Genomic DNA, 140,811 nt, shown 5'->3' with positions numbered 1-140,811 from the left:
CTGCTCCACTACAGCCCCGTAGATGAGAATGGGGGCATGCTCAGTCCTCCTTTTCCTGTAGTCCACTATCATCTCCTTTGTCTTCATTATGGGGTATTGTGTGTACATTGATGATGGAAAAAAACGATTTAATCAATTTTAGAATAAGGCAGTACCGTAAACATGTGGAAAAAGTTAAGGTGACAGTACTTTCCGAATGCTCTGAACATGTGAAGATTGGAAGTTTCTTTGTTGGGAGTAGAAATTTTGGCAAGCGTCTTTTGTTTTTACATTTTCCTATGACACGTCCTCTTATTCCTGTCATCGCTGAGATGGGATGAAAGTAAGATCGCTAATCTGACACCTTTCAGCAGATACTGCCTTGTTTCACCCAGGTGTTTCTTACAAAAACTCTCATCTTTCACAAGTCTGCCTCTATCTCTGGAATGTTTGGCTGATGACATGTATTTGATATATGACGTAATATTAATCTAAGGGATAGATCAAAATGGGATACTTGAAGGGGACCCCACACATTACAAAATACCACAGTACATTGATGTACAGTTGATTTGATCAGTAAAAAGTACAGTTTGAGAATATTGGAATCCCCCTGTTATATCCTGGAACTGTTAGAAATGATTGTTTTCAAAGTTTTTGCCCCAGAAGATTTGATAAATAATTACAGTAATTCAACTGAACTCAATATAAATATTTGCCCTCTCCCTGCACTGTTTCAAGTTCAGCAACAGTACATATTGCACTTTGCCGATAAATATGACAAAGAATTATAATGGATTACTTCACCTCATGATAAATATATATCATAAATTCACACATGACAAGAATGTATGAATATCTCAATCATTCACACTCTGCTACCGACACCATGTATGCCCTACTTCTTCTGATCAGTGAAACCTTATGGTAAACATCTCAGGCATGTCAGTCATGCAAGCAGTCGAAACTGGAGCTGTTTCCTGATGTCCAGGCTCCTACTCACAAGGCTCTGGCAGTCCAAGCTGAGAGGGGATGGAGCCTGATCTATCTGCACGGCTAACTGCCTCCCAGCTGGCTATGATGAAGGGATTATTCCCACTTCAACAACAGCACCCTCTTCTGTCCTTAAAGTCAATCTGTGGTTAAGTCTGAGAAAACACCAGTGGCCCCATGACTTTGAACCTAGAGAGGATCCTGTTTCCCCTGATTGGCGTTAAGCCTTTGGGACAGATGGTGCCTCTCTATTGGTTCATTCTGCTGTTGAAATAAAATGAAATTGTATTTGTCACATGCTCGTAAAACAACGTGTAGACGAACAGCGCAATGCTTACTTAACGGGCCCAACAACACAGAGAGAAAAATAATAGACAGGTAATAACACAAGGAATAAATACACAATGAGTAACGATAACATGGCTATATACACGGGATAACAGTACCGAGTTGAAGTACAGGAGTACAAGGTAATTTGGGTTGGTTATGGAATGTGCTATAGACCTGTATTGTATGTCGTACATCAGTCAGATGGTGTAGGCTGCAGTAGGAATCAGAAAAGTGAAATATTGAAATTAGCTATTGACATTAAACTAGTTTTGTTTTCCCCCCTCATCCTTTATGTAACCTGGGAAATACCAAATTAGGATGAAGTACAAGATAGTTATTGAACCCTATAGTCTATATGATATAATATATACATGAGTCAAACCAACAATAAGTATGTTTTTTTTCTATTTGCGTTGACATTTTAGCCAATTAGCAGATGTGCTTATCCAGAGCGATTTACAGTTAGTGTATTCATATTAAGAAAGCTAGGAGGGACAACCACATATCACAGTCATAGTAAATCAAATGTTCTTCAAGAAAGTAACTATCAGCAAAGTCAGAGCTAGGAAGGAGGAAAATAGTCAGGTGTGAGTTCAGAAAAGGGGGGGGGGGACTGCGGGATTATTTAATATACTCTTAAACCATTTTAACATTTCAGATGTTTTCAGATGTTTTCGGGAACATGGGCAGATATTTTTGCCATGCGATGAAAGTATGTCCCAAAACAATTGGATGTGTAAACTTGCTCCCTCTTGTTTTCAATGACAGTTTTCTCCACATGGGGGAGTCCTGAGTTTCTTAAACTCAGAGCCTGTCATTACACTGCTCCCACATAATAGGATTGTACAGGCTGAAACATTAACTTGGACTCACCACATAGACTAAATCTGTTTGTTTATTGATAGATTTATCTTCACAGGCTGAAATTCCATTGATGATAGCCAAATAAAAAGACAACCTCAAATGTTATTTGGCTGGAGATATTCCACCAAAACATGTATTTATCTAACGGCATTTCAATTCCACAAACAGAGGTGGGCCCACATGTCTCTGAGGTAATCACAAGTACAGTATGTACATTATGTAATGAGTTGTCTATGCTCATCATTCACTCACTTTAGTTCTGTTTCTCTAATTCCATGCCATATTATGATGTCTTATTCTAGTGTCTGGCCTCAGAGCAGAAATCTCAGTTCTTTGTGAGTGGAATTTTACCAGGAGCAGCTAACTTATTCAACCGTCTGAACATTTCTGTCACCAGAGGTCTCTGTCTGCTTATGTTTCGGTCTGCCTAGGGGAAGTTCCATATTTTCACATCCTGAATGAGAATACAGCATGAAACATCACAAAGAGAAGTGCTGGCCATTCGTCCATTTTGTTGTCTATGTGATGCAGATACTGGCAGGCTTTACATAGTAAGAGCATCATTTGTCAGGTCACACAGTATGATGAAAAGGAACCCATTTCACCATCCTTACTTTCTGCCCCCTGCTCCCACAAACAAATCAATGTAATTGTTTGTTTAAGCAAGTGCATTTTTTGATCATATCAGTTTCTGAAAGGAGAGCTGTTACGGGGCCTAAAGTAGTATCATATTGCATGATGCTTTTTACTCGATTAAGGTGCTTTACAATAGTGTGGAGTCATTGACAACTTTTTTCAGGAAGTCTTTCAGACTACTTCCTGGAATTCACATGCAGGCCTGGAATTCACATCAATTAACGCCAGGCCTATAGATCAATATCAAGAAGTCAAGTCTGATAATCAAGGCATAATGCAGTAGCCTCTGTTAAGCTATGTGACTAAAGCACATATATATATATATATATATATATATATATATATATATATATATATATATATATATATATATATATATATATATATATATATATATATATATATATCAGGGAACATGGTAATAATGTAGAGTTTGATAACGCAAGGACAATACAGAAGTTAGTGTTCCTATAGAACTAGAATAAGAACCCTGCTGTAAGTCACATGTATCAGGATGGGTGTTCCTGTACATAGACAGTAGCTTAAACCTCTGCTGGCACACTGAATGGAGGGTTCATTACCTGTGACATCAGGATGGAGACACCCACTCTCTCAGGTGTCTCACACTGTAACATGGCCCTGTGACACCATGCATGGTGAACAACATGGCTTTGACTATAAAAGGAGAAAGAAGACTGTTGAAGAGTTATTTTGAAAGTGGCGTCGACACGACCACATCCTGCCCTGTGTGGAGACGAGATGAGCAGTGTGAGTTTGTGCGCGTGTGTTTGTGCATGTGTAGCGACGACAGTGACTGCTGTTAGATTGAAGGCCATACACCATACAGGATCAAAGAGACTGTTGGACAGTGGGTTGCTATGGCTCAAGTGATGGGGTCAAACACCATATGAAACAGTGCTAAGTAACTTTTTTTCCATCCAGCTTCATAATTTGCATAGGTTTTTGGTTCTGTTATGTATGAGGATCACCGTCTGGTGCAGTATAATTAGTATGGAAACAGAATTACCATTGTGTGAGCCATCAACAATATCCTGGCAAATGATCCATTTATTGCGCAAATGGAAAACAGCATTCGGAAACCCACTGAATATGGGCCTCCAAACAAAGACACACTTAGACCCAAATAAGAAGCTGTTTTCTCTCACAATGATAATAAATGACTATACTGCTTTAAGAGCCTCGAACAAATTAGACATCCTGTAAACTGGGCCTAATGTCTTTTAAATGTCTTTCATCATAGCGCCATAAGGGTATGTGAGCTGGTCTGATCTGAGTGTAGTGCTGCTTCAGGGATAGGGAGGGAGAGGCTGAACTCTGCAGGTAACAGCTGTAACCTTGGAATCATCTTGAAATAATTCTGGCTGAGCAGTGAGTAGGTCCCACCTCACTGCAGTGTGTCATGGAAAATATTTTAATAACATTACATTTTCATGTACACATTTTTAATAGCATTTTCACACTTATGGAAGGACATTTCACCCACCGCTATGGGAGGTGGACATACAGTGGCTTGCAAAAGTATTCACCCCCCCCCCCCTTAGCATTTTCTCTATTTTGTTGCCTTACATCCTGGAAATAAAATAGATTTTGGGGGGGGGTTGTATCATTTCATTTACACAACATGCCTACCACTTTGAAGGTGCAAAATATTTCTTATTGTGAAACAAACAAGAAATAAATTGAGCATGCATAACTATTAACTCCCCCAAATGCAATACTTTATAGGGCTACCTTTTGCAGCAATTACAGCTGCAAGTTTCTTGGGGTATGTCTCTATAAGTTTGGCACATCTAGCCACTGGGATTTTTGCCCATTCTTCAAGGTCAAACTGCTCAAGCTCCTTCAAGTTGGATGGGTTCCGCTGGTGTACAGCAATATTTAAGTCATACCACAGATTCTCAATTTGATTGAGCATTGGGCTTTGGCTAGGCCATTTCAAGACATTTCAATGTTACCCCTTTAAACCACTCGAGTGTTGCTTTAGCAGTATGCTTTGGGTCATTGTCCTGCTGGAAGGTGAACCTCCGTTCCAGTCTCCAATCATTGAAATACTGAAACATGCTTCCCTCAATAATTTCCCTGAATTTAGAGGCATCCATCATTCCTTCAATTCTGACCAGGTTCCCAGTCCCCGCCAATGAAAAACATCCCCACAGCATGATACTGCCACCAACATGCTTCACTGTGGGGATGGTATTCTCGAGGTGATGAGAGGTGTTGGTTTTGCACCAGACATATCTTTTTCCTTGATGGCCAAAAAGTTTGTTTTATTCTCATCTGACCAGCGTACCTTCTTCCATATGTTTGTGGAGTCTCCCACATGCCTTTTGGCGAACACCAAATATGTTTGCTTATTTTTTTCTTTAAGCAATGGCTTTTTTCTGGACTCTCTTCTGTAAAGTCCAGCTCTGTGGAGTGTACGGCTTAATTAAAGTGGTCCTATGGACAGATACTCCAATCTCCACTGTGGTGCTCCGTGATCTGCACTTCTCCACAACTTTGTCCCTGACCTGTTTGGAGAGCTCCCTGGTCTTCATAGTGCCGCTTGCTTGGTGGTGCCCCTTGCTTAGTGGTGTTGCAGACTCTGGAGCCTTTCAGAACAGGTGTAGATATACTGAGATCATGTGACACATAGATTGCACACTGGTGGACTTTATTTAACTAAGTATGTGACTTCTGAAGGTAATTGGTTGCACCAGATCTTATTTAGGGGCTTCATAGCAAAGTGGGTGAATTCGTATGCACGTGCACCAATTTCCATTTTTTTCATTACACTTGACCAATTTTGACTATTTTGTGTATGTCCATTATATGAAATCCAAATTAAAATCCATTAAAATGACAGGTTGTAATGCAACAAAATAGGAAAAACGCCAAGGGGGATGAGTACTTTTTCAAGGCACTGTGCAGCTTTGACAGTAACGAGGGACAGTCTTGAGCAGTTAACACAGGAAAACAAACGTTTCTGACCATAATGAAAATACAGTGGTTCCTAAAAATAGACTCACTTGGTTTCTCGGCAAACAGAGCTATTTGGTTTCGAAGGACATTATCCAACAACATGTTATCTTCTGTTCTTTGCTGACCTCTGCCCCAGGTGATACATACGGTAGGCTACAGTTTCAGGTTGTCCCTGGTCAGTTGAGCTCAGTCACCATTGCATTTGTCTTGCGTCAGCTTTCACTGTCTTTCACATTTGTCTTTCTTGCCATTTTTCAGTCAGGTCATCAAGCCAAAGGGACCTCAACCAAACACACCTGTTATTTCAAGGCCAATGGCCAAGTTAATCCAGTTTGTCCTTTATTAACAACGGTTGTCCTCACATCATAATGGCTTTAGACCTATGCATGGTTCCAACAGGCACTGGAAGTCAGTCAAGCAGGGAGTCCGACCCCCAGGGATTGGCTAGCAGCCATCCTGTCCTTGAGATCCGACAGCTACATTCACTCCTCTACATGTCTGGTGTGGTGGGCTAAACACAGTCTGTCTCGTCTGCTGGACACCTGCCATTAATTATGCAGGATACACTGTTGTGCCATGTTATTAGCGGGTGCTTGATGAAGATGCTCAAACAGGCTCTCCCTGGAGGTTTGCAGTATGGCTGGCCATTACTTATTCATCTGGTTGCCTGGAAAGAGAGATTTGTTTATGGTGGCACATTTGCTCTGTCATAGTCACAGAGAAGATAACTGATACGATTCACTTATAAGGCTCTTGTCCTACGAACCGGGTCCACTGAAGCAAAAGAGGTCTTCTAGTTTTCAATCTTATGACTGGATACTTTACCTAGTCATAGGGTGTTTCAGTGTTTCACATTGTGAAATAATCTGTGAACTGAACTGAAATAAAATCAAGACTGCAGTTACCAGACAATAGTATCTCATGTCTGCTTCTGAATGTGTTCTTCACTGCTTCTTCAGTTTGATCCACTAGACTCCATTTTCCCAGCCAATGTTTTGTGAGGATGTGAAGCTCTCCTTGGCTGTGCCAACACTGAGTTAATAATTCATCTCACTGGTGATTCACAGCATTATTTCCCCATGATCCCGATTGAATCTTCTCTCTGAGGGACATGTACTCTCACTATCCCCACAAGAGTGCAAAGCAACAACAAAGGCCAACAAGACTACTCTGTAACCCCCGCAAAGCTAGGAAGTGTTTTATTTACTCTCCTGCAGCTATCCAGTTATTTGTGATGAGTTTCAGAGTTAGATATTTGAGGAATGTGTCATTTGTTTTCTACATTTCATCACCAAACCTCACCACTGCACCATCCATTATGATAAGAGACCTCACCTTGAGTCACACGAGCCTGAATCTTATGGCAGGCCTCTGCCAAGCAATTTCCCTTTCCTCTCAAATAGCCAACGTAGGCTCGAATGAAAGCTGTCCTTTGAATTAAGGTGTGTCTTACATTTACATTTAAGTCATTTAGCAGACGCTCTTATCCAGAGCGACTTACAAATTGGACTTTCCTCTTAGCAGATGTTCTCAAGCTAATCAGGAAAAAGAACACACACATCTGACAATACCTTTCAGTGTATCCTTTGATTTGTTCTTTTCTAGCTATTAGTGTTTGGAGATATAATATACATTCCAGATATCCCACAGTACATACTGCTTAGTCCCTCTGGCGAGGATGAATGATTACTAAGTAGCTCTTTTAGCTGTAGTCCATCACAGCTTTCACAAGAGGTAACTCCCCTTACATGAACTATTTTGCACTTAGATCTATGCACCAGGGAAGGTTTCAAGTAATACAGTAATGTGTTTTAACTAGCCACTCACATCCGGAGCATGAAATTCTTCATGTTATTTTTGGGTCATGTCTCGTCTTGTTTTGGGTCATGTCAATACCATCAAAGTTAGGCCGCATTAGCTAACCATGCCACTCTATTGAGAGAAAACACTTCTCAGAAGTCTTAAGAAACTGAGACAGAAACCAAGACAGATTGGAGTAGATTAACAGTAGCTCACTTTTCTTTCCCTTTCATGTCAACAGGAGCGCATGGCTCAGTTGACTGTGGCCATTTTGACCCCATGACCAGGTCATGTCCTATTGGACAATGTGACAGGACTCAGAGCCAACCAAACAATAGAGGAGATACAGGCTGTTGATAGCTTTAACTGCATTAAAGGATATTATTTATCTTAAACTCTTGAGAAACCCCACAAGAAGTATCTTTGTCAACATTTTGTGTTGAAAGTCAGTAAAGAGAGTTTCCATTTGACGACTGCTTCACAGAGCTTGTGTGAAACACCCACAGGTTCCTCTAAACTGGAGCACAATGAAGAAAGGAAGCAGCAAGCTACTAATGGAAAAGGAAAAAGTCTCAGAAAGGGGAAGATGGAAGTTAAAGTGCAAAAGAGTCTAACTAGGCATTTGTCTTAGTTAATAGCTTAGAAAGAACAGACACATGCATACCCAAACATAAACACACACACACACACACACACACACACACACACACACACACACACACACACACACACACACACACACACACACACACACACACACACACACACACACACACACACACACACACACACACACACACACACACACACACACACACACACACACACACACACACACACACAGCATTGGAAGTTGAATTGTAGTAAGATGAAGACATTCTCAGACTGTGCGGAAGGACCAAGTGGCCTACTTTCTTACACCATTGGCCACTAGTTGCCTTATTTCACAACAGGCAGGCTTTCACACTAATAACATACCCATTGGAGCTGGTCTGCAGCATGCTCAAAGTTGACATGATAGTATGAGTACCTCACAACCCAAACACAAACATACCTACAGATCCTCACAGTTATTAGAATCCCTGTGTTAGGGCCAATACTACCAGGCAAGCTGTAACTGGCCTAGATGCTGAGAGGAGTGACAGATAAGCACATTCCTCAGATGGTTCTCATCAAGCCAGCTCAATCCACCACAGGGTTTATAATACGTCTCTGACAGTACAGATGTAGGATCTAAATTTGATCACCCTGTTTCAGGAGAACTTCCCTGCAATACAGGAAATAAAAACAATGTAGTGTATTTGAGATTTAAAAAGGCTTCTGAAGTTTGTCATTTCCCCTTTGAAATTTCAGACTTAATTCCCTCTTACGAGAAATGTATCAACCACTAGAAAAAATCCATAAATTATAATCCACACAATAATTCACATTTCCTGTTGCTGCAGGATTGTTTTCCTGCTGCAGAAAAAATGGCTCAAATGAGGATCCCACATCTGTAAAGTCAAGATGAAATCTCTACTTTGGATGCCCTGAGAAGATAAACATCTCATCACTATTGGGGCTTTTTGTCTTATGAGCACAGAATTCTTGTTTGTTTTCCTCCACTATACTCTCAGGGCCAAGAGTGCAGTACCCGGGACATAGTGGAGGCTTGTTGAGTGTCGATCCTCAAGTCTCTGCACTGAGCTACTTATGAACAAGGGAGGAAATTTACATTGAGTATCATGACTGCCATAAATAGCCTATAGTCCTGTAAACACATTGTAATCTTATGTATGATGCTTGGGTAGGTCAGAGAAGGTCAGGGTACATACATGACAGGATATGTATTTGTAGAGAACAAGGCCCAGATGGAGGCTTGCTGTCAACATGCTGCTCCTGCTGTTAACCACTTCCTAGTCTACTCCACCTGGTGTTCTTACTCACAAGCTATTAGTGAACACAACAAGCACACTATTGTAGAGCCAAAGTAGTCAAACTACTCTTTGCACCAAGCAAATGTTTACACTCCTTTGTCTGATCAATGGGCAGTGTGGTAAGATCACAGGACTCAACATTGTCAGGTCAATATAGAATGTGTAGATACATCTTAACTTTGGCAAAAGATTGGATAAAGAATCTAGCTGTGTAGTCATTATTGTTATTGTTGGTTGTCTTTTAGAGGACTGACTGTGCGTGCACATTTTATGTTTAGAAAAATCCAGCCATCACCTGAACAAGCAGTAACGTGATTCCTGTAAAGACACAAGGCTATGGGAGATACAAATCATTTAAGCCAATGGAATCTTCTCTTGGTGGGACGACTAACATTGTAGACTGTCGAAGATAACTGGTGTGATGGATTAGAGCATGAAATAGGAACATCTGAAGTGTGCATGACTGCTGAAGTGGGAGGGAGCGGATGTTATGGCACTTAAGGGACCTCGGAGGGTTTGTTAACAGCACTTCCTGTGCTGTTCTGGCTAAATGACAAGTTTAAACTCAGACTGTAATGTTAAACGGATACTTCTGGATTTTGGCAATGGGGCCCTTTATCTATTTCCGCAGAGCCAGATGAACTAGTGGATACCATTTCTATGTCTCTGTGTCCAGCATGAAGGAAGAGGTAGTTTCGGGAGCCAATGCTAATTCAGGATTAGCGCAATAGCTGGAAGTCTATGGGTGTTTGCTGCTAGTTAGTGCAACTACCTCTGACATCCTTCATACTTGACACAGTGACGTAAAAAGGGCATCCACAAGTTTGTTTGACTCTGGGGAAGTAGATAAAGGACCTCATTACCAAAATCCCCAAATATCCTTCTAAGCACTAGAGAGCATCAATAGATCCTACCCAAATTAAAACAGACTTAGCTGACCCTAAATCAGTCACTAAAATAGTTCACAAATATAACTACTGGGCACACATAACACACCGTTTCATGAAGAGAAAAAAACATAGTGGTCATTTTGTTTTGTTGTTTCGAACTATTGTTCAAAATGGTTCCAATAGATTCTGTGTCACAGTTGTCAATGCTTCCTGTTGTGTGCTCAGAGAGGCAGACAGAGTCGGAACTTAGATTACTCTGGCCGATGTTGTGGAGCAGCTCTGCTGCTGTTTGAACCATGGGGGAGATAGACTACTTAGCACTGTGTCTCAACGGGAAGCTAGCTCTTTCATTTCCTGATATGACTTTGAAAATACAGAAGGCATTGGCATTTCACTCTCTGAACATGTGACTTTAACTCAAGGATAATCACGGCCCAAAACAAACACAAGTAAGACCAACTGAGCGTCCTCCTAGATAGATCTGCAGAGATAGAGGCTTTTGTCCCCTCCTCTTTCTAATTCACCGTTGGCATGGTAACTATTGCACAGAGTGTCCCTATAGTATAGACAGAGGTCATGTTATCTGACACACTCATTCATTCAGGAGTCATCATTGTCAACCACTGAGATTACTGTTAACTCAATATGCTCAACAATGTCATCTTTAGCAACAAGACAAGGCAAGAATTTCAGGTATGTTTTTTCTGTCCTAAGTTAGTATTTTTATTTCGATTCAACTCAATTTACTATAATTTAGGGAAAATTATACAATTATGTAAGAACAAGGTTGTGCTTTATATCACTGCATTTCACCCTTAGCTTTGTCGCTGTGCTGAGATATAGGTCAAGTCAATCCACTGTTTCCTGTATAGAACCTCCCCCACACACCCCCCACCTCCATTTCAGATGGGCTCCCGAGTGGCGCAGCTGTCTAAGGCACTGCATCCCAGTGCTGGAGGCATCACTACAGACACCCTGGTTCGAATCCAGGCTATATCACAACCGGCCGTGATTGGGAGTCCCATAGGGTGGCGCGCAATTGGCCCAGTGTTGTCTGGGTTTGGCTGGTGGAGGCCGTCATTGTAAATAAGAATTTGTTCTTAACTGATTTGACTCTTTACATAAAATCAAAAATACAAACGTCAGATAGAGTTGGAGATATGGTCTAAGATAATGAGCCAGTCTGATGTGCCCTGATAGAGGCTGGTGTCACAGAGACCATGGTCCCAGGATTCTCCTTTTCAGTCATGTGATCACCAGTTTAGACACACACACACTTTTCTCTCTCTGTCTGTCTCCCCCCCCCCACCCCCCCGCTCTCCCTCCCCTCTCTCTGTCACACTTGATCACTTCTGTCATGCATAAAGTGACATATCGTATCTCCCTATTTTTCCTTTACATGTACTATGCACTGCGTCTAAGCTTGATATGATACAGGCTGTGACACTGGCTTAGTCACAACAATGAATGCGTGTTTATGTTTTGGTGTTGTGCATGGTTGTTGGGACTTTGTTATTATATAGAGGCTGATGATTTCTTGACCGTAACCTCACTCTGTCCTCTCAAACAAAGCTACAGAGGGAGATTGCCATCGCAGTGTGTCATAGCCTGTTTGCCAATCTGTCTTCCTAATAGCCGTGTCCTCAAGCCTCTAGTGTTGCAGAGACACTGTGTTGGGGCTGTCCTGTCAGGCAGGGGTTTTCATGTCTTGAGAAATCTATGCATGTTTGCATTTGTCTTTAGCGTGCATGTCCTGCCATGTGCAGAGGGGCTGGGGGAGGGGCGAGACTGTGCATGAGTGAATTCACACAAAAACAATGTGAGTGTCTGTGTGTGCCTGAGCCTGTATGGGCCTGTGCCAGGTTCACAGCTGGAGTGCTACTCCTCACTGCAGAGCGACTCTCTTTCAGATGAAAGGTCTCATGCATATGTCACATTGCAAAGGCTGCATCTCTTTCCGTGCACCCAGCCTGATTGGTTAATTTGATTAAGACTCCACTGGCAATAGCTGATTTCCAAGGAATTTTTCTCCCATAGAAATTCCACAGTGCCATACTTCAGGAGCTTTTACTGTGGACTTGAAATCTATAGCAGACTTTGAGACTGTTCGAAACGATCCTTCTGTACGTTATAGAGATGCAATTATCCCCTCCCTTCCCACTTTTCAAGACTTCTAGCAAGTTACAAACCAAAGATCAGTCCACTTCCTAGGTCAGTAGCTCTAAGGAAACCGGTCTGACACAGCCTGAAAGTCCTCTGTTATAAACACAGAAGAAGATGTTGCCACTGTAGTCTGATACGTAGCATTTTGCCATTGTGATGTCATTGTAGTCTGATACATAGCATTTAGCCTTTGTGAGTAATTGGGTTTGATTTCTGCAATAGGTCCTAGAAGTGAACAGTATGAAAAACTGTAAACTGGACAGATTTAGCTTCTTGACGTATAGCAATGCGGTAACACAAAAACTGGAGCTATTTTAGACATGAGTAAGGCTGATAAAATGATAACTACATGGAATTCTAAACTGTATAGATTTAGCTCTCCGATCCTTAAAAAGTCCATGCCCGGTGTTTTCACTCCCCCTCCTTCTGATTGGGTGCACAGGATAAGTGTCTGTCACCAAAACATTCAAAAACAGGTTACCTTAGTGTGTATGCAGACACCACAGAGATGAAGACAAATCCCTCTGCAGAAAAATGCCAGTTTTTTTTAAAACTTCCTAATAAGGGCATGGGCTCAGTCCTCAGTGAGATAGCTATGTGGTCACATCACTGTCTGTGTCCTATAACACCCCATTCTCTGGAATTTTTTTTTTATTTTACACTGAAAAGAAATCACTTGGAAATACACATTTTTGGACCTGAGTATGGAATACATAGAGCCTTTTACACAATGACTTCACTTGACATTATAAAATAGTATTCAAAATACGCGTCATTCCAGTGCCTCCAGAGATTTTGTAGGCTTTTGTAAACCTTATTAGATTATGTCTAAGTGCACTGTTACATATTTTATGAAAGATATGAAACTGGTTTTCTCTCTCAAGTCCCCTACTGAATATCAATGTGCAGAGTATTCTTTGGTCAGTTGGAGGCCCAGTTCTTGGGAACAGTTTGACTTCTCTTCCCATTCTGTGTGGAATTAACTTCCTGTGAGAGGAAGCTCAGTTAGCCTCTATTAGTCTATCATTTTTTCACCTTCCACCCTTAACAAACAGGTTCGGGAACTCTCTCTGCCTTTATGTTATCATTGCCTTATTATCAAGCCAAACAAAACATAATAACGGGCTATAAAATGGTCACGTGCAATGTCCAACGACTGTGTTTAAAGCATTCATTAGCTAAGACACCTGCGTTTTAAATGATACACACAAAGATATTGGTCATAATCAATGTGTCATTAGACTGAATCATGTGATTCAGGGATAAAATTGATTCAGATTGACACAGATTGACACCTCAATACTGACAAAACTAAACTAATGGTGTTTTTCTAATGCAAGAAATAGACCTCTGAACCGTTCACCTATTACTACCTGTCAGGGCAAGGAGAGAGTTTGTAACCTCATATAAATATCTTGGAATTTTAATTGATGACGGCCTCTCTTTTAAATTGCATATTCAACAATTTACAAAAATATTGAAGCTGAAATTGGGATTTTATTTTAGGAATAAGGCCTGTTTTTCTTTTGAAGCCAGAAGGAGGCTGGTATCAGCTACATTTATGCCTTTACTAGACTATGGGGATATTTTATATATGAATGCTTCCGCTCAGTGTTTGAGATCAATTGACACTCTTTACAGTGGCACTTTGAGATGTATTTTAAACTGCAAAACCCTTACACACCACTGCACTTTGTATACCAGGGTTGGCTGGCCTTCTCTAGTCACTCGTAGACTCAGTCACTGGTACAAAACCATTTTGGGTTTACTACTTTTTTATTTGTGCATTTTTATTGTTCAGAAATGTGGTGGGTATTCTCTTTGTTCGCTGGACTTTATCCTGCTAACTGTTCCAAATGTCCGAACTGAATTTTGTAAAAGGGCTTTTATGTACTCTGGGCCATCATCTTGGAACACCTTACAAAAATACTTTTAAACTGGAAGAACTTGTCCCGATTAGTGTTTTTAAATCACTGATGAAGGATTTTGAGGCTGATTCCCTGACCTGTCAATGTTTTTAATTTGTTGTTTTATACTCTTGTGAATTCAATGGTTTTTACTAGATTACTTGTAGTTTTTCATGTTGTCTGTCTGTAATTCTTTTGTAATGACTTGGTTCTGCCTATCTTGGCCAGGGCGCTCTTGAAAAAGAGATTTTAATCTCAATGAGCCCTTCCTGGTTAAATAAAGGTTAAATAAATCAACTTTCAGTACAGCTTTATACCATTTCTATCTCTCCCTCTTTCACTCCTTCATTTTTCACTCCTTCTCTCCTCAAATTTAGGTGAGCAAAATCTGGAAATTAGTTTGTCATCCATGGCAACTGTTACAGGATGTTGCCCCATTGTGCCTACCAATCACACAATAGCAGGGGCGTTTTTTTCCCACCAAGGATATGATAATGAAGACAGAAAAGAATAGTCATTCCCTTGGTGCATTTTCAAAAAGGGAGCACCAAATAGAGGCTGAGCATCCCCTGGGTCCATTAATACTATTTACACCCTCCTTAGCCAACAACACCTGCTCTTCCTTAGAGGTGCTATCGCACTATATAATGATGACAAATCTCATATAAATACCTCTATTCATTACTCTTGAATATGTTTTAAGGTAGGACAGAAATCGGAATAAATTGCACTATCGTTGTGTAATCGTCTCTAAAACACCCTCTATGTGGCAGCCAATGAATATGTGGATTGTACTGGCCCTTTTGTGTGTAGGACCCTTGACACGCTGCTAGAGTGAGATCCCCATGTTAAGCGATGGCTTCACAGCAGTAGTATGAGTCAGCGTTGTATCAGATAGGCTGCTGGTACGGATTCATAAGCACCCTCCCATGCTGAGGGCTCTCATGCAGCCAGTTAACCACTTCAACCTGGCTAAGACAGTTCACGGGTAGATTGCATTTGTGTTTCGTTTATGACCGTCTGTCTCCATAGGAATAGTGAGATTTATTGATTGATCATTCTGTACACAAAACATGTCATTTGATGTGATTTGGAATAAAGTGTGATTCCATGTTTAGATTTTTATTTTTTTAAACATTTATTTAACTAGTGTCATGTTTTGTCTTATATTGTCTTGTCATTTTGCTTTTCCTTCTGTTCGTTTTCCCCCTGCTGGTCTTTTTAGGTTCGTTCCCCTTTTTCTCTCTCCCTCTCTCTCTCTCTTCTCTCTATCGTTCCGTTCCTGCTCCCAGCTGTTCCTATTCCCCTAATCAATCATTTAGTCTTCCCACACCTGTTCCCTATCTTTTCCCTGATTAGAGTCCCTATTTCTCCCCTTGTTTTCCGTTTCTGTCCTGTCGGATCCTTGTTTATTGTTCACCGTGCTGTGTCTTTGTATCGCCCTGTCGTGTCGTGTTTCCCTCAGATGCTGCGTGGTGAGCAGGTGTCTGAGTCTGCTACGGTCAAGTGCCTTCCCGAGGCAACCTGCAGTTTATGATCGAGTCTCCAGTCTGTTCTCGTCATTACGAGTGGAATTGTTCTTTATGCTTTATTTACCACTCCGATTTGTCTAGGAGTATTGAATATTTACTTTACTGGATTAAAGACTCTGTTTTCGCCAAGTCGCTTTTGGGTCCTCATTCACCTGCATAACAGAAGGATCCGACCAAAGAATGGACCCAGCGACTACAGACGCTCGTAACACTGCCGTCGAGATCCAAGGAGCCATGCTCGGCAGACACGAGCAGGAATTGTCTGCTGCTCGTCATGCCGTGGAGAACCTGGCCGCTCAGGTTTCCGACCTCTCTGGACAGTTCCAGAGTCTTCGTCTCGTGCCACCTGTTACTTCCTGGTCTGCCGAGCCTCCGGAACCTAGGGTTAATAACCCACCTTGCTACTCCGGGCAGCCCACGGAGTGCCGCTCCTTTCTCACCCAGTGTGATATTGTGTTCTCTCTCCAACCCAACACATACTCTAGAGAGAGAGCTCGGGTTGCTTACGTCATTTCACTCCTTACTGGCCGGGCTCGAGAGTGGGGCACAGCTATCTGGGAGGCAAGGGCTGATTGTTCTAACAATTACCAGAACTTTAAAGAGGAGATGATTCGGGTTTTTGACCGTTCAGTTTTTGGTAGGGAGGCTTCTAGGGCCCTGGCTTCCCTATGCCAAGGTGATCGATCCATAACGGATTACTCTATAGAGTTTCGCACTCTTGCTGCCTCTAGTGACTGGAACGAGCCGGCGCTGCTCGCTCGTTTTCTGGTGGGACTCCACGCAGTGGTTAAAGATGAGATTCTCTCCCGGGAGGTTCCTTCCAGTGTGGACTCTTTGATTGCTCTCGCCATCCGCATAGAACGACGGGTAGATCTTCGTCACCAAGCTCGTGGAAGAGAGCTCGCGTCAACGGTGTTTCCCTGCTCCGCATCGCAACCATCTCCCTCCTCTGGCTCAGAGACTGAGCCCATGCAGCTGGGAGGTATTCGCATCTCGACTAAGGAGAGGGAACGGAGGATCACCAACCGTCTGTGCCTCTATTGCGGACTTGCTGGACATTTTGTCAATTCATGTCCAGTAAAAGCCAGAGCTCATCAGTAAGCGGAGGGCTACTGGTGAGCGCTACTACTCATGTCTCTCCATCTAGATCCTGTACTACTATGTCGGTCCATCTACGCTGGACCGGTTCGGGTGCTACATGCAGTGCCTTGATAGACTCTGGGGCTGAGGGTTGTTTCATGGACGAAGCTTGGGCTCGGAAACATGACATTCCTTTCAGACAGTTAGACAAGCCTACGCCCATGTTCGCCTTAGATGGTAGTCATCTTCCCAGTATCAGATTTGAGACACTACCTTTAACCCTCACAGTATCTGGTAACCACAGTGAGACTATTTCTTTTTTGATTTTTCGTTCACCTTTTACACCTGTTGTTTTGGGTCATCCCTGGCTAGTATGTCATAATCCTTCTATTAATTGGTCTAGTAATTCTATCCTATCCTGGAACGTTTCTTGTCATGTGAAGTGTTTAATGTCTGCCATCCCTCCCGTTTCTTCTGTCCCCACTTCTCAGGAGGAACCTGGCGATTTGACAGGAGTGCCGGAGGAATATCATGATCTGCGCACGGTCTTCCGTCGGTCCCGAGCCAACTCCCTTCCTCCTCACCGGTCGTATGATTGTAGTATTGATCTCCTTCCGGGGACCACTCCTCCTCGGGGTAGACTATACTCTCTGTCGGCTCCCGAACGTAAGGCTCTCGAGGATTATTTGTCTGTGTCTCTTGACGCCGGTACCATAGTGCCTTCTTCCTCTCCGGCCGGGGCGGGGTTTTTTTTTGTTAAGAAAAAGGACGGTACTCTGCGCCCCTGCGTGGATTATCGAGGGCTGAATGACATAACGGTTAAGAATCGTTATCCGCTTCCCCTTATGTCATCGGCCTTCGAGATTCTGCAGGGAGCCAGGTGCTTTACTAAGTTGGACCTTCGTAACGCTTACCATCTCGTGCGCATCAGAGAGGGGGACGAGTGGAAAACGGCGTTTAACACTCCGTTAGGGCATTTTGAGTACCGGGTTCTGCCGTTTGGTCTCGCCAATGCGCCAGCTGTTTTTCAGGCATTAGTTAATGATGTTCTGAGAGACATGCTGAACATCTTTGTTTTTGTCTACCTTGACGATATCCTGATTTTTTCACCGTCACTCGAGATTCATGTTCAGCACGTTCGACGTGTTCTCCAGCGCCTTTAGAGAATTGTCTCTACGTGAAGGCTGAGAAGTGCTCTTTTCATGTCTCCTCCGTTACTTTTCTCGGTTCCGTTATTTCCGCTGAAGGCATTCAGATGGATTCCGCTAAGGTCCAAGCTGTCAGTGAGTGGCCCGTTCCAAGGTCACGTGTCGAGTTGCAGCGCTTTCTAGGTTTCGCTAATTTCTATCGGCGTTTCATTCGTAATTTCGGTCAAGTTGCTGCCCCTCTCACAGCTCTTACTTCTGTCAAGACGTGTTTTAAGTGGTCCGGTTCCGCCCAGGAGCTTTTGATCTTCTTAAAGAACGTTTTACGTCCGCTCCTATCCTCGTTACTCCTGACGTCACTAGACAATTCATTGTCGAGGTTGACGCTTCAGAGGTAGGCGTGGGAGCCATTCTATCCCAGCGCTTCCAGTCTGACGATAAGGTTCATCCTTGCGCTTATTTTTCTCATCGCCTGTCGCCATCTGAACGCAACTATGATGTGGGTAACCGCAACTGCTCGCCATCCGCTTAGCCCTAGGCGAATGGCGACAGTGGTTGGAGGGGGCGACCGTTCCTTTTGTCGTTTGGACAGACCATAAGAACCTTGAGTACATCCGTTCTGCCAAACGACTTAATGCTCGTCAAGCTCGTTGGGCGTTGTTTTTCGCTCGTTTCGAGTTTGTGATTTCTTACCGTCCGGGTAGCAAGAACACCAAGCCTGATGCCTTATCCCGTCTTTTTAGTTCTTCTGTGGCTTCTACTGATCCCGAGGGGATTCTTCCTTATGGGCGTGTTGTCGGGTTGACAGTCTGGGGAATTGAAAGACAGGTTAAGCAAGCACTCACGCACACTGCGTCGCCGCGCACTTGTCCTAGTAACCTTCTTTTCGTTCCTGTTTCCACTCGTCTGGCTGTTCTTCAGTGGGCTCACTCTGCCAAGTTAGCTGGTCATCCCGGTGTTCGAGGCACTCTTGCTTCTATTCGCCAGCGCTTTTGGTGGCCGACTCAGGAGCGTGGCTGCTTGTTCAGACTGCGCGCAGACTAAGTCAGGTAACTCTCCTCCTGCCGGTCGTCTCAGACCGCTCCCCATTCCTTCTCGACCATGGTCTCACATCGCCCTAGACTTCATTACCGGTCTGCCTTTGTCTGCGGGGAAGACTGTGATTCTTACGGTTGTCGATAGGTTCTCTAAGGCGGCACATTTCATTCCCCTCGCTAAACTTCCTTCCGCTAAGGAGACGGCACAAATCATCATCGAGAATGTGTTCAGAATTCATGGCCTCCCGTTAGACGCCGTTTCAGACAGAGGCCCGCAATTCACGTCACAGTTTTGGAGGGAGTTCTGTCGTTTGATTGGTGCGTCCGTCAGTCTCTCTTCCGGGTTTCATCCCCAGTCTAACGGTCAAGCAGAGAGGGCCAATCAGACGATTGGTCGCATACTACGCAGCCTTTCTTTCAGAAACCCTGCGTCTTGGGCAGAACAGCTCCCCTGGGCAGAATACGCTCACAACTCGCTTCCTTCGTCTGCTACCGGGTTATCTCCGTTTCAGAGTAGTCTGGGTTACCAGCCTCCTCTGTTCTCTTCCCAGCTTGCCGAGTCCAGCGTTCCCTCCGCTCAAGCGTTTGTCCAACGTTGTGAGCGCACCTGGAGGAGGGTGAGGTCTGCACTTTGCCGTTACAGGGCACAGACTGTGAGAGCCGCCAATAAACGTAGGATTAAGAGTCCAAGGTATTGTTGCGGCCAGAGAGTGTGGCTTTCCACTCGCAACCTTCCTCTTACGACAGCTTCTCGTAAGTTGACTCCGCGGTTCATTGGTCCGTTCCGTGTCTCCCAGGTCGTCAATCCTGTCGCTGTGCGACTGCTTCTTCCGCGACATCTTCGTCGCGTCCATCCTGTCTTCCATGTCTCCTGTGTCAAGCCCTTTCTTCGCACCCCCGTTCGTCTTCCCTCCCCCTCCCGTCCTTGTCGAGAGCGCACCTATTTACAAGGTACGTAGGATCATGGACATGCGTTCTCGGGACGGGGTCACCAATACTTAGTGGATTGGGAGGGTTACGGTCCTGAGGAGAGGAGTTGGGTTCCGTCTCGGGACGTGCTGGACCGTTCACTGATTGATGATTTCCTCCGTTGCCGCCAGGATTCCTCCTCGAGTGCGCCAGGAGGCGCTCGGTGAGTGGGGGGTACTGTCATGTTTTGTCTTATATTGTCTTGTCATTTTGCTTTTCCTTCTGTTCGTTTTCCCCTGCTGGTCTTTTTAGGTTCGTTCCCCTTTTTCTCTCCCTCTCTCTCTCTCTTCTCTCTATCGTTCCGTTCCTGCTCCCAGCTGTTCCTATTCCCCTAATCAATCATTTAGTCTTCCCACACCTGTTCCCTATCTTTTCCCCTGATTAGAGTCCCTATTTCTCCCCTTGTTTTCCGTTTCTGTCCTGTCGGATCCTTGTTTATTGTTCACCGTGCTGTGTCTTTGTATCGCCCTGTCGTGTCGTGTTTCCCTCAGATGCTGCGTGGTGAGCAGGTGTCTGAGTCTGCTACGGTCAAGTGCCTTCCCGAGGCAACCTGCAGTTTATGATCGAGTCTCCAGTCTGTTCTCGTCATTACGAGTGGAATTGTTCTTTATGCTTTATTTACCGCTCCGATTTGTCTAGGAGTATTGAATATTTACTTTACTGGATTAAAGACTCTGTTTTCACCAAGTCGCTTTTGGGTCCTCATTCACCTGCATAACAACTAGGCAAGTCAGTTAAGAACAAATTTTAATTTCAATGATGGCCTAGGAACAGTGGGTTAACTGCCTTGTTCAGGGGCAGAACGACAGATTTTACCTTGTCAGCCCGGTGATTCGATCTTGCAACCTTCTGGTTGCTAGTCCAACGCTCTAATCACTAGGCTAGACCGCCCCCCCCAACCCTCAAGAAAGTTTTAAAGATCAGGGGTTACTGTGGGCATTTTGTATTTTGTTTGGGAAAATGTAGAATTCTCTATCTGGAATGGATCTGTGACCTTTAGGTGTGTCATGGTAGTCTTGCTCAGACTGGTCTTGAGTCGTAGGAGAAAGCCCATTGGTCGTGGGGGAGGTGTGAGGGAGGGGCGTGACATGTCATCATCACCAGTCAGACAGGGAGAGCAGCAGTCAGTAAAGGGAGGCTTTAAGAAAGCTCAGGGGATAATGGTTTCTAACAAGGAACTCTCCAGTTCCCACACACCTACAGTACATTTTCCTTGCTCCACTGGTGTCACAAAAGATGGAGCTCATTCTTTGACAATCCTACCTCTTCACACACCGTGAATAATGTATACATGAGATTACGATTCCGATGAACCAATAATGAATTATATGAGCTGCCTACTGTTCAAGAAAACACTCTGCTATTCTCCATTTTGTGCCCCTAGCATTAGATTTGCATTCAGATTTAGATTGATGTTAAACAGTTTAATTATTCATCCCATGTCACTTTATGTTTCCAGCAGAACCTCCATTAGAGCCAAACGTGTCTCTCTGGGAGCATAGAAATATAATTACAGAACACTGATTTGTATGTGGATGTCCATTCTTATAATTTATATTTCTATGACTGTGGTTCTGCAGGACATAGAGGAGTGGCCTATGATAAAGAAAATTAATTAGTGATGGTCCCAGGGTCAGAACAAGTAAGACTGGTCTGGCCAGGGCCACAGCCTCAGGGACTGCTTATCCCATTGATGAGGCTACAGATGTAGGAGCTTAATTTGAGTGTATACATCAAATACACTTCAAGTGAAAAGTGCCCTGGATTGCAGGAACATTCTCCTGCAACAGTGTGATGAAATTAATATCCTACATTTCTAGTACAACTGTGGTATAACTAGAAATAGCGTATGCTGCCCAAATTCTCCTAATGTCCCCACTATGACTACATCTCCACCATGAGTTGTTGACTACAACTCCACCAACTCCACCAAGAGTAACTATAACAGTGACTGTGCTGTGAATATCAGACCCATATGGAAAATAATCATGATAGTCAAATAAGAATCTTGCATGGCAGAAGAAGATTATTTGTCAAAATAAATCTAATAAGTAATCTAAAGCATTAAACACAACGAGAAATCCTCACTGAGGATAGGTACTGATCACAGTGGGAGGCCGTTCCTTCTCTTGCTAGAACAAAAGCACCCGGTAGCGACAAACTTGCCATTTACAATCGCAATGATCGTCAGTGGCCAATAACTTGACTTTGAGCCAATCAGAGAGCATGAAAGAATAGGTAATGAACGAATGAAAGAATAGGTCATTTTCTCTGTACAGCCACGATTAAATGTCATGAGCCAGTCACACTTATGGGCTAAGTGATCTCAGCTAGCTAAGTGCACAGACGTAATGCACACAACACTAAATACTTCATCCAAACTAGCTAACCACTGTAGCTAGTATTTCCATTATAATTCAATCACATTGGATTAGTTTCCATGCAACAGCTGCCTGTTTTAGCTGCCGTGTTAGTTAGGTGTCCTTAGCTAGCTAATGAATATGTTAACGTTAGCTAGCTAGCTAAACATTTGATTATGGGCTGGCACTGGCAGTATGGGTTGTTTGGTTAGTGAATTAAACTGTTCAGAGCTGCTATTACTCTTGGCTGGCAAACGGTAGACAGTCCAATGTGTGTGTCCCTGCTCTAATAAGGATCTGGTAAGATTTTGTATGTTTTTTCTTATACACTGCCAGTCAAAAGTTTTAGAACACCTGCTCATTCAAGGGTTTTATTTATTTTTACACACTCTCTGAAGCATTTAAAAAAAAATGCATCAAGGCAAAGGGTGACTACTTTAAAGAATCTCAAATGTAAAATATATTTAGATTTGTTGAACACTTTTTTGGTTACTACATGATTCCATATGTGTTATTTCATAGTTTCGATGTCTTCTACAATGTAGAAAATAGTACAAATAAATAAAATCCCTTGAATGAGTAGGTGTTCTAAAACTTTTGACCGGTAGTGTACGTCAGTGGAGTATTTCTATATGTGTTAACTTAGAGTACCAGTCAAAAGTTTGGACCAACCTACTCATTCAAGGGTTTTTCCTCATTTTTTCTCTATTTTCTACACTGTAGAATAATAGTGAAGACATCAAAACTATGACATAACACATATGGAATCATGTAGTAACCAAAAAATATCAAAATATATTTTAGATTTGACATTCTTCAAAGTAGCCACCCTTTTGCCTTGATGACAGCTTTGCACACTCCTACTGCACAGTTAGTTGTGTTATCTACAGCTATGCTTTGGTCTCCCATCCAAGGTTTTAACCAAGCCCAGCTTTGGTATTTATTTACTGACTACTACCAATGTGCTATTGAGAGAATGATTGTTGAGAGATGTCCACTTAATAACTAAATATATTCACTGCTGCTACCGAAGTCACTCGTCCTCCTCCTCACGGCAGACTTTGCTTCATTTTTCAATAAGTATCTCATTGCATGTGTCAATGACGTCAGACAGTGGTGTGCAAGTGCTTGGAAATGTGCATGTCCCATGTACATGTATGTGAGACCTTAGAAGGCTTAGATTACACATCTCTTCTCTGCTTTTTATGTAATACACGCAACATTTCTGTTATGTCTAAATGTGAACCACCCGTATAAGTCCGATATTAATCTTGTATATGTATTTGCTGCCATTAGTTACAAGTTCCAGGTAGAACATATACAAATCTGGTTAAATTCTTCAATATCTTTTCCATTCCATCCGTATCTCTGCCCTCTGTTTTGGGACGACTAATTTTGATCATTATCAAATTAACTAAGTGGAATAGGTTTGTGCTGTTTTCACAATTCCAGAGAATTGTGCTTTTCCCATAAAATACAGTCAAGATGGAAACCCCCACTAACATAAACAACCATTGGCTCTCTGGATTTCCTATGAAGGATATGCTCTCTGCCTAGGTAGAGCAAAGCCTACTGAAGCCAACAATAAACCTCTCTGCTCAGTTTTATTTCATAACCATTGTTTTCACTCATCGATGCATGAATGTCTTTAGGCATGTAAATTGCTGGTATCTGTTCAGCAGAGTATAACAAGGCATTGACATTTCAACAATGGCATTTCCTCAAAGGTTAGGTGGGTATGTTTATTTGTTTCTTAGTCAGGGGATGTTCCCACAGCACACTGATGTGCACATTCTAGTACTGATACCGACAATGTATTGTTAATCTGCTGGGTTTTGGAATTCGAGAGATAATCTATATGATTTGTAGTCACTTTAGTGAAGAGACAATTTTGTGTTATATAATACAACACCCTAAACCACAACTCCAGCGCAATTGTTGTTCATTAACAGTTAAACACAACCTCCAGGGTGTAAATGCCTTCTGTGCCAGATGTGGGTTGTGCCTGCAGAGATGTGACCTGTGTGCCTGCCTGCTTGGACAGGTAAATTGCCACTTTCACCATATACCCTAACATTCCCCAGGGAGGAGGTTTCGAGTCCTCACCTGCTCAACACACTGTCAACCTCTCAGGCAGAAAATACCCCCCCCCCCGTTCTAATTCTCCAATTCCGACCATTCTTGGAAGGTAAGCTAACTTGTGCTGCGGAACAGTTGAGGGCTTCTATGAAGGTTGACCATATACCAAGATTTGTCACTTGCTTGTTTGCAAATGAAAAGGTGGCTTCTCCTAACTGGGCAAGTATCCAGGCAGCCCAGTTGAGAGACAAATTGCATGTTTATGTGGCATCATAATTCACTAATTACCTGATAGTGAATTATTATTGAATCACTTACTTTATATGCTTTCGAATGATCCACAATGAGACAAATGTTTTCACAACCCAATATGATGAGTTAAGCGGACCAGATTTCATAATGTTGTTCGTTGTTATAGATTAAAGGTCCAATGCAACCATTTTTTTTTATCTCAGTATCAAATCATTTCTGGGTAACAAGTACCTTACTGTGCTTGTTTTTAAAACAGAAACAGCTTCTTAGCAATTAGCAAGGAGCAATTTCTCAAGCAAGAATTTAGCTAGGACTGTCTGGGAGTGTTCTAAGTAGGGAGGGGTAAACTCAAAATATGCTGTGTTTGGCAGAGAGGTTTGAAACTTTCTTTCTTATTTGTCTAATAACAAATTTACTACCTGGTGTTGTCACCAGGCAGGCCAAAACTCCATCCCACATAAACAGGCAAATATTTCAGACAGTCTTTTCAAATGCTCTTACACTAAAAAGGCATTATCATCATTTTCACTATGTCAGTATTATTTCAACCTCATAGTGTTGACATACACTGAGTATACCAAACAGGAACACCTTCCTAATATTGAGTTGCACCCCCCTTTTGCCCTCAGAACTCAATTCTCAATTCTTCGGGGCATGGAGTCTACAAGGTGTCGAAAGCATTCCACAAGGTGTCGAAAGCATTCCACAAGGATGCTGGCCCATGTTGACTCCAATGCTTCACACAGTTGTGTCAAGTTTTCTGGATGTCCTTTGGGTGGTGGACCATTCTTGATACACACGGGACGCTGTTGAGTGTGAAAAACCCTGTAGCATTGCAGTTCTTGACACACTCAAACCGGTGGGCCTGGCACCTACTACCATACCCCGTTCAAAGGCACTTAAATATATATCTTTTTTTGCCCATGATTGACACACATACACAGTCCATGTCTCAGTATTCTCAATGCTTAAAAATCCTTCTTTAACCCATCTCCCCCACTTAATATACACCGATTTAAGTGATGTAAGGGATCATAGCTTTCACCTCGATTCAGCTGGTCAGTCTATGTCATGGAAAGAGCAGGTGATCTTAATGTTTTGTATGCTCAGTGTACATATAAAACACAGGGAAATCATGTTTTTGCTTGTACGAGGCAGTTAATATAACCAGATTGTCTCACTGAAGTATAACAATGTACGATCACACTTGAAAAGCCTTTTTGTTTATTTTGGACATTTCTGTAAAGGGCTGCCGTGAGAAGACCAATAGCATAGTTCCAGGCTGTTGACTGACTGCAATAGTTATAAACAGGAACTATAATCAGCACTGAGGAACTAACTTTTTGACAACTGAACTACTGAAAATGGTCCATAGAGTTAAATCCCCTCGCGTTGTTTCCAACTTGCAAGTTGCAACAGTGAACAAGAACTGCCAGAAATTGAATAACAGTGTCTCAAGCCCACCAGTGATACTACAACTACTTAGTTTACAGTATATATGACAGCTGACTATGTAGTTGTATCTTACATGTTCAAGAAATACAGTATATGACTGTGTATAACACTTGCTTTTGTCAGATTGGTGAGAAGTGACATGAAAATGTGGACTGAAAATTAGGATTAATTTATGTGGTAGCATAATTACAAGATTATGTTATGTTTATGTACCAGATGGCTGTTTTATGAAATAGAGTAAGGTTCTTAGGACTCTCTCTCTCCCTCTCTGAGTTAACTGAGAGGAGTCTTTATGAAGCTTGGGCTGGCAACTGTTAAGGAGATGGTTTCCTCTCTAGCTTCCTGCAGATAGCCTGGGCGTATGGTGAAGGAAAATGGGTTTTGCTAGAGATAGCTTGAGCTGACAATGGCTTGGTGACAAAAACCTAAAGTTGGCATTTCATAGACAAGATGTGGTGTGTGTGATAGCCTGGAAGAGTTTAGGACAATGCATCATTGTCTCATCTTCCTGGTATCTGGGAAACTAAGCCGGGTTGGGGGTAAAACACCATCCTGTGTCGATAATGAAGGTGGTTTATGGGAGTTGGAACCAGTCTGACTAAGCATTTTTAGGTCCTATATAACATCTGTTTTTTCTTTATCAGTTAAGCACTCGGCAACACACTTCAGAGTGTGGGGTTGACGGTTTCATTATTGCAATTATTAATCAATATTAAAGAAAGATGATTGTTTGAAGAAATGACCAAGTCTCTCTCAGTACTGAATTTCTATGACACTTATCTATGGGCGAATCAGCAATATTCTACAGCAAAACAATTATTAACTACATTCCATTTGTTCCTCTTGGAAATGTGGAAATATGAGGAATATTTCATTCTATGTAGCCTCAAAACCACATGCATCAACCAAAGCTCATTGATTTCGAATTGTGAACCGCACCCGGCTCAGTAAAAGCCGTAAGCACCTGTTTGCTACCATGGAAACAGAGAGAGAAAGAAGGACCTGGCCATTAAGCTCTGAGACTGAACATAGAAACAGAGATAAACATTTTTCGCCACAACAGAGGCTGCTAGCTGAAGTTATTCTTGCACCGCTTGCAACTTCCTCTTGTATAACCAGTAATACTAACCTGTAGGAACCAGCCCTGTCTCTTTCACCCTGCAGTGTTTCCTGTTCTGAAAATGACTGGCTGGTGCAGTGAAGTATCTGTATGACCTTACGTTAATGAATTGGAGTACAGCTTTTCTCGTTTATTTACGGCTTGAGAGGGGTACAGTATTTGATGGCTTAGAGAGTATGTTGTGGATTTGTGTCATACTGTACTATTTATTTCCTGAACTTTTTCACAGTGAGAATGTTGTCAAGTATTTAAATATATGGCTCTGGTATGAAGCATCACATAATTGTATTTCTGTAGAGATGAGCATTGACAAGATAGTATGTCTTCATTTCTGGATAGTATAGACAGACCATAGTACAGTAGCCACAGCATCAATGTGGCATGACACTCCAAGCTCTTGATTAGATTGACACTCCGGCCATCATGAGGCTGTGGCTGTGGCAGCCAGGGACTCAAAGACATCTGTGTTTTTCCCAGAGAGAGAGAGACAGCTAAACTGCAGCCCACACCCGGTCCAGTCAGTCAGAGAGGCGAGTGCCGTCCCGTCACAACACTGGCAGATGGCCTCCTGGTCCTCGCTCTGGGCCAAATTCATCACAATGACCTCTCAGTGTGACTGTGTGTTTGTGTGTGTTTGTGTTTGCATCCCTCTCTCTGGACAACCGTCTCTCCTTCACTGTGTAGATAATGGAAATTGCATCACGTTGCAGAAAAGCCCACGAAAACATCAGTGGATTGAGGGAGGGAGCCCCAGATTGGGCAGAGGAGGAGTTGAAGTTACCCTGTCAGTTTAAAGTCCTACTAGTCAGACTGCAATGGATTAGCCATACATTCAAACAGTTTATTTACTGTTGGGGGTGGCTGAAGGGGCACTTTGGGGCAGGTTTCACACTGAAAAGCAGCAACTGTTCAATAACACATGCTCATCTATTCCACCAAGATAAAACCCCTTGCTCTTTGGTCTGAAACAGATTGACATAAATACTACACATTAGTCAGAATCACCGAAATACTACACATTTGTCAGAATCACCGAAATACTACACATTAGTCAGAATCACCGAAATACTACACATTAGTCAGAATCACCGAAATACTACACATTTGTCAGAATCACCGAAATACTACACATTTGTCAGAATCACCGAAATACTACACATTAGTCAGAATCACCGAAATACTACACATTAGTCAGAATCACCGAAATACTACACATTAGTCAGAATCACCGAAATACTACACATTTGTCAGAATCACCGAAATACTACACATTTGTCAGAATCACCGAAATACTACACATTTGTCAGAATCACCGAAATACTACACATTAGTCAGAATCACCGAAATACTACACATTTGTCAGAATCACCGAAATACTACACATTAGTCAGAATCACCAAACAACGGGAAATAATATGAGTAGGATCCCAACATTGCCATAGCCAATATTGACATATGGTATTTTGAAATAGCCCGTCTTTGGAAAGTGTTTTGATATAACGAACAGTTACTCAATTAATTAGGGTCAGTGAGGGCACAGAAGGGTGGCAGCGTCCCTGGCTGGCGTGGCAGCGCCTCAACCCCAGGGTGTGTGGCATGGGCTGCTGTGTTCCTCCGGAGTCCGGCCGTTGTGTCTGTCCACATTGTGTTTGGACACTGAAGGCCTGTTGTGATTGGAGCCTCATAGAGAGGGAGGGGGAGGAGAGGTTGGCACCGCAGACGTGTAACGGTTCTGCAGCACAGCTAAATAACAGAACCCATAGTATTGTATAGTGTTTTGAGGGTTCACTGGGATCCTAAACGTCTGCTCTGAGTATTCCCCTCTATTATGATTATTATTCTAAAAATAACATATCTTGATCTAGATAACCTCACCCTAATCTTCTATTGCGTTATGTCACATTTTATTCTGTCTGTCTGTATGGTTTGTTGGATTGCTGATCAGTGTGTCGCCTTATAGGAGGCATTTTCATTGTGACAGCCATTGTTGTTCCCTCAAAATGGCAAATAGAAAATAAACAGCACCATGTTCACGAGAAAATGACTTTGGATTAAAAGAGGCCTGGGCATCAAAACGAGCCATGTGAACTTGTGCCCTGCCCTGAGCACAAACCGTTGTTGTCATTTCAGCACAGCTGTTATGTTCTGTGCGTGCTTGATGCAGGCCTGGAAGTCATTTGCGAGACACAGACACACACAGTGAAAAGAAGCAGCTGTAGCCCCTTCACAGAGGGAGTAGAACACGAAACAGTCCCATCAGACACTCAGGACCTCATTTCTACTGACAGCCACTAAACAAGTCCTCTAATGCTGCTCCACACTCACACCTTCAGCTGGCAGATGGCCAGGGGAAAAGCCACTGGCAGAACCCCCCATCTGCAGAGCCTAGGTGTGCCACAGTATATGTGTGACATGGGGCAATGCCATGGGGGAAATTATCATTTGTCTTGTCTTCACAGAACGAGGGCACATCCACCCACTCCTCCTCAAAAACTACATGGGCATGGAAAATGAGGGCACCATGACCAACTGTTAAACCCTTAAACCCAGCAAAAACACTGGGTTTTCCATTATGTAATGATCAGTCATAAGCTGATGTCAGACTATAATCTGTTGAAAAAAATACATGAACATGGTGATCTTTCTGTGTATTTGTGTCACAGTTCCCCAAACTATACAAATGAACCCATGACAAATCTTCTTAGTTTCCTGAGGGGGAATAGGCTTTGTCGTGTCCTCTCAACAACTGTCTGGTGTGTTTGGACCATTGTAGTTTGTTGTTGATGTGGACACCAAGAAATTTGAAGCTCTCAACCTGCTCCACTACAGCCCCGTCGATGAGAATGGGGACATGCTCGGTCCTCCTTTTCCTGTAGCCTACAATCATCTCCTTAGTCTTGGTTTCGTTGAGGGATAGGTTGTTATTCTGGCACCACCTGGCCAGGTCTCTGACCTCCTCCCTATAGGCTGTCTCATCGTTATTGGTGATCAGGCCTACCACTGTTGTGTCGTCTGCAAACTGAAAGATGGTGTTGGAGTCGTGCCTGGCCATGCAGTTGTGGGTAAACAGGGAGTACAGGAGGGGACTGAGCACACACCCCTTGGGAGCGCCAGTGCTGAAGATCAGCGTGGCAGATGTGTTGCTACCTACCCTCACCACCTGGGGGCGGCCCGTCAGGAAGTCCAGGATCCAGTTGCAGAGGGAGGTGTTAAGTCCCAGAATCCTTAGCTTAGTGATGAGCTTTGAGGGCACAATGGTTCTGAACGCTGAGCTGTAGTCAATGAATAGCATTCTCACATAAGTGTTCCTTTTGTCCATGTGGGAAAGGGCAGTGTGGAGTGCAATAGAGATTGCATCATCTGTGGATCTGTTTGGGTGGTATGCAAATTTGAGTGGGTCTGTGGTTTATGGGATAAAGGTGTTGATGTGAGCCATTACCAACCATTCAAAGCACTTCATGGCTACGGACGTGAATGCTACGGGTCTGTAGTAATTTAGGCAGGTTGCCTTTGTGTTCTTGGGCGCAGGGACTATGGTGGTCTGCTTGAAACATGTTGGTATTACAGACTCAATCAGGGACATGTTGAAAATGTCAGTGAAGACACCTGCCAGTTGGTCAGCACATGCCCGGATTACACATCCTGGTAATCCACCTGGCCCCGCAGCCTTGTGTATGTTGACCTGTTTTAAGGTCCTACTCATGACAGCTACAGAGAGCGTGATCACACAATCGTCCGGAACAGCTGATGCTCTCATGCATGCCTCAGTGTTGCTTGCCTCGAATCGAGCATAGAAGTGATTTAGCTCGTCTGGTAGGCTCGTGTCACTGGGCAGCTCGGGCCTGTGCTTCCCTTTGTAGTCTGTAATAGTTTGCAAGCCCTGCCACATAAGATGTGCGTCGGAGCCGGTGTAGTATGATTCAATCTTAGCCCTGTATTGACACTTTGCCTGTTTGATGGTTCGTCGCAGGGCATTTCTTGTAAGCTTCCGGGTTAGAGTCCCGCACCTTGAAAGCGGCAGCTCTATCCTTTAGCTCAGTGCGAATGTTGCCTGTAATCCATGGCATGTGGTTGGGGTATGTACGTACAATCACTGTGGGGACGACGTCCTCGATGCACTTATTGGGGCGGCAGGGTAGCCTAGTGGTTAGAGCATTGGACTAGTAACAGGAAGGTTGCAAGTTCAAATCCTTGAGCTGACAAGGTACACATCTGTCGTTCTGCCCCTGAACAGGCAGTTAACACACTGTTCCGAGGCCGTCATTGAAAATAAGAATTTGTGCTTAACTGACTTGCCTAGTTAAATTTAAAAAACGGATAAAGTGACTGATGTGGTGTACTCCTCAATGCCATTGGAAGAATCCCGGAACATGTTCCAGTCTGTGATAGCAAAACAGTCCTGTAGTTGAGCATCTGCTTCATCTGACCACTTTTTCTATAGACCGAGTCACTGGTGCTTCCTGCTTTCATTTTAGCTTGTAAGCAGGATTCAGGAATCACATTATCCCTAAATGAGATAAATGCTTAGATTATAGGTCAGATGATGATCCATGGTGGATGACGACAACCCCTAACAACAACAGTATCCCAAGGTGTAGCTACTGTTGACAAAATCAGCAGGCCAGAAGAAGATAATTATTTAGATTCTACAACTGGATTTGACATGACCTGGCAGCATGGCAAGGGCATCTTCCTCTACAGTGTGGCCTGCTATTAAAACCTGAACTAATTCAAACACAAAGTGGAGGGTTCAAACTTGTTTGCCCCTGCTATTTCCCTACAGCGCAGTGGCGGCACCTGTGTTGCCAGTGTCGCTGTCTCTCCTGTACTGTATATTAGAGCACATGACCTAGACGGCGCCTGTCACCTTGGATTAGGTTCAGGCAGAACAACTGTGTACCTGTCACCCGTCATTACTGAGCAGTTCGTCCCAAGGCCACAGTAGACACAAGAAACCACACTCTGCCGCCACTGCATTGTGTATATACTACATTTCCATTGAAAAAAGCCTGGTCTCCAGGTCTTAAATAACAAATACAACAGACCGGCAAATTCATCATCGCTACCCAGTGCTGGGGAAGCTACTCTGAAAACATAGTTTACCAAGCAACCAATTACTTCAGGCTGGAAGACTAAATCTACCCTTAAGAAAATCTAAACTAAAGTTAACTAAAGTTACTTTGAAAAAGTAGTTCACTACTTGAAAAATTATCACGTAAATTTGAAATATCACAGACTACAAATTGGAAGAACAGTTCAATTTGGGATAATATGGATATTCATCCTATTAAACACCGAAACAATGTTTCAATTGAGAAATGCAGGTCTGATGCCAAAAAAAGAATGCAAATCCTTGCCTACTTCACCCATATTTCACTTTTGCAAAAAAAAGTATTTTGTAGTTCAAGTAGTTAGGTACACCACTACATTACAAAAAAGTAATTAACTACGGAAAACACTGCCTAGATTTGAATTAGATTCAAATACCAACAAGCTACTGAAAAAGGTAGTTAAACTACGTGTAGTTCACTACTACACCAACATTGTCGCTACCATACTGAACAAAAATATAAAAATACAATTTAGCAATCTCAAAGATTTTACTGAGGTACAGTTCATATAAGGAAATCAGTCAACTGAAATGATTCATTAGGCCCTAATCTATGGATTTCACATGACTGGGAATACAGATATGCATCTGTTGGTCACAGATACCTTTTAAAAAAAGGTAGGTGTGTGGATCAGAAAACCAGTCAGTATCTGGTGTGACCACTATTTGCCACATGCCAAGCCACAGATCTCCATCGCAGAGTTGATCAGGCTGTTGATTGTGGCCGGTGGAATGTTGTCCCACTCCTCTTTAATGGCTGTGCGAAGTTGCTGGATATTGGCAGGAACTGGAACACGCTGTCGTACTCATCAACCCAGAGCATTCCATACATTCTCAATGGGTGACTGGTGAGTATGCATCCCATGGAATAACTCTGACATTTTCAGCTTCCAGGAATTGTGTTTAGATCATTGCGACATGGGGCCGTGATGGTGGCGGACGAATGGCACGACAATGGGCCTCAGGATCTCATCACGGTGCATTCAAAATGCCATTGATAAAATGTCATTGTGTTCGTTGTCCATAGTTTATGCCTGCCCATACCATAACCCCACTGCCACCATGGGGCACGCTGTTCACAACATTGACATCAGCAAAGTTCTCATCCAAACGTCTACTATCTGCCCGGTACAGTTGAAACCGGGATTTATCCATGAAGAGTAGACTTCTCCAGCGTGGCAAAGGACATCGAAGTTAAGCATTTGCCCACTGAAGTCGGTTACGATGTGGACGACGGGCATGCTGATGAGCTTCCCTGAGATTTCTGACAGTTTGTGCTGAAATTCTTCAGTTTCATCAGCTGTCCGGGCGGCTGATCTCAGATAATTCCGCAGGTGAAGATGTCGGATGTGGAGGTCCTGGGCTAGCGTGGTTACACATGGTCTGCGGTTGTGAGGCCGGTTGGACGTACTGCCAAATTCTAGGTAGAGAGATTAACATTCAATTCCATGGCAACAGCTGTGGTGGACATTCCTCCAGTCAGCATGCCAATTGCATCAACTTGAGACATTTGTGGTATTGTGTTGTGTGACAAAAGTGCATCTTTTAGAGTGGTGTTTTATTGTCCCCAGCACAAGGTGCACCTGTGTAATAACCAGGCTGTTCAATCAGCTTCTTGATATGCCACACCTGTCAGGTGGATGTATTCTCTTATCTTGCTCGCTAATATGGATGTAAACAAATTTGTGAGAAAAGCTTTTTGTGCGTATGCAACATTTCTGTGATGTTTAATTTCAGCTCATGAAACACAGAAGCAACACTTTACGTCGCCTATGGGCACAAACCCACCGTCGCTGGACCAGATAGGACTGGCAAAAAGTGCTCTTCACTGACGAGTCGTGATTTTGTCTCACCAGGGGTGATGGTTGGATTCGCGTTTATCGTCGAAGGAATGAGCGTTACACCGAGGCCTGTACTCTGGAGCGGGATCAAATTGGAGGTGGAGGGTCCGTCACAGTCTGGGGCGGTGTGTCACAGCATCATCGGACTGAGCTTGTTGTCATTGCAGGTAATCTCAACACTGTGCGTTACAGGGAAGACATCCTCCTCCCTCATGTGGTACCCTTCCTGCAGGCTCATCCTGACATGACCCTCCAGCATGACACTACCACCAGCCATACTGCTCATTCTGTGTGTGATTTCCTGCAAGACAGGAATGTCAGTGTTCTGCCATGGCCAGCAAAGAGCCCGGATCTCAATCCCATTGAGCATTCCCCCCAGAAATGTCCAGAAACTTGCAGGTGCCTTGGTGGAATAGTGGGGTAACATCTCACAGCAAGAACTGGCAAATCTGGTGCTGTTCATGAGGAGATGCACTGCAGTACTTAATGCAGCTGGTGGTCACACCAGATACAGATTATTACTTTTGATTTTGACCCCCCATGTCTGTGGAACTTGTTCAGCTGTTGAATCTTATGGTCATACAAATACTTACACGTTAAGTTTGCTGAAAATAAATGCAGTTGACAGTGAGAGAACGTTTATTTTTTTGTTTAGTTGGGGAGTAGGCGGAAGCTATGACAGCGGAGGGGGGAGTCTTTCAGTGTGTCTACATCAGCTGGCTCTCTGAAATAGCTGCATCACAGTGAGGGTTCCTGCTCCTGTTATTCTGGACTGCGTGAACAATGGCCTGGTGCAGCTGAGAGGAAGATGTCCTGTGCAGGGCTGTACCAGGCTGACCTGGGGTGGACTCTACACCAGACTGGGCTGAACTTGACTAAGATGGGCTGGGCTAGATAAATCTGAGGCGGAGGCTATAGTTTCCCTGGGCTGGGCCAATCCGTGTTGGGTTTTACTGTGATGTGTTATGCTGTGCCACAGCGCTGTGTGTGGTGGTGGTAGGGGGGGGCTCAGGATGCTCCTGACCTATCCAAAGAGGATATGGACTACACCATATGCCCGGGTCAGAGCAGGACGTGTATGTCTGGCCTGTGTCATGATGGGGGTAGTTTAATGAGATAAGAGCTTGAGGTTGTCTTAAAGGACATTCCAACAGCTTGTAATCTGCCTGAGTTGATAGGTCAGAAGTCCTATAAATGCAGATGTCTACAGTTTGCTGTGCATGTTTACACTTTTGTACAGTACATTTAATCTCCCATGGGGAGTAATATCAGAAAGTACCCTATACTAAACATGATTTAACCTTTTTGATCTGGTACAAGGTCATCTAGTCCTGGAGGAATAGGGACACCAGGCTGCCACTCAAGACCCGTTCAATGGAATGAATGTCATGGATACTTATCAGTTTGAAAGCATTCCACGCAGCCTGACCATAAACCTTAAAATAGTTAGGATTGTGGATGATTTAAATAACCCGTATTTTAGGGTCCAAGCAGTTGGTGGCAAAAATGTGGAAATCTCAAAATAGCGAGAATGTATTGCCTAAACACTGATGACAGAGACTAGTATTCATACAGGGTTATGTCCCTCAAGACCCAGTATTACGACAAAACAGTTAAAGTCCAGCCCAACAGTAAATGATGGAGTACACCAGAAGTCAGAGGCCTTCTCTGCCTCCAGTCCAGACCGACGCCAAAGGGTGCATCGTTTTGCTCGGGCAGGCAGACCATTAAGCCATTTGCAGTAAAGATTGCCACAGGTGTTTTTCTAGGTCAGTTGGCGGGTGCACTGTGACAGCACAGGCAATGTCTGCTCATCCACTTAGTGCTCTAAAGCCCACCCGGCAATCCACAGCAGCTCGGTAAAACATTGCTTGGATTCTGGCGGTTGTGATTTCTCAGGCTTTTGATGCAATGAGTCCAGGATGCCAAAATATGGCCAATTTATTTGGTATATACACCCTTGCCTAATGTGCAGAGTTGTACCTCATGTCAGATGCACAAAATACATTTACAAGAGGCAATGTGATGACTGAAACTAGTTTAAGCATATTCAAAATGTATGAAAATAACCTGTCACCCAAAGAAAGAGTTATAACTTTATTTGCATATCAAAACAAACTTCTGCATTCCAAGAATTGAATTTATACAAAAGAATTTGAACAAGAAAAACAGAACACTGCTTTATTTGAAAGCATTTCATGTTGCCAGAAGCTGAATTACACATCAGAAGTGGGTCCCCGGGTTGGGCAGATCCATCACACCCTTGCACTTCCCTTCACAACCACAAGTGGCTGGAAGTAGGAGACACAGCAGGGACAGGTGACGGTGCTGGAAGTGATTAGAGACACGCAACACATCCTCCTAGTCAAAGAGTGCCAGTCAGTAGTTGTTTTCAGACTTGATGTAAAAAAAAAAAAAAAAAAAAGTTCTAGGGAGGGGCTGTACAGTCATTGCTTTTGTCCAATCACAATGCAACTTAGGTTTTGGGTTACACAGCTACGAGGTGAAAAAGGCAATGCTTGTGGAATGTACAGTGCATAGCAGAGGCTTGGGCTTCATGCTGTTGCCTGCTTCTCCTGTTCGATGGCTGCAAAGAAGGGAAAATATGTTTTAGTGTCCGTGTGTATGCTGAGGTGTTTAAATGGTCAATTTGTTAGTACGGTAAACACCAATTTCACAAGTGATGTGTGCTATTAAGTAGAATAAACCTAGCACCAATCTTACTTTCTTTGGTGGGCAATGGGTTTTTCTCTTGTGTCTCGGTCTTCTTCAACTTGGTCTTGTCGAAGTTAGAGACTTCAGCGAGATCTGGCTTGTCAGACATGCTTGCAGAGGATCTGGTAAGAGAGATGAAACGGTTCTCAATGGGAATGAAAAGGCAGCAAGATCATTTATTACAGATTAGATACATTTGCAAATGTGACACCAGGCCTATGAAACTTTTTTTGCATTGCCTCCCTCAGATGCTACTCTTAAATTGCACATATTCTAAACAACCTTCTGAGGCAGAGTTTCGTTCTCATTGATCTACAGCACATGGGTGATGAAATGTCAGGGCAAGCATCCGAAAATTACAACAAATCCATTGCTTTTATATAAAAAAAGCAAGGCAAATCTCATTAGGGCGTTTACTCCACGAGCACGTGTTCTCGTTATCAGCGCTATGACTAGAGAAAGTAACTGACATTCCGTGCAAGCCGTCTGTAGGCAGGCGGAAGAACCACCGCCCTGCTTCGCAGAATCTCAAAGACAGTATGAAGCAAGTGGAGTCGACCTTTCAGAAAAACCTTTGGAACTTTGCTTTTCATATTGACATTGTAGCACACCCCAAAACCCATGATAATGTTTTATGCAACATTAACAGAGTCTACAGTCCATCCACGCTACAAAAATCGACATAAATTAAATGTAGTTGGGATTTAGGCTTAACTAGGCAAGTCAGTTATGAAGATTTGTATTTATAATGACGACCTTCCCCGGCCAAACCCGGACGACGCTGGGCCAATTGTGCGCCGCCCTATGGGACTCCCAATCACCGCCGGATGTGATACTCAAGAGTCGGTTCAGCATCTTTCCCGAGACTGGGTTTGCCAGTTAAAAAATGTATACAAGATACAATTACATGCCATTGAATAGGGCTTTCAACATATACATTTTAAGTGAGTATCCTCTAATGCATTTGGCTTTACACCTTTTTGCTGTGATTCGACAATTTGTAGCCTAGCTTAACCAACATATCGTATTGCTGTAAAGTAATTTAGAAAAACCGGCTATGCAGCACTTATGACAACAAATAATGTGTTTGCGCACTCACCGGAGTTGTACTGGCTACAGATGTGTCTCAATCCTGATTGCGTAGAGAACGAGTGAAGGCGAGTAAATCAAGCGAGGTCTATTATAGTCCGCAATATGCAAATGTAAACATGACGTCACGTTCCGTCACTCTTGAGTTTATCTCGGTTGGAATATATACGTATTACATCAATATTTACAAGCGAGAGAGCATACACAATAGTTATGGTTTTATTTGTTTAACGTATTGGACCTTGCATTTTATCTGATTTGATATTAGAGCATTGCGCTGCCGACACAAAACAGTCCGCTGTCACCGCATAAGTAACTCTTACTGATTGTCTCAATGATGACATCCTGTGGATTTACATAGTATTACATCAGGTGGTAACACTGGCGTTTATTGGTTTGCATTAGAAACATAAGCCTACCTGTCTGGAGGCTATGCAACTGTAATATTTTACAGATCCATATGTCATTGATTACGTTTAGATAATGCATTTTCAATTATCATAAGGGACCTTGATGCTGTGACTCTGTAGTCCAATGTATAGTGCACATTTACAAGAGATTCCCTAAACAATGTTTTGATTAATATAATAAAATAGTTTGTTGTAACAATACCGGTTCAGTTGAATCACGGTAGCCTATAGTTTTCTAAGTAACAAGAAATAAAGAAAGAAGTGCCACTGACAGGCTAGCACCATGGCTTCAGATTCACATCCTCATCTGAGCCTAAAGAAACAGGAACTTAGTTCACTTCCTGTTATCATATAAAGACGGATGCCCATAGACAGACTGCACCAAGGCATCCTTTTTAAAATCAGATATCTACTTACAAATGGCATGCAGTTTGAATGTATTGACAAAAACAAATAGGAATAGAACTATCTACTACCCATAGACAGCAAAAAAATGAAAAACTGAACCACAACTATAATGCACAGTTACTGGTGGCCATAGTGTTAGAACAATGAATAGCACATTGATATACATATTGTTGATTTCAGATGTACAGTATCATCCATATTATTCAGTGCAAGAGATAGAAAAACTGATATAGTCAGAGTCAGAGCTTGTAAAAGGTATCACAGTTTGTGTGTGTAACTGCTCAGTCTATATGTGTGAGAAAGATATTTTCCTCTTGAGTCTCTGGTCGGGACTGTGCTCTACTTGCTGGTGAAGTACCTGGAGTAGATCTTGTTGTACATCACCTGGTTGTCTAACCTGACAGCGTTCCTTAGGTGCTGCCAGAACCAGGTCTCAGCGGCTGCAGACTGCGGCCACTCTAGAACACTCCTTCCACACAGACGCCGCCGCAGAAGGAGGAAGTGAGAGTGCTGCAGCACGGGTTCCAGGAGAACCAACACAATCACATCTATGTTCTCATCCAGCAACCTCTGGTGGGCCAGGTACACAGCCATCCTGAAGTTCCCAGTCCTCATGTAAGCCTCGGTCAGCACAAAGACAGTCTTGCGGCTCTGTCGAATGCTCTGGAAGAGGTTGTCTATTAGGGGGACCCCAGGGGCCCAGTCTCGTTCCTCCAGACAGAGAGGCAGGTGTCTCTCCCCCCTCTCTTCCAGCTGCACCCGCAGTTGGTTCAGTACCCAGTCTGACACCAACGGGTCTCTGGTGTCGTAGGTAACAAAGGCATCATAGAGATTGTCTGTTGTTGTTGACTTCAACGAATGGTAGCCCTTCAGCTTTGCCCTCAGATAGTATAGAATATAGGAGGCATCCCAATAAAACACATGCCCTGCCATAGTGATGACCACAGTGAATATGATCAAGGAAGTGGATAGGGAGTAAATCAGGAAGGCTATGTTGTCCTCGTTGCATTCTTTAATGTTAAACAGTATCATTGGTTGGCCTCTCATTTTGGCTGGCATGTTGCAGGTCACCTCACTGGCCAGTCTGGGGATCTCCACGTTTTTGTTATCTTTTATCCACAGGATGAACTCTAGTAAATCACAGGTACACTGGAATGGATTACCTTGCAAGGACAAGGTTTTCATGTAGTTTTCAGGGCCCGATAGGAAGGTGGTCTTGTTGATGATAGTCAGTTGGTTGTAGCTGAGGTCAAGTATCTGAAGGCTTTGAGCACCCCTAAGAAATCCACGAGAGAGTTGAAAAATCTGATTGTGGCTTAAGTCAAGAATCTGAAGTGTGTTTGTGAAGTTTGAGAGATTTGCTGACACATGAAATAAAGAATTGTAGCTTAGATCCAGGAAATTCAGTTGTTGAAAACCTGCCAGTTTATCCCAATCAAAATGGCAGAGTGAATTATGACTAATACATAGTTTTTGAAGGGTATATGGTATGTTTTCATAGACTTTTGATGGGATCTTCTCAATGCCGTTAAATGAAATATCCAGATAGGTCAAATTCGTCAGCTTTTTAAAAAGACTGTTGTATGAGTCATCCCCCTCTTTCCATAATGTAGCCAACAAATTGTGTTGAAATTGAAGCTCTTTTAAAGATGTGCTTGTCATCTGCTTAGTGGTTAATGTAAAAATGTTATTGTGTGACATATTCAATACTTTCAGAGTCGGTAGATTTTTCAAAAAATTTAAATTATGTGTCACACCAGACACTTCAAAATAGTGGCTGTTGTAACTTAGGTCTAATATTTCGAGTTTCTTTAATTCCTTGAAGGCGTTGTCATAGGCCAGGTCAATCTTGTTAAAGGACAGGTCGAGATATTTTAGGTTTGGTAATGAGGTGAACTCTGTCCCGTTCAATGCTGCTGAAAATCCATTTCTTGATAAGTTTAGACATGCAATGTCACCATAGCCCTCAAATTGCTTTGGAGAAATGAAAAAGAGATTATTTGAACTAAGGACCAGCACTCGACCAGAGATAAAGCATTCTGGCTTCACAAGGTTGTGATTTATTCCATAAGAAAAGTCCCTTGAATTGGAATAATATCCAGTCAGTGGTGACGTGTACAACACCGACTTTAAGTTGCCGCCTGTGCCACAACCTGGGGAATCATTCACTGAAATTGGATAAAGCCTGTTTTCCGCAAGATATATGACTTTGAGACTTGAGTTTGAGAATTTGTTGAATATGTGGGAATCAGATCGAACAATAAAGTTAGTTCCGATGTTCAACACTGAAAGATGCTTGAGTTCATAAAGCGGTCTGAGTGTTTCTAAATGAATTTCCCTGAAAACAAAACCCATTATATGTAACGTTGTAAGAGACACCAATTGTGAAAAGTTTGTTGAAAGCTGTAGGGTTTCAGGGTAGGCAAGCAAATCATAATTAAATGACAAATCAATCTTTTCTAGCTTTGGGAGATAGCTAAAAAAGGTTCCACTGGTGATAGTATTGGTTAAGTAATTATAAGACAGGAACAGATGTGTAAGATTGTTCAAGCTCTCAAACCAGGAGTTATTGATGAAACGAAGTGAGTTGCCTGCTAGGTGCAGTGTCTGTAACTGTGTAAGACCATGAAATGCATGAGGATGAATATCCAGAGAATCATTAGGACAGGGAACACAAGGATATGGAGCATTGGAGCATCGTGGACAGTTTCCCTGTAATTCCAGGATTGTTAGATGGGTTAGTCCAAGGAAATCATCCTCAGCAATTTGCTGTATCTTGTTCGAATCGAGGTGTAATTCTTGTATAGAGCTTGGCAGTCCTTTTGGAACACGAGTTAAATTATTATAGGCCAACATCAAAACCTTCAACTTAGTCAATACTGAGAAGGTGCCATATCCAATAGTAAAGTCAGTCTCACAGGGATTCCAGTAATAGCAATTTTTGGATAAGTACAGCTCCTTCACATGTTGTATACCGACAAGGTTGCTCATATTGGAGAAATTGATCTTGTTATTGTCCAGCATGAGTTTGTCCAGAATGAGTGGGAGAATTTGAGGAATGTTGATGAGGCCATTGCCATTAAGCCTTAGGTCCTGCAGGTTTGTCAGATTCTTGAAGGCACCTTCAGCGATGTGTGTGTCACCATTTTTGTTGACACAGTTGAGATTGAGAAGGGTCAGGTTCTCCAGATTAGAAAATGCATCAAGAGATACATTTCTGATGTTGTTTTCTGATAGGTCCAGCACGGTCACATTCTTGGTGATGCCAACAGGTACATTTTTCAGTCGACGCTCCTCACAATTAAAGATGATGTCATCCGTGGTATTGGTAGTATTGACCGTAACGTCACATGGAAACTGCCGTGGCATCCAATGACATGAGGTAGGTACCAGGAAGTGGTATAGGAACAATGGAGCCAACTGTAACCAGCAGGTGGTAGCATCCTGCAAGCAAACAGTACAAACGTGTGAGTATGGAACTATAATGATTACTTACGTATTGACTTTAGACCTACACTCACACATTTTATGGCCACTCTATTGCAATAGCGGTCATTCTATTGTAAGTCCTTTCTATTGCAACAGATATATATGAATGCATTGTAGAAACTACTGGGGGCTAGCAAATTGGCTTGTCCCACTGGTGACGTGTAGCGGTGTAGTGACATGTTTTAGGGATTTAGAGATATCTATCTACTGTTTTTTAATGCTAGACAGTGAACAAAAGTATTTCATATACTGTATAGATCAATAAGAACAATAAAGCTATTAAAATATATTTTTTTATGATTATGATGCAGAAATGGGTAAAAAAACAAAACAATTTCAGGTATTTCAATAACTTTTCAATACATATCAAAAAAAAATCTTTTTTAAGTACTTGAATTTTAAAATGTATTTGAAAATACAATTTGGAAAGTATTGGTATGTATATATAATATATTAAAATACATATCATTAGAATATTAGATTATTTGGATACATTTGAAAATAGTTGTGAATGTATTGTACTTAGTAGTTACATTTGAAATAACAAACAACTTAATATGTATAAGTCGTATTTCATTTTTTAATCACAATATGCAGCCCATAAATTACATTGGTGTTTTATGAAAGAGGACAAGATGCCATGTTACATTTTTAAAAACATCAGGATTTCAGAAAGTGAGTTGGACATTGAGCAGTGATCTGGTCTGAAGATATGCCCTCCAATGCTGAAAAGCAACCCCACAGCTGCAGAGGATGCTGGGATATGTAGGTACTCAACAACAATTCTGCTCAGTGTTGGGTATGTTTGACTTTGTGTATTCCAGAATTTCAGAGGATCAGTAGTTGGTGGAAGATAGGGGATGATGAGATATGGAGTACATGTACTTGGTTGTTCCATGAAACCAAACAGCGTGTCCAATCGACTTTTCTTTGCTGGAGGTTGTGGCTCACCGTGTGGGACATCTTGTGTAGTGCTGGTAAACTTTGTGGTAAGACAATTGATGTCTGAAGTAAAGGTAGGCTTCTCAGTGGCATTGCACAATGCCAGTTAAAGTGTGTATCTAAGACTAAGGCAATCTGGTATTGTTTCTTCAGCTCGTATACAGTTTCTTCAGCTCGTATATGCTTGTCCACTGCTTGTTTCAGGTTTTTGACAAGTTTTCCGTTGTGGAGCAATTGGTTAGTCAGTGGTTCTCCACCCTGGTCCTGGGGACCTAAAGGGGTGCACATTGTTGTTTTCGTCCTAGCATTACACAGCTGATTCAAATCATCAAAGCCTTTTGATGAGTTGATCATTTGAGTCAGCTGTGTAGTGCGAGGGCAAAACAAAAATGTGTCATCCCTGTGGGTCCCCAGGACCAGGATTGAGAACCAGCGGATTAGATGTTGTCATTCCTCTGATGCATGGAAGGATGTAGCTGATTGTGACACAATCTGTGCCCACCTTTTTATGTAGTGGCACAGTGGTCTAAGGCACTGCATCTCAGTGCTAGAGGCACCACTACAGACCCTGGTTCGATCCCGTCTGTATCACAACTGGCTGTGATCAAGGGTCCCATAGGGCAGCGCACAATTGGCCCAGAGTCATCCAGGTTAAGGGAGGGTTTGGCCGAGGTAGGCTGTCATTGTAAAATAAGAATTTGTTCTTAACTGACTTGCCTAGTTAAATAAAGGTAAAAATATCTAACGGGGTTAGAATGTCCACAGCATCAGTGAGGACATACTTCATGTGCATGGAAAGCTTGGTGACAGGCAGTGTGCCAAGCTGTTTTTCATCCGCGTTGAAAAATGTGCTAACAATAACAAAATGTGCTAACAATAACAATTTGGTGCATCTAAATCCAAAGTGTCAATTGGTGTTAGTCAATTTCAATGAAGGCACATAACATTGTGAGCAAAATCAGATAATCATATCACTTTAATAAATTATTTTTAAATGTTTATGACCTTAGATTTGAGCATTTGTGGCCTTCATTTCAGGAAATCCTTATTTACCAAAAAATGCTCATTGCTGTTACCATTTGTTTTACTACTCCTACTGGTGATACAATGTTATTATAATAGTAGAAATGAAAGTCATTGAGCTACCATATTAGTTGAATTAGAATGGAAAGATGTACCCACCCTCAAAATACCATGCCCAAACTTTCTGCACTAATTTCAGGATAGCAGTTATGCACCATCATTTTGCCTACAAGAAGCATTTGTGAATGTAACAATTCAGTAAAATGGATGTTAAACTGAATTCTACATCCCCCTATAAATAATAATAATGTCAAATGATTCATTATACCTTTTGCCACTTGAGAAAAGCACATCCTACACAGTCTTGGTAAGCGTCTTCAATGCTAAAATTGTAATTCATCTAACTTACCATATTATTTACTGTTGATCCCTTGTGAGCTTTGAAAACCTTATCAAATAAGTAGTGCCTGGTCGTTGTCTGTATTTTAGCCTCCAGCAAGCAAAAAAAGGAAGTTTAATGAAACGGCAAATGCCTGTCTATTATTAGGATGTTTCTATGCATCGCTTTGTTTCCGTATGTAATGACTCAACTCTTCTCTACTCAATCACAAGTGAAGAGCAGCTCAAATTCCCCTTGCAGCTACAGTGAGTCAAATGTGTTCTGCAAGCTGATTGGTTCCCTCAACCAGGTTTACTCTGGGTGCCGTGGCACATATTATTGGGGTTATTATAGGTTCTCACCTGATTTGCTTCCCTCTTTCTGAAGGCATTTATTTTTTATACTGTTTTAGAGCTGGGTAGAGCCCCACCTGTTTTGAGCCACACCTGTGTAGCATGTTATTTTGGCATTAATACGTGTCACATATCCGTTTAAAATCAACATATTTTTCAACATACTACACCGGCTCTGACCCGCGCCGCATGTGGCAGGGCTTGCAAAGGGAAACCCAGCCACGAGCTGCCCAGTGATGCGAGCCAATCCAGAAGGACTAAATGCCATTTATGCTCACTTCTAGGCAAGCAACACTGAACCATACATAAGAGCACCAGCTGTTCCGGACGACTGTGTGATCAAGCTCTCCATAGCCGATATAAGCAAGATATTTAAACAGGTCAACATTCCCAAGGCCACGGGACCAGAGGGATTACCAGGACATGTACAACTGGCAAGTGTCTTCACTGACATTTTTAACCTCTCCCTGACCGAGTCTGTAATACCGACATGTTTCAAGCAGACCATCGTAGTCCCTGTACCCAAGAACGCGAAGGTAACCTGCCTAAATGACTACCACCCCATTGCACTCACATCGGTAGCCATGAAGTACTTTCAAAGGCCGGTCATGACTCACATCAACACCATCATCCTGGAAACCCTAGACCAATTCTAATTTGCATACTGCCCCAACAGATCCACAGATGGCGCAATCTTAATCACCTTCCACACTGCCCTTTCCCACCTGGACAAAAGGAACACTTTTTTGAGAATGCTGTTCATTGACTACAGCTAAGCATTCGACAACATAGTGCCCCCAAAGCTCATCACTAAGCTAAGGACCCTGGGACTAAACACCTCCCTCTGCAACTGGATCCTGGACTTCCTGACGGGCCACCCCCAGGTGGTGAGGGTGGGCAACAACACATCTTCCACACTGATCCTCAACACGGGGGCTCCTCGGGGCCCTCAGTCCCCTCCTGTACTCTGTGTGTGGCCAAGCAGGACTCCAACAACATTAAGTTTGCTGACGACACAACGGTGGCAGGCCTAATCACAGACAACGATGAGACAGCCTTTAGGGAGGAGGTCAGGGACGTGGCAGCATGGTGCCTTGACAACAACCTCTCCCTCAACATGAGCAAGACAAAGGAGATGATCGTGGACTACAGGAAAAGGACGGCCGAACATGTCCCCATTCACATTGAAGAGGTTGTAGTGGAGCGGCTTGAGAGTTTCAAGTTCCTTGGTGTCCACATCAACTATCATGGTCCAAACGCACCAAGAATGCCGTGAAGAGGGTACGACAACGCCTTTTCACCCTCAGGAGACAAAAGATTTGGCATGGGACCCCAGATCCTCAAAAAGTTGTACAGCTGCACCATCCAGAGCATCCTGACCGGTTGCATCACCGCCTGGCATGGCAGCTGCTCGGCATCCTACCATAAGGCGCCACAGAGGTTAGTGAGTACAGCCCAGTACATCACTGTGGCAAAGCTTCCTGCCATCCAAGACCTATATACTAGGCGGTTTCAGAGGAAGACGAAAACATTATCAAAGACTCAAGTCACCCACTCTACTACCGCACGGCAAACGGTACTGGAGCGCCAAGTCTAGATCCAAAAGGCTCCTTAACACCATCTACCCCAAGCCATAAGACTGCTGAACAATTCATCAAATGGCCACCCGGACTATTTGCATTGACACTCTGTTTTTACACTGCTGCTACTTGCTGTTTACTATCTACGTATAGTCACATTACCCCTACCTACATGGACAAATTACCTTGACTAACGTGTAGCCCTGCACATTGACTCGGTAACCTCTGTATATAGCCTCATTATTTTGTGCTACTTTTTATATTTAGTTTTAGGCCGGACGAAGTTGAATTACTGTTTAACAGATGCCCCGCCTCACTTTTCTCAAAAAAAATAAAAAAGTTACACTTTTTGGCCAGTATATGCGTCTCTGTTTAGAATGCACTGTCCGCTCTCCCTTGAGGCTTTCCCAAGATACCCAAGAGACCAAACATCCTCAGATCACATTCAAGCCTCGGATTGGACAGTGAAACACACGTTCGCACCTGCAGGCGATGTGCAGATGTTTAATTTCGCTCTCATGCCATCATGGCTGAAGCCAGTGCAATTCCTACTATTTGTGTGTCCAGGTTTAACGTGGGACATCACTCATTATATACAATCAGTTAAATTCATGGTTCTTGCATAATTTTCAGATATATTAGGAGCGATTAAGAGACGAAACAATGTAATTTAACCAATTGACTGGCCAGAGATCAGGGCATTCATCAGCAAACACACAGTGCAAGCTCAAATCAAAGTTTATTGGGCACATACACATGGTTATCAGATGTTAATGCGAGTGTAGCAAAATGCTTGCGCTTCTAGTTCCAACAGCACAGTAATAGCTAACAAGTAAACAATTCCCCAACACTACCTAAGACACACAAATCTAAAGGGGTGAATGAGAAATTGTACATATAAATATATGGATGAGCGATGGCATAAGAAAGGTGTAATAGAGGGTATAAAATACAGTATATACACACAAACGAGTAATGTAAGATATGTAAACATTGTGACATGAGAGAAATCTGTCCCCCCATGTCTACAGTAAATTTCCTCCTTGTTTATGCTATTATAATTAAGATGAACTGTATCCATACTTTTTCAATAAATGTTACAAAGAAAGGATGAGCAAATGCTGAAGAAAAGCTGCATCGACCCACAATTTAATTAGTACGGCTGCAAACTGCATAAATGTATCAGGATAAGGTAAGACCCAGACCGTATCGAAGTAACAATGTTTATTACAGCAACAGAGGCAAAGGTACAGGACGGGAGGCAGGCAGAGTTCGGAAATCCAGATGGGGCAAAGGTACAGGACGGCAGGCAGGCTGAGTGGTCAGGCGGGCGGGTTCAGGACAGGCAAGGGTCAAAAACCAGGAGGGCGAGAAATGCGGCTGGGAACAGATCGGACAAAACGCGGGTAAGCTTGACAAAACGCGGGTAAGCTTGACAAAACGCGGGTAAGCTTGACAAAACGCGGGTAAGCTTGACAAACAAGACTAACTGGCAACAGACAAACAGAAAACAGGTATAAGTACACAGGGGATAATGGGAAAGATGGGTGACACCTGGAGTGGGGCGGTGGAGACAAGCACAAAGACAGGTGAAACAGATCAGGGCATGACAAATGTTAAATAATTCAGTGCACTATAAAATGAAGGTGTACAGTGTTAGATTTGATTGAGCAAGAAAGCCTACATGCTTAAAAACGCTGCATATGCATGATTTAATTAAACCTGCACCCCAATAGATAACATTGATTTAAGGAATATCAATAAAAAAATATATATATTTTGGGAACTTGACGTTACGCAACGGCTGTATGCCTATTGACAAGTCTCTGTCATTTGACAAATGGGAAGTGAAGACACTCGCACATTGTTCTCACTGTCATCATCATAGTTCACAATCTTAACTCCTTTCATATTATGGGAAGAACAGAAATGAACCGTGAGAATTCTTATCTACACAAATATCTGATCAATGTTGTCTTACATGAGTGTAAGAATAACTTTCATATGATAATACAGTGGCTTGCAAAAGTATTCACCCCCCTTGGCATTTTTCCTAATTTGTTGCCTTACAACCTGGAATTAAAATGTTTTTTTTTTTTTTGGGGGGTTGTATCATTTGATTAACACAACACTTTGAAGATGCAAAATATGTTTTTGTGAAACAAGAAATAAGACAAAAATAACTTGAGCATGGATAACTACTCACCCACCAAAAGTCAATACTTTGTTAGAGCCACCTTTTACAGCAATTACAGCTGCAAGTCTCTTGGGGTATGTCTCTATAAACATGGCACATCTAGCCACTGGGATGTTTGGCCATTCTTCAAGGCAAAACTGCTCCAGCTCCTTCAATTTGGATGGGTTCCGCTGGTGTACAGCAATGTTTAAGTCGTACCACAGATTCTCAATTGTATTGAGGTCTGGCCTTTGATTAGGCCATTCCAAGACATTTAAATGTTTCCCCTTAAACCACTAGTGTTGCTTTAGCAGTATTCTTAGGGTCATTGGTCTTCATAGTGTCGGTTACTTGGTGGTGCCCCTTGCTTAGTGGTGTTGCAGACTCTGGAGCCTTTCAGAACAGGTGTATATATACTGAGATCATGTGACACTTACATTTCACACAGGTGGACTTTATTTAACTAATATGTGACTTCTGAAGGTAATTGGTTGCACCAGATCATATTTAGGGACTTCATAGCAAAGGGGATGAATACATACATACGCACGCACCACTTTTCAGTTATTTATAATTTTTTGAAACAAGTTATTTTTACATTTCACTTCACCAATTTGGACTAATTTGTGTATGTTCATTGCATGGAATCCAAATAAAAATCAACTTAAATGACAGGTTGTAATGCGACAAAATAGGAAAAACGCCAAGGGGATGAATACTTTTGCAAGGCACTGATCATTTCATGAATATAAAGTACTTGAGCACGTACATCTATTGTGTTTCTGGGGAATGGAGAGAGACAAAAGATTGATAAAAAAATAAGAAACTGTTGATGCCGAAAACATTAATACAAAGATCACAATAAAAGGATATATTTTTAGCATAGATCTGTTAGTTTTAAGTCTATGTAGAACAGCATAGGAAAGGTCAATAGAATCCGAATATTTTTTTTGGGGGGGAAATGCCCTCATAACCTTTTAATATAACAATTTCTTTGTTGATGTGTGCCACTGTCATGTACAATTTATTTGAATCCCAGCAAACAGAAGTGATTGGTTTCTATACTTTTATATTTTATTGAGCAGTGAATTTTAATCTGAGACTTGTTGTATCCTGTGGTTTAAGAGGCAATAAAACTCATTATCAATACCCCTCTAGTAATGACACTGTCCTTATTCCCCCTGTCAGAGAACAGAGTGCCTATCCCTCCAGGTGTGTGTGGTGATGCTGCTGGACCTGTGGTGCTTGCTGGCAGCTGGAGGCTGGTACCCAAAAACTCTGTCATGTGACGTCAACCTGGCCAGCAACGGGAGCGGGGTCAATGTGGACTGCACTGAGAGAGGACTCCTGGAGGTCCAAAATGACATTTCCAAAAACATCACCAATATAACTGTCACGAAGCCCGCCGAAGATGTTGCCTTTTCCTGTTCGGGCGGTGCTCGGCGGTCATCGTCGCCGGCCTATTAGCTGCCATCGATTCCCTTTCCTTTTGTTTCTGTTAATTAATTGGGTCTAATTGGGTACACCTGTTTTGAGTTAGTTTTGTTTATAGGCTATTTAAGGGCACTAGGCCTGCTGGGTATTGTGCGGGCTTGTTCTCTGTTTATTTGGTGTTGGTCTATTAGTATGATCGCTATTTGTCCGGACAGTTTTAGTCCTGTGTATTTTGGGACGGGTTGTTTCATGTGCCCTAGTGTTTTGCATGTCCATGTCTCCGCTGGAATAAAGATCAACGGACGGAATTACCTGCTCTCTGCGCTTGACTCCTCCACTCACCATTCATAGAAGTCATAACAATAACCCTCACCATCAACCACATCAACTCCACTTCCTTACAGTGCCTGGAGAACATCATGGAGATTGACATGCGCTGCAAGATCGGCCACAAGAACCACATGTGCACGGAGAATGTGACCATCGAAACAACACCTTCAAAGACCTGAGGAATCTGAAGGTTCTTTATCTCCCTCCTAACCTCATTTTGCTCAGTCTAGAGCTGAATCCAATATATACCATTCTGAAAAATAACCTCTCTGACATCACTAATGTACAGATTCTTTATTTGGGTCCAAAATGTTACTGTCAGAAACCCATGTAATGTTTCCTATCAAATTAAGGGGGGTGCGTTTCTACAGCTTGGTAACATTACTTTGCTATCCCTCAAGTCAAATAACCTATCCTACATTCTCCCCAAAATTACCATCAAGTCTCAGAGAGTTGTATCTCCATAATAACAAGAGTTTTATCATTTTACCCAATTTGAGATTCTTGACGTAAGTGGAAACTGCCCACGCTGTTACAATGCATCATTTCCTTGTCTTCCATGCCCTCACGATTCACAACTTCAGATAAATTCAAATGCTTTTAAAATGTTAACCAAACTGAGGATACCACGTTTGCAGTAGTAACTCCCTCACATTTGTACAGTCGTGGCCAAAAGTTTTGAGAATGACACAAATATTAATTTTCACAAAGTCTGTTGCCTCAGTTTGTATGATGGAAATTTGCATATACTCCAGAATGTTATGAAGATTGATCAGATGAATTGCAATTAATTGCAAAGTCCCTCTTTGCCATGCAAATTAACTGAATCCCCCAAAAACATTTCCACTGCATTTCAGCCCTGCCACAAAAGGACCAGCTGACATCATGTCAGTGATTCTCTCGTTAACACAGGTGTGACGGCTGGAGATCACTCTGTCATGCTGATTGAGTTCAAATAACAAACTAGAAGCTTCAAAAGGAGGGTGATTCTTGGAATCATTGTTCTTCCTCTGTCAGCCATGTTTACCTGCAAGGAAACACGTGCCGTCATCATTTCTTTGCACAAAAAAGGGCTTCTCCTGACCCCTCCTGTCTCAGCCTCCAGTATTTATGCTGTAGTAGTTTATGTGTCGGGGGGCTAGGGTCAGTTTGTTTATCTGGAGTACTTCTCCTGTCCTATTCAGGTGTCCTGTGTGAATCTAAGTGTGCGTTCTCTAATTCTCTCCTTCTCTCTTTCTTTCTCTCTCTCGGAGGACCTGAGCCCTAGGACCATGCCCCAGGACTACCTGACATGATGACTCCTTGCTGTCCCCAGTCCACCTGGCCATGCTGCTGCTCCAGTTTCAACTGGCCTGGGCCCTAGGACCATGTCCCAGGACTACCTGACATGAGGACTCCTTGCTGTCCCCAGTCCACCTGGCCATGCTCCTGCTCCAGTTTCAACTGTTCTGCCTTACTATTATTCAACCATGCTGGTCATTTATGAACATTTGAACATCTTGGCCACGTTCTGTTATAATCTCCACCCGGCACAGCCAGAAGAGGACTGGCCACCCCACATATGCTCTCTCTAATTCTCTCTTTCTTTCTCTCTCTCGGAGGACCTGAGCCCTAGGACCGTGCCCCAGGACTACCTGACATGATGGCTCCTTGCTGTCCCCAGTCCACCTGACTGTGCTGCTGCTCCAGTTTCAACTGTTCTGCCTTATTATTATTTGACCATGCTGGTCATTTATGAACATTTGAACATCTTGGTCATGTTCTGTTATAATCTCTACCCGGCACAGCCAGAAGAGGGCTGGCCACCCCACATAGCCCGGTTCCTCTCTAGGTTTCTTCCTAGGTTTTGGCCTTTCTAGGGAGTTTTTCTTAGCCACCGTGCTTTTACACCTGCATTGTTTGCTGTTTGGGGTTTTAGGCTGGGTTTCTGTACAGCACTTTGAGATATCAGCTGATGTACGAAGGGCTATATAAATAAATTTGATTTGATTTTGATTTGATTTGATATTGCTGCTAGTAAGATTCCACCTAAATCAACCATTTATTGAATCCTCAAGAACTTCAAGGAGAGCGGTTCAATTGTTGTGAAGAAGGCTTCAGGGCGCCCAAGAAAGTCCAGCAAGCGTCTGGACCGTCTCCTAAAGTTGATTCAGCTGCGGGATCGGGGCACCACCAGTACAGAACTTACTCAGGAATGGCAGCAGGCAGGTGTGAGTGCATCTGCAAGCACAGTGAGGCAAAGACTTTTGGAGGATGGCCTGGTGTCAAGAAGGGCAACAAAGAAGCCACTTCTCTCCAGGAAAAACTTCAGGGACAGACTAATATTCTGCAAAAGGTACAGGGATTTGACTGCTGAGGACTGGGGTAAAGTCATTTTCTCTGATGAATCCCCTTTCCGATTGTTTGGGGCATCCGGAAAAAAAGCTTGTCTGGAGAAGACAAGGTGAGCGCTACCATCGGTTCTGTGTCATGCCAACAGTAAAGCATCCTGAGACCATTCATGTGTGGGGTTGCTTCCCAGCCAAGGGAGCTTACTCACTCACAATTTTTGCCTTAGAACACAGCCATGAATAAAGAATGGTACCAACACATCCTCCGAGAGCAACTTCTCCCAACCATCCAGGAACAGTTTGGTGACGAACAATGCCTTTTTGAGCACGATGGAGCACCTTGCCATAAGGCAAAAGTGATAACTAAGTGGCTCGGGGAACAAAACATCAATACTTTGGGTCCATGGCCAGGAAACTCCCCAGACCTTAATCCCATTGAGAACTTCAATCCTCAAGAGGCGGGTGGACAAACAAAAACACACAAATTTTGACAAACTCCAAGCATTGATAATGCATGAATGGGTTGCCATCAGTCAAGATGTGGCCCAGAAGTTAATTGACAACATGCTAGGGCAGATTGCAGAGGTCTTGAAAAAGAAGGGTCAAAACTTCATGTAATTGTCAATAGAAGCCTTCGACACTTATGAAATGCTTGTAATTATACTTCAGTATTCCATAGTAATATCTGACAAAAATATCTAAAGACACTGACGCAGCAAACTTTGTGGAAATTAATATTTGTGCCATTCTCAAAAATTTTGGCCACGACTGTACTTATGGCGTGGTTTCAGAACTGTACAGAGCTGCGAGTACTTTATATCTCAACCAATGTTTTAGCTAGATAAATAGCAAATGCTAACTTCCCACGAGCTCTAACCAACCTCAAATAATTGGACCTGTCTTTTAACTACGAGTTGCCGAAGTAACCAGCTACTCTGAACCCGAATCACTCATTCTCCTTCCTGAAATCCCTGAAAGTATTCACCCTCAGGGGATTTATCTTCAAACAACTGACCCATGCAGACATCAGGCCACTGATTCCTCTAAAAAACCTCAAGGTCATTGACCTGGGCACCAACTTCATCAAAATGACCAACCTCAGCACTCTAATGGAGCTCAAAAGCTTCCAAATAATCAATTCATTAGACAATAACATATCGGCCCCTTCTCAAAGTGGTAATTCTGTTGATTTTTCTGGAGGGTAATCCTTAAATGGCTCCCCAATGTCAGATGCTGAGCACTACCACAAAGGAGAAGTGAGAGAGATTAATTGGTTTAGATATGATGAGTATGCATGCACCTGCAAATAGTAGGACAAGGAGGCTGGGACACTGAATTAATTCGTTAATAACTGTGCAGCCAGTTTGGGAAAAAAATGGATATCAGCAGGAATAACATATTCTTCCTTCACTCCAGATTCTTGAACCTTGCTAACATTAGATGCCTAAATCTCTATGGAAATTCGATGAGCCGAAGTCTAAATGGTTCCGAGTTCACTTATCTCACTAACTTAAAGTATCTTGACTTCTCATCTAACTGTCTCAACCTTTTCTATTCCTCAGCATTTCAGGAACTGAGAAGTTTAGTTATGTGAGACATAAGCCACAACAACCATTACTTTGAGTCTGAGGGTTTCACTCATATGCTGAATTTCACCAACAATTTGACCAATCTGAAGATATTACTCATGAACTACAATAACATTTCCACCTCCACCAACACAGAGCTGGAAAACACTTTTCTGAAGAAGTTAGAATTCAAAGGTAACAGTTTAGATATGCTGTGGAGGGATAAGATACTATATACAGTACATCAACTACTTTCGTAAACGGGTTAATCTGAGGGTCCTAGACATCTCTCACAACAACCTCAACTCCCTTCCTCAGCAAGTCTTTAGACAACTGCCAGACAAATGTACTGAGCTCTACATCAACAACAACATACTGAAGGTTTTTAGTCTCCACATGGACTCTCTACCAGTACCCCCCTGTATATAGTCTCCACATTGACTCTCTACCGGTACCCCCCTGTATTTAGTCTCCACATGGACTCTCTACCGGTACCCCTCTGTATATAGTCTCCACATTGACTCTCTACCGGTACCCCCCTGTATTTAGTCTCCACATGGACTCTCTACCGGTACCCCTCTGTATATAGTCTCACATTGACTCTCTACCGGTACCCCTGTATTTAGTCTCCACATGGACTCTCTACCGGTACCCCTCTGTATATAGTCTCCACATTGACTCTCTACCGGTACCCCTCTGTATATAGTCTCCACATTGACTCTCTACCGGTACCCCCCTGTATATAGTCTCCACATTGACTCTCTACCGGTACCCCCCTGTATTTAGTCTCCACATGGACTCTCTACCGGTACCCCCCTGTATATAGTCTCTACATTGACTCTCTACTGGTACCCCCCTGTTTATAGTCTCCACATTGACTCTGTACCGGTACCCCCCTGTATATAGTCTCCACATTGACTCTGTACCGGTACCCCCCTGTATATAGTCTCGCTATTGTTTTTTACTGCTGTCTTTAGTTACTTGTTACTTTTATTCCTTATTATTATCCATATTTCTTTAAACTGCATTGTTGGTTAAGGGCTCGTAAGTAAGCATTTCACTGTAAGATCTACAAATGTTGTATTCGGCGCATGTGACTAATACAATTTGATTTCAATTGTCTATGACTCTGTCATACAGTACACACTTTTAGGCTACCTGGCTAACAGTAAAATGTTTGCTTGCTAGCCTAATTTATTTTCATGGGCAACGAAAGCCAGGCCAATTAATTAACATTAGCCTACTATATCTAGCTATATGTTGAACTTCCATCCTCTCAGGCCAGGAGCACTATGTATGTATTTATGGTTGGTATAGAAGCGCTGTTATAATCATTGACCAGTATGGAGAATTATGTAAAACCACAAGTCCAAATCCTTATTTCTATCTATGGCTAATTTAGGAAATTGCTAGCTAGCCACCGGAGGACACCAACACAACGAGATGCAACAATTTTTCTGTCAATGGCGTTTGGCATCTGATGTGATGTGATAGGTGTGTAGCCATATCCAATCTGGCTTCCTTTGACACTTTTTTTTTGTGCGCGCCAGGACCCTTCACTTTTGAGCTCACTCAGTTTGGCTATTATTTTTTATTATTATTTTCAAGGGAGGCCAAATGCTCACTGGCTTCCCTTGCATTCAATGTTATGGGCGGCAACAAGATCACACTCTTTTTGATCAGACAGCATCAGATAGATGGGCAACACATATACTGAGATAGAGGGGCGCTGTTTCCTTCGCTCGGATGCTTTCTCCGGTGAGATACATTCAGCCTCTTGCGAATTGAAGGACATTTAAGAAAGCACAGAGACATGAAACAACAATTGTTTAGTATATTTTTTGTTGCAATTTGGGGGGGGGGGCGGGGAGAAGCCTGGCTTTCCTTGGCATACATAAATACATGCCACTTCTTCTCTTTAAATAAAAGTGAAACCTCAGTTCGGAGAAACACAGGACAGCTGGGACGTTAGCTAGTAGCTGTGGCGATAAACTGTACAGCCTGTGCCTTCAAGCAACGTTACTCTGCAGATTATACATTATGCAGACACACTCTCCGGCCTTCGAACTTAGACAGTCCATCATCATTAATGCAAAATGCATGATCATCACCCTGGACTTAGTAAATGGTAAAACAGTAAATAATCAAACATGATTTAATACAACCAAACATGGTCCAGGAGAGTTTTTGGTATAAATTATGCAATTTGTGTGACAAATAGGTTTTTAGAGAAAGCTGGAGAAAGCCCCACTCACTGTAAGCAGAACATTACCTGGCTTTAGAGAACAATAATGTTTTTTAATTGATAATTGAAATGGACCTTTACTTTGTATAACAATTGTTATGAGAATAATAAAGGAGACAATAATCAACTTCAGGTTGCAACATTTTTTACTTTTAATATGTTATAGTAGTGCTGACAAAAATAAGAGGAAAGTACTCAGTGAACATGTGCAAAGATTCATAAACTATGTCGGTTTCAGCAAATGAAAAATATCAACGTCATAATGGACTGTATCATATAATTTTTATTTCTTGTCTTGCGCAGTGATTTGTCTGAAGCTCTTTGTCACATAATATGTATCATGTGTAACATAATAATTCATACAAATAAATACAGAATTAATAGTTGTTCATCTACACATTACACCCCAAAAGGTGATTATCAATTTGTAAAAGTATACTTATCAAGTAATATCAGTTTATATACCCTTAGGAACATGTTCTTCTTCTCAGAGGCCTGAATATAACCACCTTTAAAAGTGTCATCATGATTAATAGAGTTTATTTGACTTTACATATCAAACAAAATATACACAAGGCAAGGTTTTGTCACAGCAGTTCACATTGGCTTGGGTCGAATAAACCCACATCTCTTATGTATGGCTTTGAAATCGCTAATCATAACCGTGTTATGTTTACTTGTAGAGTGTTGTCAGTGAGTGACTCAGTCTGTTGACGATAGCACACATGGTGGTGGAGTGACGTGTCAATGCATTCACACTTTGGTCATTGGGGGAACTATCCAAAGCCGTTTCAGCAGCCTGGAGCAGACACACATAGTTCATGACGACCTCGTCTACCTTTGCTACCACTTCGCGCTGCCGGCTCTCAGGGCTCAAGCCCTCCACCAGTGACATGCAGGCCTGTGTTAAGCAACAGACCGTGTGGAAACTGTGAGTCAGGGAGAGCAGGGTGTCCTGGGGGCTGCCTTGCACCAGGGCCATGTGATTGCAGGCGCTGCCCAGCTCTAGGGCCTCCATGGAGAGCAGCTGACTGAACCTCCACAGGTCGGACTCACTGACCTCTGACCTCTGGCCACCACCCTGGCATACACCGGAGCGCACCAGACACATCATATCCAGGGCATCTCTCTGTGCATCTGAGAACCCCTGGGGGAGGGTGTAGGTCTTTCCCTTCAGTAAGTTGACACGGCTCAGCTTCGCTCCCAGGCTCATGCTGCTCACAGTCACACCACTGGCCATGTTGAGCTGTTCAGCCACAGCGGGGGGTTCAGATCCAGAGGCGTACAAAGAGACTGTGTTCTTTGCGTCAACTCTGGGGCTGGTAGGGAGTGACTGTGCCTTCTGACCCCCAGAGAATGGCTGGGAGGTGGGGCTTTCTCCTGCTCCACCTCCGACTTCATCGTCATCGTCATCATCAGTGTTGGTCTTCCTCTTGGGGAAGCAGTGTGTGAAGGGCCCATGGCACCTCATCCAGGTGCTGCTGTCCAGTCTGGGTAGTGGCACAGCTTGGAGCTGCTTGGCATCCAATGACGCTGGCAGCATGATAGAGGCGCCTCTGAAGAGCTTCCTGCCAGAGGACTGAGAGCTAACTGATCTAACAGACCATACTGATCCCTGGGACAAGGACAAGCTCTTGGAAAGTGTCTTGGAAAAAGCAAATCTCCTCTGTGGCTTGGAGGGGTCGTCGGGTGACTGGACTCTCTGGGCACTCCTCCCACTCAGCGTGGCTTTGGTTTTCTCCAACAGTTCTTCGAGGCTCCTGGAGCCCGGCGTGATGCTGCTCCAGCTCCTTCTCAGCATCTGACCCCTTTGATGCGGTGGCTTCCTGAGGCTGCCTGTGATAGGGTCACATGGGTGTAAGCTTGAAGGGAAAGCCTGGGCACGGCATGGGATGGGCTCAGTGCAGGGGCACCCCTGCTGCTTTGTGGCACTGGGCACACTGGACTCTGTGCTGCTGCTACTGGTTAATGATGGTGGTGAGGTGGTGGTGGCGGCGGCGTTGACCTCGTTGGAGAGAGCAGAGGAGGAGTCTTCCCCTGCAGCCGTCTTGAGCTGGGTGCAAGCTACACTAGGGGGAGCAGAAAATCAAATAGAATCGTTAAGCATCTCCCTGACAACATGGTGCATTGCTTTGATCTCTAACCTTTTACTGTTTTCATTAGAGGACTTTTTAGTAAAATGTTGCTCTAATTGTCCTTTCATAACAGAGAGTGGGGTAAAATAGAATAAAGGTGCATTTTAGCACTTTTATCAGATCTCTGTGCAGCAAGTGTTACATAATGAACCAGTACACAGCAGTATTTCTTCTACCAATCACATCCTTTACACATGTATGCACTGTTGCATGTCCTTAGCTAGTGACATGCTTGTTATTGTCTTCTGTCTGAATGGATAATGCTACTCTGACACCATGATGCATATCCTAATCCCCAGCTAGTGAATAATTTATCAACAGCCTCAATGTGCTCCTGGAATTGTGTTTATCATTTAAGCGCACAGACATCAAAGGAAAAGACCGCTCTATTTAGTTGTACCTGTGGTTTCTTTTATCATAGGCACCCGGTGGCAGCCATCTCCTCGTTTGGTACCGAATCCAGGCTCGGCACTGGTGGCTGCGTGGATCTTCCTCAGCAGGGTGGGATCTATGGTCTGATGTCTAGCCTTGCCCTGCTGTGTCCCCTGGCCTTGGGTGCCATAGGCCTTCTCCTCCCCACTAATATAGCCCAACCCCTTGAGGGAAGATTCTGAGAGCAGATGCATATTTTCCCCGGTGCAGAGGGGAGAGTCCATGGGAGTGGCACAGCTACTGCTTCCTGAACTGCAGCCAGCATCTATGGAGGAGCACTGGGAGCTCTGGAGGGAGTGGACGCCCTCACTGCCCTGTAACAATGACATGCGCTTACTCAGGTGATACTCGTGTAACCGTGTGACATCCTGCTCGGCCGAGGGAACCCTCGTCTGCTGCTGCTGTGGGTCGCTGCTGGGTAAATTGGCTTCCTCAGTACTGTGGGGGACTTTGGCGGGGGAGCGGGAATGAGAGTCTAACTGCAGGCTTCTCTCATTTGAGTCCTGCTTGTCTCCCTTAATTGTTCCCCTATCCGAGTGCGAGGCTTGTGAATCAATCACACAATCTGGGGAAAGATTGTCCGCCATTTTGTTTTCAGGAGGCCGGTGATATCTTGGGGGCTTCTCTCGATACGGATAGGGTGTTCGCCCCAATTCGAATTGGTTCATGTATGGAGGTTCCCTTAGAATAGCATTATATTTGGGTGGGTCTGAATTATATTTGGGTGGGTCCCCTCTATTTGAATTCTGGATGTTGCTGTGTCGTTTTTCTGTTGAGTCATCGTTATATCCCTGAATCCTGTCTTCCGTGTCACTCAGCTTCCCTGGCTGCTTTCTCATCACAGAGCCCCTGTGCAGTTTGTTGAAATAGTCGGTGAGGGACTTGGTCTCCATGGTCTCTGGCTCCATCTCTCCCCCATCTGAGTGGAGGATCTGGGTGGAGGACACAGCTGAGGACTTGGCCCCCTCCTCCTCCTCCCCCCCTTCCCAGGTCTCCTGAGGGTTCTGCTGTCTGGCCAGGGCTATCTTTCCTTCACAAGGTGTTATGGGAAACTTTGTTTTCTCCTCAGTCAGAGTGTGGTAGCCCTCCGCAGTGGCAACATACAGTCTCAAATGGGTTTCAGAGAGTTTCTGGGCAGCGACCAGCTCTGAACTCTCCGTCATCTCTGAGGAGTTAGTCTCGTTGCCAGAGTCCGATGAGGACTCGGGGCTAAAGGCCCTTGATATTTCTACACCTGTGTGCCACAGAGAGACAGACATTTTATTAACACATTTTACCTGAGGCATCTTAGAAATATTATAAAAAAGCACACAATTCATTGGTACAAAGAGTATGAAAGCTGTGAGTTGAAACGCATTTGTGCGGCTTATCATAAATGATACTAAATAAATAAAACAAAAAAACAACAACAAAAGGACTGGAACCAAAAATGAGTGAAATACAGGACATTTTATATGTTCAAAACGAATGAAACAATGCACACACTAAATGGAAACATAGAACAAAATGTTTTTTTATTGAAAAATCAACAACAACAAATGTAAAAGTTAATGGCTGGAACATCCACATGGTGTTAATGAATAAACGTTACAATAGTGTAAGAAGAAGAACCTGTGCTATTTTCTGACTGTGGGTGTGGGCTCTGCTCCTCAGAAGCCGCAAGGGCCTCCAGTGCCTGTAAGGTGGACACCACAGCATCGTCCAGGGCCCCCTCCACCTCTGGGCCCTCCTCCCCCTGTGTGGGGACTGAGTCTATGAGGGATACAGGGATATCGTCACGAGTCCCCTGGCCCTTTCTGACATGCCCTTGGGCCCCACCGTGCTGCTCATCCTCATCAAAGCTGTCCCTAAAGCCTGGGGGCGGGGCTGCGATGGCCAGGTTGAGGGAGTGAAGCAATACATCCTCGTTATCCTCCTCGTCTTTACCCTCTGGCGGCGGGGGCAGCGAGGTCAGGTCGATGATGTCATCGCTGGACCCCGAGAGTGAGAGGAATGTGGCCTTGTCCAGATCCCCCATCAGCCCCATGTCCTCCTCGCAGCTGATGTCATCCTCGTCCTCGTCGGCGTCCGTGGTGTCGGCGTAGCAGATGTCGTGCAGCAGCGGCTCCTCAATGCACTCGGTGTTGCCGAAGATTTTGGCGCCGTACGGATAGCCCTCCATGGGATCCTTGCTCTTGTAGTCCTCCTCTAGTCGCGTATACATGGGGCTGTGGTCGTGTAGTACCTCTGGGACGTCGTCCATCAGCCTCTGGTAGCCAAGGTTCTGGGGGTTCACACTGTCTAACGGTGGATCCCCGAAGATGAAGGAGACCTTGGCACTGCGGGGGGAGTCCTGGGCTTTGGGTCTGGAGGCACAGAGGTAGGGCTGGGGGTGTGTTGGGCCTCTGGTCCCCCCTCTGGTATCTACCCTCTCTGCCATGTTGTTCTGGGGTGGCTGCTGGATCTCAGTGATATAGACGGGGGACATGTCACTCTCACTCCTCCCGTGGTCCACGCAGTCTGAGTCTCTGTTAGAGGAGGGCTCCCTGGATGTACAGCGCTGGTTGTTGTGGTGCTGGTGCTCCTCACACCCTCTAAAGGAGGTGCTGTACGCCCACTCTATAGCCTGATAGTTCTGCTTTACTCTGCAGTCATGGCCTGAGAAGGAACCAAAGAGCAGTTGATAATCCCGTTTCTATGATATCAGTGATGCTAATGTATCAACATACAGTATTGTTGGCTTTTGAAAACAACGGAACTGTGTAGAGTCTAGACTCACCGGTGTCTGCATTCCCTGTTTTTGCCATGTTGAAGATGGAACGGCGAGAGTCCACTAGTAGTCTGTAGTATCCAGCAGTCAAACAGGCCAGATTCATTGCGTCAGTGGACTCCATTAGCAGAGTGATGGGCTGGAGAATAGGGAGACAAGTGGATGACAACGGACACATTAACACATTGACACAATGTCCTCATCGATCATTCATTTCCTTGTATAATGTTATTGCTGAAAATTCTATTATATAGCTCATTAAATCAGGCTAGATGTCAACTCATTGCATTGATCGTCAGGATCATGTCGCATTCAGTCCCTCTTGAAGATGTGTTTGATTTCACCTTGACATCCAGAACATGTAGCTCGACCCTGACGTTCTTCTCGTCCTCTGTGTACATCTCGATGCGGTTGACGTGGCTGAAGTCGGCCAGCAGCGCCACCAGGCTAGTCTTGGTGTTGATCACATGACTGATGCCATACCTGGGACCCACTAGTAGGGTTACCTCTGTGTGCTTCTCTCCTTGCTGGGGGCATTGAGCAGAGGGGAAACAATTGAAACACAGTACACATGAACTCGTTAAATGAGATATGATATTCTGATGTTTTTGTGTCTTGTTATTCAAATAGTTTGAGCTCAGAAAAAAGAGAGGTAGCTATTTACCAGCAGTATAGATTTAAAAACCCGTCCTCCGTACAGTCGCAGGTCACTGAGATACTTCAGATAGTGGACCTTGGCCTGTAATGCTGACAGCTGAAAGAGAACACAAGCAATTTAGGCTATTGACAATACGAATGTGCACAGGGGATTTCTTTTACAATGAAACTGGCGCTGTGATTAGTCACATTGACGCGTTACATTATCTAACAGTGGGGAAATTTACGAGAGGATGACAATGCATGATACAGGAGAGAGAATAGAGGTACCTTTTTTCCAGGAGGTACCAGATTCTGGTTGGTTTTGAGAATGTGTGTTAGAGCTTTCTTGATGTTCTTCTCTTTCATGCTGGACAGTACTGCAGGAGGGAGAAACAGTGCCAAACCCCACTCCTTCCTGTAGAGCAAGAAACACTGGTGACATACGTTTTATGTACAATATGATAGAACAGCAGAATACGTCTTTAGTTAATCTGATGTGGATGTCGTTAGTTAATCGGACGTGGATGTCGTTAGTTAATCGGACGTGGATGTCGTTAGTTAATCGGACGTGGATGTCGTTAGTTAATCTGACGTGGATGTCGTTAGTTAATCTGACGTGGATGTCGTTAGTTAATCTGGCGTGGATGTCGTTAGTTAATCTGACGTGGATGCGGTTTGTTCTTTTCAGATTAGCCCTCATGACAATGTACTGCCAGATTGAACATGTGAGAAGATGCAGGGCCATGTGTGAACTTTAGGGGACCAGACGAGACATTGGACCTGATCCATACTGACTTGGTGGTGGTGCAGCAGTGGTATATTATACGCCATTTAGCAGACGCTTTTATCCAAAGCAACTTGCACGCATACATGTCATGTAGCCTATTGGTGGTCCCGGGAATCGATCCTACTATTCTAGCGTTGCAAGCGCCATTCGAGACTTACTGAGTGAGCTACAGAGAAAACACAAGAGCCACTCACTCAATGTATTTGAGCGAGACTTTCTGTGACTGCTTGGTGTTGATGGTGAGGATGTACATCTGCAGGGCAGCCAGACGCAGGGCCGTGTCGTATTTCAGCTCTGACCCAAATCGCTCCAGCACCACGTCATTGCAGCTCTGAATGAAGAGAGGAGGAAAGGAGAGGAGAGGAGAGGAAGAGAGAAGTGTAAACTGGTTGGACTATCGTTACTGACCATAATGCAGTTAGTGTGTTGGGCTCCAAGTCAGCACTAGGTAATTTACATTTTTCTGAGCTAATGTTTCTATATGAAATCTTACCAAATGCTTATCAATGAATATCATACAAAAATGTTGATTACACAATCAACAAAATAATTTGTTAATCAGGCAGTGTTGTCTTCCATGTGCTGTGAATCACCTGAACATAGAGGTATTCAAACGCTACTGCATCTCTCCTGAGCAGGTCAACGGGGTCCTTTGGGACAAAGCTGATGCGGAAGAAGCATTTCATCTTATGTGCCCCTGGTCTCTGTGTCACCTAGGACAACAGGCGAGGACACGGAATTAACATTTAGTGATGAGATGTCATGAATAATGAATAATGGATTAAAAAGCACGGGAAAAAATAATAATAATCACAAACATACAAAATAGTGGTAAAATATATACCCTCATTTGTATGCATACAGAAACAACATCAATGTTACAAAAAATGTATAAACCACAATGATAATAATCAAATACATAAAACAACAATGGGCAAAAGGTGTAAAACAATATTCCAGACCCATTATGATCATTTCTATCTACAGTCTTATGGAGGGTCTGCATTGTGCTCTACGTTACCCTACACTCAGTCTGTTCACACACAATCATTTAATCACATGCCCACCACCACCCAATCCCCACTTGCTATGAACGAACGTGGGTCATATTTGAAGGCACTGTAACAGTAACTGAATGAGGCCCTAATATTGTCTATCTGTCGTCTACCCGGGTGTGAGGCTGCTCACCCCACTGTAGATAACCCCACAACGTCTCACCTGAGTTAACATCTCCTGCTCGTGGAGGATCATGAGTTTGCTGGCCGAGCCCTCGTTCCTGTGCTCCAGCATCAGCGAGAAGTGTTCAATACTCTTAACGGAGAGCTTCTCTTGCAGGGTCAAGATGACATCCTTTCACACAGACAGAAGAGACATTCATTATTAATATGGCGTGTGCCAGGAACGTGCACAGCAGGACTGCAGCATAGGGGACCACCGTGTGAGGGACTGAGGTGTGAAGAGAGGAGAGGAGCTGTGTGAAGCACTCGTTTGCATGACAGATACTGTAGGTGTAGCTACGAATGTATACGTTCTTAAGCAAACAATTTGATTGTTGAATACTGCATATCCTAGAAAGATTATGGAAAAAAAGAAAAACTACTCTCAATAAAACCTGTTAAAAATGTAGGATTTTTCATATTCATAATCACAAATATACAGTGCGCAACTTGACGTTAAATGTCAGCTGCATTACATAAAATGACACAGATTAAACAGAACACTTTGGAGATGTTTTGTGTAGCAACACCACGAGAAAAAAGTGCTGGCCTACTTCTTCATGCACTTAAATGAAGTTACAGCTCACTTGCCTTTGTGGGAGTTGCTGTGTGCAACGCACATTTGGATACTTGCTGAATCATAAGTAAAGATAATACAGTATGCCACAGTGATCAAAGAAATACACTATTCTGTAAGTGGTCTATGAGTGATGTAAGGTTAAATTGAAAAATATATATTTTTTAAATCAATGTCCCCATTAAGATGTCTTAATGAAGGGCAGGGTGTATTGCTGCACCTTAATGGATGTGTTACTGTCAAACTTGAAGGATTTGGTCTGTCCATTCTCCAGGTACACCTTCAGAACATTTGGCATGAAGAGTAGAGAGTTGTCCTTCACAGATTCCTGTAAATGAGAAGAAAATGGTGATAATTGCAGCCTTTTAATTGATCGGTAGGCTCCGCTACACTGTTAAATGGTCACAGTAAGTGTTTAGAGGGGTACATAGTGGCAGGTAGCCTAGCGGTTTGTGGGTTGGGCCAGCAACCCAATGGTTGAGGGTTCAAATACCAAAGCTGATAAAGGTGAAAAATCTGTCAATGTGCCTTTGAGCAAGGTACTTAGCCCCAATTTGCTCCAAGGGTGTTGCACTACTATGGCTGACCATGTAAAACAACAGATTTCACTGCACCAAAACATATTTTTTTAATATAATGAGAAAGCAATGTGTAATGGCAGGTAATGGCAATGGAAAGAAGAACACGACTGGCATCCAATACAGTTCAACAGTCCAACATATGTTGCAATATTAGAAGATTCAATGTCATAGGTGCATACTTTTACCTTTTGGAAAACTTTGGTATACAATAATATGAAACAGAGTGTGATTGATGTAGTGTTGTAGAACACTACTGTTGTACTTACTGGGACCTGTCCATTAATGATGACCTCTTCTGCAAAGCGGACTTTCACTGGATTAGACTTTAACTTGGCCTTCTTGGCTGCACTGATGAACGCAGATTTGGGAGACTGGGGGGGGGGGGGGGGGGTTGAATAAAAAACACAGTTGGCAACAGGACCACCCCTTCAGAGAAGCCACAACCAATCAGCCATTCCCCCATGGCGGTAGAAGAATAACGTTCCATTTACACTATCCCATCCTCATCCTCATCCCACTACCATTAACACTAGTGTTTTCATTCAATTCCTCATATTGTAATACATTGATAGGAATAGAGATGCTGTAAGGGTGTGTAGTGGAAGGACACCCCCACTGGTGTCTGTGTTATTGAGTCACAGCACAGCTATGTCTGATAAGTGAGAACAATTCAAGTTTGAGTTAGAAGAGCCGGTTTTGCATGCATCTTATGGGATTCTGGAGCTCTCTCGATCTGTTTTTTTCTGGAAACCGAAGAAATTTTCAAGATGAACTTCTTCTCAAGTTGAGGCCCTTTCCAGTAGAATAACACATCAGGCTATTTCCCTTGAGACAGTCTTCATACAGGAAAATATCATTAGAAGAAATGAATGCTCAAATCATATAATTTTCAGAGGTGTGTGTGAAAATATGAAATGTAATATGTTTTACAGGTTCTGTGCGGTCTTTCTGGACGTAATTGCTGCTTTTGTCATATATAAACCATTGTTGAGTGGAAGTCTGAAATATGCTACCCAAAGCTAGGATACAACACAGAATGATTTCTGCCAGAGTTCGAACTTACATGGTGATATTCCGATTATTTGATATACAAGTCATTGTCTATTTTGGTAGTGACGGCACAAATCCATCTCATTGACCTATTTTATGAATCATAATATCACCTACATTCACAGTAGCTGTTATTGTGGCATTCTATCCATCCTCATATGGTCCTCCCCTGGTGCTAACAGCTGTCAATGTGGCAGGTTGAGGTTCATCTGGGGTCTCGTGCTAGGGATTGTTGCTACCATGAGAGGACTTGGACAACTTTCAGTATTCAGTGTTTGGACTGAAATCCCTGTGAGTTAGCCAGGCGAACACTAAGCAGTTACCTCTCCGTTTTGACGCCAGCAGAGACATATGGCCACCTTTTTACGTCTCGGATTGTCTTGGATTCACCGAGTCAACAGACACACAGTCCATTGAACTTCATATCCCAGAAGTTCGCTCTGAATTTTATCAATGGAAACCTTTAAAGATGGGACGATTGATACTTACTGGGTACGGTTGAACCACTGTCAAAACAATGGATTCCTTGCAGCTCCTACAGAGAAGGAACACAACGCAAACAAGTCAACAAAAACATCATTAAACTGTAGATTAAAAAGGGAAATAAGTCATATTCATGTACAGCGGAAGTCGATTAATCAGGCCTGAGTCAGGCATTGTTTCTCCTATGCAGTGAGCAGATTCTGACTGCTGAAGTGAGCCCATGAAGAAGGTCTAACAACATGAGCAATCTATTCTAGCCATGCCTCAAGCCTAGCTGTTACTCCTGTAATGAAACAGTAGTTTACTGCTGAGATGGAGCCCAGCACACTGACTCAAGGCCAGGGGAGCAGTGATGGACTGGACTCCTTATGGACATATTTCACTGCACTAATCTACTGTACAGACTCACTCCACAGTCCACAGAATGTAGGTCATATGGCCGTTCGGCCGTTCTGCCGTTCGACTCACTCACCTGAGTCAAGCATGTAGTAAGACAGAAATAATTCACACGGGTATATAGTTGGACCCGCATGGTGCAAACGTGGGCAAAATACTCTACCCCATTACCCCACACTATCTGGGTATTTCTGGCATTGACATTGAATCTATACATAGGGCATTATCCTTCACTGCATGTTTTTTTTATTTGTTTATAGTTAGTTAACCAGTTAGAACAGGGGTCTCATTCATATAGACATTTACTGTCTATTGTTATGACTCACGAGTCATGGAAATGACTCAGCAAGGCAAGGCACAAACAGCTTGACATTACAATGTTTCAGGAAAGAAATGTCCAAATGACTTCCTGTGCATACACAAATCCCATGTAAACTCAGCAGAGATACTGTACGTATGTTAGAGACATTGAGTTCCTGTACCTGACGAGGTCGATGACCCTCTCCCTGGGGGCGGAGCTAACCGGCTCATCGTTAATCATGATGATCTCGTCTCCTGGGGTCAGTCTGCCCTCAGAGGGACCTCCTACCAAGACACAGGGAACCACAGGGGAGTGGTACCAATTACAAAGTTTCTAGCTAGTAATTCTTCTTTGTTTTCTGGATTCATTGTACTCTTCAGGCGTAAGGTTGGCTAATATATCAAGTACCCTGAAGTGCATAGTTTATAAATCAAATGTGGTCTTTCATTGGTTATCATCACCGATTGGTCGCCATCTTTTGTCATCTGGTCACTATTGGATATACAGTAATACATCTTACTTCCTGTTGATAATGGCTATGTGTGAAGCTGTGGTTATTAATGGTGACATGATTGGTTTACAGGTGGGCTGGTATGTTTACCTGGTGTGACTGACCGGACCACCACAGGTTTCTCACTGCCTGCCACAAAGCCAAAGCCCAGGACTGGATCTCGTCTCATCTCCACCTTGCGGGGGGCTGGAGGTACAAACTTGTCCCCGTCCAGACGAACCTCCTCCAGGGAGCTGCTTTGGGACACGTGGCTGGGAGAGTGAAGAGGGAAGGGGACAACCATAAGTCCAACAGGTCACTAAACAGGTGACAGTGTCACTACACGACTGAACACCAACAAAAAACAAAATTAGTGTATATTTTCATGTGTACCTGTTTTATTGTATTTGATTTCTTGTGTGTATTTTATTTATATGACTTAGTAGTATTGTATTGTTGAGTAAGAGCTTACAAGCAGGCATTTCACTGTACTGTTTATAACTGCTGTATCCTGTGTACGTGACAAATAACCTTAGATTTGATTTGACCTTTCATCTTTAAAATGGAGATGTGATTCAGTATATCCAAAATGGGCCATAAGGTGTTAAGAATCCATTTAACAAAATATGTTGTTGTTTTTTTATCTAAAAACATTGCAAATAAATATATATGAAATACTACTGTAACTTTGACTAGTTTCTTCCATAAATCTGAAACATACAGTAGGAGTACAGCAGTAAATGTCATGGTCTTAGATATGAACTGAATGTTTCCCAGTCTATTAAGTTCCTTAAACGTTCAACGCTGAAAAGTAGCATTTAGTCTGAAATTACAAACTACTGCCATGCCTCAAAATAGAACACGTGGGCGATGACAATCTAGCTGTGGTTACATCTTCATACAGCCTCACTTTCACTCACACATACTAATGCAGATAACCCACTGGGCAAAAACCGGTTGAATCAAAGTTATTTCAACGTAATTGGCCGACGTAATGTGACATGGAGTCTATGTTGAAAATACATTGGATTGGAAAAAAGTCCAATTTTATCTTCTGCTTGGAAAGTTTCAACTGTGCAACTGATTTAGTCGACAAGGTAACAAATCATATGTTGGATTCACAGCTCCTCAACCAAAAAGAAAACTCAACCACAAATAAAACCAAAAAGAAAAGTTAAAGAATGGGATTAAGCCGGTGGCACAGATGGATCTATCCAAGCTCATTTGAATGTTGATAGTTGGCTGTGTTGTCAACCATACAATTCAATATTACTTTTGCAATACAATAAATAACCTAAAGTTAAGGCTATCTTACAAACTAACGTAACATTAAACCTTAACATGAGTAACACATCCATGACAACATTTCAAGGTTACTGTAACTACTGTATACATTGCTTCTTAATCAAAGCCTGCATGTTAAAAATAGCATCGGTTGCAGGTCTGTGAAGATCTTCAGATGTAGTTTTTATTTGTTTAAAAGGTTATTTAACGAGGAAAGTCAGTTAAGAACAAATTCTCATTTATAATGACGGCCTACCAAATGGCAAAAAGGCCTCCTGTGGGGGCGAGGGCTGGAATAAAAAAATATCGGACAAAACACACATCATGACAAGAGGGACACCACAACACTACATACAGAGAGACCTAAGACAACAGCAGCATGGAAGCAACACATGAAAACACATCATGACAACAACATGGTAGCAACACAACATGGCAGCAGCACAAAACATGGTACAAACATTATTGGGCACAGACAACAGCACAAAGGGCAAGAATGTAGAGACAACAGCACATCACACAAAGCAGCCACAACTGTCAGTAAGAGTGTCCATGATCGAGTCTTTGAATGAATTTGATTTTTTATTTAACTAGGCAAGCCAGTTAAGAACAAATTCTTATTTACAATGACGGCCTACGCTGGCCAAACTGTGCACCGCCCTATGGGACTCCCAATCACGTCCGGTTATGATACAAACTGGATTTGAACCAGGGTGTCTTTAGTGACATCTCTAGCACGGAGAAGCAGTGCCTTAGACAGCAGCGCCACTCGGGAGCCCCATAGATGGAGATAAAACGGTCCAGGTTGAGTCCTTTTTGAGGCTCGTTCCAGCTGCAGCGAACTGAAGAGAAGCGACCCAGGGATGTGTGTGCTTTGGGGACCTTTAGCATAATGTGACTGGCAGAATGGGTATTGTATGTGGATGATGAGGGCTAGGTAGGTATCTCAGATAGGGGGGAGTGAGGCCTAGAGGGTTTTATAAATAAACATCAACCAGTGGGTCTTGCGACGGGTATACATAGATGACCAGTTTACGGAGTATTATAGAGTAATTGCTGCAATAATCTGTGCAGAATCTCGAAGGGCATTGATTGTTTGCTCCATGTACTTTTTATGTAATCTCAACTGCAATCCAGGTCATTTGGTTCTGCTATTAGATGAAGCACAGTAATAACACATTAATTTGTTGTATACATTTAAAAAAAAAGATCTGACATTGTATTTCCATTTGATCTTTGCTGTGCCTTTAAATGGTTGAAAGCACAGTGATAAACATTTGGATGACAACTAAACCAAAAATAAGACATTGTTTTTTCATTGGAATTTGGTTGTGCTTTCAGATGTTTTAAAGCATTGGAAATTCAACAAACTACGTGTATTTTGAGTGGGTGAATATAGGTTGTAATATTATTGATCAACTTCTCAACCAAATATTACCCAATTATCCACATTGATGATCAATTATCCACATTGAAATGACGTGGTGTGCCGAGTGGGAAACAGATTTAGCACTAAAAAAAAGTATATGGCAGCATCTTACTTGCATGTGATTCTTCAGCCATATGGGAAACCAGAAATAGAACGTGTGGCCATTGGCCAATGAGCCTTTGACCTGTGTGAGGTGGTGTAGTATGCTGGTGATTAGGGAAGGGCCAAGTCCTGAGGTTCAAACAGAGACAGACTGGCTTCATGTTGGACCTGTGGAACCACTGTGGCTGGCCCTGTCACTGATACCTGTCTGTTGCCCGGCACTCCTCAATCTGAACCCCCACCACCCCTCTCATTTGAACTAGTCAACATTGACTTTTATTTCGGGATATTCCCTCTAGATGGATCTATGTAAATAGACTGCAATTCAATTAGACTATCATGTTAACTGTGTTAATAAGTGTATTTGTAGATCATACACAGTACTGCAATTAATCAAACTGTTATCTCCTTTACATTTACACCACATAAACTGTCTACAAAACTGTTTATGTGCCAATTTGTAGCTTTGCATCTCCTCTGTATGTTCCTCCAGTTTTTCCTTATCCAGTATCTCCCCTTCCCCAGCAGCAGAACTGTAGTATCAGAGGCAGCAATAGCAACTCTTCCCATGGTAGCCACTGTGTTGGGTAATTAGGCCTGTGGGCTGACTGCGGAGCCAGTGTGTAAATCACAGTCCTTCCTGACACATGTTCCATTCGTCACTGAATAGCCACAATGAATCTTTCAAGGCACTGAGCGAGGGCAGGGAAGGTGCAGGCAGGGGCTTCTTGACATTTACACATAGGCCTATGGTAACAGACACACAGATGTCTTCTTACTGACATTTGAAACACATTGTGAGTAATGTTATATGGTTGATTCCCTTGGTTTTGGGTTGCGATAAAACCTATCATATTGCTAAGGTGCCACTGAGACACAGTCACTTTTGGATTTGTGATGTTGGTTTCAGCACTTATACATGACAACCACAACAGATTGTGTGCAGTGGAAAAACATATGGACATCTGCAACCAGGAAGTGTGCTGTCTCATCTCCAACCACGGCCACCTGCTAGAGATGGCCCGCCTCCCAACGTACTGACAGCCCTCTCAGCTAGCATATTTAATTCCTTGGAAGTTGTGTGAACGTATGTTTTTGGTTTCACATTGGTTGTTGGAATGAAGCCATACGTTTCCTCTGCTCTCCTCTCCCAAGGCCATAGTCATATTCATAGAGTATGCAATGTCGGTCATTTAGTATGCATGGAAAGGGTACACCCTGATGGTCAGTGTAAAGCAATGCATTTCCTTCCCCATCCACATTACCTTCTATGCGTCCTCCTCCACATGCTCCATGATCTATCTCAATCGTTTACAATAGGAAAAGTGAATGGGAACAGAAGTTTGAAGTTTTCTCTCCTGTCTTCTTATTTCAACAACAACAAAAATGAATCAAATCAAATGTATTTATAAAGCCCTTCTTAGATCAGCTGATATCTCAAAGTGCTGTACAGAAACCCGGCCTAAAACCCCAAACAGCAAGCAATACAGGTGTTGAAGCATAGTGGCTCGGAAAAACTCCCTAGAAAGGCCAAAACCTAGGAAGAAACCTAGAGTGGAACCAGGCTATGAGGGGTGGCAAGTCCTCTTCTGGCTGTGCCGGGTGGAGATGGCCAAGATGTTCAAATGTTCACAAATGACCAGCATGGTCAAATAATAATAATTACAGTAGTTGACGAGGGTGCAGCAAGTCAGAACCTCAGGAGTAAATGTCAGTTGGCTTTTCATAGTCGATCATTGAGAGTATCTCTACCGCTCCTGCTGTCTCTAGAGAGTTGAAAACAGCAGGTCTGGGACAGATAGCACATCCAGATAACTTTAAAACCCTGATTTCTAGGGTAACATTAAGATGTCAGGCTTGACAATCAGTTCAGTGTCTCACTACCCAAACCAGAGGTAACTTGTATGAAGTGGCCAAGAGACTTCATATGATCTCCTACTGCTATTTAGTGGACAAACTGGGAATCAGATAGGGTGTATATTTACATCAATGGATAGGTAGAGCCTTCAGCTGTCTCCTCATATGTATATCAGTCCTGTTTTGTATGTAAAACAAAAAATGATGTTGCATAAGCCCTGTGTTTTTAAAAGGGCTGAGTTCCTATAGGAATTATGCGCATGTTTAGAGCGACACCACTACGTAAAATGTCTGACTTTATAAAAATATTTTCTTTACAGTTTTGGAACAGTAATTGGTGACATATTTTGTCAAACCTAGACTTTCAAATGTCTTATTCCCCAACATTTGACAATTGGGAATGTATACATTTCTAAATAACATTCTTAGAATGTTCTCTCAAAATGTTAGTCAGTAAGGCTTTTCTGTGGTTTTTATGGAAAGTTGTCTTAATGTTCTCGGAACAATTTGAGAACATGACTTTAAATAGAACCATGATAAAACCTGTGGGACACGTTATGCTGAAGTCCTGAAATTCCCACAGAGGAACATTGTTTCTTAACGTTCTCTGAACTATTGGAGGACATTTGAAATGACATTTAATCATGTTTGCACTTTTAGGAAACGTTTTGTTAAAGTCATGAAATACCAAGAAAACATTGTTTTTTTTTTGTCAAGCTCCTTAAATGTGCTGAGAATGTTCCAAAGCCAAGCAACTATCCTGCACCATTCCCAGAATGTTGTGGTAAGGTTGTATCCAAAACAACCAGGACAACCACGCTCTCACCAAGCTCTAAGAAACATATGGTTCTCAGAACACTCTGCTAGCTGGGCTGTGTCTAATGGACACTAATCAGCACCATTAGTTACTAATGTTCTGCAGCTTGCCCCATTCTGCAACGTAGAAATATAATCGTTCTAGGACTTTTATTTCTATGATCTACACATTCCTAATAACCCATAGTGACTGATCACTAAGCAGCTGAGTGACCGACCATAAGCAACACAAACTATTGTCCTTACTGAGTCTCCACCAGGACCACATCTTCTTAAGAGGAGATAAATATAATAATAATAATATAATAATATATGCCATTTAGCAGACGCTTTTATCCAAAGCGACTTACAGTCATGTGTGCATACATTCTACGTATGGGTGGTCCCGGGGATCGAACCCAATATCGTGGAGGAACCCAAAAAAACATTTCACCTTCATGGTTATCAGATCTAAAAAAATAATAAAAAGACTTTTTTTTTAGGAGATCACCTGAAGGGTTGCAATAAACCATTTCTCTTGAAGTAATTGTGTTGTTTCTTTGGCCGTGTACTCCCTACTTGAGTAGCAATGTTCTAAGCACTTTGAATTACCATTGACAAGCAATATAATGCCTAATGTATGAAGTAAAGCTTTTGATAAAGCCAACTTTGGGAAAGGATGCTGACTCGCAGCTCTGCTTTCCCCACCTTTTCACCTTAAATGTACTCTTAGACTAAAATATGTTTCCTATTTTACAAACAGGTGGGAGGGATGAGAGAGAAAAAGCTAATCATTTATCTTTAAGTCATTTTGTTTTGTTTCTTTGGCCGTGTACTCCCTACTTGGGTAGCAATGTTCTAAGCACTTTGAATTACCACTGACAAGCAATATAATGCCTAATGTATGAAGTAAAGCTTTTGATAAAGGGAGACAGTACAGAGAGGGAGACAGTACATTATAGTCTTAGATATCTTATGGAATTATCCTCTTCTATGATCAGTCTTCATGAAACTGGGCTTTTTGACCATATCACCACAATGCTACTGATGTAATCCAACCTTTTGGATTCCTATGGACTGTAACTCCTATGGACTGTAAATATACACCTCTTACCAAAGTCATATAGCTAGCTATCTCTGTTATACACTGAGTATACCAAACATTAGGAATACCTTCCTATCACTGACTTGCACCCCCCCATCCCCAATTTTGCCCTCAGAAGGGCCTCAGTTAGTCGAGGCATGGCCTCTACAAGGTGTCGAAAGGGTTCCACAAGAATGCTGGCCCATGTTGACTCCAATACTTCCACAGTTGTGTCAAGTTGGCTGGATGCCCACGGGAAACCGTTACAGTTCTTGACCCAAACCGGTACGCCTGGCACCTACTACCATACCCGTTCAAAGGCACTTGAATATTTTGTCTTGTCCATTCACCCTCTGAATGGCACACGTACACAGTCCATGTCTCAATTGTTTCAAGGCTTAAAAATCCTTCTTTAACCTGTCTCCTCCTCTTCATCTACACTGTTTGCAGTGGATTGAGAAGTTCTGACTTTTCTTTCTCCAGTTATTTCCCTCTGAAATTCAGAATTTCACCCGTTAAATAAACTCTGTTTCTGTTAAGCGCTTTTTATAACAAGTGATCACAGCTTTCACCTGGATTCACCTGGTCAGTCTATGTCATGGAACGAGCAGGTGTTTTATACGCTCAGTGTATATGGTGTGATACAGTATGCTTAGTCACTGTCGGTGGTTTATTCACGCCTTCCTGTCATGCATACTGTACCCGTTACAACACCACAATTAGAACCTTGATCAACACAATTAGAACCTTGATCAACTGAGAGATCACTGCGGACACAGACACGCCACGTTACTTATGAGTCTCCTTCCCGTTTTAGCAAGGTTCGAGCCAAACCAGCCTCAGTGATGCGCCTCATCCCGACAGACTATGTACATCCAATGCACTCGGTCCTCCTCTGGAGCTCTTATGTAACCTGTCTGACATCACGCTGCTCAAGCTCTAACCCAAGTATGATAAGTTCCCGAGCCTGTTTCCGACAGTACCTATCTCAATGCAGCACAACGTCACAATATAACATGTCGCAAAACTCTGGGTTTATATGTAATCACCAGGCAAACAATGTGCACATGCAGTACGTAATGTTGTGTTACAGCAGGGTGCATATTCCATGAGTACACACTGTGTCTGAATAAGAAAGCACTATATTATGCATAAAGAGATAAGTACGAATGCCACAGTATGGCTGGGAATCTTGTCTTCTTTTTTTTGTGGTTGCAAAGCCTCATCCTCCTGCAGAAGCATCATAAGGCATGAAGAAACAGCCAAACACTCACTTGTTACTCTGGGCTTTCTTGCCCGCATACAGTACAGAACAGTACAGTACAGAGCAGAACAATACAGTCAAACCACATTCAGATCATAGGAGAGACAGCTAGACAGAGAGGATTATTTTACCTGTAGTCCTCCTCAGATATCCAGAATGGCTATGGATCGATTATGCTGATAGCACTGCACCCCAGCGTCTCTGCAGCTACATGCAGTCTCATAGAGATCAAAGAAAGTCGCTACGCAGGTGAATTCTTTATCAGGAGCCGGCAGAGAACATAATTAGGGTTTAGTTCTCTGCTCCAGAGCTAGCTACAGTAAAGTGGTTGGAGCGTGTCTGTGAGTGTGTGTGTGTGTGTGAGAGAGAGAGAGAGAGAGAGAGAGAGAGAGAGAGAGAGAGAGAGAGAGAGAGAGAGAGAGAGAGAGAGAGAGAGAGAGAGAGAGAGAGAGAGAGAGAGTCTGTGTGCAGACAGGGTCGGTGTCTGTGTGCAGCAATGGAAAGAAAAGGGGAATCAGTATTCTGAAGGCACAGATGGAGAGAGAGAGAGACAGAGTGTGGAAGCACTAGGCAATGACGTGGCTGAAATAATCACAGGTTGCCGAAGCCTCCCAAACATCTGGGACTGAGAGAGAACCACTGTCTTCTTTTTTTCTCTCTCCTCGTTCCTCCTCTCCTCTTCCCTCCTCTTTCCTCCTCTCCTCTCCTCTCCTCTCCTCGCCTCGCCTCGCCTCGCCTCGACTTACTTGATGTAGCAGTCTCGCCCGTCTCTATTGGTGGCCATGTCCCATCCATTGGGGGGTCCATGAGCGGCGCTCCAGGTGCCAGAAGGAGGGGGCCAGCCTGATGACTTGGTCCTGTGGCTGGGGAGGAGGACAGGGGGAGGAGGTCAGTCATAACATACTTACAGCAATGACAAAAGTCCTATAGTCTGCATCTTAAAACCCACCCTATTCCCCATGTAGTGCACTACTTTTTTACACTAGGTGAGTCATCATGGCACAGTTTGAGGCATCCCAACTCATAACAAGTGGATGCCTAATTTGAACGCCACGAACAATGTTCCTTAACCAGTGTTCAGTCAATGAATGTAAATCACATGAATAATGTAATTGAGACACGTAGGCGTAATTGTCATGCCTCACTCTTGTGCTCTCAGAGGCATGAAATCGTTTTTATTCCGAGATGTCCCCAGATTCCTCAGAAAGCAGGGAACCCGGAGGAATTCTGTGATAAGGGCAGTGCCAGGAAGAGTTCAGAGTTTATAAGTGAGAGAACGGAAACGCATGTGTTATGTCCCTTTTCAGGAAATAATGGATAGAACTGAAAGAGCAAAGAAGAACCCATCTTTCCTATGAAATCTGTGCTGTAATTTGTCTTCCAGCTGGAAATGATCTAAATCAAATCGAAATCAGAGCGAAATCACCAAAGGCTCTAATCCTTACTTTGCCACAACACTTAAATCAAGTCATCAAACAGATCCCTTCCTGTGTCTTCAATGTTCAAGTAACACGAATAGGAATAGGTCCATGATGAGCTTAAGAGCATATGATGTATGCCCTCATACTTCCTTCTTTCTTTCTGTCTTCTTTCTTTCTGTCTTCTTTCTTTCTTTCTTTCTTTCTTTCTTTCTTTCTTTCTTTCTTACTTTCTTTCTTTCTTTCTTTCTGTCTTCTTTCTTTCTTTCTTTCTTTCTGTCTTCTTTCTTTCTTTCTTTCTTTCTTTCTTTCTTTCTTTCTGTCTTTTTCTTTCTTTCTTTCTTTCTTTCTTTCTTTCTTTCTTTCTTTCTTTCTTTCTTTCTTTCTTTCTTTCTTTCTTTCTTTCTTTCTTTCTTCTTTCTTTCTTACTTTCTTTCTTTCTTTCTTTCTGTCTTCTTTCTTTCTTTCTTTCTTTCTTTCTTTCTTTCTTTCTTTCTTTCTTTCTTTCTTTCTTTCTGTCTTCTTTCTTACTTTCTTTCTTTCTTTCTTTCTGTCTTCTTTCTGTCTTCTTTCTTTCTTTCTTTCTTTCTTTCTTTCTTTCTTTCTTTCTTTCTTTCTTTCTTTCTTTCTTTCTTTCTTTCTTTCTTTCTCTCTCCCCTGCCCCGTCCCTCCCCTCTCTTACTAGCTTTTGGTCTCTTTATCGCTCTCGCTCTCTCTCTCTCTCTCTCTCTCTCTCTCTCTCTCTCTCTCTCTCTCTCTCTCTCTCTCTCTCTCTCTCTCTCTCTCTCTCTCTCTCTCTCTCTCTCTCTCTCTCTCTCTTTCTCTCTCTCTCTCTCTCTCTTTCCCTGTCTCTCTCTCTCTCTCTCTCTCTCTCTCTCTCTCTCTCTCTCTCTCTCTCTCTCTCTCTCTCTTTCCCTGTCTCTCTCTCTCTATGTGAGCAGTGGGTGAAGATATGAACGCTGTGGCAGTAAGTTATGTCACTTCAAAGGCTTGTCTGCTGTGTAACAGGCCTCTTCGCATTCATTATTCAAAGCCTCTCTTTCTTCCCCTCTTTATTTCTCCCCAGTTACCAACCAACTTAATGTCTATGTCTGTGTGTGTGTGGTGTGTGTGTGTCATATTACATTGCATGCTCTATGCATGAAAACACAACGTGTAAAGTAGATTCAAAAGCCAGAGGAGAAAACAATAGACAACCGAGCAGCTATATTGTATAATTCTGCCATGAACGTGACCTGCATGACCTTGATAACAAGGCTTATGTTACTTTCACCCAGCAACAATTAAATAAAGCAACAGCCAATAGGTCTACGGTAGTTCTGAGATTACTTAACCTCGTTAAAAAAGCACTTAAGTGCTACTGGATGCATTGATTCTGCATGTGTTCATATTAAATCATAGGGGAGTCTGCTGGAAATAGCGTCTGTAGCCTACTCTGTAACCCATAGAACAGCAGAGCAGTGGGATAGGCTGGGCTCCAAACGGGTGCAATCTGATTTTCTCCAATACAATCGTGTGTTTTGAGAGGTATTAGCGTTTCCACATGCTATGAATTTATGGGTGCCACAATGCATTAACAGAAAGCAGCAGGTTCCCCTGGCCAGAGGTCCTCATCACATTGATTCTGCCCGCATAATTTCATTCTCTTTTCCCCCATTTGGGAAATGAGTTGGCATTGTTTTGTCTCTTTCTTACAATTTCCTTTTTAAACATATTTTTACATCACCAAATACCATGTTGTATTTATTTGGTAAACACTGTACATTATTTCACAGCAGTGGGGATTTTGTGGTGTCCTACAATAAGGCATTGGTAATAAAGTTCAATGCCAAATTTGAACTCTCTAAGTGGTGTACTGAATAGCATGACACCATCACTGAAATGTGACTGTGGAGAGTTGAGCCTGTCCTCTCCATTGAGAGAAGTCCTTGAACTCTAATGACCCCCATAATCTTCAATACTCCACATTCAGAACAGCAAGCAGGGCACCATGCAGCTATGGTGACTATGACAATTCTCCGGAACTCTTTGCTATACAAATGGAGCATGGTTCTACTCACAGCTTCTGAAGATGTGCCTTCAAAATCCCATTCTGAATCGACCAGAAGCTGTATAATATCCATTCTCTTTCTTTTCAGCCACACTCCCCTATCTTTCTCTCCCCTAATGGCACAGTCATTGGTATTTTGATCTTTGCTTTCTGTTATCTGTAGTCCCGGAATACATTATGCCGTTGAGGCTGTGTGTTCTGGAGGAAGAATAATAGCCAGTAGAGGAGTTGAGGAAGTTCGCTGCAGTGGTGGACAGTGAAACTAAGCCTAGGTAGGCTTTAATAAATGATGACTACCCTATTTGGCATTAGTAGAGCACCAGGACGGGCCCAGGTGGGTAATCCACGCTGCGCAATTCATTACCAGGTTAGCCAAGAGTCAGAGAAACTGGGTCTCTGGACGTTGTTCGTCTCTGATGCTCAAAAATGCTGTTAATAGCTGGACGGGGAGTCCCTGTTCAATGTTGTGTTCTGAGAATAAGGGGTTCCTTTAGACTTCTCTTGGAATAAAGAACACCACAGAAAGTGGATAGACAAGAGGATACTGTGTATATTTTGTTTTTAAGTATGGTACTGGATGTTTAATGAGGAACTATTCAATTCTAATCAATTATCAATCTGTTCTAAAATACCAACATTACCTTCTACAATGTTATATACAACTGAAACAGAGGCCACTTAAGTCCATAAACCACAGACAATAATAAGATCAACAACTTTAAATTACCTTCCTTAGAGTACAGGTAGGTAGGCGATAATTTTCCACCAGCAGTCAACCTTCTGGAAACATTACCGATGGTGAATAATAACCATTAGAAGTATTGCACTCCTGGGAGTCTCATAGCCTCTGTTGCCATGACAATGAAGGTCAGGCATAGTTCAGGCTCTACTTTATACTCCAAGTTTAAACACAAAGATCACAACCTCGCCTGCATTTATTAAAGGGACTTAATTTTACACCGGCTAAATGTCAACCTCTATATGTGTGGGGGAGGAGGAAGAAATATCTTTGCCTCAAAAGGTGTCGGATTTCTGTGCATAGTTTATTAAGTTGACACCAACATCAGCCCAACAATCGACCATAAGGATCCAATGGTCTTGAGCCTGTATGCAGTCAGGGGAGCTATCCCTTTTCAGTCGATAATAAACATAGCATAACTAAACTAATCTCATCCTTTCTTCATCACTCCGCTCACTACCTCCCACGTTCTCTCTCCTCTCCCGCTCTTTCTTTCTCTCTCGTTGTCTTTATCAACCAGGTTCTGGTGAGAACATGTCATAGTATATTCCCCCGAAGACTTGGTGTTAATGAATGATCTTCCTTTGCTTGATAAGTGGCAGAGACTACACCAAGCACGGCCATTGGAACACAAGACACACTCCACTCTGCTTGAATAATTCACAGGGATCACCTCCATGAGTGAAACTAAAGCCGGACACTGGCATCGACATCCCTCTCATTACCCACATTGAGGGTTAAAGATGGAATCCACAGTAAGGGGGAAACAGTGCCACTGTCCACCCCACAGCCGTTGTTATTGTTTTTGCTTTGTCGACAAAGCAGAGGTGGGGAAGGCTGGGGGAGCGTTGCACATCATGGTTAAATGGGTGAAATTACAGTACATGTGCTGCCGCTCTATCCCGCGCGCAACGATGAGGGAAAGTAACCGTGTTCAGTGTTTGCAGTAACTTCTTTGTTGTTGTAATATCGCAAACGGACGTGGCGGTTTCACCATTGAGGATTCAAGTGGCTGTCGGCCATTATGGCTACAACAAGACACACATCATTATAAACAGGAAAAAGGTATAACCCCTGATGTTTATTGTGCTTGTGGGGCAATACGCAGTTTTAGTATCCTTAAAGGGGCAATCTGCCGTTTAAACGATAACAATCCCCACCACCGTTTTGGTAAAAAGCTGAGTGATGGGGCTGGAGAAATGTAACTACTCTCAAATTCATAGACAGGGATATGGATGATCAACGTTATAGTTTTAACCATATCTTGAGGCTATACAGTGTTTGTTTACATTTACTTTCCTTACAAACATTGGAGATATATACGCTTATATTGTGGGTTCTGATGGGGTTCGACTGAGCTCATGAGGCATTAATAAGTTATACTCTTTAAAAAATCAATGTGTACATATTATTATTTTACATTGGATGTCTAAAATTGGATGAGGCAACTGCAGATTGACCCTTTAACCTACAGTAAACAACCCAAAGGGAGATTCCAATATATTTGCCCCTCACTACTGTACTAATAACATTAAAATACCGTAGCTACATGCAGAACAAATTGTAAAAACAAGTTGGTTATGTTTATCACCGTAATGTCATGACAGTATCTGCTGCTGTACAGTACAACAGAGTTTTCTTCAACATAACCACTGCATAAAATCCCCAAAGTGGGAGAATATTGCTAGTGTTTTCAGGTGTGTTGGAAGTCATTTTCAGCTGTGTAGTGAAAATGTTGCGAAACTGGTTTAACATCTGCCACTCTGTTGACACCCCCCCCCCCTGCACACACCTGTTCCCTATGTTCCCTGGTAGAAAGTAGTGCACTAAATAGGGAGTAGGGTGACATTTGAGACACATACCAAAGCTCTCAGACAAGATGCCTCCTCCTGGGGTGGAGAGGCACCTGCTTTGGCATCTGACATTTTGGGGGAGTGTGAAAGTAATGTCTCCCCTCTGTTTGACCCAGCTAGGGAGTTCCTACCATATAATTAGGAATCAGAAACCAACTAAGGGTCCCTTACTTCCACTCATACTATCAGAACCGGGGTTACAAAATAAAACTTGAGTTCTCTTTCAAATACTTGTTTCTCAAATTTATATTGGTCTTGTATTTTACCCTCCATTTTTCAGCAATTTTGATCTTGAATCATCAGTGCAACTCCTCATCGGGCTCGGGACGTGAAGGTCGAGTCATGCGTCCTCTGAAACATGACCTGCCAAACCACGCTTCTTAACAACCGCCCTCCAGCCAAACCAATGTGTCAGAGGAAACACTGTTCAACTGACGACTGAGGTCAACCTGCAGGTGCCTGGCCCACCACATAGATTTTCTAGAGCACGATGAGTTGGGTAAAGCCCCCCCGGCCAAACCCTCCCCTAACCCATACAACGCTGGGCCAATTGTGCGCCGCCCTATGGGACTCCTGATCATGGCCGGTTGTGATACAGCCCGGGATCGAACCCGGGTATGTAATGACACCACTAGCAATGCGACGCATTGCCTTAGACTGCTGCGCCACTCGGGAGGCCCCTCAAATACCTGTTTCAATATCTTACAATGTGGATATGGCCAACTCCCATATCGCAGACATGCTCCGTTTACTGCTCTTCCCTCGTGGACCGCTCACCACCCTGTGAGTGATGCCTCTGTCACCACCACCTTCCTCATTGATACAACCGCTAGGGGATTGCCAGAAACGAAGATTGAGGGGCTCGTCTAGTGACAGAGAGCCAAAAGACATTCTGAGGTTATTGTTCATCTTTCGATTGAGGTGACATTGTGTACACATACATTGTGAGTCTCTCATTCTCAGTTGACCTAGCGGTACAACAACTGAGATGGTTGTGAGGTGGGTTACAAGGGAAGCCGTAACTCACACTGCATGCTCCTGTGTCAGGGAGAAAAGCAGGTAATCGTCTACGTAGGCAGAGGCTCTCAGACCCCTGATTCTCAGGGATGCTAGAGCCACCTCCACACCCTTGCTGAACGTCCAGAGAGGTAGTGCTAACAAGGGGACAGCGAGGTATTCGTAGGCTGAGCCCTTAATAAAGGAAAAACTGAGAAACCTCCTGTGTGCTGGCAAAATACTTATGTGAAAATAAGCGTCCTGTAGGTCAAACCAGTCGACCCAGGGAATAGTACAGAACGTGAACTTTCTCAGATAGCTGTGAAGGACCTGTAGGTCCAGAATGGGGCGTATCCCCTCCTTCTTTGGGGAACCAGGAAAAACCGGGAGTAGATGCTGTTAGGGCTCTCTTTCGCTGGTATTGCTCTGATTGCTCTGTTGCTCAACAGAGAGGAGATTTCCTGCTCTGGTATTCAAGCTGAGTCACCACGGGATTCTAGCTATTGAAGCTAAAATCCCTTTGAAAACAGGTGGCTTCATAGCAAAGAAGGCTGCTGAGGGATCACAGCTCATAATAATGGCCGGAACGGAGCAAACCTGGAAATCACGTGTTTGATATATTTGATACCATTCCACTGATTCTGCTCCAGTCATTACCACCAGCCCTTTCTCCCCAATTAAGGTGCTACCATCCTCCTGTACTTCGTAGCCAGTACCCCTTTGTAACTGTGGACAAGACCCAGGATTGGGCTGCGAATGCGGGCCAGTTCCCTGCTCTTCTGGCAAGTCACCCACAAGTTGGATGACACTCGCTCGCCAGTGGTCCTTGTGTGCCCCCTGGTGGCGTTATAGTGAGTTTCTGCTATTTCTGCTCTGTGGCCTTGACAAGACTCTTGAATGGGACAGAGACTCATATGATTTAAAGGGATAGTATCAAAACAATGGTGCTTGGTGGCGACCTGCCCCGGCTACTTGAACGAGAGCCGAGGGGAAAGCTGTAGCACGGAGGGGTAAACTGGGCACTTGGGGGTAGAGTGAGCCCCCTCCATCTTCCATTTGAGCAGATACATCTGAATGAGCCACTGCACAGGGGTTAGGGCTTTAGATTAGGGGGGAAGTCTGTGCTCCACCCGAGTGGGGACACGCCAGGACACAATGTGAACTGTTGGCTGCCCCTTCTGCTGCTCGGAAAGTACCACTAAGTTGGGTGCCCCTTCTTCCACCAGGGAATCAATTGGGCGGAACTTAGATGCGGCTGCAACAAAGGGTGGCTTTCCCCACTGCCAGCCTCTGTTAGGATACTCGAACTTTGGGTTCGCTGCCTGTTCGTCGCTGGGGGCTTTGCAGTGTGGAAAACCCTGGTGCCAGTGTGTTGCCCTTTCCCTGCCGCGAAGGCTTGGCTCGTCAAGGGGTAGACTGGGTTGCTGCGGTACTGGCCCAAACAGTTCCCTCGGCTCAATAGGACAGTCAAGGACATCTGCTTGTCCAAGAGGCTGGACAAGTTGAGCCACAGGGCTCTCTCCCCTAACACAGCAAGGCTCGTGGAGCACCCACAGCCTTGAATGGCACCTCTGGAGGCCTGAGATTGAAATCTGTAATGATGCAGATCACCTTCAATAGGTTCTGGATAGCTATGTCGATGTCCAAGAGATTGCCTATCTCCAGTAACAAATGGGCCTGGTAAGCCAACAGTAGGGACATTATGTTCAACACCCATACTGAATGTACCACAGACAAGTAGACCTTCTGGAAGATGGATGCGGAAAAGTGCTCTGTCTTCCCAGGGAGAGAAGTGCCAGTCAGTGACTAGGCACTGTGGTTGAGGTGGTTTGCCAGGGACAGCTTGCAGAACCCTAGCTCCTCCATGTCCATGCTAGCAAAATATCTGGTTTGGACTATGCTGGACCAGTTGCATTTGGCTTTTGGCCACACAAGCTGGGACCGCTGGGAGGATGGGGATCTGAATAAATACCAATAAATACCAATACCGATACACAACACTATTGACAGAAGCGAAGGTCCTACGTTCAGCAGCATTAACCTCACGGTTCGCCTGAAAACAGTTAAGTAGGAAGACAGAGATCTAGTCATGCTGAAGAGAGCTTTAGGAGCCGTAGTGATCTTCTGCAGGGAAAAGAGGTGAAATTGAGCGTAGGACAGATGAGTGGCACCCTATAAAACTCTGCCGAAGTTCTATCAACACATCGAGTGTAGTACTCGCGCTGCTAAAACACTCAACCACTGCTACTCCAATTTCTGAGATGCCTACAAGGCCCTCTCTCTCCCTTCTTCATTTTGCACCTCCCTTCCTAAAGGCATAAACTAAAACTGGAAGTACCCATGCTAAGGACTATTCAACGCTGGTCTGAACAATCGGAATCCATGCTTCAAGATAGTTTTGATCACTCGGACTGGGATATGTTCCGGGTAGCCTCCGAGAATAATATTGACGAATACACGAACATGGTGACTGAGTTTATCAGGAAGTGTATAGGAGATGTTGTACCCACTGTGACAATTAAAACCTACCCTAACCAGAAACTGTGGATAGATGGCAGCGTTAGCGTAAAACTATAGCACGAACCATCGCATTTAACCATGGAAAGGTGACTTTGAATATGACCGAATACAAACAGTGTATTTATTCCCTCCGTATGTCAATCAAACAGGCAAAACATCAGTATAGAGACAAAGTGGAGTCACAATGCAATGGCTCCGACACTAGATATTTGTGACAGGGTCTACAGACAATCGCGGACCATTACATTACATTACATTACATTTAAGTCATTTAGCAGACGCTCTTATCCAGAGCGACTTACAAATTGGTGCATTCACCTTATGACATCCAGTGGAACAGTCACTTTACAATAGTGCATCTAAATCTTAAAGGGGGGGGGGTGAGAGGGATTACTTATCCTATCCTAGGTATTCCTTAAAGAGGTGGTGTTTCAGGTGTCTCCGGAAGGTGGTGATTGACTCCGCTGTCCTGGCGTCGTGAGGGAGTTTGTTCCACCATTGGGGGGCCAGAGCAGCGAACAGTTTTGACTGGGCTGAGCGGGAGCTGTACTTCCTCAGTGGTAGGGAGGCGAGCAGGCCAGAGGTGGATGAACGCAGTGCCCTTGTTTGGGTGTAGGGCCTGATCAGAGCCTGGAGGTACTGAGGTGCCGTTCCCCTCACAGCTCCGTAGGCAAGCACCATGGTCTTGTAGCGGATGCGAGCTTCAACTGGAAGCCAGTGGAGAGAACGGAGGAGCGGGATGACGTGAGAGAACTTGGGAAGGTTGAACACCAGACGGGCTGCGGCGTTCTGGATGAGTTGAAGGGGTTTAATGGCACAGGCAGGGAGCCCAGCCAACAGCGAGTTGCAGTAAGGGAAAACCAACCAGACAACAATATCTTGCCTCCAGACAAGCAAAACACCTTCTTCGCCCGCTTTGAGGATAACAGTGCCACTGACGTGGCCCGCTAACAAGAACTGTGGGCTCTCCTTCTCTGTGGCTTACATGAGTAAAACATTTAAGCGTGTTAACCCTCGCTTGGCTACCTGCCCAGACGAAATCCCTAGCAGCGTCCTCAGAGCATGCACAGACCAGCAGGCTGGTGTGTTTACGGACATATTCAATCTCTCCATATCCCAGTCTGCTGTCTCCACATGCTTCAAAATATCCACCATTGTTCCTGTACCCAAGAAAGCAAAGGTAACTGAACTAAATGAACTATCATGAAGTGCTTTGAGAGACAAGCCAAGGATCATCTACCTTACCCAAAACCCTAGACCCACTTCAATTCGCTTACCTCCTCAATAGATCCATAGACAAAAACATTTTAAAGAATTTATTTCACCTTTATTTAACCAGGTATGCTAGTTCTCATTTACAACTGCGACCTGACCAAGATAAAGCACAGCAGTTTGACACATACAACAATACCGAGTTACACATGGAATAAACAAATATACAGTCAATAATACAGTAGAGAAAATAAAAATCTATATACAGTGACTGCAAATGAGGTAAGATAAGTGAAGTAAGGCAATAAATAGGCCATGGTGGCAAAGTAATTACAATATAGCAATTAGACACTGGAATGGTAGATGTGCAGAAGATTAATGTGCAAGTAGAGATACTGGGTTGCAAACAAGCAAGATAAATAAATAAATACATTATGGGGATGAGGTAGTTGGATGGGCTGGTTACAGATGGGCTATGTACAGGTGCATTGATCTGTGAGCTGCTCTGACAGCTGGTGCTTAAAGCTTGTGAGGGAGATATGGTTCTCCAACTTCAGTGATTTTTGCAGTTTGTTCCAGTCATTAGCAGCAGAGAACTGGAAGGAAAGGCAGCCAAATGAGAAATTGGCTTTGGGGGTGACCAGTGAGATATACCTGCTGGAGCGTGTGCTATGGGTGGGTGCTGCTAAGGTGACAAGTGACTGAGATAAGGCGGGGCTTTACCTATGAGAGACTTGTAGATGACCTGGAGCCAGTGTGTTTGGCGACGAGTATGAAGTGATGGCCTGCCAACGAGAACGTTCAGGTCGCAGTGGTGGGTAGTATATCAAATAAAATCTAATAAAATTGTATTTGTCACATACACATGGTTAGCAGATGTTAGTGCGAGTGTAGCGAAATGCTTGTGCTTCTAGTTCTGACAATGCAGTAATAGCCAACAAGTAATCTAGCTAACAATTCCAAAACTACTACCTTATAGACACAAGTGTAAGGGGATAAAGAATATGTACATAAAGATATATGAATGAGTGATGGTACAGAGCGGCATAGGCAAGATACAGTATATGGTATTGAGTGCATCATATACATATGAGATGAGTATGTAAACAAAGTGGCATAGTTAAAGTGGCTAGTGATACATGTATTACATAAGGATGCAGTCGATGATATAGAGTACAGTATAGACGTATGCATATGAGATGAATAATGTAGGGTAAGTAACATTATATAAGGTAGCATTGTTTAAAGTGGCTAGTGATATATTTACATAATTTCCCATCAATTCCCATTATTAAAGTGGCTGGAGTTGAGTCAGTGTCAGTGTCAGTGTGTTGGCAGCAGCCACTCAATATTAGTGGTGGCTGTTTAACAGTCTGATGGCCTTGAGATAGAAGCTGTTTTTCAGTCTCTCGGTCCCAGCTTTGATGCACCTGTACTGACCTTGCCTTCTGGATGATAGCAGGGTGAACAGGCAGTGGCTCGGGTGGTTGCTGTCCTTGATGATCTTTATGGCCTTCCTGTGACATTGTAGATGTCCTGGAGGGCAGGTAGTTTGCCCCCGGTGATGCGTTGTGCAGACCTCACTACCCTCTGGAGAGCCTTACGGTTGTGGGCGGAGCAGTTGCCGTACCAGGCGGTGATACAGCCCGACAGGATGCTCTCGATTGTGCATCTGTAGAAGTTTGTGAGTGCTTTTGGCGACAAGCCAAATTTCTTCAGCCTCCTGAGGTTGAAGAGGCGCTGCTGCGCCTTCTTCACGATGCTGTCTGTGTGGGTGGACCAATTCATGTGATGTGTACGCCGAGGAACTTAAAACTTACTACCCTCTCCACTACTGTTCCATCGATGTGGATAGGGGGGTGTTCCCTGTTCTGCTGTTTCCTGAAGTCCACAATCATCTCCTTAGTTTTGTTGACGTTGAGTGTGAGGCTATTTTCCTGACACCACACTCCGAGGGCCCTCACCTCCTCCCTGTAGGCTGTCTCGTCGTTGTTGGTAATCAAGCCTACCACTGTTGTGTCGTCCGCAAACTTGATGATTGAGTTGGAGGCGTGAGTGGCCATGCAGTCGTGGGTGAACAGGGAGTACAGGAGAGGGCTCAAAACGCACCCTTGTGGGGCCCCAGTGTTGAGGATCAGCCGGGTGGAGATGTTGTTGCCTACCCTCACCACCTGGGGACGGCCCGTCAGGAAGTCCAGTACCCAGTTGCACAGGGCGGGGTCGAGACCCAGGGTCTCGAGCTTGATGACGAGCTTGGAGGGCACTATGGTGTTAAATGCCGAGCTGTCGTCGATGAACAGCATTCTCACATAGGTATTCCTCTTGTCCAGATGGGTTAGGGCAGTGTGCAGTGTGGTTGAGATTGCATCGTCTGTGGACCTATTTGGGCGGTAAGCAAATTGGAGTGGGTCTAGGGTGTCAGGTAGGGTGGAGGTGATATGGTCCTTGACTAGTCTCTCAAAGCACTTCATGATGACGGAAGTGAGTGCTACGGGGCAGTAGTCGTTTAGCTCAGTTACCTTAGCTTGCTTGGGAACAGGAACAATGGTGGCCCTCTTGAAGCATGTGGGAACAACAGACTGGGCTAGGGATTGATTGAATATGTCCGTAAACACACCAGCCAGCTGGTCTGCACATGCTCTGAGGGCGCGGCTGGGGATGCCATCTGGGCCTGCAGCCTTGCGAGGGTTGACACGTTTAAATGTTTTCCTCACGTCGGCTGCAGTGAAGGAGAGTCCGCATGTTTTAGTTGCGGGCAGTGTCAGTGGCACTGTATTGTCCTCAAAGCGGGCAAAAAAGTTATTTAGTCTGCCTGGGAGCAAGACATCCTCGTCCGTGACTGTGCTGGTTTTCTTTTTGTAATCCGTGATTGACTGTAGACCCTGCCACATACCTCTTGTGTCTGAGCCGTTGAATTGAGATTCTACTTTGTCTCTATACTGACGCTTAGCTTGTTTGATTGCCTTGCGGAGGGAATAGTTACACTGTTTGTATTCGGTCATGTTTCCAGTCACCTTGCCTTGATTTAAAGCAGTGGTTCGTGCTTTCAGTTTCACGCGAATGCTGCCATCAATCCACGGTTTCTGGTTTGGGAATGTTTTAATCGTTGCTATGGGAAGGACATCTATATGGGGCTTTGGTGACCAAACGGATGGCACTGTGATAGACTGCATCCAGTTTGTTGAGTAGGTAAGGATTGGTAAGATGGTCAGTTTTACAAGGGTATGTTTGGCAGCATAAGTGAAGGATGGTTTGTTGCGAAATAGGAAGCTGATTCTAGATTGAATTTTAGATTGAAGATGCTTAATGTGATTCTGGAAGGAGAGTTTACAGTCTGGCCAGACACCTTTGTACTTGTAGTTGTCCACAAGTCAGAACCGTCCAGAGTAGATATGCTGGACGGGCTGGCAGGTGCGGGCAGTGATCGGTTGAAGAGCATGCATTTAGTTTTACTTGCATTTAAGAGCAGTTGGAGGCCACGGAAGGAGAGTTGCATGGAATTGAAGCACGTTTGGAGGTTATTTAACACATTGTCCAAAGAAGGGCCATAAGTATACAGAATGGTGTCATCTGCGTTGAGGTGGATCAGGGAATCACCAGTAGCGAGAGCGACATCATTAATATATACAGAGAAGAGAGTCGGCCTGAGAATTGAACCCTGTGCCACCCCCATAGAGACTGCAAGATGTCCGGACAACAGGCCCTCCAATTTGACACACTGAACTCTATATGAGAAGTAGTTGGTAAACCAGGCGAGGCAGTCATTTGAGAAACCAAGGCTGTTGAGTCCGCCGATAAGAATGTGGTGATTGACAGAGTCGAAAGCCTTGGCCAGGTCGATGAATACGGCTGCACAGTAATGTCTCTTATCAATGGATGACGTTTAGGACCTTGTGCATGGCTGAGATGCACCCATGACCAGCTCTGAAACCAGATTGCATAGCAGAGAAGGTACGGTGGGATTCGAAATGGTCGGAAATCTGTTCGAAGACCTTAGAGAGGCAGGGAATGATAGATATAGGTCTGTAGCAAATTGGGTCTAGAGTGTCTCCCACTTTGAACAGGGGGATGAATGCGGCAGCTTTCCAATCTTTGGGAATCTCAGACAATACGAAAGAGAGTTTGAACAGGCTAGTAATAGGGGTTGCAACAATTTCTGCAAATAATTTTAAAAAGAGAGGGTCCAAATTTTCTAGCCCAGCTGATTTGGAGGGGTCCAGGTTTTGCAGTTCTTTAAGAACATCAGCGATCTGGATTTGGGTGAAGGAAAAGTGGAGAGGCTTGGGCGAGTTGCTGTGGGGATTGCAAGGCTGTTGACCGGGGTAGGGGTAGCCAGGTGGAAAGCATGGCCAGCCGTAGAAAAATGCCATATTGAAATTCTCAATTATAGTGGATTTATCGGTGGTGACAGTGTTTCCTAGCCTCAGTGCAGTGGGCAGCTGGGAGGAGTTGTTCTTATTCTCCATGGACTTTACAGTGTACCAGAACATTTGTGAGTTTGTGCTACAGGATGCAAATTTATGCATGAAAAAGCTATCCTTAGCTTTCCTAACTGCCTGAGTATATTTGTTCCTAACTTCCCTGAAATGTTGCATTTTGATGCTATTCGATGCTAATGCAGAATGCCACAGAATGTTTTTGTGTTTGACAGTGATGAGTGGTGGTCGTTTGACCGCAGACCCATTACGGATACAGGCAATGAGGCAGTGATGGCTGAGATCTTGGTTGAAAACAGCAGAGGTATATTTGGAGGGCAAGTTGGTTATGATGATATCTATGAGGGTGCCCGTGTTTACGGATTTGGGGTTGTACCTGGTGGGTTCATTGATAATTTGTGAGAGATTGAGGGCATCAAGCATAGATTGTAGGATGGCCGGTGTGTTAAGCATGTTCCGGTTTAGGTCACCTAGCAGCACAAGCTTTTAAGATAGATGGGGACAATCAGTTCACATATGGTGTCCAGGGCACAGCTGTGGGCAGAGGGAGGTCTATAGCAAGCGGCAACTGTGAAAGACTTGTTTCTGGAAAGGGGGATTTTTAAAAGTAGAAGCTTGAATTGTTTGGGTACAGACTTGGATAGTAAGACAGAACTCTGCAGGCTATCTCTGCAGTAGATTGTAACACCGCCCCCTTTGGCAGTTCTATCTTGTCAGAAAATGTTATAGTTAGGGATGGAAATTACAGGGGTTTTGGTGGTCTTTCTGAGCCAGGATTCAGACACGGCTAGGGCATCCAGATTGGCAGAGTGTGCTAGGGCAGTGAGTAAAAAAAAACTTAGGGAGGAGGCTTCTAATGTTAACATGAATGAAACCAAGGCTTTTACGGTTACAGAAGTCAACAAATGACAGAGCCTGGGGAATGGGAGTGGAGCTAGGCACTGCAGGGCCTGGATTAACCTCCACATCACCAGAGGAACAGAGGAGGGGTAGGATAAGGGTACGGCTAAAGGCTAAAATAACTGGTCGTCTAGTACGTTCAGAACAGAGAGTAAAAGTAGCAGATTTTTGGGCATGGTAGAATAGTTTCAAGGCTTAATGTACAAACAAAGGTATGGTAGGATGTGGATACAGTGAGGGTAAACCTGTGCATAGAGTCTCGATGAAAGAGATATTGTCCCTAAAAATATCATTTAAACCAGGTGATGTCACCGTATGTGGGTTAGGTGGAACTAAAGTGCTCAATAAGGCTATTGAGCAGGGCTAGAGGCTCTACAGCGAAATAAGGCAATAAATAATAACCAAAACAGCAATGGACAAGGCATATTGGCGTTAGAGAGAGGCATGCGTAGCTGAGTGATCATAGGAGTCCAGTGAGTGGCTTCAGGCAGCTTGGGGGCCGGGGCTAGCAAGCTAACAGAAGTGCCTTGGAGGGACGTTGCGACGGAAGAAAGTCTGTTGTGGCCCCCTCGTGCTGTTGCGTCAGCAGACGGATCAGCAGCGCCCTGTGTGGTAAACCAGGCCAATTGGCAGAATAGGTATAGTGGCCAAAGAATTTGTATGGTGGGCCTTTTAAGCTAACAGTCTGATGTGCTCTGGACAGCAAGCAGGCAGCGGCTAGCATGCTAGCGGATGGGATTTCAGGGGACGAAGCGACGGCGGAGCCAGTTGTGAATGAACACATCGGGTATATCACGTTGGTGGTCCAGTCATGATGAGTTGGCAGGGGTCCACGCCAGTTGGCAAAATAGGTATTGTAGCCCAAGTAGTGGCTGATGGACCTCTTTGGCTAACCGGGAGGTGGCCTAGCAAGGTCAGCTCCAGGCTAATTGGTTCTTGCTTCGGGACAGTGACGTTAGCCAGGAGTGGCCACTTGAATAGCTAGCTGTGATGATCCAGGTGAAGAAATAAAAGGTTCAGAGCTTGCAGTAGGAATCCGGAGTTATGGAGAAAATAATTTTTGCTCTAGTTTAAGTCGCGAGAGTTGTCTGTGCTAGAGGTGGCTGATGACCGCTAGCAGTGGCTAGCTGACTACTAGTTAGTTAGCTGGCTAACTTCTGTTGGGGTTCCGGTACAGGCGACGGTTCAGCTGACGGATCAGAGGGGCAACGTATGGTGGGTATAGTGGCCAAAGAATTTGTCCGATGGGCCTCTTAAGCAAACAGTCTGATGTACTTTAGACAGCTAGCGGGCTGTGGCTAACTAGTAGCCAGTTAGCTGGTAGCCAGTTAGCTGGTAGCTTTTGATGAGTTGATGAGTTCTTACGTATAAAGATAGCAGATCCGTACCACATTGGGCGAGGCGAGTTGCAAGAGAGAATATTCAGTCCGTACATAGAAAGTGGTAATAAAAGATGAAATTTATATATGGAAAAAACCCCAAGGAAAAACGATGTTAACAAGGGACAGGAAGGGACAAGACAAAAACATACGTCTGACTGCTACGCCATCTTGAATCACAAGAGTGACGATGCAATCGCCGTCGCACTGCACACTGCCATATCCATTCTGGACAAGAGGAATACCTACAGTTGAAGTCAGAAGTTTACATACACCTTAGCCAAACACATTTAAACTCAGTTTTTCACAATTCCTGACATTTAATCCTTGTTAAAATTCCCTGTCTTAGGTCAGTTAGGATGGCCACTTTATTTTAAGAATGTGAAATGTCAGAATAATACCAGAGAGAATAATTTATTTCAGCTTTTATTTTTTTCATCAAATTCCCAGTGGGTCAGAAGTTTACATACACTCAATTAGTATTTGGAAGCATTGCCTTTAAATTGTTTAATTAAATTGGGTCAAACATTTTGGGTAGCCTTCCACAAGCTTCCCACAATAAGTTGGGTGAATTGACAGAGCTGGTGTAACTGAGTCAGGTTTCTTGGCCTCCTTGCTCGCACACGCTTTTTCGGTTCTACCCACAAATTTTCTATAGGATTGAGGTCAGGGCTTTGTGATGGCCACTCCAATACCTTAACTTTGTTGTCCTTAAGCCATTTTCCCACAACTTTGGAAGTCTGCTTGGGGTCATTGTCCATTTGGAAGAGCCATTTGCGACCAATCTTTAACTTTCTGACTGATGTCTTGAGATGTCGCTTCAATAGATCCACATAATTTTCCTCTCTAATGATGCCATCTATTTTTGTGAAGTGCACCAGTCCCTCCTGCAGCAAAGCACCCCCACAACATGATGCTGCCCCCTCTGTGCTTCACGATTGGGATGGTGGTCTTCGACTTGCAAGCCTCCCCCTTTTTCCTCCAAACATAACGATGGTCATTATGGCCAAACAGTTCTATTTTTGTTTTATCAAACCAGAGGACATTTCTACAAAAAGTACAATCTTTGTCCCCATGTGCAGTTGCAAACCGTAGACTGTCTTTTTTTATGGCAGTTTTGGAGCAATGGCTTCTACATTGCTGAGCAGCCATTCATGTTATGTCAATATAGGACTCGTTTTACTGTGGATATAGATACTTTTGTACCTGTTTGCTCCAGCATCGTCACAAGGTCCTTTGCTATTGTTCTGGGAATGATTTGCACTTTTCGCACCAAAGTATGTTCATCTCTAGGAGACAGAACGCGTCTCCTTCCTGAGCGGTTAGATGGCTGTGTGGTCCCATGGTGTTTACACTTGCATACTATTGTTTGTACAGATGAACGTGGTACCTTCAGGCGTTTGGAAATTGTGGAGGTCTACAATCTTTTTCTGGGGTCTTGGCTGATTTTCCAGTGATGTCAAGCAAAGAGGCATTGAGTTTGAAGGCAGGCCTTGAAATACATCCACAGGTACACCTCCAATTGACTCCAATTATGTCAATTAGCCTATCAGAAGCTTCTAAAGTCATCACATAATTTTCTGGAATTTTCCAAGCTGTTTCAAGGCACAGTCAACTTGGTGTATGTAAACTTCTGACCCTCTGGAAGTGAAATAATCTGTCTGTAAACAATTGTTGGAAAAATTACTTGTGTCATGCACAAAGTAGATGTCCTAACCGACTTGCCAAAACTATAGTTTTGGTTGAAAAACTAGTTTTAATGACTCCAACCTAAGTGTATGTAAACTTCCGACTTCAACTGTATGTAAGAATGCTGTTCATTGACTACAGCTCAGCATTCAACACCATAGTACCCTCCAAGCTCATCATTAAGCTCTTGGCCGTGCCCTGTGCAACTGGGTCCTGGACTTCCTATTGGGCTGCCCACATATGGTGAAGGTAGGTTTAAACATCTCCACTTCGCTGATCCTTATAAGTGGGGACCCACAAGGATGCGTGCTTAGCCCCCACCTGTACTCCCTGTTCATCATGACTGTTCACCCATCATCACATTTGCAGATGACACAGCAGTAGTAGGCCTGATTACCAACAATGACAAGACAGCCTACAGGGAGGTGAGGGGCCTGGGAATGTGGTGCCAGGGAAATAACCTCTCACCCAACGTCAACAAAACAAAGGAGCTGAATATGGACTTCAGGAATGAGCAGAGGGAGAACCCCACCATCCACATAGATGGCACCGCAGTGGAAAACGTGGAAAGCTTCAAGTTCCTCTGCGTACACATCACTGACAAACTGAAATGGTCCACCTACACAGACAGTGTGGTGAAAAAGGCACAACAACCTCAGGAGGCTGAAGAAATTTGGCTTGCCATCTAAAACCCTCAAAACTGTCTGGCTGTATCACTGCCTGGTACGGCAACTGGACCACCCGCAACCGCAGGGTCCTCCAGAGGGCAATGCGGTCTGCCCCATAACTGGGGGCAAACTACCTGCCCTCCAGGACACCTACAGCACATGATGTCACAGGAAGGCCAAAAATATCATCAAGGACAATAACCACCTGAGCCACTGCCTGTTCATCCCGCTATCATCCAGAAGGCAAGGTCAGTACAGGTGCATCAAAGCTGGGACCAAGAGACTGAAAAACAGCTTCTATCTCAAGGCCATCAGACTGTTAAATAGCCATCACTAGCACATTCGAGGCTGCTGCCCTCTTAGTCTATGCCACTCTGACATTGTTCACCCAAATATTTATATAATATTTATATAATTAGATTCCCTTACTTTAGATGTGTGTATTGTTGTGAAATTGTTAGATAGTACTGCACTGTTAGAGCTAGAAACACCAGCATTTCGCTACATCAGCAATAACATCTGCTAAACACGTGTATGTGACAAATACAATTTAATTTGATTTTGAAAGAGAACCTATGAAAACATTGCATCATTTCAAGCCTAAAGTATGAATGCTACACTTGAATACTTGTCTTGCAGCAGAAATGTAGAACCACTGTCATGGTGAGCCATTTAACAGGTCCATGTTGTGTAGCATCTCTCACTGTTTATTTGGCATATGTAAAGGTAAAAAAAAATGGTGTAAACCACCTACATCACACGTGCAAAATGATCAGCAGGAGGAGAGAATAATTAACAGAGTAAATGGAGCCAAATCCAGACCCCAGAGTGGTGTGAACACTTCACAGTTGTTGTCCATACAGTAAGGAATGAGAGTATCGGTATCTAGCACCGTGCATTGGATTCTGCTACTGGGCAAGACCCTCTATTCATATTTTACTATTATTTTAAAAGAGATGAATATTACAATCCCCTATTTGTAAGTGCTGATATTGTTGTCATGGGAAACTACTACGTTATGGCAGGCAGGCAGGCAGTCTTTCTCTCTCTCTCTCTCTCTCTCTCTCTCTCTCTCTCTCTCTCTCTCTCTCTCTCTCTCTCTCTCTACCAGTTCTCTATAGGGTATTTTACATTGTAGCTAATCTCCTCTGTGTTGAGAAAAATTTACATCTGGGAATTAAACCACCCGCCAAGATCTTACTGAGTATTGTTGTTGTGAATGTGGTTGAAATCCTGCTGTCTTTTTGTCTGAACACTGTCTACATGTTATTCAGGGAGAGCCAGAACATAATCAAATAGAGATGTTCTTCCTCATTTAGCCTGGGAGGAAGTGTGTCTGTCTGCACCAGTTCCAGTGTGAATGTGTGTCCTATGTTATATAAACCATGGGCTGACACATGGGCTGGCACGCACACACACACACACACACACACACACACACACACACACACACACACACACACACACACACACACACACACACACACACACACACACACACACACACACACACACACACACACACACACACACACACACACACACACACACACACACACACAGAGAAATGTATTATACTATTGCCAGGCACACACACGCCACTCAAACCACCATGGCAGTACTTTGCTGTACTTACAGAATAAACTGCATCAACGTATGTAACTGCATGTTATATACAAATCACAAGTTGTATGCTATAATAAAGAAAATATTGAAATACTCTACAAAAATACTATTTCGACACTGTGTATATTTCCATAGTTCACTTCCATAGTTCACACCCCTCCCAGACCCTTTCATACTGTACAGTATAAACCCTGTCCATACCCTTTCATACTGTACAGTATAAACCCTCCCCAGACCCTTTCGTACTGTACAGTATAAACCCTCCCCAGACCCGTTCATACTGTACAGTATAAACTAGAGGTCGGCCGCTTATGATTTTTCAATGCCGATATCAATACCGATTATTGGAGGACCAAAACAAGCCGATACGGATTCATTCAGACTATATTACATTTTTATTTGTAATAATGACAATTACAAACAATACTGAATGAACACTTATTTTAACTTAATATAATACATCAATAAAATAAATTTAGCCTCAAATAAATAATGAAACATGTTCAATTTGGCTTAAATAATGCTGTGTTGGAGAAGAAAGTGTTGGAGAAGAAAGTAAAAGTGCAATATGTGCCATGTAAGAAAGCTAACGTTTAAGTTCCTTGCTCAGAACATGAGAACATATGAAAGTTGGTGGTTCCTTTTAACATGAGTCTTCAATACTCCCAGGTAAGAAGTTTTAGGTTGTAGTTATTATAGGAATTATAGGACTATTTCTCTCTATACTATTTGTATTTCATATATCTTGGACTATTGGATGTTCTTATAGGCACTTTAGTATTGCCAGTGTGACAGTATAGCTTCCGTCCCTCTCCTTGCTCCTACCTGGGCTCGAACCAGGAACACATCGACAACAGCCACCCTTGAAGGAGCGTTACCCATGTAGAGAAAGGGGAACAACTACTCCAAGTCTCAGAGCGAGTGACATTTGAAACGCTATTAGCGCGCACCCCGCTAACTAGCTAGCCATTTCACATCGGTTACACCAGCCTAATCTCGAGAGTTGATAGGCTTGAAGTCATAAACAGCGCAATGCTTTGCGAAGAGCTGCTGGCAAACACAGGAAAGTGCTGTTTGAATTAATGCTTATGAGCCTGCTGCTGCCTACCATCGCTCAGTCAGACTGCCCTATCAAATCATAGACTTAATTATAACATAATAACACACAGAAATACGAGCCTTAGGTCCTTATTAATATGGTCAAATCCAGAAACTATCATCTCGAAAACAAAACGTTTATTCTTTCAGTGAAATACGGAACCGTTCCGTATTTTATCTAACGGGTGGCATCCATAAGTCTAAATATTCCTGTTACATTGCACAACCGTCAATATTATGTCATAATTACGTTAAATTCTGGCAAATTAGTTTACAATGAGCCAGGCGAACCAAACTGTTGCATATACCCTGACTCTGCGTGCAATGAACGCAAGAGAAGTGACAAAATTTCACCTGGTTAATATTGCCTGCTAACCAGGATTTCTTTCAGCTAAATATGCAGGTTTAAAAATATATACTTCTGTGTATTGATTTTAAGAAAGGCATTGATGTGTACGGTTAGGTACACGTTGGAGCAACGACAGTCCTTTTTCGCGAATGTGAACCGCTTCGATTATATGCAAGGCAGGATACGCTAGATAAACTAGTAATATCATCAACCATGTGTAGTTAACTAGTGATTATGATTGATTGAGTGATTGTTTTTTATAAGATAAGTTGAATGCTAGCTAGCAACTTACCTTGGCTTCTTACTGCATTCGCGTAACAGGCAGGCTCCTCGTGGAGTGCAATGTAAGGCAGGTGGTCAGAGCGTTGGACATGTTAACCGTAAGGTTGCAAGATTGAATCCCAGAGCTGACAAGGTAAAAAATCTGTCGTTCTGCCCCTGAACAAGGCAGTTAACACATCGTTCCTAGGCCATCATTGAAAATAAGAATGTGTTCTTAACTGACTTGATACTTAAATAAAGGTTTAAAAATATTTATATTTTTTAAATCGGCCAAATCTGTGTCCAAAAAACAGATTTCCGATTGTTATGAAAACTTGAAATCGGCCCTAATTAATCGGCCATTCCGATTAATCGGTTGAACTCTAGTATAAACCCTCCCCAGACCCTTTCATACTGTACAGTATAAACCCTCCCCAAACCCTTTCACACTGTACAGTATAAACCCTGTCCATACCCTTTCATACTGTACATTAAACCCTCCCCAGACCCTTTCATACTGTACAGTATAAACCCTCCCCAGACCTTTTCATTCTGTACAGTATAAACCCTCCCCAGACCTTTTCATTCTGTACAGTATAAACACTGTCCATACCCTTTCATACTGTACAGTAAACCCTCCCCAGACCCTTTCATACTGTACAGTATAAACCCTACCCAGACCCTTTCATACTGTACAGTATAAACCCTCCCCAGACCCTTTCATACTGTACAGTATAAACCCTGTCCAGACCCTTTCATACTGTACAGTATAAACCCTGCCCAGACCCTTTCATACTGTACAGTATAAACCCTGTCCAAACCCTTTCATAATGTACAGTAAACCCTCCCCAGACCCTTTCATAATGTACAGTAAACCCTCCCCAGACCCTTTCATACTGTACAGTATAAACCCTGTCCATACCCTTTCATAATGTACAGTAAACCCTCCCCAGACCCTTTCATAATGTACAGTAAACCCTCCCCAGACCCTTTCATACTGTACAGTATAAACCCTGTCCATACCCTTTCATACTGTACAGTATAAACCCTGTCCATACCCTTTCATAATGTACAGTAAACCTCCCCAGACCCTTTCATTCTGTACAGTATAAACCCTGTCCATACCATTTCATAATGTACAGTAAACCCTGTCCATACCCTTTCATACTGTACAGTAAACCCTCCCCAGACCCTTTCATTCTGTACAGTATAAACCCTGTCCATACCCTTTCATAATGTACAGTAAACCCTGTCCATACCCTTTCATACTGTACAGTATAAACCCTGCCCAGACCCTTTCATACTGTACAGTATAAACCCTGTCCAGACCCTTTCACCCCCCAATGCTCATGTTAAGTCTTACACAAACCCAATTACCCCTTGGCCACAGGGTTGCCTTTTAATTCTACGGTACATTATTGTAGTGCTGCATTCATGCACAAGCTTTACATTTACATTTTACATGTAAGTCATTTAGCAGACGCTCTTATCCAGCAAGATAACAAAACAAATGATTGTATTTTTCCAGTTCTCTTCCTCCTTTTTTCTCTTCCTCGCCACTCCTTCTTTCTCTCTTTCTTTTCACAAGCCAGCTGGATCCTCTACCATGCCATCTCCGCCATACTTGTCCCCAAGAGGCCCCCATTTCTAAAACAGACCTCCTCCCTTGTACTCTAATGAATATTTAGGGTAATCAAATGTTGCCCAGTCCAGTGAGTTATGTATGTGGAAACTGGATAGGTAAAATGGGCTTGACCTAGGCAAACTGATTTCATGAATGTCATTATCTAAAGCTTTAATGGTGAAGGCCTAGAAGAAAATGGAGTAAAACAACAGAATGTACTCAAGTGCTGTAAGCCTTCATGTCTAGTTGTCTAAATATTCAACATACAGTAGCTTTGTTTTTAAGTAGGCTTTGGCTTCGTGCTTCTAGAGAATAAATATGCTTTAAGCCAAACAGCTACTGGCTCTGAATTGCAATCTCATTACAGTATACTCACAACTTATATTTTAGACAGAGTACTTTAATGTTTTTTTTTGTTTTATTTTAAACTCAGAGGCATGGGGGAATCATGCATTAAACATGCCATTCCGTACTTCCGCCCAAGTGCTTCTTTTTATATGACTTTTCATAAACCAAATGTTAGAGCTTTTACCATAAAGACATGCTGGCTGGCTCCAGCCAGTTTTGCATATACCCATCAATAAGTTCAAATCTGTTTGGGGCATTTTTGCAAAAAAAAATATTTTTATGTTGAACAGAGTTTTTAAGCTTTGAGGAGTGTTTATGTGTAAGTGATAAATATCTGAGGCCGTAGAAACCTGGTGAAACTTCGACTGCAAAAAAAAAGTGTATTTTACCACCTTCATAATACAGCAATGGACAGACACCGTAGCGCTCGCTTTTTATATCCTCCTCACCTGGGTTACATAGCTGGGCTTGTGAACCCCTCCAGAAGAGTAATAATTGCTGGTCATGTCCTTCTTAACCCTCATACTGTGGTAAAACAAGACTTACACCCATATACAGAAGTAGGTTTTTCATTTGTTTACCCCCTGTGGTAGGGAGAACTTTCCTGCAATGCAGGACATTCAAAGCCTGTAATGTATTTGACGTTTACAAGGTCTTTTGAAGTTTGTCATTCCCACTTTGAGATTTCAGACTTGATCTTCCCTCGAGAAAATTGTGTCAACCCGTACAAAAATGTCCATGAATTATAATCCACATTTCCTGTTGTTGCAAGATTATTGCACCAACAACATCCTACATATGTCGTTATCGAATTTTAAAAAACGATCAAAAGGTGATATTATTTGTGTTTCAGTATGCTTGGCATAATGATTAAAAAAATATATATAAACAAAGCTTTCGCTCACACAAAACAAGAATACAGGTTAGCCATGTGTTTCAGAGCATTCGCACAAGAAAGGTGCCATTGCTGCGGTGAGAGAGAAAAACAAGGCTGGGACAAGCTCTTCTGTGTGACAGCTGAGACGAGGCGGAGGCATGAGGCGGAGACAAATATAAAAGAGATCTGCATTCTCCTGGATCTCTGAAACACATACAGTCTATTTATTACATCCTAAAACATTCCATTTGCCATCATCAGATAGCGACAGGGTGGACAGCTAGCCTGCAATGCAGGCTGGCAGTAGAGGAAGCCTGTGTAGCACTACAGTAAGAACACAATCATAGGCTCCATTATTAACAGTGACAGCGGTGCACTGACGTTAATGCCCCAACAGCAGCAACATCATAAACATTCACTGCCATGGGAAAGACAACAGTGTGGAGAAACAGTGACATCATTTAAAGTAACAGGCCTGTCCTCCTTCGTCCAAATAAGTCATTTGTGTTCCCCAAAACAGTGTTCCCCAAAACACACAGCAATGTTTTGTTTATGGTTATATTCAGAATAAAATAGATACAGATCTAGATATTCAGTGATTTGGTAAATCAACTAACTTGCACAAAAAAAATACTTGAGATAATCTTTAGTCATCCCTTGTAGAAGTCATTGCCATTTATTTAATCATTTGCTTTTCATTTGCCATTCAACAGGTATGGACATATTTCTGTGAATCATCCTAAACTCAGCAAAAAAAGAAACATCCCTTTTTCAGGACCCTGTCTTTCAAAGATAATTCGTAAGAATCGAAAAAATATTCACAGATCTTCATTGGTAAGGGTTTAAACACAGTTTGTTCAACGAACCATTAACAATTAATGAACATGCACCTGTGGAACAGTCATTAAGACACTAACAGCTTTCAGACGGTAGGCAATTAAGGTCACAATTATGAAAACTTGGACACTAAAGAGGCCTTTCTACTGTGGGACAGGTACAGGATGGCAACAACAACTGCCTGAGTTACACCAGGAACGCACAATCCCTCCATCAGTGCTCAGACTGTCCGCAATAGGCTGAGAGAGGCTGGACTGGGGGCTTGTAGGCCTGTTGTAAGGCAGGTCCTCACCAGACATCACTGGCCACAACGTTGCCTATGGGCACAAACCCACCCGTTGCTGGACCAGTCAGGACTGGCAAAAAGTGCTCTCCACTGACAAGTCACGTTTTTTTCGCACCAGAGGTGATGGTCAGATTCGCGTTTATCATCGAAGGAATGAGCGTTACACCGAGGCCTGTACTCTGGAGTGGGATTGATTTGGAGGTGGAGGGTCCGTCATGGTCTGGGGCGGTGTCTCACAGCATCATCGGACTGAGCTTGTTGTCATTACAGGCAATCTCAACGCTGTGCGTTACAGGGAAGACATCCTCCTCCCTCATGTGGTACCCTTCCTGCAGGCTCATCCTGACATGTCCCTCCAGCATGACAATGCCACCAGCCCTACTGCTCATTCTGTGCATGATTTCCTGCTAGACAGGAATGTCAGTGTTTTGCATTGGCCAGCGAAGAGCCCTGATCTCAATTCTATTGAGCACATCTGGGACCTGTTGGATCGGAGGGTGAGGGCTAGGGCCATTCCCCCCAGAAATGTCCAGCAACTTGCAGGTGCCTTGGTGGAAGAGTGGGGTAACATCTCACAGCAAGAACTGGCATATCTGGTGCAGTCCATGAGGAGGAGATGCACTGCAGTACTTAATGCAGCTGGTGGCAACACCAGATACTGACTGTTAAATTTGATTTTGACCGCCCCCTTTGTTCATGGAGACATTATTCCATTTCTGTTAGTCACATGTCTGTGGAACTTGTTCAGTTTATGTCTCAGTTGTTGAATCTTGTTATGTTCACAGAAATATTTACACATGTTAAGTCTGCTGAAAATAAACGCAGTTGACAGTGAGAGGACGTTTCTTTTTCTGCTGAGTTTCTAAGTTTTTCATTGAGACACTTAGCATCAAGTGTTTGTTTATCAGGAAAATGGGACATTTAATGTGATATGAGGTTCGATGATAAACTGACGTCCCAGCCATAGACAAGCAGTGTTGCAGATTGAACCAGATTCAACAGAGGCAAAAGGTGACAGTCTGTCTGGGAGACCTTTCATCCTGCTCAGAATCTTTACAATATACAGACAGACATACATATTCCAGTCACCTTTCCTCTCATGTTATGCTGTATAGCCTAGTTAAAACTGCATGGCACCGTAGTTGAGTTTTGTAAATGACATACAGGATGTGCAAGTAATGTGGTGCCATGATCAAGCTGCAACCTAATCAGATGCAACAGCATTGACAATATAGATTGACAACTCACCCCTGGGGGCTGAACACACTTCATAGCATATTGCATTGTTGTCTGCTAGATGCTGACAACAGTATATGTAAATAGTAGGCTTAAAATAACACAACATGGCAAGCTTTCTGCCTCATAGCACACAACGGAAGTCATTGCGATCATTAACAAATGTTTCCTCAGTTCAATCTGCTGACTAAACACAAGAACCTCTAGCGAAATATATACACTTATACAGTATTCACTCATGTCTAATTCGTATCATCATATCTCTTTGTCATTATTTTACATTTGATTCATTACAAAATACAGCTTCATAAACACTCCTGTATGAATATATAATATTCCATTGAAAAAAGACAACTATATGATTCATCCAATTAAACATCGACCAAAATAGGATTTTCAGTTGAGTGTCGCTGACACACACTTAATCATGGGTGTGTGCGTATGCTACAAACCCCACCATAAACACTCCAGTACATATGCAACAGAGTCAGTGTAATGCAAGATTAAAACCTGACCATATATTCACATTCTGAACAAAGCACCTCATTAAGTTTAGACACATGGACCACATCACTTCAACCACATCACTCCCCGTTATCTCTCACTGTCTCACTCTCTCTCTCTCTCTCTCTCTCTCTCTCTCTCTCTCTCTCTCTCTCTCTCTCTCTCTCGCTCTCTCTCTCATGTGAATTGCATGCGACAGCACTCGGGACTGTCATTATAATAATCCTTGAACAGTATGTGCCGTTTCTACAACCATTACACAAGATTCCATTCTAAATGGTGCTTGTTAAATTCCACGTTTCTCTGTCGATCATGTGGGTAAAGTATACACCGCCACCTATTAGACAAGTGGCACCGAAGCAGACAGGCAAATTCAACAGCATCCATCCGACTCACCCTGACAGCTTTGCCATCTTCACAAAGCTAAACACATCCATGTGCGCAGCAGACTATGGTCAGTCCGTCCAAGACTACAAATCGACCATCTACTTCACGTTGCTGGCTCCATTGTGCCACTGTCTTTAGCACTGGGAATAAATAATGCAGGGAGAAAAAAGCTGGAGCTTCCACAAGTCAGGTGGAGAGATTAGTTCTCTTGTCAGGGCTTCTGCATGGCTGAGTGATTGGTGTGTCCTCGCCTCAGCAGCACAAATCCACCGCCCCTGGAAAAGAATCTGGCAGTGGCGCTTCACCCGGCTACATCCTTCAAAGCATGCCTCCGTTCAGCTGCGTTAAGCCACCTTCATTTAATTTCCATCGCAGTGGAATGATGTGCAGGGGCCGTGCAGTAAAAACAGCTTTGAAGGGACACAGCGAGAGGGAGAGGGAGAGCGATGGGAGACACACACAGAGAGAGAGAGAGAGAGAGAGAGAGAGAGAGAGAGAGAGAGAGAGAGAGAGAGAGAGAGAGAGAGAGAGAGAGAGAGAGAGAGAGAGAGAGAGAGAGAGAGAGAGAGAGAGAGAGAGAGAGAGAGAGAGAGTGAGAGAAAGAGAGGGGCTGAGTGAGAGGGGGAGAGAGAGAGTGCAAGAGAGAGGGAGAGAGAGAGAGGGAGAAAGAGAGGGTGGGATGTAGGGGGGACGCTGGGGTTGTAGGGCACACAAATCACTGCTGATGGATTGAGCCTGTTCCTTGAATTCCTCCTCTCCTCTGCAAAGGGCAGTCTCATCAATTCCCACCATCATGTGTTGTGTTTTGAGAATGAAAGTATGGAGGAAGGAGGAGAGATCACAGCAGCAGCGTGGGTGTTGCTCAGCAGGGAAAGAGGAGGTGTGGCAGGGTGATGAGGGGAAGGGGGGAAGGGGAGAGAGAAAGAGAGAAAGAGAGAGAGAGCGAGAGAGAGAGAGAAAGAGAGAGAGAAAGAGAGAGAGAGGGGGATGATCTGTACAATACATGAACACCATGGCCATAGAGGAGCAGAAGGACTAGCTGCAGGCAGAGATGGGAAAAGGACCCTGTCATTTTTCTTCAGTGGTTGTATAGCTATGGTCTCCACCATTCACCCTTGACACCAGCTCACATAACCACATCTTCAAACAACTTGACATGGCAATTTAAGAGGACACACATTGATTTCATTATTTCAGTCAAAACATCTAGGACATTATTCCTTTATTGTAAATCCCACTGGAATCATATTTTTTCTGTCCAGACCGCAGAGCTGTAACGCTTGTTAAATGGCGATATGCGGGGCAGCTAACCTATTCAAATCAAATACAATTTTAATTGGTCACATGCGCCGAATACAAAAGGTGTAGACTTAACTGTGAAATGCTTAAATGTAACAATTTAAATTTTAAAAAGAACCTTGAAATAGTATCAATAAAACAACAGTAACGAGGCTATAGACAATGAATACCAGTACCGAGTGGTACGAGGTAGTTGAGGTAATCAGGATAGGCTAGGCAATCAGGATAGATACTAAACAGAATAACAGCAGTGTGTGTGTGAAGAGTGTTAAAGAGTGAGAAAGTTTTTCTGTGTGCGTGTGTATGTGTGTGCGTTTAGTGTGTGTGAGCGTTATTATAGTGTGTGTGTGTCAGTGTAGTGTGTGTGTGTGTGTGTGTCAGTGTAGTATGTGTGAGATTAAATAGGGGTAGAAGCTGTTCCCAGCTTTTGGTCCCAGTCTTGGCAATCCGGCACCACTTGCATTGCGGTAGCAGGATGACTTTGGTGGCTGGAGTCTTTGACACATTTTAGGGCCTTCCTCTGACACCACCTGCTATAGAGGTCCTGGATGGCAGGGAGTTCGGCCCCATTAATGCACTGGGCCATACGCACTACTATTATTCCTTTATTGTAGTGCTTTGCAGTCTGATGCCGAGCAGTTGCCATACCAAGTGGTGATGCAGTCAATCAAAATGCTCCCAATGGTGCAGTGGTATAACTTTTTGAGGATCTGAGGGCCCATGCTAAAAATGTTGAGCCTCCTGAGGGGGAAGAGGCAAGGTCATGCCCTCTTCTTTACTGTATTGGTGTTCAAACCATGATACAGTGCCTTGCAAAAGTATTCATCCCCCTTGTCATTTCTCCCATTTTGTTGCATTACAACCTGTAATTTAAATGGATTTTTATTTGGATTTAATTTGAAAGGGAAATGGAAAAAATTACTTGTTACATTAAAAAAAAAATACAAACGGAAAAGTGGTGCGTGCATGTGTATTCACCCCCTTTGCTATGAAGCCCCTAAATAAGACCTGGTGCAACCAATTACCTTCAGAAGTCAAATAATTAGTTAAATAAAGTCCACCTGTGTGCAATCTAAGTGTTACATGATCTCAGTATACAGTGGGGCAAAAAAGTATTTAGTCAGCCACCAATTGTGCAAGTTCTCCCACTTAAAAAAATGAGAGAGGCCTGTAATTTTCATCATAGGTACAACTATGACAGACAAAATGAGAAAAAAATCTAGAAAATCGCATTGTAGGATTTTTTATGCATTTATTTGCAAATTATGGTGGAAAATAAGTATTTGGTCAATAACAAAAGTTTATCTCAATACTTTGTTATATACCCTGTGTTGGCAATGACAGAGTTCAAATGTTTTGACAAGGTTTTCACACACTGTTGCTGTTTTTTTTCAAATGTCTTCACAAGGTTTTCACACACTGTTGCTGGTATTTTGGCCCATTCCTTCATGCAGAGGTCCTCTAGAGCAGTGATGTTTTGGGGCTGCTGCTGGGCAACAAGGACTTTCAACTCCCTCCAAATATTTTCTATGGGGTTGAGATCTGGAGACTGGCTAGACCCCTCCAGGACCTTGAAATGCTTCTTACGAAGCCACTCCTTCATTGCCCGGCGGTGTGTTTGGGATCATTGTCATGCTGAAAGACCCAGCGACGTTTCATCTTCAATGCCCTTGCTGATGGAAGGAGGTTTTCACTCAAAACCTCACGATACATGGTTCCATTCATTCTTTCCTTTACACGGATCAGTCGTCCTGGTCCCTTTACAGAAAAACAGCCCCAAAGCATGATGTTTCCACCCCTATGCTTCACAGTAGGTATTGTGTTCTTTGGATGCAACTCAGCATTCTTTGTCCTCCAAACACGACGTTTTTACCAAAAAGTTATATTTTAGTTTCATCTGACCATATGACATTCTCCCAATCTTCTTCTGGATCATCCAAATGCTCTCTAGCAAACTTCAGATGGGCCTGGACATGTACTGGCACTGCAGGATTTGAGTCCCTGGCGGCGAAGTGTGTTACTGATGGTAGGCTTTGTTACTTTGGTCCCAGCTCTCTGCAGGTCATTCACTAGGTCACCCCGTGTGGTTCTGGGATTTTTGCTCACCGTTCTTGTGATCATTTTGACCCCACGGGGTGAGATCTTGCGTGGAGCCCCAGATCGAGAGAGATTATCAGTGGTCTTGTATGTCTTCCATTTCCTAATAATTGCTCCCACAGTTGATTTCTTCAAACCAAGCTGCTTACCTATTGCAGATTCAGTCTTCCCAGCCTGGTGCAGGTCTACAATTTTGTTTCTGGTGTCCTTTGACAGCTCTTTGGTCTTGGCCATAGTGGAGTTTGGAGTGTGACTGTTTGAGGTTGTGGACAGGTGTCTTTTATACCGATAACAAGTTCAAACAGGTGCCATTAATACAGGTAACGAGTGGAGGACAGAGGAGCTTCTTAAAGAAGAAGTTTAAGAGATACTTATTTTCCACCATAATTTTCAAATAGTTGAAGTGTACCTATGATGACAATTACAGGCCTCTCTCATCTTTTAAGTGGGAGAACTTGCACAATTGGTGGCTGACTAAATACTTTTTTGCCCCACTGTACATACACCTGTTCTGAAAGGCCCCAGAGTCTGCAACACCATTAAACAAGGGGCACCACCAAGCAAGATGCACCATGAAAACAAAGGAGCTCTCCAAACAGGTCAGGGACAAAGTTGTGGAGAAGTACAGATCAGGGTTGGGTTATAAAAAAATATCAGAAACTTTAAACATCCCATGGAGCACCATCTACAGCGGAGATTGGAGTATCTGTCCATAGGACCACTTTAAGCCGTATACTCCACAGAGCTGGACTTTACGGAAGAGTGGCCAGAAAAAAAAGCCATTGCTTCAATAATTTTTTATTTTTCTGGTGTTCACCAACAGGCATGTGGTAGACTCCCCAACCAAGGAAGGTACTCTGCTCAGATGAGACTAAAATTGAGCTTTTTGGCCATCAAGGAAAACACTGTCTGGTGCGAACCAAACACCTCCCTACACCCCGAAAACACCATCCTCACAATGAATCATGGTGGTGGCAGCATCATGCTGTGGGATGTTTTTCATTGGCAGGGACTGGGAAACAGGTCAGAATTGAAGGAATGATGGATGGCGCTAAATACAGGGATATTCTTGAGGGAAACCTGTTTGTCTTCCAGAGATTTGAGACTGGGATGGAGGTTCACCTTCCAGCAGGATAATGACCCTAAGCATACTGATAAAACAACACTTGAGTGGTTTATGGGGAAACATTTAAATATCTTGGAATGGCCTAGTCAAATCCCAGACTTAAAGATTGCTGTACACCAGCGGAACCCATCCAACTTGAAGGAGCTGAATAGTTAGCTGTCTATTTATGCACTCTTATGTTATCATTTTTGGTCCTCCACTTCCTATAGTCCACGATAAGAACCTTTGTATTGCCCACATTGAGGGAGAGGTTGTTGTCCTGGCACCACAGTGACAGATCTTTGACCTCCTCCCTACAAGCTGTTCCACCGTTGTGTCATCGGCAAATTTAATGATGGTGTTGGAGTCGTGTGCTGCCACGCAGTTGTGGGTAAACAGGGAGTACTGGAGGGGACTAAGTACACACCCCTGAGGGGTACCCAGTGTTGTCAGATGTGTTGTTACCTTCACTCACCACCTGGAGGCGGCCCATCAGGAAGTCCAGGATCCAGTTCCAGAGGGAGGTGTTCAATCCCAGGGTCCTTAGCTTGGTGATGAGCTTAGAGGGCACTGTGGAGTTGAATGCTGAGCTGTCGTCAATGAACAGCATTCTCATTTAGGTGTTCCTTTTGTCCCGGTGTGAAAGGGCAGTGTGCAGTGCAATAGAGATTGTGTCACCTGTGGCTCTGTATACAGCTAACTGTATATTATCCATGTCCTTGTTCAGCCGTGACTCCGAGAAGCATAGGATATTACAGCTTTTTTCTCTTCCGAGTGTGAGGGAATAGAGCCTGGTCCGGAGTGAGCAATATGTCCTGCGTCGAAGACTCATTAAAGTAGAAGTTTTCGTCTAAATTGAGGTTAGTGATTGCTGTTCTGATGTCCAGAAGCCCTTTTAAGTAATAAGAAACATTATGTACCATTTTTTTTTAAAGATCAGATAAGATCGGGGATGGGAGGAGGGCTGAGGCGGTCCTATGATTCATAGCCATTGAATTATTCAGAAGCTGTTTTTTCACATTTTGAGTTTGAATATTTCCTATGTTTCACATTGCTAGACTGAAAGACATATTTTACATCACGTAAAGGCATTGCTTTTCAAAGCCATTTTCAACATGGTCTGTGGAATCATGTTGATGGATGTGAGGATATTAACAAAGGGAATATATAAAGGAATGTAGCCTATTTCATAACTAATGCCACCTGCAAACACACTCAAATTACCCCAGTGCCAGCCCACTCTACAGTCTCACATGCAAATGATAGATTAGCAAATGTCTATTATCCAATTGAGGAAGAATCGCCCCTCATTAATCAGAGTCTACAGACCAGGTATCTCTGTCAAAAAGCACCAAGAGGCAATTTAGATCGTTAAGGTGTCTGTGATATATGGGGTTTGATACTGCCTCATCTTGTCTCCGACATCCTGATAAAATGGTCTTCTCTCCTCGGTAATAAAGGCAATCTATTCAGACACTCTCTCTCCTGTGATCATCACACACACAATGCGTTTTACATTTCTTAGTATAATATTAGGATACTCAGGCTAAGGCATTTAAAACAATGATCCGTAGCCATTTCCCTGCAGAGACACAGCAACCATTCTATATTAAAACGCCACAGCTTGTTAGCGTCTAGAGAGTGACTTAGAGTGCCTTTGTTGGTGAGCCGTGCAATAAAGCAACTTGTCATTCCCACTCTATTCAGATTCATGATTTGGCTGCTCTCTTTAAGGCAGTGAGGCAGAAGCGTGGTTGATCAGTCAGACTCAGACATCCCTGATGCCCCACTGACCATGTAGAGACCTTGAGCCTCAGGAATGCTGACTCTCTGCAACTTTGTAACTTCATCAGTAACCATTAAGGAAACAGGGAAATATTGTCTCCATCTGCATACGGTTGGTCAATAGAATCTAGCAACCTGTAAAGCTCAGCATCACACACATAAGAGGCTCAGTCTGAAATATAGAGGTACAGTATAACCATCTTACAAAATATGAACATATATGTTGCAGATCATGTATAGTAATAATTGTATTATTATTTAATTAGGGTGTGCTTATATAGTCCTGCTTATATAGTCCTTGTATGTACTAGTGGGTAACCTGTACTAGTGGGTAACCTGTAGTGGTGGGTAACCTGTACTAGTGGGTAACCTGTATTTCATTCCCCCTGAGACATCGTCGAGTGTGGAGTCAGGGCAAGGGGATTAGCCATTATTGACGGTGACCATGAAGCAATTAGGGTTAATTGCCTTGCTCAAGGGCAGGACGACAGATTTTACCTTGTCGGCTAGGGATGTCGATCCAGCAACCTTTCAGTTAGTGGCCCAATGCTCCTAACTGCCAAACAGCCAAGGCCTCTAGTACACCCAGATCAGATCAGTGAGTGGAAAATATCTGACAGTCTGCTTGTCCCATGGCTGTGGTGGAGAAAGAGAGACCCGGCGTATTCTGGGCTGTTTGTCCATTTGGGCCGCTGCCTTGCCTAGAGGCCAGCGGGAGTGGCAGAGGATATTAAGGTCAGACAGGAAGGACATCTAAGGAAACTGTGGCCCGGGCCTTGAACCAATTAAAGCTCACCCTCTGAATCCTAACATAGCTGCCTCTATCACTGAGCTCGTTTGAAAAACAGCTGATTTCACCCGCGGTTAGCTAAATTCTGCAAGTCCAGAGTTTAAAGGCCCAGTGCAGTCAAAAACGTGATTACCCTGTGTTTTATATGCATCTCCACACTATGAGGTTGAAATAATACTGTGAAATTGTTAAAACTATGATAATGCCCTTTTAGTGTAAGAGCTGTTTGAAAAGACCGCCTGAAATTTCAGCCTGTTTTGGTGGGAGGGAGGTTTGGCCTTCATGCGGTAAATGAGTTAATAGACCAATAAGAAAGAGAGTTCCAAACCTCTCTGTCAATAACAGCTAACTTTCCAAATCAAACCACTCCCAGAGTAGAGTAGTCCCAGAGTAGTCCTAGCAAAATGATTGCTTGAGGAATTGCTCTCTGCTACGAAGCTATTGTTTATTTTGTATAATTTTAATTGAAACAATCACAATAAATTGTTGTTACCCAGAAATGACTTGATATTGAGATAAAAATGTCTGTATTGTACCTTTAACTCAAGTTGCTCGCAAAGAAAGCTAGAAGACGTATAAGCAGAAGGCTATGGAGTAATCACTTTCGGGAGTTTAGTGTTTAGTGTGATTTAAGGACAGCAGCACATACTCAGAATTATATCCTCCCATTCAAGATATCAAAAATATACATTTCAGACTGATACTGCATCCGACTATGAAGGAAAATATACAGTATAGGTTGTTTGTACATGATGCGTTTTCTCAGTGATGTTGAGTATGCTAGTTTGTTGGAGCCCACAGCAGAGATACAGTACAAGGTTAATCTGTCAGTGGTGGTAGACTGCCCTCTCGCCCTCACCTGGCCCCTGGCCCTCAACCAGATGTACGTGTCAGCAACCGTCACAGCAAGCTGCACTCTGACATGGACCACTAACACCACCCTGCCCCCCTGTCCATCTTATTCTGCGTATGCGTGTGCGCTTTCATCTGCCTTCCTGGCTGCCTGCCTGCCTATATGTGTGCCACGTCAGTGCTTTAACCTAGCCAATCTGTTTGTGTGTCTGTGATCTAGTTGTGCCATCCTCATTATCCCCATGCCACTGGTGATTTATTCACTGAATTAAACAGTGCAAGCAGGAAGCTCAACATTTTAATGGCATGTTCCATGAATATTCACCAGTGTGACTAATTGGAATTAGAAGTGGAGTGAAACCTGGCTGAGATCACAGAATAAGTCCAAATGGATCTTGATTCAGTTGATCAGTTTTAGTAAAACACCTTTTAAGAAGTTCGAAGCTCACGTTAAAAGAGGTCAACACCCTGCTAATCCAAGATAAGGTCACATAGTACAGTACGTATGGCAATTACATTATTTACAGTACAGTGGAATTCTTCAAAGAGGGATAAACCAAAATTGGCCAAAAACTTTGAGGCACAGACCAATATTATTCCATCCTATGCTGGGTAAAGCGTGTTTGGGTTTTGGAGGTTCCATCTGTCAATACAAGCTATTTACATAACATCAGTGGAAAGTACAATCATCACATGGCCAATTACTGTGTCATCGCCAAACAAATACCCAGCATCCACACATAGTCCATTCTAATCACTGTTTAGAGAGAAATTACATGTATACAATATACATCTTATCCTCAGTTGTTTGCCATTTGTAGACTAAAAAGACTTACAACTTTGATGCGACATGTTTAATGCAAATAACTTCAACCAGAAGTGGATTTATGGTTAATCCACAATCCTAAATCCACAATCCTGAAATGAACCCTATACAGCATTCATTGATTACTAACACTGATGTTTTAAAATTCCAAATTATAAAAATGTTATGTATGTAATCAAACCAATATTCAGCAAGTTCATTACAAAAGTACAATACAGAACTGCGTACTAGGACTTGAATTATCTACTCACTGAATGACGGTGAACACTCCAAGTTCATTGTCTTCTGGGTCCATATTTGGGTCCATAGCTAAAGACAGGCCTTGAAAGAGCCCTCGTTTTCCTCTCCTCTCCTCTCCTCCTCTCTCTCTCTCTCTCCGAACTGACCCTTTCACCAGTTCTACTGGATGTTCACTCCTTCACTCCTTTCTCCAGAGTCCAGAGTCTCTTGTCTGTTCCACGCTCCAGCAGGAGTTACCACAGGCAACTGACTGAGCTGGCCTGCATGAACCATTCAGCTGTTATCACGTACTGTGGTCCTGTCCAAGTCAGGGAGAGAGAGATGCCCCCAGGGCTGGGACCCAGCTCGTCTCTTCTGCCTCAGTAATGAAATAACATCACATTCCGGGCCACTGCATCAGAAAGCAAAAGAGGGATCAATCGTGAACAGCTAGGAACCGATAAGTGGCTGCGCTAGTGCAGTACTGATGCTTCGCTAAGAAAATGGGCACAAATAAAAATAGAAAAACCTATTGGAAGTCAGGATTTCACCTGCTCCTTCCCCTTCACCTAGCTGCACAATGGTGACAACGATGATGCAGGACATCGAAGCAGTGGGCTGTTTGTGGAACACTACTGTACAACACATGTAACTTTCCCCAACCATTTGAGCAGCAGATGAGACAAAAATACATTTTCAGGCCTATAGATACCAGCACCAACTTTGAACGTCACACTATGAAATCAAATGGCCTACTAGCCATCACTCAAGCACCTGTCCAAAACATTAGGCTTTGCCAATAATATGCATTAATCATGTACTGTAGCTTACAGTAAATTCTAGCCCCAGACTATTCAATTAATGAGTAATTTCTGTTGTATTATCTCGTGTTCTGATTATGGGATTGTTAGGGCAGAATTCTCCCTTAAAGCTGCAGCGTTACAGCATTATGATAGTTCATGCTGGATTACCCTGAGCAGATTCTCTTATGCGTGAATGGCATACGCAGTCTTCCATTAGTTATGAAATGAAGCACATGTGTGTTGCCTTGCTGCAACTGAATTAAATTAAATGACATAACAGATATGCTGTCTTGTAGGTTTTGGACAGTGGTCCATGAGATCTGAACAGTTACTGTATGAATGATTAAGTACAGGCTAGTAATCCCCAATACAGTTATCTTTTGGAAATTCTACACGTCCGATACACCTTGTATAGCACTCCAACACACCCTTTTCAATTACCATAAAGTTGAGGATAACCATATGGACTAGGCCGAGGTCAAAAAAGTATTTCCCCCTGTGACATAAATACTTGACATGAACCAATCCAGTCATGTGGACTGCCACTGGCCCCTGGGCCACAGTGCAATGCAACAGTGGCCTGTTTTTCCATGACACACAAACCAGACCAGACCGTACCATTTAGCCCAAGGATGGGGGCCACTCCAAGTGAGGCAATGCCGCCTATCTTTTTTTTGTGTTGTTGATCTAATTCATCACGAGCCTAAATGTTAAGATTCGGGTAAATATGCACAACGGTCATCACCACAGTAATGACGATACATGTTTTAGGTTTGATAAAATGCCAGTGTGTGTGGGAGGTAGCCTAAATCATCTCATTCTAGATGTGATCTGCCTTCCTCCTTACAAAATACTATCCTGACCGGCATGGTTGTCACACTAGGTTCTAAACTTCAGATTTATCAACCACACTCTTAGGCATATTAAATAACATAATAAAACAAATAACAAGGATGGTACTCTAGTAGCCACAAAATAACCATACAATAGTCACCAACTACACTTATATGACTACTCTGTACATGACAGACTTGAAATGGTCTACAAACCATCAAATAAGTGATTCACTCGCAGTGAGTTAGTTTTATCAAAGTAGTTGTGTGTGTGACATATTAAGAACGGGGGAAAGTGTCTTTGTCCGAGTTTATGGAGCAGAAGAAACAGTGGATGCGGCGATTTGAATGAAACGATGACAGTAACACCATGCAAAACAGCAGAATTATTCATATATTAACTGCAGCTCCGGGAGACACCAAACACTGTCCTAAAGGTGACTAACATGTTCACAAAACCTATGGACTCAATTTATTGGAGCAATAGTTTGATTTGTTTCACAATTTGAAAAGTGTATCATTATATGTTGACCAATGAGAATGAACTCTTCATAACATTGGACATTATTCTCATGAGTGATATTAGCTATATGGAAATAATATATTGCATGGAAGTCAGCGATTACAACGGTTACATCGTTATGAGTGTGTAAAATACTCCCTCTCGGTTCTGAATCTAAACTTAAAACTTTTATGTAGCCCATTTTTTGGTATCTCATTTTCATGATACAGTAACCTCTTTGAAAACAAGGTTTATAATTAATAAATACAATTTAACTCCACAACAAACTCTATAATAACCACATCAACTCCACTTTATAGTGTGTATAACTGTTTCTCTACTCCTAGCAGAGAATGGAGTTTTTACAGTGAAACCCAACAGTCAATGAGATTAAGGTCTATCATCTTCCCAATATCAGATAGCAACTCTCGACACACTATAGCACCTCCCTGTTACAGCTCTGGGAGGATAGAATTCACAGCACCCAGCAATTATCTGTAATGTGGGAGGAAAATCAATGTGGCCATGGAAATCCAGTAAGGTCACAAAGCCCAGGGTGTCACTTAGAAAATAGCACAGACCTGCAGCTGGAACCTTTTTAAAGCATGACTGGTTCAATTGTCAAAGCTAAAAAATCATTTGGTTTTTGTGATTATTGTGGTTTTTGCTATTCATTGTAAATAATGTTTGTAGGCCTGCAGTATGTGGCCAAATTGTATCTAGGATCATATGTAATCCATTCCTCTTTTTTTACATGTTCTATTTATATCTGTAAATCAACCAATGAAATCAAGCCAACTCAGGCCATGATTACCGACACCTGTGTGTCTCCTTTCAAAGTATATAAACTAGTGACCCGCAGTTTGCCATTATACCCTGATGAAGACAGCTTGGCTGTCAAAACGTTGGTTCTACAAATGATTGCATCTGAGCTCCGAGTGAGTGGCTCTCCTTTTCTTTTTTCCAAATGTCCTTGTTTTGTCTACCTAACAAATATATTCTAAGGCAGACCTAAACAGTCCTGTGCTCTTGGCTTACACGCAAAAAAAATGCATTATCCTACTTGAATATTGCTACAACTGTGGAGACACTTAACTAATATACATCCATCTGTTAACTGTGATAACTTAGCGTGTGAAAATACACTAGAAATGTGCTTAAAAAATAACCTGCAGACAGAGCAATAACACATGCATATTTCATGTGTAGCACTACTACATACAAATGATTGCAGTGTCCAAATCATTGTACGCTACAGTATCTTCAGTCATATCAGCACGCTGGAGTAGAGTAATATAATATAAAGTAAAAATATATATATATTTTTTTTTTAACTCACTTCTGTTGCTCTAATTGGTGCTCGTCCATGGCAAAACTGGCATCACAGACTTGCTCTACTGCAGGTACACCACTGTGTTCTATCTCCATGTTCTCCCTCCAAGGTAGGCTCTAACTAATGGGACAAATAGAAAGAAACTGCGATCTACCATATGCCCTCTCTATCCTGGAGAGGAGGACTTCTCTTCCAGCCTTCTCTGACTGTCTTCCCTGACTGTCTTCTGGTGTAAATCCTATCAACAGCCGGATGATATTGAGAAGAACGAGGAAATCAATAGATGGGGAGCCAGTTATGTTTCAATGTTCAGTCTAAGTGGACATGTGAAACGGCATGGCTTTTGTAAGTGGTTTATCAAGTGGAAGTGGTTTATCAAGAGCTTGTCTCACATCTAAATTGCATTTCTCTCACCATTACTGCCATTTCCCCTTTCATTGTAGAGGAGATGGACTATCAAGTGTGAAGACTGATAATCAGAGCACTCAGACCTGATAGCTTCCTCACATTCACAGCCCTGTAAAGACATTCAAATGTCTCTCATAGGTTTAGCAAAGATCTCATACTTGAAAAACATGTAACAGATACTAAGCCTTTTGGCTACTATATAATTACAATAAAGGTGATAATGTTGATAGCAGTTGTATTTCAATAGTAACATTGTTCAGCAGTGAGTCGGGCACCTGGACACTGTGTAGTCAAAAAGCTCCAGTAATCCAAAATGGTGTGCAGCATATTGATGTACTTTGGACGTTATTATCCAATGATACTGTGGTTATTGATTTCCCATACACAATATGGCTGAAACCATCTGAATGACCGTAAAATATAGTATATTTCATGAGAGAATTATATTAACCTATTCAAGTAATTGCAGGTCAAAAGTAAATATTAACCTATTAAAGTAATTGCAGGTCAGAGTTTCAAAGTCCTCTACTTAGAGAGATGATTCAGTACTATCATATAATTGGCTGATGACTCAGTTTAAGTACATGGGTGCAGTGGCATGAAAAATCCATCACTTCCTGTGGTGTCAAGCAGTGACACGTTTTTGCAGTTTGGCATCTGTAAATAAAAAATGGCCCACACCCAGGCAATGAAATCATTCATGAGGAGAGACACAAATGTTATCAAGAGACACAATGATGCAATCAAATTCCAAAGCACTTCTTTATCATTGTGGTAAAATAGTCTCCCATGACTACATTTGCAGCCTATGCCAGGACACAGATGACTGTGTACTGATGCAAGGTGTTCAGAAGCAATAGGCTACATAGAAAATGGAGTAATAACAGAGCTCTACAATAAATTCAAGTAAACCAAAAAAAGCATGTGTTCCGAGGAATCCAATTCACTGATCAGCTAAAGGGGTAGGCATAAACTGACCTCATGTGGAAAATGGCCCTCATTTCTTCCACATGGATTAAGGCTAAATAGGGGAAGCATCTGAAATGCTCTTTTTGTCTGTCAAGTTCAGTCAAGGTAGGCTATGTTGTTTATTGTCCATTGAAAAACATAGTGACAATAAAAGGTATCCTTACAGAATACAGGGAGTAATGTTACTATCATGCAAAATATTAAAGATTTTGACCCGTGAGCAAAGCATTTTCCATAAAATCTGACAATAAAACCTCTCACACAAATCAACAGAAATGTGGGAACAAGTTGACACTCAGACATTGTAAATGTTCTGATGGCATCCACTGCCCGTCTAGACCAAACAACAGCACAGACATGTGACCAATGAGGGAATTGCACTTTGAAACCGACCAAGCAACACCTTCGGTATGTGTAATTTGTTTGCTACAGTCTAACAGCATTATGGAAAAACAAAAGGAAATCATTTGTTAAATGAATAACCTACACCTCAAAAAATAATGTAATGCTTTGATGTGTGTTTTAGGGTAGTGATGTGAATATGCATTCTTGCAAAGTGAGCGAGTCAGAACAGGAGTGTTGGGATGATAAAGCTTAGGCCTTCTCTCATTTTTTCACTCTGCAGCCCACTTGAAGTCCCAGGGCAACGGTGTAGAGATAACCTAATAAATCATTGAAGGAAATAACTCCCACATTTAGCAGCCCCAGAAGCCTTACAGGCGTGAAGCAGCGGGCTCCGGTGAGACAACAACTCTATGAACCCTCTGCCAGGCACAGACTACACGGTGTGCTCGAGTCCCCAGCTCCCTGGCACTATGGGAGCCTCTGGTAAATCTTTTTTTTTCTCTGGAGAAAAAACCTTAACAGCTGTGGGGATTCCAAATCAAACAACCAGGGTATATGAATGACTAGTTGTGGAGCTCATCGGAGGGTCATAGTCCTCAATGATAGTTCAACTTTCAGTCGGTCAACTCGGTACAACACAGCTAGGGCGAGTTCGCGCACCAGCGCCCTCTACTGAAGAACATTTTAATCACGTCTGACAAGGCCAATGAACACCGTGCCTCATTGCAAGCCCCACCCCACCCCTTGGGTGATAAACCCAAGTCCCGGATTCGTTCCTTAAATTCTTCTGCTCTTCACCTCGAGCTGAGCAGAACAATTCATGCCTTTCTTTAAAAAACAAACATTGGAACGTCTTTACTCCAACTTAACTGTCCCACTTAAGGAGGGCGTGCTCATTCTTCTGCACATTGTGTGTTAATTAGTAACTAGTTTTGTGAAGTGAGCTTAAGACAACCTGAGCCCAGCCACATTCAGCCAAGCTGATGTTGCAAGGGTATTCCCACTGGTCCCCTCTTCCCCTCTTCAGATGTTCGCTGTGACAACAGTATCCCTAAGTGGCACAGTATATCGGGTACGTCACTGGTAGCCGAAGCCCACGAACCCAGAGTGGACCGGGCTTCAGGCAAACATCTTCACTTAAAAATAAAAGAGAGCCGCACACTGTAGGAGCTCAGATGCAAAAATGTAATTACCAACGTTTCGACAGCCACATACCCTGATGAAGACAGATTGCCCGTCGAAACGTTGGTAATTACATTTTTGCATCTTGAGCTTCTACAGTGTGCGGCTCGCTTTTATTTTTATTTTCATGTTTTCTACTCCGCTAGCCAGCACCTCGTCTTAATAGGTGTGCGTTTCTTTTTCTTCTAAAACATCTTCACTTAAACACATTATTTATTATTCCACGGTGTTCACGGGTGTCAAGAGGGTTGTGTCCTCCATATGTGAGCTTAATAAAAATAGTTTGTTTCCCACACAGTCAGACACTTTCTTGTTGAGAGTTGTGGAAATTAAAAAAGGCATGGAAAAATAACCAAATTCTCAGAGCCCACAAGGCGTGGTTGAACTCGTTTAGATGGCACTTTATGGGAGACTCGCTGTCTGAAGACCAATGGCTTGGATGCACAGTGTTGCCCTGGATTATGCAAACAGTGACATTGGGGTACAGGCTACAATTCATTGTGCGTCCCCAAGGATTTAAAGGCATTATGTCAACTGCTCCTGAAGCCTCAGTGCCCATTTTGAGGGAGGAGATTTCTTCCCTTCTCCAGAAGCAGGCAAACCGAATGGTTCCTATGTCAGAGGCCCAGGATGGCTGGTATAGCCGGTATTTCCTGGTTTGGACTTTTCATCCCTTTTTAGACCTGTGTGTCCTAAACATGCACACCTGCGTCTACAAATTCAGAATGCTCACGAACAGCCAGTTGTTACAGTTACAGTCAGTGCGCCGGGGCAATTGGTTCACCTCCATCGACCTGAAGGAGGCGTACTTTCATGGCCATATATTCCCCTCACAGAAAGTTCGGGCTTTCCCTCTTGCCTCGCACTTTCGCAAAGGTTGTGGAGCAGAGTTTGGCACCGAAGCGTTGTCTGGGGCTCAGGATTTTGGACTACCTGGACAATTGGGGTGTTACACACATGATGAATAGACACTGGCTTGGACACATCTCGCCACCTTAAACCGGTCACTACGGATGTCACATGCTCAAGAAGGCATTTCTGCAAAAACATGCATTTTGATGAAAATAGTTTTTTTTCTAAGTTCAAATGCCTCTCCTGTGAAGTAATGACATGCGACATACGCCCAGCTTTCTGGAACGGGTCACTAATGACCTGTTTCACGTGAAATAGGCATCCCCGGCTGTGGAACCGCCGGCTCAAACACGCAGGCTCAAAGTCAGTCTGGTTTCAGGTCAGGCCTCATGTTCTTCAGTGCCACAAATGCAAGAGCGTATGTTCCCTAATAATATAAAATATATAATGTTAAACTGCATGTTTATGCCTACATTTTGTCTTCTTTGTTGTTGTTGTTGTCATGAACACCTCAATAAAGCAACGTTAATAGTAATTGTTGATACATACCTGTCTTATTGTGCAGCAACTTGAACATTGTTGGAGCTCCTGCAACCCATGAATGGTGTACACCTGGCTGAACAGACAAGGGTGTGTCTTGAATGGTCCATCTGCAAACCAGTCCTTTAAGTCACACAGGTATTCCAACTTGCTTGTGATTGTGAAGATCAGAATTCTGTCTGGCTTGAGTCCACTGTCATGCTAGAGGAGGCCTTATGGCTGTCAGGGATGATGAGAGGGATGTAGGTACAGGGGGTGAGGGATGTAGGTACAGGGGATGAGGGGTGTAGGTACAGGGGGTGAGGGATGTAGTTACAGGGGATGAGGGATGTAGGTACAGGGGTGAGGGATGTAGTTACAGGGGGTGAGGGATGTAGGTACAGGGGGTGAGGGATGTAGTTACAGGGGATGAGGGATGTAGTTACAGGGGATGAGGGATGTAGGTACAGGGGGTGAGGGATGAAGTTACAGGGGATAAGGGATGTAGTTACAGGGGGTGAGGGATGTAGGTACAGGGGATGAGGGATGTAGGTACAGGGGATGAGGGATGTAGGTACAGGGGGTGAGGGATGTAGGTACAGGGGGTGAGGGATGTAGTTACAGGGGGTGAGGGATGTAGGTACAGGGGGTGAGGGATGTAGGTACAGGGGGTGAGGGATGTAGGTACAGGGGGTGAGGGATGTAGTTACAGGGGGTGAGGGATGTAGGTACAGGGGGTGAGGGATGTAGGTACAGGGGGTGAGGGATGTAGGTACAGGGGGTGAGGGATGTAGGTACAGGGGGTGAGGGATGTAGGTACAGGGGGTGAGGGATGTAGTTACAGGGGGTGAGGGATGTAGTTACAGGGGATGAGGGATGTAGGTACAGGGGGTGAGGGATGTAGTTACATGGGATGAGGGATGTAGGTACAGGGGGTGAGGGATGTAGTTACAGGGGATGAGGGATGTAGTTACAGGGGATGAGGGATGTAGTTACATGGGATGAGGGATGTAGGTACAGGGGGTGAGGGATGTAGTTACAGGGGGTGAGGGATGTAGTTACAGGGGGTGAGGGATGTAGGTACAGAGGGTGAGGGATGTAGTTACAGGGGGTGAGGGATGTAGGTACAGGGGGTGAGGGATGTAGGTACAGGGGGTGAGGGATGTAGTTACAGGGGGTGAGGGATGTAGTTACAGGGGGTGAGGGATGTAGTTACAGGGGGTGAGGGATGTAGGTACAGGGGGTGAGGGATGTAGTTACAGGGGGTGAGGGATGTAGTTACAGGGGGTGAGGGATGTAGTTACAGGGGTGAGGGATGTAGTTACAGGGGGTGAGGGATGTAGTTACAGGGGGTGAGGGATGTAGTTACAGGGGGTGAGGGATGTAGGTACAGGGGGTGAGGGATGTAGGTACAGGCTGGGTTTCTGTACAGCACTTTGAGATATCAGCTGATGTACGAAGGGCTATATAAATAAATTTGATTTGATTTGATTTGATGTAGTTACAGGGGGTGAGGGATGTAGTTACAGGGGGTGAGGGATGTAGTTACAGGGGGTGAGGGATGTAGTTACAGGGGGTGAGGGATGTAGGTACAGGGGGTGAGGGATGTAGTTACAGGGGGTGAGGGATGTAGTTACAGGGGGTGAGGGATGTAGTTACAGGGGTGAGGGATGTAGTTACAGGGGGTGAGGGATGTAGGTACAGGGGGTGAGGGATGTAGGTACAGGGGGTGAGGGATGTAGTTACAGGGGGTGAGGGATGTAGTTACAGGGGGTGAGGGATGTAGGTACAGGGGGTGAGGGATGTAGGTACAGGGGGTGAGGGATGTAGGTACAGGGGGTGAGGGATGTAGTTACAGGGGGTGAGGGATGTAGGTACAGGGGGTGAGGGATGTAGTTACAGGGGGTGAGGGATGTAGGTACAGGGGGTGAGGGATGTAGGTACAGGGGGTGAGGGATGTAGGTACAGGGGGTGAGGGATGTAGGTACAGGGGTGAGGGATGTAGTTACAGGGGGTGAGGGATGTAGGTACAGGGGTGAGGGATGTAGGTACAGGGGGTGAGGGATGTAGGTACAGGGGGTGAGGGATGTAGGTACAGGGGGTGAGGGATGTAGGTACAGGGGGTGACGGATGTAGTTACAGGGGGTGAGGGATGTAGGTACAGGGGGTGAGGGATGTAGTTACAGGGGGTGAGGGATGTAGTTACAGGGGTGAGGGATGTAGTTACAGGGGGTGAGGGATGTAGTTACAGGGGGTGAGGGATGTAGTTACAGGGGGTGAGGGATGTAGTTACAGGGGGTGAGGGATGTAGTTACAGGGGGTGAGGGATGTAGTTACAGGGGGTGAGGGATGTAGTTACAGGGGGTGCCGTGTTGTTCTTCTGTCGGTGCCTCTGCACCAACTTCTTCATGTTCTTCAGAGAAGGCATTTCTCCCCAAATACATGGAGGCAAACAATGTGTACCACCGTCCACAACTTGGTCGCTCTTCCTGGGTCTTCAGGCTTCTCCCCTTCAGGCCATTCATCACCTTTCGGATCCTGGATATGGTTGTATTCTCTAAATAACCCCATGGAGGATTATGCGACCTCGGCATTCGAAGACGTCATATTCGGTGAACTTCCAGAAAGACTCATTTGAGGTCTGTCGTTATATGCGGCAGGATATTTTTTCCACCCACAGAGAGGATAAATACAGGTTCCATTGTTTGTTCTGACCTCCTCTAAGAATGATGAAAACTGAGGGTAACAGTGCAATATATTTTTAAGCAGAATATTTGGATTGTTAGCATATGAACAACTTGCAATTAAATTGCTGGACCATCGAAGACATCAATCCAACCCATTTATTCAGTTCCAGCAGTTCAAAGAGGATAGTTTAAAAGTTAAACAATTGGGCCTAGTTATTGTTCGTTAGCAGCATACTTTGTTTTCCGATTATCATTTTATATTTAAGCAAAACCTCCTAAAACTAGAACCGTCTTTTGGGCGTCATGGGAATGTAACATTTTAATATATTCTAATAACATTTTACTTGTCCCAAATCGTGTGACATAATACACTTCCTTGTATTAATAACAGTGTATTTTGCCTATCAATATAATAAGCTTGTAACTGTGAAATTAGACATTGAACTTCAATCCTGCTTCAACAATCATAATTTTGTATTATTCTGTATGTACTGTAAATTTGAGACACTTCATTTAGTATGATATGTTACGTTTTGTATGGTATGTATTCATTTGTGGATGTCCATCTTCCAATTCATATGATATATTACGAATTACAATTCGTATGATATGTTATGAATTTCAATTTGTTGTGGCTAAAGTTAGCTAGGTGGCTAATGTTAGCTAGGCTAGGGGTTAGGGTCAGGGGTTCGTTCGGGTTACGGTTAGGAGTTAGGTTAAAGGGTTAATGGTTAGGGAAAGGGTTAGCTAAAAGAGTTAAGGTTAGGTACAGTAATATGCTAAGTAGTTGCAAAGTAGTTGAAAAGTTGCTAACTAGCTAAAGCTGGCTGTGATGAGACTTGAACACGCAACCTTTGGGTTACTAAATGTATGTGTTATACGCCCACCCTTCCACTCCAATCAATCACCCTCCTTTCATTTTTTGTTGTACAGAGATGAGCGATTGAAAGGGAATTTACAGTTGACTATAACTATAGCTCCCTGAAAGAGGGAAACTAATTACAACACCTGTTCAGGGGCAGCCCAGTTTTGGGCTCGGTGAAGAGTGATACTGAGAAGAAGGAATGAATCCTGTGCCTCTGGTTTATCACCTGTGGAAGGCGGGGATTCAGAGGGCACTAGCACACAAACTCCCCATAGCTGTGTTGTACCTCGTTTCCCTCCTTCTGGGAACAGTAGTTATAGTCATAACTGTATGTTTTACCTTGAGGAAAGAACTGCTAAAGCAATTGGTGAAATACTATTCAGGGTTTGTAATAAGGGTAGCAGGGTAATAAATAGGGATTGATAGCAGGACACAAAGCCCATGGAAGTTTATTTCTTAAGAGATTATTGAAGCACCTGTGCGTCAACAGAAGTAACATAATTTAAAAAATACCCATCAAAATCTGTCAGTGGGCTCAATCCACCCCATCTGACTATGTCGGTCTTCTGCATCTGCTGTGGAAGGTGGCTGGACTACAACGATGTTCGTCAGACCGTGACACATCCCGAAAATCAGTCTTCTCACATCTATAGCGTCCGAGCGTCCGAACGTCTGTAGTGTATGACAACACTCTCTGGAAAGAGGAGACGCTCACAAACATCATGATGTTCTCTGTTCTGCTCTATGACCCCCACAAGTGTCACAGGACTCATCTGAAGGTAACCCAAACAAACCAATGGAAATATGGAGGTAGTTTTGTGCCAACAAAAATAAGGGGTTAAATATGTGTCCAAAAAAACTAAAATATTTCCCGAGCTTTCTTATACCTCCTAGGTATAGGACAGACACACTGTTTTATTTTGATTCGATAATATTGTTGCATTTTATTTACCATTTCTTACCCTCTGAGTAGACTATGTTTATAGTGCACATGAACATTAGCAAGACTCCCAAAGTACAACTTCATTTCCCCCACCCAATAAATATGTTTGTTTGCTGTTTAAACTGTTTGGTACAGTATGTTACCGTAAATTCTAAATAAAGAGTGATTCTCCTTTATCGGTCAATACGCAGACAGATAATCAGACCGCCTGCCTCCCCGCCTTTGAGACAATGACTCCAATTGTTAGGGCAGAGACCATCTCATATTATACACAGTATGTCTGGCTCCACTCCACATTTAATTCTAAATGCCTACTGCTTCCCATTTATTCAACTAGAAAAAGTATGTTGATTTGCAAGACAAGGATTGTCTTGACTTTCAAGAATACCTGAAGTTCTTTGCAAGATTCACCATCAAATTGTTTCAGATCTCTACTAGGCCTTTAGTGCAAGTTACACTATGGCACGGACAGTGACGATAAGTAGACACATGAGGATTATTAGAATATGGCAAATATTTGTCAATTATTGAATTCTGTCTACGCTGTTTTTTTGTGGGCTACCTGAGACATTGAACAGATATGTGGGCAGGGCATACAGGCTGTCACACCACTTTATTGATGCTCAAATTTGCATAAATGGATCATGGAAACAATTTTTCAACAAACCATATTCAACATTATATGACATTTTAGGTTTTTACGAAAAACTTTTTTTTTTTTTTTTACGTCATTACGTCTAGCTGTTCTTATCAACACAAGACAGTTAAATGGAAACACACCGTGGCATGCAATTGTTGCATCTACTTTCTATACGAACTTCTTAAATGTTGACAAAAAATCACTGGACATGTTAAAGGAAAAATCCACCAAAAAACACTCATTATTTTAATTTACTTTGTTAAATTACACTAATATATGAGAACAATATTTTTTTGTGGAAAAAAATAATATTTTGGCGTTATAGTAAAGTTGGTAGCAACATGGTGGAAAATCATTGTGGAAATCTGTTGCAGCTCAAGTGGACTACAACATCTGCAATGCTCTCTCTATGGGCTGGCTGGCTAGCTATAAAACGTAGCTGTAAAATTTCCTAAATGGATTTACACTATCAATTTAGGAGTCTACAATCTCAACATGTTCAACCTTCAGATGGCAAAGGTAACTGTACTAAATTACTATTGCCCAGTAGCACTCACTTCCGTCATCATGAAGTGCTTTGAGAGACCCACTTCAGTTTGCTTACCACCCCAATAGATCCACAGACGATGCAATTGCCATCGCACTGCACATTGCCCTATCTGGACAAGAGGAATACCTGTGTAAGAATGCGGTTCATTGACTATAGCTCAGCATTCAACACCATAGTACTCTCCAAGCTCCTCATTAAGCTTGAGGCCCTGGGTCTGAACCCCGCCCTGTGCAACTGGGCCCTTGACTTCCTGAATGGCCGCACCAAGTGGTGAAGGTAGGAAACAACATCTCCACTTCGCTAATTTTCAACACTTGGGCCCCACAAGGATGCATGCTCAGTCCCCTCCTGTACTCCCTGTTCACTCATGACTGCGTGGCCACACACGCAGCTAACTCAACCCTCAAGTTTGCAGACGACATAACAGTAGTAGGCCTGATTACCAACAATGATGAGATAGCCTATAAGGAGGAGGTGAGGGGCCTGGGAGTGTGGTGCCAGGAAAATAACCTCTCACCCAATGTCAACAAAACAAAGGAGCTGATCCTGGACTTCAGGACACAGCTGAGGGAGTACCCCGCTAGCCATAGCAATGGGACCACAGTGGAGAAGATGGAAAGCTTCAAGCCCACTGCGTACACATCACAGACAAACTGAAATTGTCCACCCACCCAGACAGTGTGGTGAGGAAGGCACAACAGGGCCTCTTCAACCTCAGGAGGCTGAAGAAATTTGGCTTGGCACCTAAAACCCTCACACATTTTTACAGATGCACAATTGAGAGCATCCTGTCGGGCTGTAAACTACCTGCCCTCCAGGACACATACAACATCCGATGTCACAGGAAAGCCAAAAAGATCATCAAGGACAACTACCACAGGAGCCACTGCTTGTTCACTCGATATCATCCAGAACGTGAGATCAGCACAGGTGCATCAAAGCTGGGACCGAGAGACTGAAAAACAGCTTCTATCTCAAGGCCATCAGACTGTTAAATAGCCATCACTAGCACCTTAGAGGCTGCTGCCCTACATACATAGACTTGAAATCACTGGCCACTAATAATGGAACACTAGTCACTTGAATAATGTTTGCATATTTTGCATTACTCATCTCATGTATATACTGTTTTCTATCCGATTCGACTGTATCTTAGTCTATGCCGCTCTGACATTGCTCGCTCGAATATTTAAACATTTTTTATTTCATTCCTTTACTTTAGATTTGTGTGTATTGTGTGTTTTGTTGTGAAATTGTTAGATATCACTTGTTAGATATTATTGCACTCTTGGAACTAGAAATACAAACCTCTCGCTACTCCTGCAATAGCATCTGCTAAACACGTGTATGTGACAAGTAAAATTGTATTTGGTTTGAGATCTATGTGCCTCACAGAGTTGAGTCTGACATTCGCAACAGAGATATACTTTTGAGGAGATGGGAAACGTTGCCCATTCTGTTTCATTGGGCTGTGTGGTTCATTCTGGGCGATTCTGGGACAAGGAATGCTCTCCTCAAGGAGTGAATGGGAGTCTTTTGGGCGCTAGCTCAAAAGCTAAAACATTAACACAAATTTCATCAAGAGGTAGTATAACATTGCAAATCTTTTCTGAGATGTGAGATAATTCACTTGCTCTCTGTCATATCGTATAGCTTTGGAATCGTGACATTACGTACTTTCGAGGAAAATAGGAACTTTTATCAGCATATACATTGACTTTGAGAAGGTGACGATAAGCTTAGCAACCGCGTGACGCAACATGACAAGGTGAACGCGATTGGTCGACAGTCTGCTCTTTGGGGTGTTATACATTCCTCATTCATTGGATTCCTATTTCCTTTCTATAATACAGTATCTCTGGCAACGGCACCATGCAATACACCCTGGACTAAAGAGGCAGACAAAGAGGAAACGTGCTAGACCCCCCCCCCCCCCGTTAAATTACACATTTCTCGATGTAGGAATTTTGCAAAAAATATGATCAATAGCTCAGTCGAAAGAAGACATCCTCCTGAGTTATGACATTGGCCAGTATTGAAATCTGACACGTACGATAGACGTTTCTAAAAATCGTATTCCTATGAACTTCCAGTTTAGTGAGAGCCACTTTATCAGAGTGGTACATCATACCTGACGGATTTCTGTCTGCTTGAATGCTAACTCAGATACATGTGAAAACGTGAAATGACCCAGAGAATCGACAGAACATCACTCAGAGATGCCCAAAAACAATGTAACATTGAAATGGTTGAACCTTTCCTTTAATGGAAACCTAGCTGTTGTAAAGCCACAAGGTGGCTCTGTTCTGTAGAGAATGAATGACATTAATGAACACTAACATAATACCAAAGGGAATGAATAACCAGTTCCAAAATTCCAACAAGATGAGTGTAATGTCAAATCACCCCAACATTAAGACTAAATTAACACAGTGTCCCAACCCTGAAGCAAGACATTGGGGAAACAAGATTTTGCTTGTGTAAAATAGATATAGATAGATACTTTTGGTCTTGTAGTGTATGTGAACACGGAACAAGGAACATCTCATTCCAAAATCATGGGCATTAATATGGAGTTGCCCCCCCCCCCCTTTGCTGCTATAACAGCCTCCAATATTCCGGGAAGGCTTTCCACTACATTTTGGAACATTGCTACGGGGACGTGCTTCCATCCAGCCACAACAGCATTAGTGAGGTCTATGTTGGGCGATGAGGCCTGGCTCACAGTCGGCGTTCCAATTCCTCCCAAAAGTGTTTGATGGGGTTGAGGTCAGGGCTCTGCAGGCCGGTCAAGTTCGTCCACACCGATCTCAACAAACCATGTCTGTATGGACTTTGTGCACAAGGGCATTGTCATGCTGAAACGGGAAAGGGCCTTCCCCAAACTGTTGCAACAAAGTAGGAAGCACAGAATTGTCTAGAATGTCATTGTATGCTGTAGCGCTAAGATTTCCCTTTACTGGAACTAAGGGGCCAGTAAGGGGAACCATAAAAAACAGCCCCAGACCATTATTCCTCCTCCACCAAACTTTATAGTTGGCACTATGCATTGGGGCAGGTAGCGTTCAACTTGGCATCTGCCAAACCCAGATTCGTCCGTCAGATGACAGATGGTGAAGCGTGATTCATCACTCCAGAGAATTCGTTTCCACTGCTCCAGAGTTCAATGGCAGCGAGCTTTACACCACTCTAGCTGATGCGTTGCATTGCACATGATGATCTTAGGCTTGTGTGCGGCTGCTTGGCCATTGAAACCCATTTCATTCAGCTCCTGACGAACCGTTTTTGTGCTGATGTTGCTTCCAGAGGCAGTTTGGAACTCGGTAGTGAGTGTTGCAACCGAGAACAGACAATTCTTACACGCTACGGTCTCATTTTAACACTCGGCGGTCCCATTCTGTGACCTACCACTTCGCGGATGAGCTGTTGTTGCTCCTAGACATTTCCACTTCACAATAACAGCTCTTACAGTTGACCGGGGCAGCTCTAGCAAGGCAGAAATTTCACGAACTGACTTGTTGGAAAGGTGGCATCCTATGACGGTGCCACGTTGAAAGTCACTGAGCTCTTCAGTAAGGCCATTCTACTGCAAATGTTTGTCTATTGAGATAGCATGGCTGTGTGCTCGATTTTAAACATTTGCCAGCAATGGATATGGTTGAAATTGCCAAATCCACTAATATGATGATAATTTTCCCATTCATAAGGGACTGTTATTGTTGGATGTTTATGTTTAACCTGTGGATCCTAAACAGCTTCAGATGTACAGCAAATATATGTACATTTTACATTTAAAACTTGTACTGCTTTGGACAGGGAAGTGCATGGTGCCATAGAGTACACAGTTGTCTCATACAGTGTCCAACTCTACCCATAGCCTATAGATCGGTAGGTTAAGAAGGTCAATGGCTTTAAGCTCCTCAAAAAGTAGTTATCCTGTAGCAGGAGTGGGCAACTCCAGTCCTCGAGGGCCTGCTTTTTCTCCATCCCTAGCAAATACAGCTGATTAATCTAATTGCACTATAAACTGAAGATCATGATTAGGTGATTATTGGAGTCAGATGTGTGGGGTAAAACTGCGGCTGGGGTAAAACTGTGACACCAATCAGGCCCTTGGGGATTGGAATTGTCCACCCCTGCTAGAGGGAATGACATAATGGGAAGTCTGATTGGAACATTCAGAGGTCTTACTCTAAACCTTGTGGGCAAATAAGTGTCTCAAACGAGAAACAACTCTTATAATCTCTTCTGGTATCTGTTAGTGGTTTCCAGTATCTGATTAATGTTAATCAGAGCTATACAGTCCTGGTTCACAAGCTATGTTATCGGATGTGTCCTTTCCCTAGGGTTTACACAAGAAGAGACTGTTCCTATATTTGACAAATGTCTCAGCAGCAGCTTTACTCCAAGGGAAAAAGTCTCTGCCAAAGTTGACATGCTGGTGAGCTAAGTGGTGAGTTTGAATCCAGACAGAGCCAAATTATAACATATTAAAGGAATGATTGTGCTACCAGACTTAACTTTAGGGAACCTTGTACAGTATTCTTTTTTGATTATTGATGGGAAATATTAAGATGACTGAAATTATGAAGTACACTTACAATCTTAAAAATAAAGGTGCAAGTTGGAACCAAATAACATTCTTGAGAGCAATGCCATAGGGGAACCATTTAATGGTCTCTGAACAACCATTAATGGGATGGATCTTTGAAGAAACATCCAAAACCAGAAATGTTTTGTCCGTCCAGGACCGGAATTGAATAGCCCTTGTGTTGGGTTTGAAGCCTTGTTTGCATTTTTTACCAGGGTGCCTTTCGAGCAAATTTTTATCAGTTCCACCAATGACTGTGTTTGCTAGTGACAGAGAGATGGTTGTTGCGTTCATTAATTTCAAATTTTTAAAGATATATTTCATAAGGCCTTCTTTTGAGGGCCTTGTTTTACCATAATACAGTGACCAGAAACTCATAGTTTACAGGCTACATCAGGCCTGCAAATCACATTATGCTGGTTTGCAAAGTGATGTGTAATTCCTATTGGAGTACCAGAGTGGGGATATCCAACTTTTTTTTTCGCTACCTGCATTCAGAATGACTGTCAGGTTTGAGAAGACTACGATATGAGATTACCTTTAACATCGAAACTGGAACAATCATTTCAGTAACAGGTGCAATAAGTCCAATTAGAAGATTGGAATAGTTTAGAAAATGTATGTTATTTATATTTTAGTAGCATAAGATCAATTAATAAATCGACCTGCAATAGATCATACTGGGAAATATGATAATGATGGGCATGGTTTTGGTTCAACTGGTTAGCTAGCCAGCTATTGTCGTTCTTTTAACGCAACGTAACGTAATCAACACTGCTAGCTAGCCAGCTAGCCCCCGAATAGCAGCACTGTCGAAACTATTACACTCAACGGAACGACTTGATTAGTGTAGTGTCAACATCGCAGCCACTGCCAGCTAGCCTACAAAGTCAACAACGCAGCCACTGCCAGCTAGCCTACTTCAGCAGTACTGTATCATTTTAATCATTTTAGTCAATAAGATTCTTGCTACGTAAGCTTAACTTTCTGAACATTCGAAACGTGTAGTCCACTTGTCATTCCAATCTCCTTTGCATTAGCGTAGCCTCTTCTGTAGCCTGTCAACTATGTGTCTGTCTATCCCTGTTCTCTCCTCTCTGCACAGACCATACAAACGCTCCACACCGCGTGGCCGCGGCCACCCTAATCTGGTGGTCCCAGCGCGCACGACCCACGTGGAGTTCCAGGTCTCCGGTAGCCTCTGGAACTGCCGATCTGCGGCCAACAAGGCAGAGTTCATCTCAGCCTATGCCTCCCTCCAGTCCCTTGACTTCTTGGCACTGACGGAAACATGGATCACCACAGACAACACTGCTACTCCTACTGCTCTCTCTTCGTCCGCCCACGTGTTCTCGCACACCCCGAGAGCTTCTGGTCAGCGGGGTGGTGGCACCGGGATCCTCATCTCTCCCAAGTGGTCATTCTCTCTTTCTCCCCTTACCCATCTGTCTATCGCCTCCTTTGAATTCCATGCTGTCACAGTTACCAGCCCTTTCAAGCTTAACATCCTTATCATTTATCGCCCTCCAGGTTCCCTCGGAGAGTTCATCAATGAGCTTGATGCCTTGATAAGCTCCTTTCCTGAGGACGGCTCACCTCTCACAGTTCTGGGCGACTTTAACCTCCCCACGTCTACCTTTGACTCATTCCTCTCTGCCTCCTTCTTTCCACTCCTCTCCTCTTTTGACCTCACCCTCTCACCTTCCCCCTACTCACAAGGCAGGCAATACGCTCGACCTCATCTTTACTAGATGCTGTTCTTCCACTAACCTCATTGCAACTCCCCTCCAAGTCTCCGACCACTACCTTGTATCCTTTTCCCTCTCGCTCTCATCCAACACCTCCCACACTGCCCCTACTCGGATGGTATCGCGCCGTCCCAACCTTCGCTCTCTCTCCCCCCCTACTCTCTCCTCTTCCATCCTATCATCTCTTCCCTCTGCTCAAACCTGCTCAAACCTTCTCCAACCTATCTCCTGATTCTGCCTCCTCAACCCTCCTCTCCTCCCTTTCTGCATCCTTTGACTCTCTATGTCCCCTATCCTCCAGGCCGGCTCGGTCCTCCACTCCCGCTCCGTGGCTCGACGACTCATTGCGAGCTCACAGAACAGGGCTCCGGGCAGCCGAGCGGAAATGGAGGAAAACTCTCCTCCCTGCGGACCTGGCATCCTTTCACTCCCTCCTCTCTACATTTTCCTCCTCTGTCTCTGCTGCTAAAGCCACTTTCTACCACTCTAAATTCCAAGCATCTGCCTCTAACCCTAGGAAGCTCTTTGCCACCTTCTCCTCCCTCCTGAATCCTCCTCCCCCCCTCCTCCCTCTCTGCAGATGACTTCGTCAACCATTTTGAAAAGAAGGTCGACGACATCCGATCCTCGTTTGCTAAGTCAAACGACACCGCTGGTTCTGCTCACACTGCCCTACCCTGTGCTCTGACCTCTTTCTCCCCTCTCTCTCCAGATGAAATCTCGCGTCTTGTGACGGCCGGCCGCCCAACAACCTGCCCGCTCGACCCTATCCCCTCCTCTCTTCTCCAGACCATTTCCGGAGACCTTCTCCCTTACCTCACCTCGCTCATCAACTCATCCCTGACCGCTGGCTATGTCCCTTCCGTCTTCAAGAGAGCGAGAGTTGCACCCCTTCTGAAAAAACCTACACTCGATCCCTCCGATGTCAACAACTACAGACCAGTATCCCTTCTTTCTTTTCTCTCAAACTCTTGAACGTGCCGTCCTTGGCCAGCTCTCCCGCTATCTCTCTCTGAATGACCTTCTTGATCCAAATCGGTCAGGTTTCAAGACTAGTCATTCAACTGAGACTGCTCTTCTCTGTATCACGGAGGCGCTCCGCACTGCTAAAGCTAACTCTCTCTCCTCTGCTCTCATCCTTCTAGACCTATCGGCTGCCTTCGATACTGTGAACCATCAGATCCTCCTCTCCACCCTCTCCGAGTTGGGCATCTCCGGCGCGGCCCACGCTTGGATTGCGTCCTACCTGACAGGTCGCTCCTACCAGGTGGCGTGGCGAGAATCTGTCTCCTCACCACGCGCTCTCACCACTGGTGTCCCCCAGGGCTCTGTTCTAGGCCCTCTCCTATACTCGCTATACACCAAGTCACTTGGCTCTGTCATAACCTCACATGGTCTCTCCTATCATTGCTATGCAGACGACACACAATTAATCTTCTCCTTTCCCCCTTCTGATGACCAGGTGGCGAATCGCATCTCTGCATGTCTGGCAGACATATCAGTGTGGATGACTGATCACCACCTCAAGCTGAACCTCGGCAAGACGGAGCTGCTCTTCCTCCCGGGGAAGGACTGCCCGTTCCATGATCTCGCCATCACGGTTGACAACTCCATTGTGTCCTCCTCCCAGAGCGCTAAGAACCTTGGCGTGATCCTGGACAACACCCTGTCGTTCTCAACTAACATCAAGGCGGTGGCCCGTTCCTGTAGGTTCATGCTCTACAACATCCGCAGAGTACGACCCTGCCTCACACAGGAAGCGGCGCAGGTCCTAATCCAGGCACTTGTCATCTCCCGTCTGGATTACTGCAACTCGCTGTTGGCTGGGCTCCCTGCCTGTGCCATTAAACCCCTACAACTCATCCAGAACGCCGCAGCCCGTCTGGTGTTCAACCTTCCCAAGTTCTCTCACGTCACCCCGCTCCTCCGCTCTCTCCACTGGCTTCCAGTTGAAGCTCGCATCCGCTACAAGACCATGGTGCTTGCCTACGGAGCTGTGAGGGGAACGGCACCTCAGTACCTCCATGCTCTGATCAGGCCCTACACCCAAACAAGGGCACTGCGTTCATCCACCTCTGGCCTGCTCGCCTCCCTACCACTGAGGAAGTACAGTTCCCGCTCAGCCCAGTCAAAACTGTTCGCTGCTCTGGCCCCCCCAATGGTGGAACAAACTCCCTCACGACGCCAGGACAGTCAATCACCGCCTTCCGGAGACACCTGAAACCCCACCTCTTTAAGGAATACCTAGGATAGGATAAGTAATCCTTCTCACCCCCCCCCCTTTAAGATTTAGATGCACTATTGTAAAGTGACTGTTCCACTGGATGCCATAAGGTGAATGCACCAATTTGTAAGTCGCTCTGGATAAGAGCGTCTGCTAAATGACTTAAATGTAAATGTAAATTAGTGCCAGTGGTGTAAAGTACTTTAGTAAAAATACTTTCAAGTATTACTTAAGTAGTTTCTTTGGTCATCTGTACTTTACTTTACTATTTATATTTTTGACAACTTTTACTTTTACTTCACTACATTCCTAGAGAAAATGATGTACTTTTTACACCATACATTTTCCCTTACACCCAAAAGTACTCGTTACATTTTGATTGCTTAGCAGGACAGTAAAATGGTCTAATTCACACACTTATCAAGAGAACATCCCTGGTCATCCCTTCTGCATCTGATATGGCGGACTTACTAAACACACATGCTTCGTTTGGAAATTATGTCTGAGTGTTGGAGTGTGCCCCTGTAAATAAAAATAACTAGAATATGTGGCCATCTGCATTGCTTAATAGAAGGAATTTGAAAGGATTTATACGTGTACTTTTACTTTTGATAGTTAAGTATATTTTCAATTGTACATTTACATTTGTATTTGTATTTATTATGGTCCCCCCCCTCCCAAGGCAGCAGCTACTCTTCCTGGGGTCCGGCAAAATTAAGGCAGTTATCAAATTTTAAGAACATTACAATACATTCATAACCGATTTCACATCACACTAAGTGTGTGCCCTCAGGCCATTACTCCACTACCACATATCTACAGCACAGCATGTTATCATGTGTGTGTGTGTGCCTATGTTTGTGTTGCTTCACAGTCCCTGTTTGTTCCATAAGGTGTATTTTGATCTGTTTCAAAAAAATCTGATTATACTGCTTCCATCAGTTACCTGATGTGGAATAGAGTTCCATGTAGTCATGGCTCTATGTAGTACTGTGCACCTTCCATTGTCTGCTTTGGACTTGGGGACTGTGAAGAGACCTCTGGTGGCATGTCTTGTGGGGTATTTTCATTTTATTTTTTACCTTTATTTGACAAGGCAAGTCAGTTAAGAACAAATTCTTATTTTCAATGATGGCCTAGGAACAGTGCGTTAACTGCCTGTATGCACGAGGGTCTGAGCTGTCTGCTGGCCTTTTGATACTTAAGTATATTTAAAACCAAATACTTTTAGATCTTTACTCAAGTCATATTTTACTGGGTGACTTTCACTTTTATTTGAGTCAATTAAGGTATCTTTACTTTTACTCAAGTATTACGATTGGGTTCTTTTTCTTCCACTGATTAACGCCAACACTACACTGTAAAATTTACAGTAATGTAGTCTTAATTTAACACTTGAATCAACACTGGAAATGTTACAATAAAAAATCTAAACTAGTTAAAGCTGGTACATTTAACTTTTTGTGTGACTGACCACATTCACATAGAAAGGTGAGTTATAGAACTGTCATTCTAATTGAAAGCAAGTCTAAAAAGCAGTATATCTATTCTATGTGTGCTATGCTTCCCGTTCTTAAGTTACAATTTTGTGTCTTTTACTTGAGGTTTTGTACACCAGCATCAAACAGCAGAAAATGCAATAGTTTTGATTATGTAAAATATATTTCACAGCTTGCTTGTTTTGTCACATAAACTAAAATTAGGTGAATTGTTTGAATTTTAGCCACTATGAAATGTTGGAGAGATTTTTGCATAGTGTATCTTTAAAGGCCCAATGCAGACCAATCTCAATTTCAAATAATTTCAAATATTAAGTACCTTACTGTGATTGTTTACATAGAAAATTGTTAAAAAGAAACAAAAATACACTATAAAAATACAAGTATATGGATGTCCCTTCAAATTCACCTGTTGCTGACAACTGTATGAAATCGAGCACACAGCCATGCAATTATTATAGACAAATATTGGCAGTAGAATGGCCTATACTGAATAGCTCAGTGACTTTCAATGTGGCACCATCATAGGATGCCACCTTTCCAACAAGTCAGTTAGTCAAATTTCTGCCTTGCTCGATTTTCCCCAGTAAGTGCTGTTTTTGTGAAGTGGAAATGTCTAAGAGCAACAACAGCTCAGGCGCGAAGTGGTAGGCCACACAAGCTCACAGAACGGGACTGCTGAGTGCTGAAGTACGTCTTTCCTCGGTTGAAACACTCACTACCAAGTTCCAAACAGCCTCTGGAAGCAACATTAGCACAATAACTGTTTGTCAGGAGCCGCACACAAGCCTAAGATCACCATGCGCAGTGCTAAGCATCGGCTGGAGTGATGTAAAGCTTGCAGCCATTGGATTCTAGAGGAGTGGAAGCGTGTTCACCATCTTGCAGTCCGATGGACGAATCTGGGTTTGGCGGATGCCAGGAAAACGCTACCTGCCCGAATGCATAGTGTTAACTGTAAAGTTTGGTGGCAGAGGAATAATGGTCTGGGGCTGTTTTTCATTGTTCGGGCTAGGCCCCTTAGCTCCAGTGAAGGGAAATCTTAACGCTACAACATACAATGACATTCTTGACCATTCTGTGCTTCCAACTTTGTGGCAACAGTTTGGGGAAGGCCCTTTCCTTACAGAAATGGTGAGTCAAGATCGATGTGTAAGTACTTGACTGGCCTGCACAGAGCCCTGACCTTAACTAACTTCCGACAGAGATGGCCGCTTCGCGTTCCTAGGAAACTATGCAGTTTTTTGTTTTTTGACGTGTTATTTCTTACATTAGTACCCCAGGTCATCTTAGGATTCATTACATACAGTCGAGAAGAACTACTGAATATAAGATCAGCGTCAACTCACCATCAGTACGACCAAGAATATGTTTTTCGCGACGCGGATCCTGTGTTCTGCCTTTCAAATAGGACAACGGAATGGATCCCATGCAGCGACTCAGAAAAAGAAGGAAACGCAGTCTTCTGGTCAGACTCAGGAGACGGGCACATCGTGCACCACTCCCTAGCATTCTTCTCACCAATGTCCAGTCTCTTGACAACAAGGTTGATGAAATCCGTGCAAGGGTAGCATTCCAGAGGGACATCAGAGACTGTAACGTTCTTTGCTTCACGGAAACATGGCTCACTGGAGAGACTCTATCGGAGGCGGTGCAGCCAGCGGGTTTCTCCACGCATCGCGCCGACAAACATCTTTCTGGTAAAAAGAGTGGCGGGGGCGTATTCCTTATGGCTAACGAGACATGGTGTGATGAAAGAAACATACATGAACTCAAATCCTTCTGTTCACCTGATTTAGAATTCCTCACAATCAAATGTAGACCGCATTATCTACCAAGAGAATTCTCTTCGATTATAATCACAGCCGTATATATCCCCCCCCAAGCAGACACATCGATGGCTCTGAACGAACTTTATTTGACTCTTTGCAAACTGGAATCCATTTATCCGGAGGCTGCATTCATTGTAGCTGGGGATTTTAACAAGGCTAATCTGAAAACAAGACTCCCTAAATTTTATCAGCATATCGATTGCGCAACCAGGGGTGGAAAAACATTGGATCATTGTTACTCTAACTTCCGCGACGCATATAAGGCCCTGCCCCGCCCTCCTTTCGGAAAAGCTGACCACGACTCCATTTTGTTGATCCCTGCCTACAGACAGAAACTAAAACAAGAGGCTCCCACGCTGAGGTCTGTCCAACGCTGGTCCGACCAAGCTGACTCCACACTCCAAGACTGCTTCCATCACGTGGACTGGGATATGTTTCGTATTGCGTCAGATAACAATATTGACGAATACGCTGATTCGGTGTGCGAGTTCATTAGAACGTGCATTGAAGATGTCGTTCCCATAGCAACGATTAAAACATTCTCTAACCAGAAGCCGTGGATTGATGGCAGCATTTGCGTGAAACTGAAAGCGCGAACCACTGCTTTTAATCAGGGTAAGGTGACTGGTAACATGACCGAATACAAACAATGCAGCT

At 43.4% G+C, this 140,811-nt stretch overlaps 2 protein-coding genes and 1 pseudogene across 5 annotated transcripts; 1 reads left to right on the top strand and 2 right to left on the bottom strand.

Moving 5' to 3' along the window:
- Positions 1-38,257: 38,257 nt before the first annotated feature.
- On the bottom strand, positions 38,258-45,121 carry LOC124043608 (toll-like receptor 8). The gene is made up of 2 exons (XM_046362381.1): positions 44,926-45,121; positions 38,258-42,506 (listed from the first exon to the last, which is right to left on the bottom strand). The coding sequence occupies exons 1-2, from the start codon at positions 44,926-44,928 to the stop codon at positions 39,402-39,404; spliced, it is 3,108 nt and encodes a 1,035-aa protein (XP_046218337.1). The 5' UTR covers positions 44,929-45,121; the 3' UTR covers positions 38,258-39,401.
- LOC124048176 lies at positions 39,479-51,409 on the top strand (annotated as a pseudogene).
- A 5,638-nt stretch (positions 51,410-57,047) lies between these two features.
- LOC124043593 (FERM and PDZ domain-containing protein 4-like) lies at positions 57,048-115,064 on the bottom strand. Of its 4 annotated transcripts, none has more exons than XM_046362340.1 (17): positions 114,862-115,064; positions 77,310-77,426; positions 68,860-69,020; positions 68,440-68,542; positions 67,568-67,613; positions 66,295-66,399; positions 65,668-65,775; positions 64,872-65,003; positions 64,247-64,366; positions 63,848-63,984; positions 63,155-63,281; positions 62,892-62,981; positions 62,572-62,754; positions 62,237-62,366; positions 61,090-62,115; positions 59,447-60,712; positions 57,048-58,975 (listed from the first exon to the last, which is right to left on the bottom strand). In XM_046362340.1, exons 1-17 carry the CDS (start codon positions 114,915-114,917, stop codon positions 57,585-57,587), a joined length of 5,298 nt encoding a protein of 1,765 aa, XP_046218296.1. In that variant the 5' UTR covers positions 114,918-115,064; the 3' UTR covers positions 57,048-57,584. The 4 variants fall into 4 exon arrangements, with proteins under 4 accessions (XP_046218296.1, XP_046218306.1, XP_046218316.1 ...); XM_046362350.1 differs by lacking the exon at positions 114,862-115,064 and adding an exon at positions 105,866-106,297; XM_046362368.1 differs by having other exon boundaries at positions 58,839-58,980; positions 114,862-115,063.
- Between the last annotated feature and the right edge of the window lie 25,747 nt (positions 115,065-140,811).

Source organism: Oncorhynchus gorbuscha, linkage group LG01, assembly GCF_021184085.1.
Source record: "Oncorhynchus gorbuscha isolate QuinsamMale2020 ecotype Even-year linkage group LG01, OgorEven_v1.0, whole genome shotgun sequence".
NCBI classification, from domain to species: domain Eukaryota; kingdom Metazoa; phylum Chordata; class Actinopteri; order Salmoniformes; family Salmonidae; genus Oncorhynchus; species Oncorhynchus gorbuscha.
Note: the sequence above shows the minus strand (reverse complement) of the source record. Positions and strands in the feature narration are given on the sequence as shown.

Bases quoted from the DNA above. Each gene is read 5' to 3' on its own strand.
- LOC124043593 (XM_046362340.1), bottom strand. From the start codon at position 114,917: ATGGACCCAAATATGGACCCAGAAGACAATGAACTTGGAGTGTTCACC. The intron at 69,021-77,309 runs GTAAGTCGAGGC...TCACTCTCCCAG, and splicing joins GGGCGAGACTGCTACATCAA to CCACGTGTCCCAAAGCAGCT. The intron at 65,776-66,294 runs GTAAGTACAACA...TCTCATTTACAG, and splicing joins TCATTAATGGACAGGTCCCA to GAATCTGTGAAGGACAACTC.